This window comes from Chiloscyllium plagiosum, unplaced genomic scaffold, assembly GCF_037043375.1.
Source record: "Chiloscyllium plagiosum isolate Xiang-an unplaced genomic scaffold, Cpla_swu_hap1 HiC_scaffold_36, whole genome shotgun sequence".
NCBI lineage: Eukaryota > Metazoa > Chordata > Chondrichthyes > Orectolobiformes > Hemiscylliidae > Chiloscyllium > Chiloscyllium plagiosum.
In genome coordinates this window covers 42,018,257-42,162,180 of record NW_028270174.1, presented here as the reverse complement: position 1 = coordinate 42,162,180, position 143,924 = coordinate 42,018,257, and the positions used below count along the sequence as shown (strand labels likewise).

General features: G+C 44.2%; 1 protein-coding gene across 1 annotated transcript; it reads left to right on the top strand.

Annotated features, from left to right (window-relative positions):
- The first annotated feature begins 76,912 nt into the window (after positions 1-76,912).
- LOC122539320 (immunoglobulin J chain-like) lies at positions 76,913-136,617 on the top strand. Its single transcript, XM_043674024.2, has 4 exons — positions 76,913-77,071; positions 82,415-82,541; positions 83,810-83,890; positions 136,129-136,617. The coding sequence occupies exons 1-4, from the start codon at positions 77,008-77,010 to the stop codon at positions 136,346-136,348; spliced, it is 492 nt and encodes a 163-aa protein (XP_043529959.1). The 5' UTR covers positions 76,913-77,007; the 3' UTR covers positions 136,349-136,617.
- The last annotated feature ends 7,307 nt before the right edge of the window (positions 136,618-143,924 follow it).

Genomic DNA, 143,924 nt, shown 5'->3' with positions numbered 1-143,924 from the left:
GAGTTCCTCACTCAGATTGAATTCCACCCTCTCTCTTCTGTGTATTCTGAATATCAACATTAGGCCTATCCTGGCAGGTATATGTGGCTTACTACTGAAGGTGGTCTTGGTGATATTACATTGGGCCATCCCATACAGCCCCATACTGCCCCATACTGCCCCATACTGCCCCATACTGTCCCATTCTGATATTGCCCCATACTGATACTGTCCCATACTGTCCCATAATGTCCCATACTGATACTGTCCCATATTGTCCCATTCTGATACTGTCCCATACTGATACTGTCCCACACTGATACTTTCCCATAATGTCCCATTCTGATATTGTCCCATACTGATACTGTCCCATACTGTCCCATAATGTCCCGTACTGATACTGTCCCATATTGTCCCATTCTGATACTGTCCCATACTGATACTGTCCCACACTGTCCCACACTGATACTTTCCCATAATGTCCCATTCTGATACTGTCCCATACTGATACTGTCCCACACTGTCCCACACTGATACTGTCCCATAATGTCCCATTCTGATACTGTCCCATACTGATACTGTCCCATACTGATACTGTCCCATACTGTCCCATACTGATACTGTCCCATTCTGACACTGTCCCATACTGATACTGTCCCATACTGCCCCATACTGATACTGTCCCACACTGATACTTTCCCATAATGTCCCATTCTGATATTGTCCCATACTGATACTGTCCCATACTGTCCCATAATGTCCCATACTGATACTGTCCCATATTGTCCCATTCTGATACTGCCCCATACTGACACTGTCCCACACTGATACTGCCCCATACTGACACTGTCCCATACTGATACTGTCCCATACTGCCCCATACTGATACTGTCCCACACTGATACTTTCCCATAATGTCCCATTCTGATACTGCCCCATACTGACACTGTCCCACACTGATACTGCCCCATACTGACACTGTCCCATACTGATACTGTCCCATACTGCCCCATATTGATACTGTCCCACACTGATACTTTCCCATAATGTCCCATTCTGATATTGTCCCATACTGATACTGTCCCATACTGCCCCATACTGATACTGTCCCATATTGTCCCATTCTGATACTGTCCCACACTGATATTGTCCCATACTGATACTGTCCCATAATGCCCAATACTGATACTGTCCCATACTGATACTGTCCCATATTGATACTGTCCCATACTGCCCGATACTGATACTGTCCCATACTGATACTGTTCCACACTGATATTGTCCCATATACTGATACTGTCCCATACTGATACTGTCCCATATTGATACTGCTCCATACTGTCCCATTCTGATACTGTCCCACACTGATATTATCCCATACTGATACTGTCCCATACTGCCCCATACTGATACTGTCCCATACTGATACTGTCCCATACTGCCCCATACTGTCCCAGACAGATACTGTCCCATACTGATACTGTCCCATACTGATACTGTCCCATACTGCCCCATACTGTCCCAGACAGATACTGTCCCATACTGATACTGTCCCATACTGATACTGCCCCATACTGTCCGATACTGATACTGTCCCATACTGATACTGTCCCATACTGCCCATACAGTCCCTTATTGATACTATCCCATACTCTCCTGTACTGTCCCATACTACCACATACTGATACTGTCCCATACTGTCCTTTACTGATACTGTCCAATACTTATGTCCCACACTGTCCCATACTGACACTGCCCCACACTGTCCCATACTGATACTGTCCCATACTGATACTGTCCCATACTGTCCCTTACTGATACTGTCCAATACTTATGTCCCACACTGTCCCATACTGACACTGCCCCACACTGTCCCATACTGATACTGTCCCATACTGATACTGTCCCATACTGTCACATACTGTCCCATACTGATAGTGTCCCATACTGTCCCATACTGATACTGTCACATACTGTCCCATACTATCCCATATTGATACTGTCCCATACTGATAGTGTCCCATACTGTCCCATACTGATACTGTCACATACTGTCCCATACTGTCCCATACTGACACTGCCCCATACTGTCTCATACTGTCCCATACTGATACTGCTCCATACTGTCCCATACTGATACTTACCCATACTGATACAGTCTCATACTGTCCTATACTGATACTGTCCCATTCTGTCCCATACTGATACTGTCCCATACTGATACTGTCCCATACTGTCACATACTGTCCCATACTGATAGTGTCCCATACTGATACTTACCCATACTGATACAGTCTCATACTGTCCTATACTGATACTGTCCCATTCTGTCCCATACTGATACTGTCCCATACTGTCACATACTGTCCCATACTGATAGTGTCCCATACTGATACTTACCCATACTGATCCAGTCTCATACTGTCCTATACTGATACTGTCCCATTCTGTCCCATACTGATACTGTCCCATACTGTCACATACTGTCCCATACTGATAGTGTCCCATACTGTCCCATACTGATACTGTCACATACTGTCCCATACTGTCCCATACTGACACTGCCCCACACTGTCCCATACTGATACTGTCCTATACTGGCCCATACTGTCCCACACTGATACAGTCCCATACTGCCCCATACTGATACTACCCATACTGACCCATACTGATACTCTCCCATACTGACACTGTCCCATACTGTCCCATGCTGTCGCATACTGATACTGTCCCATACACCCCATACTGATGCTGTCCCATACTGATACTATCCCATACTGTCCCATACTGACACTGTCCCATACTGATACTGTGCCATACTGTCCCATACTGATACTGTCCCATACTGTCCCATACTGATACTGTCCCACACTGTCCCATACTGCCCCATACTGATACTGTCCCATACTGATACTGCCCCATACTGATACTGGCCCATACTGATACTGTCCCATACTGTCCAATACTGTCCCATACTGATACTATCCATACTGTCCCATACTGATACTGTCCCATACGCCCCATACTGATACTGTCCCATACTGATACTATCCCATACTGTCCCATACTGACACTGTCCCATACTGATACTGTGCCATACTGTCCCATACTGATACTGTCCCATACTGTCCCATACTAATAGTGTCCCTTACTGTCCCATACTGATACTGTCCCACACAATCCCATACTGCCCCATACTGATACTGTCCCATACTGATACTGTCCCATACTACCCCATACTGATACTGTCCCATACTGATACTGTCCCATACTGTCCCATACTGATACTGCCCCATACTGATACTGGCCCATACAGATACTGTCCCATACTGTCCAATACTGATACTTTCCTATACTGATACTGTGCCATACTGTCCCATACTGATACTATCCCATACTAATATTGCCCCATACTGTCCAATACTGTCCCACACTGATACTGTCCCATACAGATACTGTCCCATATGGCCCCATACTGATACTGATACTGTCTCATACTGTCCCAGAATGATTCTGCCCCATACTGTCTCATACTGTCCCATACTGATACTGCTCCATACTGTCCCATACTGATACTTACCCATACTGATACAGTCTCATACTGTCCTATACTGATACTGTCCCATTCTGTCCCATACTGATACTGTCCCATACTGTCACATACTGTCCCATACTGATAGTGTCCCATACTGATACTTACCCATACTGATACAGTCTCATACTGTCCTATACTGATACTGTCCCATTCTGTCCCATACTGATACTGTCCCATACTGTCACATACTGTCCCATACTGATAGTGTCCCATACTGTCCCATACTGATACTGTCACATACTGTCCCATACTGATACTGTCCCATTCTGTCCCATACTGATACTGTCCCATACTGATACTGTCCCATTCTGTCCCATACTGATACTGTCCCATACTGTCACATACTGTCCCATACTGATAGTGTCCCATACTGTCCCATACTGATACTGTCACATACTGTCCCATACTGTCCCATACTGACACTGCCCCACACTGTCCCATACTGATACTGTCCTATACTGGCCCATACTGTCCCACACTGATACAGTCCCATACTGCCCCATACTGATACTACCCATACTGACCCATACTGATACTCTCCCATACTGACACTGTCCCATACTGTCCCATGCTGTCGCATACTGATACTGTCCCATACACCCCATACTGATGCTGTCCCATACTGATACTATCCCATACTGTCCCATACTGACACTGTCCCATATTGATACTGTGCCATACTGTCCCATACTGATACTGTCCCATACTGATATTGTCCCACACTGTCCCATACTGCCCCATACTGATACTGTCCCATACTGATACTGGCCCATACTGATACTGTCCCATACTGTCCAATACTGTCCCATACTGATACTGTCCCATACGCCCCATACTGATACTGTCCCATACTGATACTATCCCATACTGTCCCATACTGTCCCATACTGACACTGTCCCATACTGATACTGTGCCATACTGGCCCATACTGATACTGTCCCATTCTAATAGTGTCCCTTACTGTCCCATACTGATACTGTCCCACACTATCCCATACTGCCCCATACTGATACTGCCCCATACTGATACTGTCCCATACTACCCCATACTGATACTGTCCCATACTGATACTGTCCCATACTGTCCCATACTGATACTGCCCCATACTGATACTGGCCCATACAGATACTGTCCCATACTGTCCAATACTGATACTTTCCTATACTGATACTGTGCCATACTGTCCCATACTGATACTATCCCATACTAATATTGCCCCATACTGTCCAATACTGTCCCACACTGATACTGTCCCATACAGATACTGTCCCATATGGCCCCATACTGATACTGATACTGTCTCATACTGTCCCAGAATGATTCTGCCCCATACTGTCTCATACTGTCCCATACTGATACTGCTCCATACTGTCCCATACTGATACTTACCCATACTGATACAGTCTCATACTGTCCTATACTGATACTGTCCCATTCTGTCCCATACTGATACTGTCCCATACTGTCACATACTGTCCCATACTGATAGTGTCCCATACTGATACTTACCCATACTGATACAGTCTCATACTGTCCTATACTGATACTGTCCCATACTGTCACATACTGTCCCATACTGATAGTGTCCCATACTGATACTTACCCATACTGATACAGTCTCATACTGTCCCATACTGTCCCATGCTGTCGCATACTGATACTGTCCCATACACCCCATACTGATGCTGTCCCATACTGATACTATCCCATACTGTCCCATACTGACACTGTCCCATACTGATACTGTGCCATACTGTCCCATACTGATACTGTCCCATACTGTCCCATACTGATACTGTCCCACACTGTCCCATACTGCCCCATACTGATACTGTCCCATACTGATACTGCCCCATACTGATACTGGCCCATACTGATACTGTCCCATACTGTCCAATACTGTCCCATACTGATACTATCCATACTGTCCCATACTGATACTGTCCCATACGCCCCATACTGATACTGTCCCATACTGATACTATCCCATACTGTCCCATACTGACACTGTCCCATACTGATACTGTGCCATACTGTCCCATACTGATACTGTCCCATACTGTCCCATACTAATAGTGTCCCTTACTGTCCCATACTGATACTGTCCCACACAATCCCATACTGCCCCATACTGATACTGTCCCATACTGATACTGTCCCATACTACCCCATACTGATACTGTCCCATACTGATACTGTCCCATACTGTCCCATACTGATACTGCCCCATACTGATACTGGCCCATACAGATACTGTCCCATACTGTCCAATACTGATACTTTCCTATACTGATACTGTGCCATACTGTCCCATACTGATACTATCCCATACTAATATTGCCCCATACTGTCCAATACTGTCCCACACTGATACTGTCCCATACAGATACTGTCCCATATGGCCCCATACTGATACTGATACTGTCTCATACTGTCCCAGAATGATTCTGCCCCATACTGTCTCATACTGTCCCATACTGATACTGCTCCATACTGTCCCATACTGATACTTACCCATACTGATACAGTCTCATACTGTCCTATACTGATACTGTCCCATTCTGTCCCATACTGATACTGTCCCATACTGTCACATACTGTCCCATACTGATAGTGTCCCATACTGATACTTACCCATACTGATACAGTCTCATACTGTCCTATACTGATACTGTCCCATTCTGTCCCATACTGATACTGTCCCATACTGTCACATACTGTCCCATACTGATAGTGTCCCATACTGTCCCATACTGATACTGTCACATACTGTCCCATACTGATACTGTCCCATTCTGTCCCATACTGATACTGTCCCATACTGATACTGTCCCATTCTGTCCCATACTGATACTGTCCCATACTGTCACATACTGTCCCATACTGATAGTGTCCCATACTGTCCCATACTGATACTGTCACATACTGTCCCATACTGTCCCATACTGACACTGCCCCACACTGTCCCATACTGATACTGTCCTATACTGGCCCATACTGTCCCACACTGATACAGTCCCATACTGCCCCATACTGATACTACCCATACTGACCCATACTGATACTCTCCCATACTGACACTGTCCCATACTGTCCCATGCTGTCGCATACTGATACTGTCCCATACACCCCATACTGATGCTGTCCCATACTGATACTATCCCATACTGTCCCATACTGACACTGTCCCATATTGATACTGTGCCATACTGTCCCATACTGATACTGTCCCATACTGATATTGTCCCACACTGTCCCATACTGCCCCATACTGATACTGTCCCATACTGATACTGGCCCATACTGATACTGTCCCATACTGTCCAATACTGTCCCATACTGATACTGTCCATACTGTCCCATACTGATACTGTCCCATACGCCCCATACTGATACTGTCCCATACTGATACTATCCCATACTGTCCCATACTGTCCCATACTGACACTGTCCCATACTGTTACTGTGCCATACTGGCCCATACTGATACTGTCCCATTCTAATAGTGTCCCTTACTGTCCCATACTGATACTGTCCCACACTATCCCATACTGCCCCATACTGATACTGCCCCATACTGATACTGTCCCATACTACCCCATACTGATACTGTCCCATACTGATACTGTCCCATACTGTCCCATACTGATACTGCCCCATACTGATACTGGCCCATACAGATACTGTCCCATACTGTCCAATACTGATACTTTCCTATACTGATACTGTGCCATACTGTCCCATACTGATACTATCCCATACTGATACTGTCCCATACTGTTCCATACTACTCCATACTGATACTGTCCCATACTGCACCATACTGATACTGTCCCATACTGATACTGTCCCTTACTGTCCCATACTGATACTGTCCCACACTATCCCATACTGCCCCATACTGATACTGCCCCATACTGATACTGTCCCATACTACCCCATACTGATACTGTCCCATACTGATACTGTCCCATACTGTCCAATACTGATACTTTCCTATACTGATACTGTGCCATACTGTCCCATACTGATACTATCCCATACTAATATTGCCCCATACTGTCCAATACTGTCCCACACTGATACTGTCCCATACAGATACTGTCCCATATGGCCCCATACTGATACTGATACTGTCTCATACTGTCCCAGAATGATTCTGCCCCATACTGTCTCATACTGTCCCATACTGATACTGCTCCATTCTGTCCCATACTGATACTTACCCATACTGATACAGTCTCATACTGTCCTATACTGATACTGTCCCATTCTGTCCCATACTGATACTGTCCCATACTGTCACATACTGTCCCATACTGATAGTGTCCCATACTGATACTTACCCATACTGATACAGTCTCATACTGTCCTATACTGATACTGTCCCATACTGTCACATACTGTCCCATACTGATAGTGTCCCATACTGATACTTACCCATACTGATACAGTCTCATACTGTCCTATACTGATACTGTCCCATACTGTCACATACTGTCCCATACTGATAGTGTCCCATACTGATACTTACCCATACTGATACAGTCTCATACTGTCCTATACTGATACTGTCCCATTCTGTCCCATACTGATACTGTCCCATACTGTCACATACTGTCCCATACTGATACTGTCCCATACTGTCCCATACTGATACTGTCACATACTGTCCCATACTGATACTGTCCCATACTGATAGTGTCCCATACTGTCACATACTGTCCCATACTGATAGTGTCCCATACTGATACTTACCCATACTGATACAGTCTCATACTGTCCTATACTGATACTGTCCCATTCTGTCCCATACTGTCCCATACTGATAGTGTCCCATACTGTCCCATACTGATACTGTCCCATACTGTCCCATACTGATACTGTCACATACTGTCCCATACTGATACTGTTGCATACTGATACTGCCCCATACTGATACTGGCCCAGACTGATACTGTCCCATACTGCCCCATAATGAATCTGTCCCATACTGTGCCATACTGATACTATCCCACACTGATATTGTCCCGTACTGCCCCATACTGAATCTGTCCCATACTGCCCCATACTGATACTGTCCCATACTGTCCCATACCGTTCCATACTACTCCATACTGATACTGTCCCACACTGATACTGTCCCATACTGTCCCATACTGATACTGCCCCATACTGATACTGCCCCATACTGATACTGTCCCATACTGAAAATGTCCCATAATGTCCCGTACTGTCCCACACTGATACTGTCCCATACTGCCCCATACTGATACTGTCCCATACTGTCCCATACCGTTCCATACTACTCCATGCTGATACTGTCCCATACTGATACTATCCCATACTGAAACTGTCCCATACTGTCCCACACTGATACTGTCCCATACTGTCCCATACTGCCCCATAGTACTCCATACTGAAACTGTCCCACACTGAAACTGTCCCATAATGTCCCATACTGCCCCATACTGATATTGTCCTATACCGTTCCATACTACTCCTTACTGATACTGTCCCACACTGAAACTGTCCCATACTGTCCCATACTGTCCAATACTGATACTGTCCCATACCGTTCCATACTACTCCATACTGATACTGTCCCACACTGATACTGTCCCATACTGCTCCATACTGATACTGTCCCATACTGATACTGTCCCATACTGTTCCATACTACTCCATACTGATACTGTCCCATACTGCACCATACTGATACTGTCCCATACTGATACTGTCCCATACTGACTCTGCCCCCATACTAATACTGTCCCATACTGATACTGTCCCATATTGACTCTGACTCATACTGTCCCATTCTGATACTGTCTCATACTGAGTCAAGCGTGTGGTGCTGGAAAAGCACAGCAGGTCAGGCAGCTTCCGAGGAGCAGGAGAATCAATGTTTCGGGCATAAGCCTTTCATCAGGAATTCCTGATGTCCAAAGTGTCGATTCTCCTGCTGTTCGGATGCTGCCTGACCTGCTGTGCTTTTCCAGCACCACACTCTCGATCTCCAGCATCTGCAGTCCTCACATTCTCCTGATAATTTGAGGTGTTTCTTTCTCTTAAATAAATGTGCTATCTATTCATCACTGATGCAGGATGGAACCTGTTTCTGTCTAACCTGTTCAAGATTTCCCCTCAACTGTTCCATTATCTACTGTCCATATGTGCGGCACAGGGTTCGGTTCTGTGTCTGACATTATCTTCCGATTTCCTTTTTATTATCTGGTTTATTGTTTTGGCAAGTCCTTCCAGCGTAGCAACCATATGGTAACTGGCTTAATTTCCCATTAGTTCCCATTCCGCATCCTGCTAACTATTTTCATTAATTGTGTCCAAGGTCTGTTTTACTTGTCAGGCCAGACTTCTAAACTTATTGTCCAGATCGGCCAAAGCAAGGGCGTTAATAGGTGATATGCCTGCCCCATATACTGCCGCTAAGTCATTCAGTATTTCCTTTTTATTTCGTCTCTGTCTTATGGTTTTGGTTTTCCTGTTGTCGGTCCCTGTCTCTTATCCCAATAATCTATGGATCAAGTGGAGGTATAGTGTTTTGACTTAGAAACAGCACTATTCTGATAGTTGAGTTCCTGCTAAATACACCACCACAGGCACCAACTTGTGATGGATGTTATCATATAAGGTTTTCCCACTTGGCCTTAAAACTAGTCCGTTTTGTGGTGGCTTCAGGATAAATGAGTTGGGGTGTCTCTGCAGCTGGTTTCAGGCCGTTCCTAATTTCGTACAGAACGAACTTCCCTTCCATGGGTTTCCCGAGGCATCACTGCCTGAGTTCCAATCCCTTTTCTGGGCCACTTGCTAAGCATCCTATCTTGGGACACTCATTGTTTGAGAATCGACACCAATCGCCTTTGATTTCTACGCTCAGGTAACAGTCACCTGAGCTTCCATTTACTTTTTTGTATACTGCTCGCTGATTGTTGCATCCAAAATTATCCTCTTATTGGGATCTACCCACAACACACCAGCCTCACATTCACCAGCATCCATTAGATCAAACCATAAACATCCTGGGTACATGTACCCAGATTTATTAAATGTCTCATGCGCATGGTTCCCGATGACAATGATGATCCTGACGAGGTATATCTTGAACGTATCTTGCGTAGGCTTGGTTATCCTGGGGAGAGATCAAGGTTGCTTTTATTGGTATCCAAATTTAATAGATGAATAGTTGTGACTAACATAATGCCTCTGATGCATTTGCCCTAACCCTCCCTCACCTTTTTTCAAACGCAAATAACAAAAAAACCCATAGTAATGGGAACTCCATGTGGAATGTTAAGTCAGGTCTAGAGGCCTGGTAAGCTCCAACCTCAGTTTCTAGTGATAGGGGTTAGAGTGGTTGAAATGACCCAATCGTGAAGTGGTCAGGGAAGACTGAAATGAGGTGGTCTTGACGGCCAATGATATAAGATAAGTGAGGAGGGGTAAGGCGAGGCGGTCAGCATGACCGATGATTTAAGTATGAGTGAAGATGTAGATAATCTCCAGAAACCAACAATTCAAATATCAGTGAAAATGAAAACAACGGCAAGAGACCAATGCTTTTCATCATTTATATAAATGATTTGGATGTGAACATAGGAGGTATAGTTAGTAGGTTTGCAGATAACACCAAAATTGAAGGAGTAGTGGACAGCGAAGGTTACCTCAGAGTACAATGGGATCTTGATCAGATGGGCCAATGGGTTAAGAAGAGGCAGATGGAGTTTAATTTAGATAAATGCGAGGTGCTGCATTTTGGAAACGCAAATCAGAGCAGGGGTTATACACTTAATGGGAATGTCCTAGGGAGTGTTGCTGGACAAAGAGACCTTGGAGTGCAGGTTCATAGTTCCTTGAAAGTGGAGTCTCAGGTAGATAGGATAGTGAAGAAGGTTTTTGCTATGCTTTCCTTTATTGGACAGAGCATTGAATATAGGAGTTGGGAGGTCATGTTGCAGCTATGCATAACATTGGTTAGGCCACTTTTGGAATATTGCATGCATTTCTGGTCTCCCTCCTTTTAGAAGGATGTTGTAAAACTTGAAAGGACTCAGAAAAGATTTAGAGTCATAGAGTCATAGGGATGTACAGCATGGAAACAGACCCTTCAGTGCAACCCATCCATGCCAACCAGATACTTAGAAGGATGTTGCCAGCGTTGGACGGTTTCAGCTATACTGAGAGGCTAAATAAGCTGGAGCTGTTTTCCCTGGATTGTCAGAGGTTGAGGTTGTAAACCTTATAGAGGTTTACAAAATCATGTGGGACATGGATAGGATAAATAGACAAAGTCTTTTCCCTGGGGTGGGTGAGTCCAGAACATAGGCTTTGGGCGAGAGGTAAAAGCTTAGAAAGAGACGTAAGGGGCAATTTTTTCACACGGAGGATGGTGCGTGTATGGAATGAACTGCCAGAGGAAGTGGTGGAGGCTGGTACAATTATAACATTTGAAAGGCATCTGGATGGGTATATGAATAGGAAGGGTTTGGAGGGATATGGGCTGGGTGCTGGCAAATGGGACTAGATTAGATTAGGTTATCTGGTTGGCATGGTCGAGTTGGACCGAAGGTTCTGTTTCCATGCTGTAAGTCTGTATGATTCTATGACTCTAAGTGAAGATGAAGATAATCACAAGAGATCATTGATTTAAATATAAATGAAAATGAGCAGGAAACTGAAGGATTATAAACTGCTTAATCTCATCAGCAGGTACCGGAATAAGAGTTGGGAGATGTGTGAGATGCTTGTGAGTTGGACCATCAGAAACAGTTGTACCTTACCTTGGGTAGCCGTCAGAAGCTGTCTCATCACCTGGATTAGTGAATGAGTGCATGTTTCAAATAGGCACCAAACAGAGAGTCATCAGTGTGTTCTGAATCCTCTGTCTCTCAGGGTGTGGCCATATTGAATCCTCCCAGTTCCCATGTTCTGGTCTGGTCATTGCCTCTAGTGGTGACACCCAGAATTACTGTTTGGCGGTCGGAGTTAGTCAGTTCCTCCATAGTCTGTACTAGCTTGTTCCTAATGTCATGTGTCCATGGAGTGGGGTGCCATTAGTGGTGTCAGTTATAGTGAGTCAGGAATGCTCAGTTTGCCTGTTTGTCAGAGGTTATCAGGGATTCAGGTGATGTCTGTGTGATTAGTGAATTGTGAGTCATTCCAATCTGTCAGAGCGTCTCCTGTTGGGTCACTTAAAATGGCTGGGGGGGTCCCGTGGACGTGGAAGTCTCTGTTTGTAGCAGTGATGGAATTGCATCACTTTCACTCTTGGGGACAGTCTGAGAAAGTGTCATGGGATCTCCTTGGTCCTGTAATTTGTTTTGGAACAGTACCATCCACCACACATATCCTAAGGTAGTGAGAGTGGCTGTGCTGTGTGATAGAGGCTTTTAACTGGTTTACTTGGTACCAGCCAGTTTTTGTCTGTGGTTAGTAGAATCTTGTAGACCAAGGGGCTCGCTTTATCCACCATCATGTGGGGATCTGAATCTTTAGGGGGAAGAAAGAGATAGGGATGGCATGGTGGCTCAATGGCTAGCACTGCTAAGGTAGCCGTCAGAAGCTGCCTTTTGGTCCCTAACCAGACAGCTGCCTCTAACTGAGTGACCTCGATATACTCGGGGAGCTGCTGCACCACTTTCTCCTGGATCAAGGCAGTGAGGGCAGGTTGAGACTGAACAGGTTGATCGACCCTTTCATGGACTGGCCTGTCATCAAGGTATGGCAGGGGGATGGTGGGGGGTATACCCTGTAGAACAGGAGATGGTGCTGTGTACCATCATTACGACAAACAGAAATACTGTGTCCCAGATTGTTCTCCTGCACCTTCTTCCTAATAATTCGTTTTTGGGTGTATTTCACCTTGACCATGATCCCACTGGATTGGGGGGGTGGTGTGCAATGTAGAATTGCTGCTTGATATTAAACACAGTCATCACATTCTGCCTGACTCGACTGGTGAAGGGGTTCCCTGATCTAACTCGATACTGCAGGGTAGACCCCATCTTGTGTACACCTGTTGTGTTAGGATCAGTTTGGTTGCTCTGGCTATATTTGCCCGATCAGGAAAAGCCTCAACCCATTTTGTAAAAGTGTCTCTGATGACAAGGATGTAGGTGTATTCATTTGTACATGGTAGCAGACGATCTATATAGTCAATGAGTGTAGTGCTGGAAAAGCACAGCTGGTCAGGCAGCATCTGAGCAGCAGAGGAGACAACGTTTCGATCATAAGCTCTTCATCAGGAATGAGGGGCTGGTCCAAGGGGCCTGATGAAGGGCTTATGTTCGAAACGTCGACTCTCCTGCTCCTCGGATGCTGCCTGACCTGCTGTGCTTTTCCAACACCACACTCTTTGACTTTGACCTCCAGCATCTGCAGTGCTCACTTTCTCCTGGGGATCTATATAGTCAATTTGTAGATTTGTCCAGGGCTCTTCCCCTGATCAGGTGTGCCTCAGTTCTCCCTTTCAGTTGTATCTGTCTGGATTACTTTGGGCACACACCAGACAGTTCCCGATATAAAGTGTGCCACATTGCTGTGTAACACAGTTCTTTTAGGTCGTTCTGTAGTGGCCTCTATGCCCTGGTGCCCATGCCTATCATGGTACTGATATATAATTTGGTTCCTGTCTTGAGTCGGGCCTACATAGATTCCTGCTTTTAGAACTAACTGGTCCCGTACTTGTAGAGAATCCTAACAACTACAACAGGCATCTGGATAAATGCCTCCTACAATTTATTTGAAGGAATCATCGCGGTGTTGTGCTTGCCTAAGGCCCTCTATGTTTGTCTGACTGAGGCCTGCTCACTTATGGGAAGCTGCCAGAATTCTCCACCATGAGCCCCTCATTTCACTAAGTCGTCTGCTCTGCGGTTACCTTCGGGGGATGTTTTATAGTGGCTTCTAACTTTATTTATGCTGCTGGTGGCCTGCAGTACATCCTTTAATAAGGGGGGGGGGGTGATGGTAGGGGTTTGCCATCAGCAGAAATAAAACCTCTGGCTTCCCAGATTGGTAAGGATTCAGTGAGGCTGTTACACACACACATACTGCCCGAAGATATATCTGTGGGTGAAGGGAACAGATCGAGGTGACTGGCTACCGAGGCTACAGCAGCCTGGGCACTCAGATGGCTGGGTAATATTAAGGCTAGTTCAACTAGTGGCTGTGCTTAAGTGTTGGCCACGTATACCCCACAGCCGGTGATCCGACTGCCATCCTCTACAGTGGAGGACCATCTACATCAAATCTAACGGCTGTGTCTGCCTGGTTTATCCTCATGTCTCACCCCTGACTGTTCTTCCTGCTGTTGAGGTATAAAAGGGTCAACGGGGTGTTTAGTGGCTAATGATATGGCAATCATGTGGGTCTCCTCCATCATTCATGTTATCAGCTAGGAAGGTGGGCACCTTAGTACATCTGAACGTGATGTCCTGACCTTGAAACAGTAAAGTCCATCATGCGGCTCGAAACTGGTTCACTAAGACATCTTTGATTTGGCTGTTCAGCAGGAGCTGGACTGGGGGGAATGAGAGGGGAGGGGGGATTGTCCAGTCAGTATGCTCAGTGGGATTAACCAATGATATAGTCAGGATACTGGACTGCCCTAAAGACTGCCAGGAGGTGTCCTTCACACACGGAAAACCCTTGCTCCAGGGGCTGTAGGACCCTGGAGGCGTAGGCCACTGGGCCTGGCCTAGTGTGCAGCTCTTGCAGTAGAACAGCAGCTATCATCTGGTCTGTGGCTGCAAGTTCCAAAGCGTGCAGTAAGTCAGGGTCTGGTGCAATTAAGGCAAATGTTGTTGCAATGGCGCGTTTTAAATTAATTCCTGCCTCAGTGTGTTGAGATGTCCAATTCCAGGCAGCATTCTCTTTCAGCAACTCTGAGAGTGAGGCTGCTTTGGTCGCGAACCCATCGATGTGGTTCCTGAAGTATCCCACTAAACCTAGGAAAGATTGGAGTGCACTAACATTGCTAGAGAGTGGAGTTCGTTGTATGGTTTCTGTTTGGTTTTGGTCTATCTCCCTTTTCCCATGGGTGACCATCGTTCCCAAGTATGTAACTCTAAGCTGTAGAATTTGCATTTTTATTGGATTTATTTTGCATCCTAGCCTGTGTAACAGATACAGTAATTCATCCAGGAGCTGGATAAGCTCCTCCTTTGTTTCTGTTTGTGCAAGTGGGTCATCTGCATATTGGGTAAGGCAGTCAGGCCGGGAAACCCTTTCTCATCCCTTGGGTAATAGCCTATGAAAATTTGAGGATGATTTATGAAACCTTGGATGTAGACAAGTCCAGGTATACTGTTGTTCCTGGAAAGTAAATGTGAATTTCTGCGGCAGGACCAATTCAAGTGTATATTCCAGAAACCATTGCTGATGTCATGTCCTGTGAAGTATTTCACTTGTGGAGCTTGCTTCATTATTGCGGCCAGGATGGTGGCTACTGTTGGTGCAGTGAGGGGGGTGATTTTATTGAGTTCTTGATAATCAACGGTTAAACACCATGAACCATCTGGTTTCCTGACCGGCTAAATTGGAGCATTATTAGTGAAGACTACAGGGCTCAGCACTCCTTGCTAATACAGATTGTCAATCACCTTAGCCACCTCCCCCTCTGCCTGTCTGGGGAAACTGTATTGTCTTTGTGGTTTCGGGTCGTGCCCCTTGATTATCACCTCTCCCAGGATACACCCACAGTCTTGTTTATGCTGGGTGTTTTCAAATGCCTCTCTTATAGCTGGATCCTTGGTCATTGTCAGAGGATTAAACCAAAATACCCCTACTGTGCTATCCAATTAGCATCATGGCCTGTTAAATTGATGATTTGGAGGTGCCAGTGTTGGACTGGGGTGTACAAAGTTAAAAATCACACAACACCAGTTTATAGTCCAACAGGTTTATTTGGAAGCACTAGCTTTCAGAGCATTGCTCCTTCATCAGGTGGTTGTGGAGATTAAGATTATAAAACAGAATTTATAACAAAGGTTTACAGTGCGATGTAACTGAAATTTTCTATTGAAAAAGACCTGGATTGTTTGTTAAGTCTCTCATCTTTTAGAATGACCGTTTTGGTTTCAGTTCTTTCATATGTAAATGACAAAACTTTTTTTAAGAGTTACATTCTCAAGTGAACTTTAACAATTGGTGTCATGTTGGCCCAGACAATGTATTGAAGGTGTGAGCTCCCCGTGTGAGACTGTCTGTCCCACAATGGTCAGACTGATTCTCATCTAAAAAAGGGATTTACAGAATCTTACATGGATTCTGAGTTTTTGAGCAAAATATAATTCTGCAAGCAAATGGCAAAAGCAGTCCGGTGATCCCCCTTCATTTGCCTGCACTTTTATAACCGGTTTGCAGGGTCTCCCTTATTATAGCCAATTGCAGTCAGGATCACCGTTTTCATATCAGCCAAGACTCCATCCCCTATATTTAGTGGGACTGGGATTGTGGACAGTCCAGACTGGCTTAAACACATTACAATGTGTTTCACCTGCTCTTTCTCATCCAGCCCATATAAAACTTTCTGCTGCCTGACCTCTCAAAGAACGTAAATGGGACAGCTCAAATTCGGGAATCTTCTTCACGATCTCTGCTAACTATGCCACCGTAAATGGGGGGATGTCTGTGATTGCTGGGGTTTGGTGTCCCTGACCCGTCTCTCAGTAGTGATCAGATTCATCATGACAGGGGATGTCTCCAGAGGCCCCGAAAGGAGTTGACTCCTCTGGGGAGGGTTAGGGTGGACACCAATTCTCCATGCTCCTGGCATACCACTGGGCGTCTTCCCTGAGCTCATCCCAGTCCATTGCTTGTTTTTCTCCTTCCTCTCTAGCCTCTTCAATATGCACTTATTATTCCATTGCGGACTGAGAGCTGCGCTTTTAATTTCTCAATCTCCTGCAGGAGCTAGGTGTGGTCTGCAGCTCCCAGCTGTTTCACTCGGTCTGCCTGGTGCAGTACTTTTACTGCAGCTTGTAAATCCACACATTTGCTCTTTAATTTCCTTACTTCCCTATCAGCTGCCTCTTTCTCTAGCACTGTGTGCTGAGTATCCTGATATGTTCGTTCATATTGGGACTGGAATTGGCCATGTGCAGCAGGTTTGCCTGATTCCTCTGGCCCTGAGTCGCGTTTTCCAACTCTAACTCTGCGATCTCCCTTTTTGCATCCTTTAGTTTCTTACAGACATTTTTAATTCCTGCTCTGTTTCTAGCAACTGCCCAAAACAGCATATTTGCGCTGTGACCGTCTCATGTTTGGAAGCCCAGTTCGCTTGAGTTCTCCTAAAACCCTCTCAATATTTCTGCCTGAGGAACCTGGTCCTGTTTCATTGTTACAACAAGTCTGCCCACATAGGCCCCTTTATCTTATTGATATACTGCCTCAGGTTTGTTTCCCATTTAGGACAATCCTCTACTCCACCACCTTTCTCTGTCATTTGCAACTAAACCACGGGGTATAGGGGCTGGGGGTACAGCTTTCACTATGTTCTGGTCCAAATCCCACTGGGCCTCTATAGAATTTCAGTGCTTTCTCCTACCAATTCTCCTCCCACCACCTCCCCACCCACCCACCCCATCTCTCTCTCTCTCCCTCCCTCTCTCTCTCTCTCTCTCACACACACACGCACACACACGTGGATGTACCTACTAGAGAAGGTGCAAAACTTGATCTACTCTTGGGAAATAAGGCAGGGCAGGTGACTGAGGTGTCAGTGGGGCAGCACTTTGGGGCCAGCGAGCATAATTCTATTAGTTTTAAAATAATGATGGATCTAAAAGTTAAAGTTCTAACTTAAAGGAAGGCCAATTTTAACGGTATTAGGCAAGAACTTTTAAAAATTGATTGGGGGTGAATGTTTGCAGATAAAGGGATGGCTGATAAATGGGATCCCTTCAAAAATGAGAAAACGAGAGTCCAGAGACAGTACATTCCTGTCAGGGCGAAAGGCAAGGCTGGTAGGTATAGGGAATGCTGGATGACTAACAGGGTTGGCAAATAGGATTGAGAAAAATCCAAAGGGATTTTATAAAAACACTAAAGACAAAAGGGTAGCTAGGAGGAGAATAGGACCCCTCAAAGATCAGCAAGGCTATCTATGTCTAGAACCACAGGAGATGGGGGAGATGCTAAATGAGTATTTTGCATCAGTGTTTACTATGGAGAAGGACATGGAAAATATAGAGAGTGAGGAATTAGATGGTGACATCTTGAAAAATGTCCATATTATACAGGAGGAGGTGCTGGATGTCTTGAAATGGTTAAAGGTGGATAAATCCCCAGGACCTTATCAGGTGTACCCTAGAACTCTATGGGAAACTAGGGAAGTGATTGCTGGGCCTCTTGCTGAGATATTTGAATCATCGATATCGCAAGTGAGGTGCCAGAAGACTGGAGGTTGGCAAACGTGGTGCCACTATTTAAGAAGGGTGGTAAGGACAAACCAGGGAAATGTAGACCAGTGAGCCTTAAGTCGGTGGTGGGCAAGTTGTTGGAGGGAAGGGCTTTTGCCCTGATGAAGGGCTTTTGCCCGAAACATCGATTTTCCTGCTCCTCAGATGCTGCCTGACCTGCTGTGCTTTTCCAGCACCACTCTAATCTAGACTCTGGTTTCCAGCATGTGCAGTCCTTGTTTTTACCAAGTTGTTGGAGAGAATCCTGAGGGACAGGATTTACATGTATTTGGAAAGAGAAGACTGATTAGGGATTGTCAACGTGGCTTTGTGCATGGAACGTTATGTCTCACAAACGTGATTGAGTTTTTTGAAGACCTGGAGAGTCAGAGGCTGAGGGGTGACCTTGTAGAGGTTTATGAAGGGCATGGATAGGGTAAATAGACAGGATCTTTTCCCTGGGGTGGGGGAGTCCTAAACTAGAAGGCATAGGTTTAGGGTGAGGGGGAAAGATTTAAATAGGACCTTAACAGGCAACATTTTCATTCAAAGGATGGTGCGTGTATGGAATGAGCTGCCAGAGGAAGTGGTAGAGGCTGGTACAATTACAGCATTTAAAAGGCATCTGGATGGGCATATGAATAGGAAGGGTTTGGAGGGATATGGGCCAATGCTGGCAAATGGGACTAGATTAGTTTAGGATATCTGGTCGGCATGGACGATTTGGAGCTAAGGGTCTGTTTCCATGCTGTATATTTCTATGATTCTATCACTTGTCTGTCCTCAATCCTAATATATTGCTTAGTACCTTTTCCTTATAGACGTTGATTGTTCTAAGTTCTATCTTATCGATTGCCTCTGACACGCCTGTCCCAACAAGAGTGGTACTACTGTTCTCTACTGTGAAAATGAGGCATAGTATTGATTTAGCATCTCTGCCAGCTCAGTGTTCCCCATTATTAACTCTCTGGTTTCATCTTCCTAGGGACCAACATTCCCATTAGTGACTGTCTTCCTTTTTATATACCTATGGAAGCTTTTGCTGTTCCTCTTTGATATTTCATGCTAGTTTTCTTTCATAATTTACCTCAGGTCTTTTTGTTAATTTTTTTAGTATTCCTTTGTTTATGTTTGAAAGTTTCCCAATCTTCCAGCCTGCCACTGGCCTTAGTTTTTGACTTTATGTTATCCTTGACCTCCTTGTTTGGCCATGGGTATGTTTTTTACCTCCCTTACAATCTTTCTATCTCACTGTTAATAAATACCTTCCCAGGTAAGAAAGTGACCATGCGTACTGAGTGTACATTGTCGTGTTTGATCCAGTTTCTGAACCGCTGCTGTGCTCGTACCTTGCTTTTATTGGTTCACCCATGAATCCCTGAATGTGCTGTGAAATCTGGAAGTCAGTGAAAATATTGCTCCAGATATATTAATAGGCGTCCCACCTCTCTATAAAGGGATTGTATCCAAGCAACATAATGCTCCAGCTAACCTTGAAGGTTGAGGCAGGCAGCTTCTCAACATAATGGTGTTTTTGCCAGTTTTAAGCACTCAGCTGCATCCTGTAGTCGCCCAGATCAAGATGCCTCTCAATTGCCTTATTGTTGTGATGCAAAACGAACATCTCTGAATAAGTGACATCCTTTTTGAAAATATTAGGCATGTTAGGACACGCCCTTATGCCAAGTGGATTGAATTCAACTGTAGTTACTTTAACCAATCTGTTTGCTCTATTATGGTGCAGCGTAGTGTCCCTACACCTAGACTGAGAAGCCTGGGTTCAAGTCCCACCTGTTCTAGAGCTGTGTAATGATGTCTCTGAGCAGGCTAACATATGTTTTTAAAAAAAGTCAAACTGTTAGAGTGCTTGTGGCACAGTTGTAGTGTCCCTGCCTCTGGACCAGAGGGGGTGGGTTCAAGTCCCATCTGGCCCAGAGGTGTCCAAACAGACTGACTAAGTTGCTTTTAACCAATTTCAAAAGCAAAACCAGCAGTTGCTGGAAAAGCTCAGCAGGTCTGGCAGTATTCATAGTTAACGTTTCTGGTCCAGAATGTTCTGAGGAAGTGTCACTGGACATGCAATGCTAACTCTGATTTCTCTCTACAGATGCTGCCAGACCTGTTGATCATTTCCAGCAATTTCTGTTTTTGTTTCACATACTTCCAATGTAGTCTAACACAATATTGATCCATTCATTTCATTGATTAGGTTCTGCATGTCCCTATTACATTTTGTTGAACTTCTGTAAAGTACATGGACTGCTTAATACCAGACTTACCCTTTCAATATTTTAAAGAATGCTTGGATTTACCCTTTCTGGTTTATATTGAATGGCTTAATTTATTTGCATTACAATTCATCTGCTACAGTTTTGTCCATTCATTTACTCTTTCAATGTCCCTTTGTAATTTTATGTACCCAACTACCCAACTTACTTTTCCACCATTGGACTGGGGTGTAAAAGGTTGCAAATCGCACCTGCTTTCGGAGCGCTGCTCGTTCATCAGGTGGTTCACCCGATGACAAGCAGGGCTCCAAAAGCTAGTGCTTCCAATTAAACCTGTTGGACTATAACCTGGTGTTGTGCGATTTTTAACTTTGTACTTTACCACCAATATTTGTGCCTTCAGCAAATTGAATTGGCTATATTGTTATCTCAATCCTGAGCAAATGTCATGAACAGTCCAGGCTCCAACATAGTTCTCTATCTCCCATTTCCTCATTTGAATTTACAATATTACCCATCAGCTTTTAAATGGACACATTGCCTTGACTACCTTTTCTCTTTTAATACAAGTGTAAATATCTTGCGTTAACCTTTATATTCCTTTGATCATCTCTTGTTGAAGCACTTATTGCTTTTTGTTGTTCTTTGCTTTTCATCTCATCCCTATTAGTCCTTTACATTATTCCCTGCAGTTTTATATGCTTTTAGTTTCCTTTTATTTCCCATCTGTTTTTTGAGCTTTGCCTGCCTGTTATTTATTCACAAGTAGATCTCCTACCTTTGAGAGGGCCTGTATTAAGTGTGGTTTTTTAGCATTCCCAACTACTCACCTATAATTTCATTCAACAACAGTTTTGACCAGTTTGCTGTGGTTTAATTATCCACCTTTCTTCTGTTCTGACAGTGTCATGCTACTGTGTTCTAACAAAGCTCAGCACAAGCTCAAAGAACAACACCTCATCTTTTGACTGAACACTTCACGGTCTTCTGAACTCAATATTGAATTAAATAATTTTAGATCATAATTTCTGCCAAATATTTTGTTTGTGCTCCTTTGTTGGTCTGGTTTATTAATCTCTTTTCTTTTCATTCTGATAGCAATTATTCAACCATTCACACATCCTCTAGATACGTCTTTTTTAACATATCCCGTTACCACCCCTTGGGACTTGCCCTGTGTAATGTCATCTAATTGAACCTGCCCTCCACCCTGTTACATGTCTTCATTTTTAATTTTTTTTCCCACCTTCCTACTTTCACTTCTTCAAAACTATTAGATTTTTAAATTTCCCACTTCTGACAAAAGGCTGCAGATCTGACATGTTTAACTCCATTTCTCTCTCCACGTATTCTGCCAAACCGTTGAATATTTTCAGTATTTACTGCTTAATATCTGATTTCCAACATTTACAGCAATTTAATTTTATCTTCCTGTGATCAGTCATTATCTCAGCCCATTAATGTTAATCAAACCAAAATGTGAAATCCCCATAACTATGCTAAATTTCTCCATTTCAAATCTAACATTGAATTCGATCATATTACGATCGCTATGAAGTAAATGTCCCTCCAGAATATTTGAGAATACGTCTTTACCCATCCTAAAGTAATTCACAAATTCTTTCTAAATATCATAATCTAACAAGTATATTGATGCCATTTGAAATATTTCCAACAGTTTATCATCAGCAGATAGCAAAATTCTTGACTATATTCAGTCAGGAAACAATGTCCTTTTGTTTGCAAGATTTCCAGTTGGAACACAACCGTCCTAGTCTTCATGTCATCTGAACATTTGGGTGGCTCGGTGGTTAGCACTGTTGCCTCACAGCCCCAGGGATCCAGGTTTGATTCCTGCCTCAGGTGACTCTCAGTGTGGAGTTTGCATATTCTCCTCGTGTCTGCGTGGGTTTTCTCCCTCAATCCAAAGATTTGCAGGTCAGGTGAACTGGCCATGCTAAATTGCCCATAGTGTTCAGGGGTGTGTAGGTTAGGTGCATTAGTCACAAGTAAATGTAGAGTAGTAGGGGAATGGGTCTGGGTGGGTTACTCTTCGGTGGGTCAGAGTGGACTTGTTGGGCTGAAGGGCCTGTTTCCACACTGTAGGGATTCTATTCTATCTCAAGATTTTCATTTGTTTGCCTAATATATAATTTGGGATCCAATTGATTATAAATTTATTTTATCACTTTTTGAACCTGATTTAAGTAGAAATCTTCATAATCAACTTTGAGATTAATTGTTTTTACTCATTTTTGTTAATCTTCATAATAATGTCCCAATTTTCCTGAAGTGCTGGAATCATAGTCATAGAGTCATACAGCATGGAAACATACCCATTGGTCCATTAGTGCACACTCACCATATTCCCAAACTAAACGAATCCACCTGCCTGCGCTTGGTACATATCCCTCCAAACCTTACCTATTCATGAACCTGTCTTTTAAACGTTGTAACTGTACCTGCATCCACCACTTTCTCTGACAGTTCATTCCACACATGAACCATGTGTAAAAACGTTTCTCCACATCTTTCCCCTAAAAAAATCTCACCTAAAAAATATGCCCCCTAATTTTGAACTCCCCAAACTCTATAATTCGGATAATGGAAGCTATACAAGAATACATTTTACAGCTGGGAATTGTCCACACCACTAAATTCATTCACAGGACCTCCATAAAACTGCTTTGCATCATTTCATTCCTTTCGCATGTTGAAGTTTAAATGGTAATTGTCTCCATAATTAGATCCAATCTGCACTCAGGCATGTGTGCAGGAGAACACCTAGTGTATCTTCATAACTGTGCAGAAGATTGGCAAGTATAAAAGTTCTTGCATGATTGTTTCTTAAATTAATCTCTTTATGGAATCTACCCTGTTATCATTGATTTGCCATCCAAGTTGTCAAAAATAATGTTTACTTTTTAGAGCATTCTTAAAGAATTAGATATGTCTGGGGATCTTGAGAAGATATAACAGATTAATTTGGCAGATTTCCACTAGTTACATTATGAATAATAATTCAAAACCTCTCATGCTTAACATTCATAGCTTCCTACCATTTCTAGACCCATTTCTAGGCTGAACACTATCGCACCAGACAACTATGAAGACAGAATACAATTCGATGTTATAAGAAAACTAATTAACTTCATCAAGAGTGACTTGAAATTCTGCCTACCACAATGAGAACTAACACAGTACTTGACTTGCAATTTTCTGATAATACTGTGGACTGTCTAAATATGTTTATGGTGCAGGACTGTTCAAACTACAAAAACCTGGGAACACTATGTATGACAATGCTATTAGCAAGGGCCAGCAGTACGGTGACTATTCTTTCCACTCAGAAAGGTAGCACACAGAAAACCACAGTGGACGTTCAAAAGGTAAGAGAACAATTTCTTAAAATGAAGTTAGTCGAAGTAAAGAACTTGCGCAGTGAAAAATATCAATCTGGAAAGGTCAGTTGTCTCTTGCTTGTGAAAATCACAGAAGGCTGAATTCCATCAAAGAAGTTGCCAGATTTAATTCTCCAAAGTAGCTCTTTAAAAGAATTTGGATAATTTTACTGTGATATTTCAGTAAAACTAAATTCACACCAAACATCTCCACTTTAAAATGTATGAAGCTAATTTTCAAATATGTTCTCCTCAATTGTTGGCAGTTTCATTTTATGGGGCAAATTTTTAAGTTGAAATGAACACTCATTAACTAACAATCTAGAATTTGCATACAATGGAAGCCTGAAATAGAACAGGAAAGTTTGGAAATATTCAACTGGCATACAGCATCTGTTGAAAGAAAAGCAGTTAATGGTTCAGGCTCTTTAAATTGCTCTGAGGACTCAAATCGTTATCTCTGATTTCTCTCCACAGATGCTGCCAGATCTGCTGAGTTTTTCCAGTAATTTCCATTTTTGTGCTCAGGATTTAAACACGTTGGGGTGAGTGGGAGAGAGGGACCAGGGCAATAGTGAGGAAAAAGATCTGACTGAGACTAGTACTGTTGGGAAAAGGGGCAAGTCAAACGGTCAGGGCAGGCAGGAACAAAGCAGAGAACGAGATAGGAGTGACAAATTAAACTGTGCTTATTTCAATGTAAGGCAGGTGAACTCAGGGCATGGTTGGGCACATGGGACTGGGATTTCAGAGCAATCACAGAGACTTAGTTTAGGGATGGACAGGACTGCAGCTTAATGTTCCAGGGTTTGGATGCTACAGGAAGGATAAAAAGGGGAGCAAGAGAGGAGCGGGAGTGATATTTTTGATTCAGGACAACATTACGGCTGTACTTAGGGAGGTTAATTCCTGGGAATACACCCAGGGAAGTAATTTGGATGGAACTGAAAAATTCGAAAGGGATGATCATCTTATTTGGGGTTATACTATAGACCCTAATAGATAGCAGTAAAGTGAGAAAAACATTTGTAAGGAGATCTCAGTTATCTGGAAGAATAAAAGGGTAGTTATGGTAGGGGATTTTAATTTTCAAAGCATTGACCGGGGCTGCCATAGTGTTAAGGGCTTGGATGGAGAGGAATTTGTTAAGTGTGCACAAGAAAATTTTCTGATTCAGTATGTGGATGTACTGCTAGAAAAGGAGCAAAACTTGACCTACTCTTGGGAAATAAGGCAGGGCAGGTGACTGAGGTGTCAGTGGGGGAGCACTTTGGGGCCAGTGAGCATAATTCTATTAGTTTCAAAATACTAATGGAAAAGGATCTAAAAGTTGAAGTTCTAATTTGGAGGAAGGCCTATTTTGACTGCATCAAGCAAGAACTTTCAAAAGTTGATTGGGGTTGAATGTTCGCAGATAAAGGGATAGCTGGAAAATGGGAACCTTCAAAAATGAGGTAATGAGAGTCCAGAGACAGTATATTCCTGTCAGGGTGAAAGGCAAGGCTAGTAGTTGTAGGGAATGCTTGATGATTACAGAAATTGAAGTTTTGGTCAAGAATAAGAAGGAAGCATATGTCAGGTATAGACAGCAGAAATTAGGTGACTCCCTGTAAGAGTGTAAAAGCAGTAGAGGCACATTTAAGAGGGAAATTAGGAGACTATAATGGGGATATGACATAGCTTTGGCAAATAGGGTTATGGAGGATCCAAAGGGATCCTACAAATACATGCAGGACAAAAGGGCAGCTGAGGAGAAAATACAGCCCCTTAAAGATCAGCAAGACTGCTTATGTGTGGAACCACAGGAGATAGGGGAGACACTAAATGGAGTCACAGAGTGATAGAGATGTACAGCATGGAAACAAACTCTTCAGTCCAATTCATCCATACCGACCACATATCAGAAACCAATCCAGTGCTATTTGCCAGCACCTGGCCCACATGCCTCGAAACCCTTCCTATTCATGTACCCATCCAGATGCCTTTTAAACATTGCAATTGTACCAGCCTCCACCACTTCCTCTGGCAGCTCATTCCATACACGCACCATCCTCTGCATGAAACAGTTGCCCCTTAGTTCTCTTTTAAATCTTTCTTCTCTCACCTTAAACCTATGCCCTCTAGGTCTCCCACCCCTGGGAAAAGACCTTGTCTATTTATCCTATCTATGCCCATTATGATTTTATAAACGTCTATAAGGTCACCCGTGAGCCTCCGACGCTCCAGAGAAAACAGCCCCAGTCTGTTCAGCCTCTCCCTGTAGCTCAAACTCTCCAACCCTGGCAATATCCTTGTAAATCTTTTCTGAACTCTTTTAAGTTTCACAACATCCTTTCAATATCAGGGAGACCAGAACTGCACACAATATTTGCAACAGTATTTACTGTGGAGATAATGTGGAAGGTAGAGATTTTATGGGGAAAAATGATTATATTACAGAGGAGAAGGTGCTGGATATTTCAAAATTCAAAAATTCAAAAAGGTAGATAATTCCCTGGGACCTGATCGAGTGTACCGTAGAACTTTGTGGGAAGCTAGGGAAGTGAAGGCTAAGATATTTGTAACATTGATAGCCATAAATGTGGTGCTGGAAGACTGGACATTGGCTAATGTGATGCCACTGTTTAAGAAAGGCAGTAAGGAAAAGCCAGGCAACTATAGACCGGTGAGCCTGATATTGATGGTGGACAAGTTGTTGGAGGGAATCCTGATGGACAGGATTCACATGAATTTAGAAAGGCAAGGACTGATTAGGGATAGTCAACATGGCTTTGTGCTTGGGAAATCATGTCTCACAAACTTGATTGATTTTCTTAAAGAAGTATCGAAGAGGACTGATGAGGGCAGAGTGGTGGACGTGATCTATATGGACTTCAGTAAGGCATTCAACAAGATTCCTCATGGCAGACTGATTAGCAAGGTTAGATCAAATGGAATATAGGGAGAACTAGCCAAATGGATTCAGAACTGGCTTGAAGGTAGAAGACAGAGGGTGGTGTTGGAGGGTTGTTTTTCAGACTGGAGGCCTGTGGCCAGTGGATTGATGCTGGGTCCACTGCATTTTGTCATTTATATAAATGATTTGGATGTGAACATAGTAGATTTGCAGATGACACCAAAATTGGAGGTGCAGTGGACAGCAAAGAAGGTTACCTCAGAGTACAACAGGATTTTGATCAGATGGGTCAATGGGTCGAGGAGTGGCAGATGGAGTTTAATTTAGATAAATGTGAGGTGCTGCATTTCGGAAAGGCAAGTCAGAGCAGGACCTATACACTTAATGGTAAGGTCCTGGGGAGTGTTGCTGAACAAAGAGACCTTGGAATGCAGATTCATAGCTCCTTGAAAGTGGAGTCACAGGTAGATAAGGATAGTGAAGAAGGTGTTTGGTATGCTTTCCTTTATTGGTCAGAGCATTGAGTACAGGAGTTGAGAGGTCATGTTGCGACTGTACAGGACATTGGTTCAGCTACTTTCGGAATATTGTGTACAGTTCTGGTCTCCCTCCTATTAGATGGATGTTATTAAACTTGAAAGGCTTCAGAAAAGATTTACAAGGATGTTGCCAGAGTTGGAGAGTTTGAGCTATAGGAGAGGTTGTATAGACTAAGGCTGTTCTCCCTAGAGTGTCAGAGGCTGAGGGGAGGCCTTATAGAGGTGTAAAAGACCAAGATGAGAATGGACAGAATAAATAGACAAGGTTGTTTCCCTGATGAAGGAGCGTCGCTCCGAAAGCTCGTGTGTTTCCAATTAAACCTGTTGGACTATAACCTGGTGTTGTATGATTTTTAACATTGTTTCCCTGGGGTGAGCGAGTCCAAAACTAGAGGGCATAGGTTTAAGGTGAGAGGAGAAAGATTTAAAGGGACTTAAGAGACAACTTTTTTCATGCAGACAATAGTGTGTGTATACAACAAACTGCCCGAGTAAGTAGTGGAGGCTGGTACAATTACAACATTTAAAAGGCATCAGGGTGGGTATATGAACAGGAAGGATTTAGAGGGATGTAGGCCAAATGCTGGCAAATAGGACCATACTAATTTAGAATATCTGGACGGCATGGATGAGTTGGGCTGAAGGGTCTGTTTCTATGCTGAATAACTCTGTGACTGTATTGGATTTGGGAAGACTTCCTTGATTGCTCCTAGGTCTGGCCAAAGCAGCCATCCACAGGTTCAGGGAGTTCACATTCAAACCTGACATTTGGATCCAGTGCCTGCCTCTTTTTGCTGGTTGTGCCCGGACTGAGAGGATGCAGTTCAGGTCTCACTCAACCAATCAACATTCTCCCTCAACCGATCAGCATTCTCACTCAACCAATCAACGTTCTCCCTCAACCGATCAGCATTCTCACTCAACCAATCAACATTCTCCCTCAACCGATCAGCATTCTCACTCAACCAATCAACATTCTCCCTCAACTGATCAACATTCTCCCTCGACCAATCAGCATTCTCCCTCAACTGATCAGCATTCTCCCTCAACCAATCAACATTCTCCCTCAACCAATCAGCATTCTCCCTCAACTGATCAGCATTCTCCCTCAACCAATCAACATTCTCCCTCGACCAATCAGCATTCTCTCAACTGATCAGCATTAGAGAGACTAGAATATTTTGTTCACGTGTAATCACATTTTAATTTATGTTTATTCTGCTTAACTGATCTTTTTGGTTTTTTGTTTGTGTCTCTTCAAAAATGGGACACTAGTCAATTCATTGATGATACGATGCATCTATATTGGAAATAAATAAATAAATAGAGGTAACTTTCAAGATTTTGTCATAAAATCATAGAATCCCTCCAGTGTAGAAGCAGGCCATTCGGCCCATTGAGTCCACATTAACCCTCCGAAGAACATCCCGCCCAGACTCACCTCCTTTATCCTATCTCTGTAACCTTGTATTTCCCACGGCTAATCCACCTAGCCTGGACATTCCTGTAAGCTATGAACAATTTAGTATGGTCAATCCACGTAGCCTGCACATGTTTGGACTCTGGGAGGAAGCTGGAGCACCACACAAGCAAGGGGAGAACGTGCAAACTCCACACAGACAGTCGCTTGAGGATGGAATTGAACCTGGGTCCCTTGCAGTGTAATCCACTTTAAAATGGATTAATAAGTACCAATCCATCACTTCCAAATTATAATTTTTCATATGAATTTAAATCTACTGATAAAAGATCTCTGAACTATTTATGGAAGAACATTTAAAACCTTTTTAGGAGGAAATAATACTATTGATCCATTAGCATTGGAGTAAACATTTACAAGTTCACACCTGTTCAGGGACTAAAAGCAAAATCCTGCAACCTTTCCATCATCTGTAGCATTTCTTTCAATGAGTAAGAGAACATGGTTACTGTTTAATTTTCTCTAATACTAGGGATAATTGTTGGTTGATTAATCTGATGCTGTATGATAACCGTGTGCAGTTTGTTGCCTGGATTTTGTCTCAGTTGGACAGTAGGACTTTCCTTATATACTTTGGAAAATGTTGATCCACGAGATATCCTACATCAATGTGAACAATTTGTCCTTACTTATTTTGTTTAGGCCAACTGTATTCCAACTATAGAATTTCATCTGTAAACTCTTCCAGGACTCTCTCAACCTTTAAAGTCTTTTTTAAAACTCAGCTATTTGTTCAAGCTTTTGGTGAACCATCCCAAATATCACTTTTTAATCTCAGCATTCATTAGTAACTGATCACATTCTATTGAAAGACCTTGATATACTTTTCTATGCTCGAGGCATGATGTGTTGTAGGATCAATTTCAGAAATTTGAAAATTTCAATTAGTTTTCTTCTTGGCAATAAAAACAAAGATAAAATCTGACTACACATTTTGTATCAGAATTCTTACGACGTTACCTAATTATTTTAAGTCAGGGAAAAGCCCCCAAATAATAACCTTCTGTTAGTACAGAGGATATGCAAAATAACTTAGCAGCAGATGTTTGGCTATAAAGTTCTGCCATTTCCTGACTCTAGCCACAGATTTACTGCATTTAGACATAATGCTGTTTCCAAAACCTTTGCAATTCCCACAAGGGAATTCAGAGAAAAAAAACAATAAGAACGTTTTACAATATTTGTATAGATCAAAATAAGGACAGTCACCAACTGGGCCAAAGCCAAGCATGTGGTCTGAAATAAAAGATTGCCCGTGGGATATAAGCCTCGAAGACCCATCTATTTCCCATAGTTTCCAGTTTTAACCTATTCTTCACAACAGCAAGCACGTAAGAAGGACCTTGACAAGCAATGTCAAGGCACGCCATCTTTAGGTATTGCAATAAAAATTCAAATTATCTCACTGAAGTACGAATGTGGCATTTTAAGAATGTTTAGAGAGATCAGGCATTTCAAGTGTTGAGTGACACTTAGTATTTCTCCAAAAGTTTGGTTATGAGACAGCACACCCACCTGGGACTTGCTGCTGACACCAGAACCAAAGTTGCACAATAAGTAATTGTGCGATTGCAAAGAAAATGCACAGTGCTGCTAAACATGTGAGGGGCGGAAAGGGTCCACAAACCCCACGATAAGACACTTGATAAGGCCCAATAACAGGAACGATGCAGGATTACCCTGTGCGTGATGGAGGTCATGCGGGCTCCAAGCAAAACCCATGCAGCTTATACATCTCTGTTACAGTAACACGGTGTCCAGTGCTAAATACTGCCTATGGATCTCTGTTACAGTAACACGGTGTCCAGCGCTAAATACTGCCTATACAGCTCTGATACAGTAACATGGAGTCCAGCGCAAAATACTGCCTATGGATCTCTGTTACAGTAACACGGTGTCCAGCGCTAAATACTGCCTATGCAACTCTGTTACAGTAACATGGAGTCCAGTGCTAAATACTGCCTATGCAACTCTGTTACAGTAACGTGGTGTCCAGCGCTAAATACTGCCTATGCATCTCTGATACAGTAACATGTTGTCCAGTGCTAAATAGTGCCTACGCACCTCTGTTACAGTAACACGGTGTCCAGTGCTAAATACTGCCTATGCATCTCTGTTGCAGTAGCATGGAGTCCAGTGCTAAATACTGCCTATACATCTCTGTTACAGTAACATGGTGTTCAGTGCTAAATACTGCCTATGCATCTCTGTTGCAGTAGCATGGAGTCCAGTGCTAAATACTGCCTATGCATCTCTGTTACAGTAACGTGGTGTCCAGCGCTAAATACTGCCTATGCATCTCTGATACAGTAACATGTTGTCCAGTGCTAAATAGTGCCTACGCACCTCTGTTACAGTAACATGGTGTCCAGTGCTAAATACTGCCTATGCATCTCTGTTGCAGTAACATGGTGTTCAGTGCTAAATACTGCCTATGCATCTCTGTTGCAGTAGCATGGAGTCCAGTGCTAAATACTGCCAATGCATCTCTGTTACAGTAACGTGGTGTCCAGCGCTAAATACTGCCTATGCATCTCTGATACAGTAACATGTTGTCCAGTGCTAAATAGTGCCTACGCACCTCTGTTACAGTAACATGGTGTCCAGTGCTAAATACTGCCTATACATCTCTGTTACAGTAGCAAGGTGTCCAGCGCTAAATCCTGCCTACGCATCTCTGTTACAATAACATGGTGTCCAGCACGAAATACTGCCTATACATCTTTGTTACACTAACATGGAGTCCAGTGCTAAATACTGCCTATGCATCTTTGTTACACTAACATGGAGTCCAGTGCTAAATACTGCCTAGGCATCTCTGTTACAGTAACACGGTGTCCAGCACGAAATACTGCCTCGGCATCTCTGTTACAGTAGTGTTGAGACCAGTGCTAAATACTGCCTACGCATCTCTGTTACAGTAACATAGAGTCCAGCGCTAAATACTGCTTATACATTTCTGTTACAGTAACATGGTGCCCAGCGCTAAATCCTGCCTACGCACCTCTGTTACAATAATATGGTACCCAGCGCTAAATACTGCCTATGCATCTCTGTTACAGTAACACGGTGTCCAGTGCTAAATACTGCTTAGGCATCTCTGTTAAAGTAGTGTTGAGACCAGTGCTAAATACTGCCTATGCATCTCTGTTACAGTAACATGGAGTCCAGTGCTAAATACTGCCTATACATCTCTGTTACAGTAACACGGTGTCCAGTGTTAAATACTGCCTATACACCTCTGTTACAGTAACACGGTGTCTAGTGCTAAATACTGCCTATGCATCTCTGTTACAGTAACATGGTGTCTAGTGCTAGATACTGCCTATACATCTCTGTTACAGTAACATTGTGTCCAGCGCTAAATACTGCCTATGCATCTCTGTTAAAATAACATGGAATCCAGTGCTAAATACTGCCTATGCATCTCTGTTACAGTCGATTACTACAGTAGATACTGCTCCTCGGATACTGCCTGAACTGCTGTGCTTTTGCAGCACCACTCTAATCGAGAGTCTGGTTTCCAGCATCTGCAGTCATTGCTTTTACCTCTCTGATGCAGTAGCATGGAGTCCAGTGCTAAATACTGCCAATGCATCTCTGTGACAGTAGCATGGAGTCCAGTGCTAAATACTGCCAATATATCCGTTATAGTAGCATGGGGGTGCAGTGCTAAATACTGCGAATGCATCTCTGTTACAGTAGCATAAAGTCCAGTGCTAAATACTGCCAATGCATCTCTGTTACAGTAGCATGGGGTGCAGGGCTAAGTACTGCGTATGCATCTCTGTTACAGTAGCATGGGGTCAAGTGCAAAATACTGCCAATGCATCTCTGTTGCAGTAGCATGGAGTGCAGGGCTAAGTACTGCGTATGCATCTCTGTTACAGTAGCATGGGGTCAAGTGCAAAATACTGCCAATACATCTCTGTTACAGTAGCATAAAGTCCAGTGCTAAATACTGCCAATGCATCTCTGTTACAGTAGCATGGGGTGCAGGGCTAAGTACTGCGTATGCATCTCTGTTACAGTAGCATGGGGTCAAGTGCAAAATACTGCCAATGCATCTCTGTTACAGTAGCATGGGGTGCAGGGCTAAGTACTGCGTATGCATCTCTGTTACAGTAGCATGGGGTGCAGGGCTAAGTACTGCGTATGCATCTCTGTTACAGTAGCATGGAGTGCAGTGTTAAATACTGCCAATGCATCTTTGTTACAGTACCATGGGGACCAGTGCTAAATACTGTCTATGCATCTCTGTTACAGTAACATGGTGTCTAGTGCTAAATATTGCCTATGCATCTCTGATACAGTAACATTGTGTCCAGCGCAAAACACTGCCTATGCATCTCTGTTAAAATAGCATGGAGACCAGTGCAAAATACTGCTTATGCATCTCTGTTACAGTCGATTACTACAGTAGATACTGCTCCTCGGATACTGCCTGAACTGCTGTGCTTTTGCAGCACCACTCTAATCGAGAGTCTGGTTTCCAGCATCTGCAGTCATTGTTTTTACCTCTCTGTTACAGTAGCATGGAGTCCAGTGCTAAATACTGCCAATGCATCTCTGTGACAATAGCATGGAGTCCAGTGCTAAATACTGCCAATATATCTGTTACAGTAGCATGGGGGTGCAGTGCTAAATACTGCCAATGCATCTCTGTTACAGTAGCATAAAGTCCAGTGCTAAATACTGCCAATGCATCTCTGTAACAGTAGCATGGGGTGCAGGGCTAAATACTGCCAATGCATCTCTGTAACAGTAGCATGGGGGTGCAGTGCTAAATACTGCCAATGCATCTCTGTTACAGTAGCATGGGGTGCAGGGCTAAGTACTGCGTATGCATCTCTGTTACAGTAGCATGGGGTCCAGTGCAAAATACTGCCAATGCATCACTGTTCCAGTAGCATGGAGTCCAGTGCTAAATACTGCCTATGCATCTCTGTTACATTAACAAGGTTTCCAGCGCTAAATACTGCCTAAGCATCTCTGTTGCAGTAACATGGAGTCCAGCGCTAAAAACTGCCTATACATCTCCGTTACAGCAAGATGGTGTCCAGTGCAAAATACTGCCTATACATATCTGTTACAGTAACATGGAGTCCGGCGCTAAATACTGCTTATACATCTCTGTTACAGTAACATGGAGTCCAGTGCTAAACACTGCCAATGCATCGCTGTTACAGTAGCATCGGGCGCAGTGCTAAATACTGCCTATGCATCTCTATAACAGTAGCATGGAGTCCAGTGCTAAATACTGCCTATGCATCTCTGTTACTGTAGCATGGAGTCCAGTGCTAAACACTGCGAATGCATCTCTGATACAGTAGCATGGAGTCCAGTGCTAAATACTGCTGATGCATGTCTGTTACAGTAGCATGGAGTCCAGTGCTAAAAACCGCCAATGTCTCTCTGTTACAGGTGCTTGGAATCCAGTGCTAAATACTGCGAATGCATCTCTGTTTCAGTCGCATGGAGTCCAGTGCTAAATACTGCCTATGTCTCTCTGTTACAGTAACATGGAATCCTGTGGTAAACACTGCCAATGCTTTTCTGTTACGGTAGCATGGAGTCCAGTGCTAAATACTACCTATGCATCTCTGATACAGTAGCATGGATTCTGGATTAGTGGTGCTGGAAGAGCACAGCAATTCAGGCAGCATCCGAGGACAGGCAAAATCCGAGGACAGGCAAAATCGACGTTTCGGGCAAAAGCCCTTCATCAGGAATAAAGGCAGAGAGCCTGAAGCGTGGAGAGATAAGCTAGAGGAGGGTGGGGGTGGGGAGAGAGTAGCATAGAGTACAATAGGTCAGTGTGGAAGGAGATGAAGGTGATAGGTCAGGGAGGAGAGGGTGGAGTGGATAGGTGGAAAAGGAGCTGGGCAGGTCGGACAAGTCCGGACAGGTCAAGGGTCAGTGTTGAGTTGGAGGTTAGAAACTAGGATGAGGTGGGGGAAGGGGAAATAAGGATGCTGTTGAAGTCCACATTGATGCCATGGGGTTGAAGTGTTCCGAGGCGGAAGATGAGGCGTTCTTCTTGCATGCGTCTGGTGGTGAGGGAGCGGCGGTGAAGGAGGCCCAGCACCTCCATATCCTCGGCAGAGTGGGAGGGGGAAGTTGAAATGTTGGGCCACGGGGCGGTTTGGTTGATTGGTGCGGGTGTCTCGGAGATGTTCCCTAAAGCGCTCTGCTAGGAGGCGCCCAGTCTCCCCGATGTAGAGGAGACCGCATCGGGAGCAACGGATACAATAAATGATATTAGTGGATGTGCAAGTAAAACTTTGATGGATGTGGAAGGCTCCTTTAGGGCCTTGGATTCGCAATTCATCAACTACACCAACACATTCCACCCAGACTTTAAATTTACCTGGACCATCTCTGACACCTCCCTCCCCTTCCTGGACCTCTCCATCTCCATTAGTGACGACCGACTTGACACTGACATTTTTTACAAACCCACCAACTCCCACAGCTACCTGGATTACACCTCTTCCCACATTACCTCTTACAAAAATGCCATCCCGTATTCCCAATTCCTCTGCCTCCGCCGTATCTGCTCCCAGGAGGACCAGTTCCATCATAGAACACACCAGATGGCCTTCTTCTTTAGAGACCGCAATTTCCCTGCCCACGTGGTTAAAGATGCCCTCCAACGCATCTCGTCCACATCCCACACCTCCGCCCTCAGACCCAACCCCTCCAACCGCAACAAGGACAGAACGCCCCTGGTGCTCACCTTCCACCCTACCAACCTTCGCATAAACCAAATCATCCGCCGACATTTCCGCCACCTCCAAACAGACCCCACCATCAAGGATATATTTCCCTCCCCACCCCTCTCCGCCTTCCACAAAGACCGTTCCCTCTGTGATTACCTGGTCAGGTCCACGCCACACTACGATCCACCCTCCCATCCTGGCACTTTCCCCTGCCACCGCAGGAACTGTAAAACCTGTGCCCACACCTCCTCCCTCACCTCTATCCAAGACCCTAAAGGAGCCTTCCACATACATCAAAGTTTTACCTGCACATCCACTAATATCATTTATTGTATCCGTTGCTCCCGATGCGGTCTCCTCTACATTGGGGAGACTGGGCGCCTCCTAGCAGAGCGCTTTAGGGAACATCTCCGAGACACCCGCACCAATCAACCAAACCGCCCCGTGGCCCAACATTTCAACTCCCCCTCCCACTCTGCTGAGGACATGGAGGAGTCCCGGGCCTCCTTCACCGCCGCTCCCTCACCACCAGACGCATGGAAGAAGAACGCCTCATCTTCCGCCTCGGAACACTTCAACCCCAGGGCATCAATGTGGACTTCAACAGCTTCCTCATTTCCCCTTCCCCCACCTCATCCTAGTTTCTAACCTCCAACTCAACACTGTCCCCTTGACCTGTCCGGACTTGTCCGACCTGCCCAGCTCCTTTTCCACCTATCCACTCCACCCTCTCCTCCCTGACCTATCACCTTCATCTCCTTCCCCACTGACCTATTATACTCTATGCTACTCTCTCCCCACACCCACCCTCCTCTAGCTTATCTCTCCACGCTTCAGGCTCTCTGCCTTTATTCCTGATGAAGGGCTTTTGCCCGAAACGTCGATTTTGCCTGTCCTCGGATTTTGCCTGTCCTTGGATGCTGCCTGAATTGCTGTGCTCTTCCAGCACCACTAATCCAGAATCTGGTTTCCAGCATCTGCAGTCATTGTTTTTACCTACAGTAGCATAGAGTCCAGTGCTAAATACTGCCCACGCATCTCTGTTACAGTAACATGGAATCCAGTGCTAAATACTGCCAATGCATCTCTGATACAGTAGCATGGAGTCCAGTGCTAAATAGTGCCTATGCATCTCTGTTACAGTAACATGGAATCCAGTGCTAAACAGTGCCAATGCATTTCTGTTACGGTAGCATGAAGTCCAGTGCTAAATACTACCTAGGCATCTCTGATATAGTAGCATGGAGCCCAGTGCTAAATACTGTGAATGCATCTCTGTCACAGTCGCATGGAATCCAGTGCTAAATACTGCCTATGTCTCTCTGTTACAGTAACATGGAGTCCAGTGATAAACACTGCCAATGCATTTCTGTTACGGTAGCATGGAGTCCAGTGCTAAATACTGCCTATGCATCTTTGATACAGTAGCATGGAGTTCAGTGCTAAATACTGCCTATGTCTCTCTGTTACGGTAGCATGGAGTCCAGTGCTAAATACTACCTATGCATCTCTGTGACAGTAGCATGGAGTTCAGTGATAATAACTGCCTATGCATCTCTGTTACATTAGGTAAAAACAATGACTGCAGATGCTGGAAACCAGATTCTGGATTAGTGGTGCTGGAAGAGCACAGCAATTCAGGCAGCATCCGATGAGCAGCAAAATCGACGTTTTGGGCAAAAGCCCTTCATCAGAAATAAAGGCAGAGAGCCTGAAGCGTGGAGAGATAAGCTAGAGGAGGGTGGGGGTGGGGAGAAAGTAGCATAGAGTACAATAGGTGAGTGGGGGAGGAGATGAAGGTGATAGGTCAGGGAGGAGAGGGTGGAGTGGATAGGTGGAAAAGGAGCTAGGCAGCTGGGACAAGTCCGGACAGGTCAAGGGGACGGTGTGGAGCTGGAAGTTTGGAACTCGGGTGAGGTGGTGGAAGGGGAAATGAGGAAGCTGTTGAAGTCCACACTGATGCCCTGGGGTTGAAGTGTTCCGAGACGGAAGATGAGGCGTTCTTCCTCCAGGCGTCTGGTGGTGAGGGAGCGGCGGTGAAGGAGGCCCAGGACCTCCATGTCTTCGGCAGAGTGGGAGGGGGCCCTCAAGGCCTCATCTTCACCATGGATATCCAATCCCTCTACACCTCCATCCGCCATGACCAGGGCCTCCAAGCCCTCCGTTTTTTCGTCTCCCGATGTCCCCAACAGTACCCTTCCACCGACACTCTCATTCGTTTGGCCGAACTGGTCAATTTCTCCTTTGAATCCTCCCACTTCCTCCAGACCAAAGGGGTAGCCATGGGCACACGTATGGGCCCCAGCTATGCCTGTCTCTTTGTTGGCTACGTAGAACAGTTGATCTTCCGTAATTACACGGGCACCACTCCCCACCTCTTCCTCCGCTACATTGATGACTGCATTGGCGCCACCTCGTGCTCCCGCAAGGAGGTTGAGCAATTCATCAACTTCACCAACACATTCCACCCTGACCTTAAATTTACCTGGACCATCTCTGACACCTCCCTCCCCTTCCTGGACCTCTCCATCTCCATTAATGATGACCGACTTGACACTGACATTTTTTACAAACCTACCGACTCCCACAGCTACCTGGGTTACACCTCTTCCCACCCTACCTCTTACAAAAATGCCATCCCGTATTCCCAATTCCTCTGCCTCCGCCGTATCTGCTCCCAGGAGGACCAGTTCCACCATAGAACACATCAGATGGCCTTCTTCTTTAGAGACCGCAATTTCCCTGCCCACGTGGTTAAAGATGCCCTCCAACGCATCTCGTCCACATCCCGCACCTCCGCCCTCAGACCCCACCCCTCCAACCATAACAAGGACAGAACGCCCCTGGTGCTCACCTTCCACCCTACAAACCACCGCATAAACCAAATCATCCGCCGACATTTCCGCCACCTCCAAAAAGACCCCACCACCAGGGATATATTTCCCTCCCCACCCCTTTCCGCCTTCCGCAAAGACCGTTCCCTCCGTGATTACCTGGTCAGGTCCACGCCCCACTACGACCCACCCTCCCATCCTGGCACTTTCCCCTGCCACCGCAGGAACTGTAAAACCTGTGCCCACACCTCCTCCCTCACCTCGATCCAAGGCCCTAAAGGAGCCTTCCACATCCATCAAAGTTTTACCTGCACATCCACTAATATCATCTATTGTATCCGTTGCTCCCGATGCGGTCTCCTCTACATTGGGGAGACTGGGCGCCTCCTAGCAGAGCGCTTTAGGGAACATCTCCGAGACACCCGCACCAATCAACCAAACCGCCCCGTGGCCCAACATTTCAACTCCCCCTCCCACTCTGCCGAGGACATGGAGGTCCTGGGCCTCCTTCACCGCCGCTCCCTCACCACCAGACGCCTGGAGGAAGAACGCCTCATCTTCCGCCTCGGAACACTTCAAACCAAGGGCATCAATGTGGACTTCAACAGCGTCCTCAGTTCCCCTTCCTCCACCTCATCCTAGTTTCAAACTTCCAGCTCCACACTGTCCCCTTGACCTGTCCGGACTTGTCCGAGCTACATAGCACCTTTTCCACCTATCCACTCCACCCTCTCCTCCCTGACCTATCACCTTCATCTCCTCCCCCACTCACCTATTGTACTCTATGCTACTTTCTCCCCACCCCCACCCTCCTCTAGCTTATCTCTCCATGCTTCAGGCTCTCTGCTTTATTCCCGATGAAGGGCTTTTGCCCGAAACGTTGATTTTGCTGCTCGTCGGATGCTGCCGGAATTGCTGTGCTCTTCCAGCAGCACTGATCCAGAATCTCTGTTACATTAGCATGGTGTCCAGTGCTAAATACTACCTATGCATCTCTGATACAGAAGCATGGCTTAATGGCCTGGATTTGAATCTCACTGTCTCAGGTGTTTAAAAATTTGAAGTTAATTTAAAGAATTCTGAAATTAACAAAAATGACTAGCCCAGAGGTGGGGAACCTTTTCATGTTGGAAGGCCGCATTATGTTAGTTGTTATCTAATAAGGCCGCATCCTTGAAACTTCAATGATATATTCTTCAAAATTCACATTAGTTTGTAAAAGTCTAACTACTATGTACTAACTAATTTAAAAAAATGAAAACAAATGTTAATTCTAAAGTTAACTAACCTTTTAATGACTTTGTTGTGACTGCTTTTTGTAGGAAAGCATTTGAATATTTGGTTGCAGCATGGAGCTCTGCAGTTTTAACTGATCCTCTAGATGGCTGACCTATTTGTAACCTTAAATCTACATTCCTGCAGATTAAAATAAAAATAATAAAGGACGAAAAAAAACATATGAATAAAAAATAAAAGATTTGTTCTGCAAAATTTGGATTCATTCAAAAGGCCACACATAATGGCCTAGAAGACTGCATGGGGCCTTAAGGCCACAGGTTCCCCACCCCTGGACTACCCTAATGGTGATCCTGTAACGACTATTGAATGTTGTAAAAATCTATCTGGTTCACTAATGTCTTTGGGTAAAGGAAGTCTGACATCTTTGCCTGGCAAGATGTGCATATAACTTCAGACCTTTTGCAATATGATTGACTTTTAACTGCCCGCTGGGCACTGAGACATGGGCAATCTCACTGGCCTAGCCAGCAATGCCCACATTCCATTAGCAAAGGAAAAAAAGTTTCTAACAGCTTCCAGGTGTTAAAATATCTTGCCTGTAGTTTTCTGTCTTCTCTCTCCTTTTTCTGAATACAGGAGAGAGATTGCAAAAATGCAATGTAATGAAATCATACAATCATAGGCATTCACAGCACAGAAAAAGAGCCATTAGCCCATCGAGTCTGTGCAGGTCAAAACAAGCACTTCACAGAATCTTCTCCAAGCTGTAGAATTTTGGAAATTTAAAGCCAACAAATCACCTACTTCACTGGCTACTTTGTAAAGACCCGAGGAAGAAGTCCATCATGACTTGGTCACTCGTGAGCCCACATCTTAAACAACCAGCTCAGCGCTATTTCCCTGAGCACTATAATTCTCTTGGGTTCCTCCATTACATTCCCATATTTATAGCTAATTTTGAGGTGTTATTTGTCTCATGGCTAATGAAAATCGATGCCAAATACCTGTTCAATTCATTTGCCATCTACTTATTTTCCATTATTAATTCCCCACTCTCACTTACCATAGGACAAACACTCAGACATTAACTCATTTATTTCTTGAAAATATTTTTGGAAAATGTTTAGTTTTCTAGCTGATTTTCTATTATACTCTTATTTTACTATCATTATTCTTTTGGTGAAAAAAGACACCAAATCTTACATGTTTTTTGGCGAATTCAAAGTTGCGTCAAACTTTCTGAAAGGATTCTCACCACAAGGCCGACCAAAACTAAGTTACAGCCACAGAGTCACACAGCACGGAAACAGATCCTTCAGCTCAACCAGTCCATGCTGGTCATAATCCCAAAACTAAACTAGTCCCATCTGCCTGCACTTGGCCCATATCCCTCCAAGTATTTCCTACTCATGTACTTATCTAAATGTCTTTTAAATGTTGTAACTGTCCCCACATCTACACTCCCTCTGGAAGTTCATTCCACATATGAACCACTCCATGTAAACAAAAAAATGCCCCTCATATTTTCTTTAAATCTTCCTCCTCTCAGCTTTAAAATATGCCCCGTGGTCTTGAAATCCACTCCGAGGGGAAAAGACACCTGCCATTCACCTTATCTATACTCCTCATCTATAAACCTCTAGAAGGTCAGCTCTCTACCTCCTATGTTTCAGTGAAAAATGTCCCAGCCTATCCAGTCTCTTTTTATAACTCAAATCCTCCATTCCCAGCAATATCCTTGTGGTTGTTGTAAGTCTCTTCTGAACTCTCTCCAGCTTAATGATACCCTTCCTATAACAGGGAGTTCAGTTCTGCACACAATTCTCCAGAAGAGGCCTCACCAACGTCCTGTACAACCTCAACTTAACATCAACTTAACATCCATCCCACCTGAGCAATGTTTTTCTACAACCTCTACCATCGGGGAGAAGGTACGGAAGCCTGAACACACACACCAGCCAATTTTGAAACAGTTTCTACCCTACTGTGGTTAGAATACTGAATGGACTCACAAACTCTTAGCATTCGGCTGTACCTGTGTTTTTGTTTTTGCTGCTGTTTACCTATTATTTACTATCTATGCTACTTAACTCTGTGACCTGCCTGTATTGCTCACAAGACAAAGCCTTTCACTGTGCCTCAGTACACGTGACAATAAATTCGATTCAATTCAATTCAACACAACTTGCCATATTAATTGCTTACCACACCGCTACAGTGTCTTATATTCGATTTCTGTGTTATTTACTCACTCACCTAGGGCACCCCTGCACATGTCCCATTGGTAATAAATGTACCACCAACTTCCAAACTGGCCTGACTCTGACTCCATGAGGAAACAGACCACAATAAGGCAGAATCAAATGAGTCTTGTTTTCCCCATCATCCAGCTCCTTATCCCCTATGAGGAGGGGATCCTGACTCTTTTCACCTCAAGCACAGACTGAATTGGCATTGGAGGTTGCCCTTAACCTACTGTGCTAGAAACCCCTGAGCACTGGTAACTATCCATAGATTGCTGGATCTGTATCTGTGCAAAAGGAGAGACAGAAGTAATATGAGCCTGGTATTTACAATTAAAGGAGCAAAATGTAAGGCAAGGCGATGTGAGCATCCTGGTAGGATCAAAGTGAGTGAACACTATCTCAGTGAGCAAAGAACCCATCAATGCAGCCTGCTTCAATCTATGTGTATGTGTCCTCTTGCTGCAGCATTATAACAGTAGGTGCAACCTGCAATTGAGCATTGAAGGGCAGATCATCCTGTAAGTGAGTTAAATATATGCCATGAAGGTTTTTACTGACTGGCACACGCTGGATGCCAGTATCTGTGGATGTGGGGGTCAGTGTGGTGAATGTCCCTGGATCAGTTTCCAACATGAGGGTTGTTCAGACCAAGCAGTGAGCTGAATTGGCCAGGTTCACGCTTTGGTTTCCTTGTCAAGTCTTCCCGACGCCAAGCTTGTTTGGCAAGTATGGTAAGGGGGATGGGAATCCAAATATTCATGAGGCAGATTAAGGTATTAACAAGGTGTTTAAAAAGCAATAATCTTCCTTAATTGGAACTCCCCTCAGCCAAGCAAGAATCTCACCATGCTGCTGGAGAAAAACCAAGATGTAGGCACACACTGTTCCTGAAGCAAGACCTTGCCACACCTGTCTTTTTTTTAATTTCAAAAATACACTTTATTCATAAAATAATTTGATGGTCTGTACAGTTGGTCATGCCATACATACGTAAACATTTGCATACAGAGATCAGAATTTATCATCTGTATATACAGGTCTGTACGTTTATCAATCATATGGCCATATATTTAGCTGAGGCGTCAGCAGGGCCCAAATGACTGCGTGGGCCCCCTGTTCTTCGTTAGGCAGGCAGGCTTTACACAGTGGTCTTTCCCCACCGCGCCTTGGCGGCAGCTGTCCCAAGATTCAGCGCGTCCCTCAACACATAGTCCTGGACCTTGGAATGTGCCAGTCTGCAACACTCAGTCGGGGTCAACTCCTTCAGCTGGAAGATCAACAGGTTTCGGACCGCCCAGAGAGCGTCCTTCACCGAGCTGATGATCCTCCAGGCACAGTTGATGTTTGTCTCTATGTGTGTCCCGGGGAAAAGGCCGTAGAGCACGGAGTCCCGCGTCACGGCGCTGCTCGGGACGAACCTCGACAAACATCACTGCATTCCTCTCCAGACTTCTTCTGCGTAGGCACATTCCAGAAGGAGGTGTGTGACAGTCTCGTCCCCCTGCAGCCGCTTCGAGGGCAGCATGCGGTGTGGCTGAGAGTCCGGGTGTGCATAAAGGATCTCACAGGCAGAGCCCTTCTCACCACCAGCCAAGCCATGTCTTGGTGCTTGTTGGAAAGTTCTGGCGATGAGGCATTCTGCCAAATGGTTTTGACAGTCTGCTCAGAGAACCGCTCGATAGGATCCGCCCTCTCCTTTTCCGAAGGGTCTCAAGGACACTATCTGCTGACCACTTCCTGATGGACTTGTGGTCAAAAGTGTTTTTCTTCATAAACTTCTCCACGAAGGACAGGTGATACGGAATGGTCCAACTACTCGGAGCGTTCCGCAGCAGCGAGGCCAGGCCCATCCTTCACAACACCGGGGACAGGTAGAACCTCAGTACGTAGTGATACTTGGTGTTTGCATACCGGGGATCCACGCACAGCTTGATGCAGCCACACACAAAGGTGGCCATCAGGGTGAGGGTGGCATTGGGTGTATTTTTTTCCCCGTTGCCCAGATCTTTATACATCGAGTCCCTTCGGACCCGGTCCATCTTTGACCTCCATATAAACTGGAAGATGGCCCGGGTGACTGCAGCGGCACAGGTTCTGGAAATAGGCCAGACCTGTGCCACGTACAACTGCAATGACAGTGCCTCACACCTGATGACCAGGTTTTTTCCCGCGATGGAGAGCGACCGTAGCTTCCATCTGCCCAGTTTCTGCCTCACTTTGCTGATACGCTCCTCCCAAGGCTTAGCGCACGCCCTAGCCCCCCCCGAACCAAATACCCAGCATCTTCAGGTGGTCGGTCCTGACGGTGAAGGGGATCGAGGATTGGTCAGCCCAGTTCCCGAAGAGCATGGCCTCGCTCTTGCCTCGGTTTACCTTGGCCCCCGAGGCCCGTTTGAACTGGTCACAGATGCACATGAGTCTGTGCACGGACAGCGGATCCGAGCAGAAAACGGCGACATCATCCATGTACAGGGAGGCCTTGACCTGCAGGCCTTCGCTGCCAGGAATAGTCACCCCTCTCTGGCTCGCATCCTTCCTGATGGACTCGGCAAATGGCTCTATGCAGCACACAAACAAGCCAGGAGAGAGAGGGCAGCCCTGCCTGACTCCAGATCTGACTGGGAAACTATCTGGGAAGCTATGTGGGTGGCACGGTGGCACAGTGGTTAGCACTGCTGCCTCACAGCGCCAGAGACCCGGGTTCAATTCCCGCCTCAGGCGACTGACTGTGTGGAGTTTGCACATTCTCCCCGTGTCTGCGTGGGTTTCCTCCGGGTGCTCCGGTTTCCTCCCACAGTCCAAAGATGTGCAGGGTCAGGTGAATTGGCCATACTAAATTGCCCGTAGTGTTAGGTAAGGGGTAAATGTACGGGCATGGGTGGGTTACGCTTCGGCGGGTCGGTGTGGACTTGTTGGGCCGAAGGGCCTGTTTCCACACTGTAATGTAATCTAATCTAATCTAATCTATCTGATTCCCACCCATTGATTGAGACTGCACTGACAATGTTGGTGTAGAGCAGTCTGATCCATTTGCAGATTCCCTCCCCAAAGCCCATTTTGGAGGGAACATCTCTCATATATGTGTCTGATATCCTGTCAAAGGCTTTCTCCTGGTCCAGGCTGATCAGGCAGTGCGAGACTCTCAGACCTTGCCATACCTGTCACCCAATTCCTCCACACAGCTCACCACAGACTATGTCTCTCAGACCCTATGGGATTCCCATTTCATCAAAACTTTACACCTTGCCCTCATAGGGACAGGACAGTAACAGAAATACCATCGGAAAACTAAGCATTAGTTCTATACTATATCAGAAGAGCATACTGATTGGTCAGAAATAGTCTCTGAAAGAGGCACTACTCTTAGAAAATGTACCAGTTTGATGATGACTGACAAATATCTACCAAACTTTATTTAAATTTAAACCAGGCAGATTGATTCTTATTGATCAAGGCATTTCCCTGAGGAATGATCCAGAGAATGGCTGTTAGTTGTTTTTATGAGCTGAAACAGTCACAAATGTGCACATGTTCTTTCTGTCTGTAAAGAACAGCAGGCCACATGGTTTAATATATCTAGCTTTTAGCACACATTAGTGCATCACACCATGAACCTGAAATACAATCTTAAATTGGCTATCAGCATAATTTTTCACACGTGACTCCAGAGCCTACATCCATGTGTTGACTCCTAACTGCCTTCTCAGCAAGTAGAGATGGACAATAAACGCTTGTCTAGCCAACGATGCCCATATCCTGTGAATGAATAATTAAAAAGACCTATAAATTATGTAGCAAATGTTGTTTAACCACAGAATCACATTTAATGTTCGACACTGTGCTTTGAGTTTTGCAAGTGTAGGCTGGTTGGTTCATGTCAGTACCCAGTAAGGCAGAAAGTAGTGCCATCGGCCAGTTCATGAGTTTGTGCAATGAACACTGAGACATGACTTTATCAGGGTAGCCATTCCCTCATAGGATGGCTTTGATGCACCTCATTTCAACACCAAGCTTGCACAGTGAGTAAATGGCTCCAGCCTATTTACAAAGTTGTCAATTGCGGCACGGTGGCTCAGTGGTTAGCATTGATGCCTCACAGCACCAGGGACCTGGGTTCAATTCCAGCCTGAGGCAACTGTCTGTGTGGAGTTTGCACATTCTCCCCATGTCTGTGTGGGTTTCCTCCGGGTGCTCTGGTTTCCTCCCACAGTCCAAAGATGTGTAGATCAGGTGGCTTGGCCATGCTAAATTGCCCGTAGTGTTAGGTGCATTAGTCAGAGGGAAATGGGTCTGGGTGAGATGCTCTTCAGCGGGTTGGTGTGGACTTGTTGGGTCAAAGGGCCTGTTTCCACACTTAGGGACTCTAATCAATACAGACAATCTTATAGTGTGTAGGTCTATAGGGATCCCTACACGTTCTGGCTTTCACTGCAGAAGATACAAAAAACTTCCCAAAAATAGATCTAAATCATGAAAGCATAGCAGTAAAAGGAAGTTTACACAAGGCAGTCACAAAGACCTACTGGAATATTATTTACTGACCACACCTGGGAAAGGGAGTTTAATTGACTACTCCGTTTCAAATTTGGATTTGACTATAGGAGGGAAATCATTAAGACATACAAGAAAGTTCATATATGTTGCTGTGGATTCAAAGAGAGCAAAAGTGTCATCTTCTTATTGTAAATATGTGAGGGCTAGATGATTAGGTGTCATTTCCTTGAAGACAAGTTTCTCAAGGAACTCAACAAAAGGGTTTCTGGGATTGAGACTAGAAGGGAACCCCTGTCAATGCCATCTATTTGGGCAAAAATGATATTTTAGATTCATTTATGGGATGTATGCATTGCCAGCTGGCCCACGTTTATTGCCCGTCCCTAGTTGCCCTCATGAAGGTGGTGGTAATCTGCCTTCTTGAACTGCTGCAGTCCACCTTCTGTGGGATGACCCACAATGCCACTAGGGAAGGAATTCCAGGATTTTGATCCAGTGACAGTGATAGAGTGGCAACATATTTCGAAGTCAGGATGGAGAGTGGCTTGGAGGGAAACTTGAAGGTGGTGGTTTTCCCATATATCTGTGCTCTTGCCTTTCTAGATGAAAGTGGTCATGGGTTTGGAAAATGCAAACTGAGGATCTTTGGTGAATTTCTGCAGTGCATGTTGTAGACAGTACATTCTGCTGCTATGGAGATTTGGTGGTGGAGGGAGCTAATTCTTGTGGAGATAATGCCAATCAAACAGACTGCTTTGACCTTGATGATATCAAGTTTATTGAGTGTTGTTTGAACTGCACCCATCCAGGCAAATGGGGAGTATTCTATCCTGGCTTATTCCTTGTAGATGATGGATGGGCTTTGGGTGTCAGAAGGTGAGTTACTCGACTCAGCATTCCTAGCTTCTGACCTGCTCCTGTGTTAATGTGGCAAGTCCAGTTGAGTTTCTGGTCAATGGTAACCTCCAGGATATTGACAGTGAATGTCAAAGGGTGGTGTTTAGATTGTCTCTTATTTGTGATTGTCATGGCCTGGCATTTGTGTAGCTCAAAGGCTACTTACCACTTATCAGTCCAAGCCTGGATATTGTCCAGATCTTGTTGCATTCGGACATGGACTGTTTCAGTACCTGAGGAGTCATGATGGCACTGAACACTCTGTAATCATCAGTGACTCTAACCTATGGAGAGTTTGCCCCGGATACCCATTGATTCCAGTTTTGCTAGGGCTCCATGATACTACACTCGGTCAAATGTAGCCTTTTGGTCAAGGGCTGTCACTGTCACCTCACCTCTGGAGTTCAGCTCTTTTGTCCATGTTTGAACCAAGGCGGTATTGAGATCAGGAGCAGAGTGGCCCAGGCAGAACCCAAACTGGGCATCACTGAGCAGGTTATTGCTGAGCAGATGCTGCTTGATAGCACTGTTGATGACCCCCTTCCAACACTTTATTGACGATCGAGAGTCCAGGCGGAATGGGGTGGAAATTAGCCCGGTTGGATTTGTCCTGCTTTTTATGTACAGGGCGTACCTGGGCAATTTTCCACGTTGTCGGGTAGATGCCAGTGTTGTGACTGTACCAGAACATCTTGTCTAGGGGAGCAGCAATTTCTGGAGCACAAGCCTTCAGTACTATTGCCAGAATGTTGTCAGGGGCCATAGCCTTTGCAGTGTCCAGTGACTCCAACTGTTCCTTGATAGCACATGGAGTGAATGGAATTGGCTGGAGACCAGTATCTGTGATGCTCGGGACCACTGGAGAGGGCGAGATGGATCATCCACTCAGCACTTCCGGCTGAAGTCTGCTGCAAAGGCTTCAGCCTTATCTTTTGCAGTGAAGTATTGGGTTTTTCCGTCATTGAGGATGGGGATGTTTGTGGAGCCTCCTTCTCCAGTGAATTGTTTAATTGTCTACCACCATTCACAACTGGGTGTGGCAGGACTGCAGAGCTTAGATCTAATCTGTTGCTTGTGGAATCACTTATTTCTGTCTATCTCTTGCTGCTTATGCTGTTTGGCATGCAAGTAGTCCTGTTTGGTAGTTTAATCAGGTTGACACATCATTTTCAGGTATACTTTGTGCTGCCCCTGGATACCGTTCTGTAACCTCCATTAAACCAGGGTTGATCCCCTGGCTTGATGGTAATGGTTGAGTGAGGGATATACTGGGCCATGAGGTTACAGAGTGTGCTGGAGTACAATTCTGCTGTTGTTGATGAACTTCAGTGCCTCATGATTGCTCAGGCTTGAGTTTCTAGTTCTGTTTGAAGTCTGTCCCATTTAGCGCAGTGATAATGTCATACATTACTATGTGAAGGCAGGACTTTGACTCCACAAGGACTGTTTGTTGGTCACTCTTACTGATACTGTCATGGATGAATGCATCTGCAACTTGGTAAAGTTGAGGTCAAGTATGTTTTTCTTGTTGGTTCCCTGACCGCCTGCTGCAGACCCTGACTAACAGATATGTCCTTGAGGAACGGACCAGCTCGATCAGTAGAACTGCTACTGGCCAGCTCGATCAGTAGAACTGCTACCGAGCCACTGTTGGTGGTGGACGTTGAAATCCCCCACCCAGAGTACATTTTGTGTCCTAGCTATCCTCAATGCTTCCTCCAAGTGTTGTTCAACATGGGGGAGTACCTATTTATCAGCTGAGGGAAGATGGTACATGGTAATCAGCAGGAGATTTCCTTGCCCAAGTTTTACCTGAGGCCATGAGACTTCATGGGGTCTGGAGTCAGTGTTGAGGACTCTCAGGGCAACTCCCTCTGGACTGTGTCCCACTGTGCTGCCACCTTTGCTGAATCTGTCCTGCCGATTGGACAGGGTACATTCAGGGAATGGTGACTGTGGTGTCTGGGACATAGCCTATGAGATATGACTCTGTGAGTATCACCATGCTTGACTAGTCTGTGAGATAGAGCTGAAAATGTGTTGCTGGAAAAGCGCAGCAGGTCAGGCAGCATCCAAGAAACAGGAGAATCGACGTTTCGGGCATAAGCCCTTCTTATGCTAGTCTGTGAGATAGCTGTCCAAATTTTAACACTCACCCCCAGATGTTAGTAAGGAGGTCCTTGCTGGGTTGACCGAGCCGTTTATATTGTTGGATTTTGCAGTGGCCAGGTAGATGCCAGATGATCCGTCCAGTTTCATTTCTTTGTGACTTTGTAATGATTGGTACAAATTGAGTGGCTTGCCATTTCAGAGGGCAATTGAGAGATGACAACATAGCTGTGTGTCTGGAGTCATATTTTGGTGAGGGTGGAAGATTTCTTTCCCTGAATGCTAATATTGAACCAAATGAGTCTTTCTGACAATCGACAATGGTTTCTCGGCGATCAATAGGTTCTTAATTCCAGATTTTGTTTTATTGAACTCAAAATCGACCATCTGGCATGGCAGAATTGGAACTCAGCTCCAGAGTTTCGGGATCAATAGTCTAGCGATAATTCCATCACCATTCCCCATATCATTAAACTCAATTGCATGGTTGCTGAGTTCACAGCTCAATGAATACTGCTTCGTACGGTAGTGGTGGGTCTGGATTGACATGATGTAGTGCAGATGTCTATAATGGCCTCATGTGGTACATTGCTGAATAGGCTAGCACTGCTAAATGAGCGCAGTCTTTCTATTGATATACAAATCAAGTACAGTCTTTGAAAACAAAACCTTCACTATGTGCATGGAAAACTTGCATAAAACTGATTGCAGCAAATCACTCAACGTTTTGGGCAATTCATGTTGTGCAGGCCCAGGCACAAGTAAGTGTGGGAATCATTTTTGTGTGGCTTCCCCAACCCATACTAACACAGGCACAGTAAGATGAGCCCTATCAAATATATTTCCCAGCAGTTCCTTTCTGAGCATGGCTGTCTGGTCATGTAGGGCTGTCTGGTCATGTAGGGCAGTACGATCAACAGATAGGAATTTGGATCATCATTAAGAATGTCACACATTTTGCTGATATGGTCATCTTTGTTAAGGATGACTAATCCTGCCCCTTTGGTGGGTTTACAGTCCCGTAAATCCAAGCTGGCCTTGAGGCCTCACGACACTGCCCCGAAAATTGCGTTGCATTTTCAAATCAGACATGTCCTTTGGAATATTGCTCATTTGAGATCGCTGGCCTACTCACCAATGGCCCACTCAAGATAGCTATCGATATTCACAGTACTCGCATTATAGTAATCACAATTTGCCATCAATGTGCCAATCGGTATTCATTGAACTTAGTAACACATCTGGTCACACAATTGAATTCAATTTTAATGACACCGTGGGATCATCCATGAAGAATGAGAGATAGAAGGCTCAACAGACTTTACTACATCCAGAGAACAGGGTCAGGCCTTCCTACCAGCCCTTGCAAGGACTCGGACACCGCCACTATGGTAATTTATGCTTTGCTTCTGGGGTTGGTCACTGCTTCCCCACTCCTACATAGTTGTAGAATCATAGAATCCCTACAGTGTCGAAGAAGGCCATTCGGCCCATTGAGCCCACACTGACACCCCCCTCGCCCCCCCCAAACAGCATCCCACCCAGACTCACCTCCCAATCCCATCCCTGTAACCCTGCATTTCCCAATGCTAATTCACCTAGCCTGAAAATCCCTGGACACTATGGGCAATTTATCGTGGTCAATCTACCTAATCCGCAGATTTTTGAATTATGGGAGGTAGCTGGAGCACCTGGAGGAAACCCATGCAGACATGGGGAGAACATGCAAACTCCAACTAGGCAGTCACCCAAGGCAGGAAGCAAACCCAGGTGTCTGGCTCCATGAGGCAGCAGTGCTAACCACTGAGCCACTGTGCCACCCATGTCGAATGGAACATAATGGAGTGGAGAATGCAACATTTAGCGAACTTTCCACTGAAGTGAGTCTGGAATGTGTATGACCTGAGCTACCCACCACGTTCCAACATTGCAGGTCAATGACCTTTCATCAGAATTAGAAAAAGTTGAAAATTTGTAGGTTTTGAAGAAGTGAAAATGGAAGTGGAGGTGAAGATGGAAAAAGATCAAAATGAGAATTGCTGTAATAGAGCAGAAGACAAGGGAGAGTTAATGATCAAAGAGTTGGTGCTGAAAGGCCAAAGTGTGACATTATGGGAACAAACGATGAAACATGTGTGTCTCGAAGCCGAATGGCTGAATGGTGAACAGCTGTTGGCTGAAAGCAAAAACAAGAGAAAAATGAGAGTCAAACTGAAAGCTGCAAAGTAAAAGGAAACAAAATGGGGGCGAGTGTTATGATCTAAAATTGTTGAACTCACTGCTGAGATTGGATGGCTGTCCCTCAAACTTATTGGAATTTTACAACAGCAACACACTAGGGTCGTGATTTGAGCTGCAGGGTAATGTTCTGGGGATCATGACTTCAAGTCTTGCCCATGGCAAATGGTGAAATTTGAATTCAACAAAATCTAGAATTAAACACTAGGCTAATGGCGACCATATAAACCTTTTTGTAAAATTCTATTTTGTTCATTATTTCCATTTGGACTAGGGAATCCAACATTATTACCCATCCTCTACCCAGTACATATGGCTCCAGTCCCACCGTAATATATGGCTGAGTCTTAATTGCCCTCTGAAATGGCCCTAAAAAGTCACTCAGTTGCATCAAAACCAGCACAAAGTCCAATGAAAGGAATGAATCCGGGCAATCCACCTGGCATTGACATGGCCATGAGAAACAACAACAGCAGTCTCAGTCCTGTCAACATCAGGGGAGGAAACTCTTGCCAAAATTAGGACAGATGTCCCACAGAGAGATACAGACATAGAGTTATAGAATCATATAGCATGGAAACAGACCCTTCGGTCCAACCAGTCCATGGAGACCATGTTCCCAAACTAAACTAGTCCCATAACCCACCAAACCATTCCTACTCACGAACTTATACAATTGTCTTTTAAATGTTGTAATCATACCTACATCCATCATTTTCTCTGGCAGTTCATTCCAAACATGAATCACGCACTGTGTAAAAAAGGTTGCCCCTCAGGTTCTTTTCAAATATTTCTCCTCTCACCTTAAAAATATGCCCCGTAGTTTTGGACTTCCCCTCCCTAGGGAAAATACCTTTGTTATTCACCTTATCTATGGCCCTCACAACCTTATAAACCTCAATAAGGTCACCACGTCAATCTCCTACACTTGGGTGAAAAAAGTATCAGTCTTTCCAGTCTATTTTTGTAATACAAACCTCCCATTCCCACCAACATCCTGGTAAATTTTTTCTGAGCACTCTCCATTTTAATAATATCCTTCTGATAGCAGGGCAACCAGAACTGCACACAGTACTCCTGAAGAGGTCTCACCAGCAATAGTGTCAAAGTCTTTGTGTTCCAGAACTAGCCATGCCCTTAGCCAAGCTATTCAAGTACAGCTACAACAGTGGCATCTACCTGATGATGTGGAGAGTTGCCCAGGCATGTCTTATCCTCAAAAAAGCAGGACAAATATAACTGGCCCACCTACCATCCTATCAGCCTACTGTCTGTCACAGCAAAGTGATAGATAGGGTCATTAACAATGCTATTAAACAACACTTGCAAAGGGAGAACCTGTTCAGTGATGCTCAGGTTGGGTTCTGCCAGACCATACAGCTCCTGACTTCACTACAGCCTTTGTCCAAAATAAATGAACTAGAGAGATTAGATTATTAGATTACATTACAGTGTGGAAACAGGCCCTTCGGCCCAACAAGTCCACACCGACCCGCCGAAGCGAAACCCACCCATACCCCTACATTTACCCCTTACCTAACACTACGGGCAATTTAGCATGGCCAATTCACCTGATCTGCACATCTTTTGGACTGTGGGAGGAAACCGGAGCACCCGGAGGAAACCCACGCAGACACGGGGAGAACGTGCAAACTCCACACAGTCAGTCGCCTGAGGCGGGAATTGAACCCGGGTCTCAGGCGCTGTGAGGCAGCAGTGCTAACCACTGTGCCACCGTGCCGCCCACAAGGTGAGGTGAGAGTCCCTGCCCTTGACATCAGTGCTGCATTTGACAAGGAGCCACAACAAAACTACTGTCAATGGGAATCAGGGGAAACCACTCTGGTAATTGGAGTCATACCTGGTACAAAGAGAGATGGTTGCGATTGTTAGATGTCAATCATCTTAGGCCAATGACATTACTGCAGGTGTTTCTCAGAGTAGAGTAGATGTCCAGTTGGTGACTGTACAATGCTCAGCAATATTTGTGACTCCTCAGATTCTGAGGCAGTCCATATCTACATATATTAAACCCAGACAACATGTAGGTTTGGGCTAATAAATGACAAGTAACATTTGAGCCATACAAGTAGACAATCACCTTCACCGCTAAAAGTAAATCTAACCAAGTAATTGCATTACCATGATTGGATCCCACACAATCGATGTCTTGGGGATCACTCTTGACCAGAAATTGAACTGGACCAGCTATGTATATGTTGTGACAACAAGAACAGGTTAGACGCCAGGAAGTCGGGAGAAAGTATCTCATCTTTGGTCTTCCCGGTGCCTGCAAGGACCAAATCAGGACTTTGGTGGACTGTTCTCCACTTCCCTGCGTAACCATAGTTCCAACAACACTCAACAAACAGAACAAAGCAGTCTGCTAGATTGGAACCTCTTTCACCGCCTTCGTCGTTTCACCACCAACACACAGTGGCAGTGACGTGTGTACAATCTTCAAGATGCAATACAGCAATTCTGCCACTCTCCTTAGACAGCACCTTCAAAACCCAGAACCTCTACCACCTAGAATGCCAAGGGCAAGCTGATACATGGAACACCATCACCTGTAGTTCCCCTCCAAGCCACACACCATTCTGACTTGGAAACTGTTCCCTCACTGTCACTGAGTCATGCACTGCTCGACATGCGCCTGGATAGCAGTGAATTGAGAGTTGTGTTGGTGAAGTTATTTTATTTTACATTAGGATTAATCCTCGGCACAACATCATGGGCCAAAGGGCCTGTTCTGTGCTGTACTTTGCTATGTTCTATGTTCTATGAGTCCAAGTTCTGGAACTCCATTGGTAATAGATAATATAATAAATAATAATAATTGTAGGTGACCCGATACACTATGGGCCACAGTGGTTCAGGAAGGCAGCTTCTTCAAAGCAATTAGGAATGGGCAATACATTCGGCCTTGGAAAGGTCCCTGGGAAAGGGGAGGGAGGTGATTGAAGATTGGAGCATGGGGAATGCTGCAAGGGGAGGCAAGAGAAATGATAGTGCGTAGAGGCTTCCCTTCAATGTAGATACTGATGGAGTTGAAGGTGGGAGCAAGGTCAACCCTATTGTGGTTCTGGAAGGGAGAGGGTGGCATGAGATTGGAAGTGCAGGAATCATATGGACACAGTTGAGGACCTTGTCAACCAGTTAGGGAGTTTCCTCACTCATTCCTGAAGAAGGGCTCATGCCCGAAACGTGGATTCTCCTGCTCCTTGGATGCTGCCTGACCTGCTGCGCTTTTCCAGCAACACATTTTTCAGCTCTGGTCTCCAGCATCTGCAGTCCGCACTTTCTTCCAGGGAGTTTCCTCAGTCCAGGTAAAAGGATTACAAACCAGCAAACACTTGCTGAAACTAGGAGAATGGAATAGAACCTTGACAGGAAGCAGTGTATAAGCAAGTGTAGCCAAGGAAGTTGGTAGATTTGCAGCGAATATTTGTTGGTCAGCTTTTCCTTCATTCTGGGGAAATTGAGAGAAAGGGGGTAAACCATGTGAAGAGTGTAAATTGGAGGCAAATTTAATACAATTTCCAGTTCGGGTCAGGTACAATCAGGAAATAGAACCAACATACTATCAATATCTTAGAAAAAGCATTGAGGTGTGGCCAATTATCACTAAATCAAAGAAGAGTCCACATATCCCACCAAAAAAACATAGGCATATCCACAACCTATGTGAGCAACCATAACAGCACCATTTATTTGGAGGGAGGAGTGAAGTTAAAGGAAAAGTTGTTCAATGTAAGAAAGGGTTCTACCGGAACTTGTGTTGGAAATTGGTTGAAGGTCTATCCAAGGAGTGCAGAGGCCCAGACTATCCTGGTGCTGGTTGGACGTACAGAGAGATTAGATGTCCATGGTGAAAGAGACATGGCTAGGCCCAGGAAATTGGAAAGTATTAGAGTAACTGAAGCTAGTGGTGAGGAGAGACTGGACAAATGAGAAAGAAATAAGAGTCAAGACAGGAGTTTATCAGTTCATTGGGGTAGGGACATGAAAAACAATAAGTCTACCAGGCAGTCTAATTTGAAGATTTTGAGAAGGAGTTAGAAACAGAGTTGGAACACTATGGTGATGGAATCTATGGAGGGTAGACTTCCAGAAGAGATGAAATCATGGACAGATCGGGAGGCATCACCCTCCTATCAGGAGTGGACTTCCTCCTACTGCTCCCATGTTTATCTGGTTAGTCCTAGTCAGAGAGTCACCAGCTTCTTTTCTGCTGCTGTGATGCTCCTGAGTATCTATCCTCAGTCACCTCTTATTTCTCATCTACATCTATCCCCTTCAGTGCCATCACAGGAAAATGCAGTCAGTTGAGGGCGCAGATAGTTTATTCCTATGTACAGCTATGGTCTTGCTTGCCATGAGCTTAGACTGTCATATATTGCTAGGCCTCTGTCTTATGCCTCAGTGATCTCTCCAAGCTGACTTTTCACTTCCACATAACAGGCTCCCTGCTCCTTCCTTCTCAAGAATCTGCTTGAGAACTTGTGTTTGCATTCCTTTCACAGATCTCTAGGGAATTTTCCAAATTTCATGAAACCCGGCCAGTGCGGAAAGAGGTCATTCGGCCCATCGAGTCCTGCATTAACCCTCTAAAGGGCATCCCATCCAGACCCAGATCCCAACTCTACCTCTGTAACCCACATTTCCCATGGTTAAGCCACCTAACCTGCATACCTTTGGACTGTGGGAGGAAACCATAGCACCTGAAGGAAACCCACATAGTCATGGTGAGAATGTGTAAACTTCAGCCAGACAGTCACCCGAGGCTGGAATCGAACCCAAGTCCCTGGTGCTATGAGGCAGCAGTGCTAACCACTGTGTCACCAGGCCGCCCGTACATTACTCCTGGGATCCCATCCAAGTATGAAGCATTCCTTGAGAATCAGGACATGATAGCTTTGTCAAGCTCAGTAACAGGGTTTGCTGTCCAGGTTTTCACATTTGGAATTGTCTGGAAGTTTGTATAGCATTCCTATTCATGGGAATAGAGAGGCAGTTAAGCACGTCTGTCCCTGAAGTACTCAGCCCAGTGCTCTTTGATAACTCCCCTGTCCGTCAGGAGGGATTCCCAGCTATGTTGAGAACAGAACACCGTTGGGCGGCACGGTGGCACAGTGGTTAGCACTGCTGCCTCACAGCGCCTGAGACCCGGGTTCAATTCCCGCCTCAGGCGACTGACTGTGTGGAGTTTGCACGTTCTCCCCGTGTCTGCGTGGGTTTCCTCCGGGTGCTCCGGTTTCCTCCCACAGTCCAAAAGATGTGCAGGGTCAGGTGAATTGGCCATGCTAAATTGCCCGTAGTGTTAGGTAAGGGGTAAATGTAGGGGTATGGGTGGGTTTCGCTTCGGCGGGTCGGTGTGGACTTGTTGGGCCGAAGGGCCTGTTTCTACACTGTAATGTAATCTAAAAAAAGAAGAGCCACAGCATGAGAGAAAGACAGCCATACACAGCCTACAGCGCCATATGATCCAGCTGTGATGGTCACCATAGCTGTGTGGCTCTCTTGGTCTACGTCTGTCTGGGCTCCTATGCAGCTTCTGTTCCAGCCTTTTTCTCTCTTGGGAGCGATTTCTTAGCAGTCTCTTAGTTCCTAGCCATGCTTGCTGCTTTTCTGTAGCAGTTCTTTAATTTGATCTCATTTTCATCAAAACAATCTAGTCTGTGATCTCAGGACTTCATTACCAGCTTCCAGCATTGTGGCTCTAACAGCTGACTGTGCCACTTCAACATCAACACTTGGGTTTCCTTCAGTCCCAGTAATTCCTCATGTCTGAACCTGAATTGGTCCCAGCACTGTACAGATACCAGTTTCTGCACATTTAAATTTTTGGGATCAAGTGCACATTGGTCTTCATTTTGGCGCAATAGTAAATGTCATCGTGACGTAGAGGTCCACAGGGACCATGGCGTGTAGAACACTCCACTCCTTTCATGAGGTGATCATAACACCTTTGACGTTGCTCTGCTGGATAAAGATAAAGGAAATCTGGTGCCTCTGATTCGACCTTGGGAGCATGCAAGTGTTTTTGTTCTTTGGCTTTCTGTTTATGCTGGGATTGACATTATTCCAGTGGCTTCAAAGACTTAGGACAAGAAATACATTGCCATTACATTACCACACACCCTGATACCCGAAAGCACCATTCCAGGCCTGGCAATAAGGCCATAACACCATAAGACATAGGAATGGAAGCAAGGCCATTCGGCCCATTGAGTCCACTCCACCATTTATTCATGGCTGATGGGCATTTCAACGCCACTTACCCGCACTCTCCCCGTAGCCCTTAATTCCTTGCGAGATCAAGAATTTATCAATCTCTGCCTTGAAGACATTTAACGTCCCGGCCTCCACTGCACTCTGTGGCAATGAATTCCACAGGCCCACAACTCTCTAATGTCTCCTAATTTCTGTTCTAAATTGACCCCCTCTAATTTTAAGGCTAAGCCCACAACGTCCTAGTCTCCCCGCCTAACGGAAACAACTTCCCAGCATCCACCCTTTATAAGCCATGCATTATCTTGTAAGTTTCTATTAGATTTCCCCTCAACCTTCTAAACTCTAATGAATACAGTCCCAGGATCCTCAGCCATTCATCGTATGTTAGGCCTATCATTCCAGGGATCATCCATGTGAATCTCCGCTGGACACATTGCAGTGCCAGTGTGTCCTTCCTCAGGTGTGGGGCCCAAGATTGGACTCAGTATTCTAAATGGGGCCTAACTAGAACTTTATAAAGTCTCAGAAGCACATCGTTGCTTTTATATTCCAAACCTCTTGAGATAAATGATAAATAAGCTCCTATCCCTGCAGTGCCCCATCACAAGAGTTTGACCAAGTCCTCATAGAATTGGCCTTCAATATCCCAAGGTTTAATGATTATTGGGACATTTTCACTGACCATTGTTGTATACTTTTTCACAGATGGCAGAGTTATATCCCAACTTCTTGAAATATCAACTTGCTAGTGCATTGAATATAGGGGTCGGGAGGTCATGTTGCAGCTGTAGAGGGCGTTGGTTAGGCCACTTTTGGAATTCTGCTTTCAATTCTGGTCTCCCTGATACAGGAAGGATGTTGTTAAAATTTTAAAAATTCAGAAAAGATTTGTAAGGATGTTACCAGGGTTGGAGGGTTGAACTACTAGTGGAGGCTGGGTAGGCTGAGTCTGTTTTCCCTGGGAGGCTGAGAGGTGATCTTAAAGAAGTTTATAAAATCAAAGGGGCATATTTTTCCCCAGGGTAGGGGCAGTCCAAAACTAGAGTCATAGGGTTAGGTGAGAGGGGAAAGACCTAAAATGGACCTAAGAGGTAACTTTTTCACACAGAGGGTGGTGTGTCTGTGGAATGAGCTGCCAGAGGAAGTGGTGGAGTCTGGTACAATTACAACATTGAAAAAGCATCTGGTTGGGTAGATGAAGAGGAAGGGTTTGGAGGGATATGGGCCGAGTGTGGCAAAAAGGACGAGATTAATTTAGGAGATCTGGTTGACATGGACGAGTTGGACGGAGGAGTTTGTTTCTGTGCTGTATGAATCTATGATAGCAAACCCAACACCGGCTTCTCAGACCTCACAGTTTGTGTTGCCTGTCCAGAGAACAGGGAGCCACTGCTAACTTGATTAATGAGGGCCTTCTCTGTTAGTTGGGTTTCACATGAAACAGTATTGTGATACCTCCTGAAAGCTAGAGTACTTCAACGCTGGACTGAGGAGCTCTTGTCTTTGTCAAATAGATTTTGCACATTCCACAAAGTCACATGGAGTTCCCTCTTCATGTTTTGTCTCACTCACAATATACTGTGGTCCATGGGTAAGTGCTAAAGGAGTGCATTTTAGGGGAGAGTGGAAATGTGCGTGAGGAACCCAGTAAAGTGTACACACAAGAAATGCCTTGTGCGTGAGATGATTACAGTGGGGATGGACTGAACTTCACCAACCCCACTCTCTCAGTCTCACACATCTGTTCCCAATCGCTTGATAAGTCAAACCAACTGGAAATGTGGTTGACCACAGTAAGTGATTTGCAACACCTTCTGAGCCAATGTCAATGAATCTTACAGCTGTCCAGACAGCTGTGCTGTGATACTTTCAGTACCAGTCGGGGAATACCATTTCCTTCTTACATTCGTCAAAGCAGCTTTATTTGTGCACTTGAGAAAGAGTATTTTGAAGTAAACATTCTCCCTCAGATGTGCTAAACTCACCTGGCTTGGCCTGTGAGTGTATGAACATACAAGTTAGGAGCAACAGTCGATCACTAAGCCCCTCAAATCTATTCTGCTATTTAATATTGTTGATTGTACAGTCAACTTCGCATCCTCTCCTGCAAAATTTTAGTTGCGGATTCAGTGAGCAACATAACTGAGTTGGGGCTGGATGACTCAAGGGAAAACCACAGTACTATGGTGGCCAAGGCTACTCTGGGGAAAGATAGAGAGACTGGTAGCAGATTAGTTAATGTAGTAGTTGTGGGTGACTCAATAGTTCAAGGGATAGACAGTCTTGTTTGCAGCTGAGATCCTGAATCCCTTTTGTCTCTCTAGTGCAAGGCTTCAGGATTTAATGAAATGACTGGATAAACTTCCAGAAAGAGAGGATGAACATCCAATGGTTGTGACTCATGTGGGAACTAACTACATTCATAGGGACAGCTTGGAGGACTTGCTGGATCAGTTTCAGGAGTCAGGGAGTAGGTTGAAACGTAGGACCACAAGGGTAGCAATCTCAGAAATACTACCTGTGCTATGTGCTTCACAATTTAAGCACAGGCAGATCAGAGTGATGAATGTGTGGCTTGAGGGATGGTGTAGAAGGGAAGGGTTTACATTTTTGGGGACATTGGGATCATTTTTGGGAAAGGAAAAAGCTGGTCACCTGAGCAAAAACAGAATGAAGCTCCGAGCTGAGAAAGGAAAAAATGTGGTGAGGATGGATTTAAACTTGTAAGGCAGGGGGTAGGTTGACTAATAGGCCTAGTTTTGGAAGTACCAAAGACTGCAAAAGACAGAAGATGGGGAACAGGGAAAAAGAAATGAAGGAAAGTTCGAGCACTGGCAGTGAAGAAAGAAATTATTGCCTCACAATGGACAAGAAAGAGATAAGGGCGAGGTTAAATTGTATGTATGTAAATCCACAGAGTATTGTGAAAGGAACTGGGGTTCTGGAAGCAGAAATTTCTCCAGAGGTACATGACATTGCAGCATTGACAGAAATGTGGCTCAAGCCAGCGCGGGACTGGGTTCTAAGGCTTTTGGTAGAAACCAGGTGGATAAAAAGGGAGGAACTGTAGCAGTCTTGGTCAAAGAGAGTATCACTACCCTTGAATGAGATACATTTCCTGAAATCGAATCTAAATGGTTGGAGGTTGGAGCAGTGATTTTGTCAGGTGTTCATTATAATCCTCCAAATTATGGGGAGGGAGCAGAAGAGAACATTCGTAGGCAGATGAAAATCTGCAGGACAAATAGGGTTGTGGTAGTTGGTGATTTCAATTACCCTAGGGTAGACTGGGGAGAAGGGTCTGAGTGGGATGCTCTTCGGAGGGTTGGTGCAGACTCAATGGGCCAAATGGCCTCTTTCTTCACTATAGGGATTCTATAATTCTAAGACAGGCTAAGACTGGAATAAGGACGGCTATGAGGAAGCATGAGGAAAGGATGGCAGGCTACATTAAAACAAACAGTACAATGTTCTTCAAACAATTTAAAAGTAATACATTCATGAGGGAATAAGCAGAGCAAGCTGCTCAATGAGCAAAAGATATGGCAGAGTTACTAAATGAATGCTTCACTTCTGTCTTTACCAAATCAGAAAATAGTGACAATGGCTGCATTGAAAATGGAAGTGTTATGTGAGAGAGACTGGTAGGCAGATTAGCTGAGGTATAATTCTGGGTGACTCAATAGTTCAAGAGACAAACAGTCTAGTTTACAGCCAAGATCATGTAGTGATAGATAATGAAGAGGTCCGAAAAGACTGGCAGCACTCCAAGTAGAGAAGTCTCCAGGCAGGCATGGGTTACAGCCTAGATTGCTAAGAGAGGAAAGACAGCAAATTGAAAAGCTGTTGACAGAAACTTTGTAGACCTTTCTGAACAGAGAATTAGTCCCGGGGACCGGGAATTGCACTTGTGACATTGCTGTTTCAGAACGGGGCAAAGGATAACTCAAGAAACTGCAAAAATATCCATTTGAAATCAATAGTGGACAACTTCAAGGAGGCTATAATAGAGAATAAAGTCAATTTACACCTAGAGAAGATTAATTTAATACTAGACAGTCAACATGGCTTTATCAAGGGCGGGATATGCCTGACAAATTTGGTATTTTTCGTTCATTCATGGGATGTGGGCATCACTGGCTAGGCCATCATTTATGATTGCCTCAAGGGAAATTAAAAGTCAGCCACATTGCTGTGGGTCTGGAGTCACATGTAGGCCAGACTGGGTAAGAATGCCCTAAGGTACAGTAGTGAACAGATTGTTTCTTCCAAAAATCGACAATAGATTCATGGTTATTATTAGACTCCTAATTCCAGATTTTTATTGAATTTCAAATTTCACCATCTGTCATGGTGGGATTCAAACCAGGGTTGAACCAGTCTTGAGTTCTTTGCTGAGGTGACACAGGCAGTGGGTGAGGGTAATGATGTGGTGTTTTACGGTTGGATTTGTAGAGAGCATTCAATATAGTGGGCGTTGGTTAGTAAATTGGAAATGTTTGGGATTGATGGGTCCTTGGCAGCATGAGCTAGAAGATGATTGAAACAAAGGAAACCGAAGATAGGTATAGACGGGCATTTCTCACGTTCACAACAAATTGGAAGTGGTGTTCCCCAGGGAAGGAACCCTTGCTTTTTCAAATTTACACACATGAGTTGGAGATTGGTGTTGAGGGCAAAATCTCTCAATTTGCATAAGATACCAAGCGAGAAGACGATAGTGAATTGGGAGGATGATGCTAAGCAACTTCAGGGTGACATTGACAAGTTGGCCAAATGGGCAGACACCTGGCAGATGAATTTCGGTGCAGAGAAATGGGAGGTGATACATTTTGGTAGAAGTAACACAGAGTGTCTGTACAGGCTCAATGACACAGCTGTGAGGGGAGTACAGGAGCAGAGACACCCTGGTGTTCACATGCATAATTCTTTAAAGGTGGCCAGGCAAGTTGAAACAGTTCTTAAGAATGCTTATAAGATCCTTGGGTTTATACATAGAGGCATAGAGTACAAAAACAAGGAAGTGATGTTATACCTATACAAATCATTGATCAGACCTGAGTTGGAGCATTGGTTTCAGTCCTGAGCACCTTATGAAGGGAAGGATGTTTAAGCCCTAGAGAGATTTACTAGAATAATACCAGGAATGAGGGATTTTAAATCCAAGGAAAGATGGGAAAAGTTGGGATTATTCTCCTTGGAGCACAGAAGATTAAAGGGTGAACTTATTGAAGTGTTCAAAATTATGAACAGCTTTGACGGGGTAAAGAAAGATATTAGATTACTTACAGTGTGGAAACAGGCCCTTCGGCCCAACAAGTCCACACCGACCCGCCGAAGCGTAACCCACCCATTCCCCTACATTTACCCCTTTACTTAACACTACGGGCAATTTAGCATGGCCAATTCACCTGACCTGCACATCTTTGGACTGTGGGAGGAAACCGGAGTACCCGGAGGAAACCCACGCAGACACGGGGAGAATGTGCAAACTCCACACAGTCAGTCGCCTGAGTCGGGAATTGAACCCGGGTCTCTGGTGCTGTGAGGCAGCAGTGCTAACCACTGTGCCACCATGCCGCCATACTATAAGTATAGATTAGATTAGATTACTTACAGTGTGGAAACAAGCCCCTTCGGCCCAACAAGTCCACACCGACCCTCCGAAGAGCAACCCACCCGGACCCATTCCCCTACATTTACCCCTTCACCTAACACTATGGGTAATTTAGCATGGCCAATTCACCTAACCTGCACATTCTGTTTCCACTAGTATATAATTCTATACCCCAATTACATTTCACACCTTAATTACCATGAATCTATCCATCTATGCTTTAAAAATATTCAAAGATGCCTTGTCCATCACCTTGAAGTACGGTGAGAAAGGTTCTGCTCATCTATGTGTTAAGTGGGTGGCCACTTATCTTTAAATAGTAAGTCCTAGTTCTAGGTTCTTCCAAAAGAGGAAAACTTTCAATATTCACTCAGTCAAGATCCCTCAGGATCTAATATATTTCAACTGCTTTTGGAAGGTATTGTATGAGGACTCTTGGTGAATTTCTGCAGTACATCTTGTAAATGGTGCTATTGAGTTTCAATTGTGGAGAGAGATTGATTTGAACATATGTACCAAACAAGCAGCTGCTTTGTCTTGGATGGTGTCAAACCTCTCGTGTTGTTGGAGCTACCATCCAGGTATTCCTGATCTGTGACTTGTAGGTGGTGGACAGGCTTTAGAGAGTCAAAGAGATGATTTACCCTCTGCAGTATTCCTCACCTCCAATCTGCCCTTGTGTTTATCTGGGGAGTCCAGTTGAATTTCTGGTCAATGGTAACCCCCAGGATGATGATAGTGGAGGATTCAGTCATGATAATGCCACTGAATGTCAAGAAGCAGTGGTTAGATTGTTTCTTATTGGAGATGGTCATTGCCTGGCATTTGCACAATTGTTAGTCTTCAGCCCAAGCTAGGCTATTGTCCAAGCCTTGTTGTGTTTACACATGGATTGCTTCAGTATCTGAGAAGTCATGAATGGTGCTGAACATTGTGTAATTATCAGCCTTACTATCTGACCTTATAATGGGGGGGGGGGGGGGCAAGAGGAATGGGGAAGGTCATTGATGAAGCAGCTGAAGATGTTCAGGCCGAGTTCGCTACCCTGAGGAACTCCTGCAGTGATATCCTGACCTCCAATAAATACAACCCATTTGTCTTTGTGCCAGGTATAACTCCAACCAGCTGAGACCTTTCCACCAATTCGCATTCATTCTGGTTCTGCTAGGGTTCCTTGCTGCCACACTTGTGGCCTCGATATCAAAGACTGTCACTCTCGCCTCATTTCTGGAACTCAGGTCTTTTCATTAGGACTCAGGCTGTAATGAGATCAAGAGAAGAGTGGCCCTTGTGGGATCCACACTGGGCATCAAGGACTGTGTGGTGGTCACTCTTACCGATACTGTCTTGGACAGATGTGTCTGTGGCAGGCAGATCGGTGAGGATGAGGTCTCTCTTGTTGGTACTGCAGACCCAGTCTGGCAGCTATGTTTTTCAGGATTTGGCCACCTTTGTCAGTAGTTATCTGCTGACTAGACAATCCTGGTGATCGACTTTGAAATCTCCCACCCAAAGCAGGTTTTGCTATCCTCAGTGCTTTCTCCAAGTGATGATCTGCAGGAGTATGCAGGAGTACTGCTTTATTAGCTGGGGAGGAGGGGCTTATCTAGTAGTCAGCAGCACGTTCCCTGCCCTATTTGACCTGTTAGGAAGATAGGAGCAAAAGTAGACCATTCAGCCCTTTGAGGCTCTTCAACCATTCAATGAGATCCTGGCTGATCTGTGGCCAAGCTCCATATACTTGCCTTTCGTCCATATCCATACCATTGGTGAACAAAACATTATCTATCTTAGTTTTAAAATTAACACCTAATCAGATGCCATTGGACTGCATGTGGTTTGGAGTCAATGTTAAGGACTCCTAGAGTAACTCCTTCCCCACTTTATATCACTCTGCCACCACCTTTGTTGGGTCTGGTGTGCCAATGAGATAGGATATATCCAGGGATGGTAATGGTGCTGTCGGGCACATTGTCTATAGGGTATGATTCTGTGAGTATGATTATATTAGGCTTTTGCTTGACTGGACGTTGCAGGCAAGGATGCCCGGAGGCATGGTACATTGGGGAAACCGAGGAAAGGCTACGACAACGGATGAATGGGCACCGCGCAACAATCAACAGACAGGAGGGTTCCCTTCCAGTTGGGAAACACTTCAGTGGTCCAGGACATCTTGACCTCAGACCTTCGGGTGACCATCCTCCAAGACAGATTTCAGGACAGGCAAAAACAAAAAGCGGCCGAGCAGAGGCTGATAGCTAAGTTCGGTACTCATAGGGAGGGCCTCAACCAGGACCTTGGGTTCATGTCACACTACAGGTGACCACCATTGCACTGTATACACACACACACAGACACTCCTACACACACACATACACACGGACACACATATACACAGACACTCACACACACCCATACAGGCACACACGCTCCCACACTCACACATGCATCCTCTCAGAGACTTAGACGACTCTACATTCATGCACGCACATATGCACTCTCTCTCACAGACACTCGCAAGCCCCCACCCCAGACACGCACACACACTCCCACACTCACACATGCACCCCCTCACAGACTTAAGACACTCTACACTCACTACACGCACATACTCTCTCTCATACTCACAACCCCAAACCCTTATACGCACACACAGACAGACACAAAGACCCACATGCACACATATATTTTGTGGGGTGAATTTGTACTTGCAGAGTTACATTGTACTTTGCTCAAAAACTGCATGAATCCACGTAAGACTCTGTTATCTCACTTTTTAGATTGGAATCAATCTATACATCATGGCACAGACAGAGAACACAGGGGGCTAACACCTTCAACATATTGTCTAGCTATCACCATTGTTAACAGCTAACCCGAGAATGTAACTTTTAAGAAAAGTGTTTGTGATTTACACATGAAAGAAGTGAAACTATCACTGTATTCTAACAGATGAAAGACTCAACAGACAATCAAAGTATTTTTCAATGTATAATTTCAGTTACATCACACTGTAAATTTTTGCTATAAATTCTGTGCCTTACAATTGTATCCTCCACTATCACCTGATGAAGGAGCGTCACTCCGAAAGCTAGTGCTTCCAATTAAACCTGTTGGACTATAACCCGGTGTTGTGTGATTTTTAACCTGATGAAGGAGCAGCGCTCCGAAAGCTACTGCATCCAATTAAACCTTTTGGACTATAACCTGGTGTTGTGTGATTTATAACTTTGTATGCCCCAGTCCAACACCGGCATCTCCAAATCATGATTATCCCTATCCATGCCCCTTATGATTTTATAAACCTCAGCCTCTGATGCTCCAGGGAAAACAGCCCCAGTCTATTTAGCCTCTCCCTATAGCCCAAACCCCCCAACCCTGGCAACATCCTTGTAAATCTTTTCTGAACCCTTTCAGGTTTCTCAACATCCTTCTGTTAGGAAGGAGACCAGAATGGTACACAACTGAGAGGCTTGCTCGGCCATTTCAAAGGGCAGTTGATAGTCAACCACATTGCTGTTTTTCTGGAGTCACCGAGATCCAGATAAGGATGTCAGATTTCCTTCCCCAGCAGGCATTAGTGAACCAGCTAGTTTTTACAATATCAATAAAGTTTAATGACGGCTATGAAACCATTAATTTAACTTTGTACTGAATTCAAATTCCATGATCTGCCATGATGGGATTCCACTGAGTCCCCAGAACATAAACTGGGTCTCTGGATTAATAGTCTGGTGGTAATATCACTGGGCTCTTGTCTTCCTGTGCTTCATGTTCACTCTTAAATAAAGTATATTTGTGAGAAGGTATCTGCCAGTATCTCATAACTTTACATTGAAAGTTTCCAAGTTTCTCATGTAAGATGGGTCATAACTGACGAGAAGGGGAGGAGGGTGCAGATTACACTTTTTTATTCCTTCCAAGCTGCTCCCTGGCCAATTTATCTCTAGAGCATTGGGAAAGTAGGGGACAGAGATTGAAAGTGAAATAAAGTGAGCTCCCATAAACTCAAAGTTAGTGCCATATTAATTTTCTTCTGTCTTCTTCCTTATTCAATGAGTCACTAGCATAAACTCAGTAGAAAAAAAAACCACAAAGGCAATAATTGAATTGAATTAGTTCTATTGCTACATGTACACAAATAACTACAAGTGAAAAGTTTACAAGTCTCCAATTATGGCGCCATCTTAGGTACAAAGTACTGAAACACAGAATCTTCAGTACAAGGAAAGAAATATTAGGAAAATAAAGAAAGAGAGAGTCCGGCATTGCAGATTATAGGAATAAATTAGAAAATAGAGAAATAAAAAGTTTGGAATAACAGTCCTTCCGATAGTCCTGAGCAGCACCTACTCCAGGCCTAGACCCCAACCACCAGAGCTCACCTCGATGCCCTCGAAGCCTGGAGCTCGCTCTGGGAACACGTTGAAGGCAGAGATCCACATCAAGAGACCGCCATGAGTTACAGAACGGCCACTGCACCGGGCCAGGAGACTGCCATGCTGGCCTGAAAGTCCACCACACCAGGATGGCAGTTTACCACCCCAGGCAGAGAGATGGCCACACCAGGCAGAGAGATGGCCAGGCCAGGTTGGGAGATGGCCAGGCCAGGCTGGGAGATGGCCAGGCCAGGCTAGGAGATGGCCACACCAGGCAGAGAGATGGCCACACCAGGCTGGGAGATGGCCACACCAGGCTGGGAGATGGCCAGGCCAGGCTGGGAGATGGCCACACCAGGCTGGGAGATGGCCACACCAGGCTGGGAGATGGCCACACCAGGCTGGGAGATGGCCAGGCCAGGCTGGGAGATGGCCACACCAGGCTGGGAGATGGCCACACCAGGCTGGGAGATGGCACACCAGGCAGAGAGATGGCCACACCAGGCTGGGAGATGGCCACACCAGGCTGGGAGATGGCCACACCAGGCTGGGAGATGGCCACACCAGGCTGGGAGATGGCCACACCAGGCTGGGAGATGGCCAGGCCAGGCTGGGAGATGGCCACACCAGGCTGGGAGATGGCCACACCAGGCTGGGAGATGGCCACACCAGGCAGAGAGATGGCCAGGCCAGGCTGGGAGATGGCCACACCAGGCTGGGAGATGGCCAGGCCTGGCTGGGAGATGGCCACACCAGGCTGGGAGATGGCCACACCAGGCTGGGAGATGGCCAGGCCAGGCTGGGAGATGGCCACACCAGGCTGGGAGATGGCCACACCAGGCTGGGAGATGGCCAGGCCAGGCTGGGAGATGGCCACACCAGGCTGGGAGATGGCCAGGCTAGGCTGGGAGATGGCCACACCAGGCAGAGAGATGGCCAGGCCAGGTTGGGAGATGGCCAGGCCTGGCTGGGAGATGGCCAGGGCAGGCTGGGAGATGGCCACACCAGGCTGGGAGATGGCCATGCCAGGCTGGGAGAGATGGCCACACCAGGCTGGGAGATGGCCACACCAGGCAGAGAGATGGCCACACCAGGCAGAGAGATGGCCACACCAGGCTGGGAGATGGCCATGCCAGGCTGGGAGAGATGGCCATGCCAGGCTGGGAGAGATGGCCATGCTAGGATGGAAGAGATGGCCATGCCAGGCTGGGGGATGGCCATGCCAGGCTGGGAGAGATGGCCATGCCAGGCTGGGAGATGGCCATGCCAGGCTGGGAGAGATGGCCATGCCAGGCTGGGAGAGATGGCCATGCCAGGCTGGGAGAGATGGCCACACCAGGCAGAGAGATGGCCACACCAGGCAGAGAGATGGCCACACCAGGCTGGGAGATGGCCACACCAGGCTGGGAGATGGCCAGGCCAGGCTGGGAGATGGCCACACCAGGCTGGGAGATGGCCACACCAGGCTGGGAGATGGCCAGGCCAGGCTGGGAGATGGCCACACCAGGCTGGGAGATGGCCACACCAGGCTGGGAGATGGCACACCAGGCAGAGAGATGGCCACACCAGGCTGGGAGATGGCCACACCAGGCTGGGAGATGGCCACACCAGGCTGGGAGATGGCCACACCAGGCTGGGAGATGGCCACACCTGGCTGGGAGATGGCCACACCAGGCTGGGAGATGGCCAGGCCAGGCTGGGAGATGGCCACACCAGGCTGGGAGATGGCCACACCAGGCTGGGAGATGGCCACACCAGGCAGAGAGATGGCCAGGCCAGGCTGGGAGATGGCCACACCAGGCTGGGAGATGGCCAGGCCTGGCTGGGAGATGGCCAGGCCAGGCTGGGAGATGGCCACACCAGGCTGGGAGATGGCCAGGCCAGGCTGGGAGATGGCCACACCAGGCTGGGAGATGGCCACACCAGGCTGGGAGATGGCCAGGCCAGGCTGGGAGATGGCCACACCAGGCTGGGAGATGGCCAGGCTAGGCTGGGAGATGGCCACACCAGGCAGAGAGATGGCCAGGCCAGGTTGGGAGATGGCCAGGCCTGGCTGGGAGATGGCCAGGGCAGGCTGGGAGATGGCCACACCATGCTGGGAGATGGCCATGCCAGGCTGGGAGAGATGGCCACACCAGGCTGGGAGATGGCCACACCAGGCAGAGAGATGGCCACACCAGGCAGAGAGATGGCCACACCAGGCTGGGAGATGGCTATGCCAGGCTGGGAGAGATGGCCATGCCAGGCTGGGAGAGATGGCCATGCCAGGATGGAAGAGATGGCCATGCCAGGCTGGGGGATGGCCATGCCAGGCTGGGAGAGATGGCCATGCCAGGCTGGGAGATGGCCATGCCAGGCTGGGAGAGATGGCCATGCCAGGCTGGGAGAGATGGCCATGCCAGGCTGGGAGAGATGGCCACACCAGGCAGAGAGATGGCCACACCAGGCAGAGAGATGGCCACACCAGGCTGGGAGATGGCCATGCCAGGCTGGGAGATGGCCATGCCAGGCTGGGAGATGGCCATGCCAGGCTGAGAGGATGCTTCGCTGGGTCATAGAATCATAGAATCCCTACAGTGTGGAAACAGGCCCTTCAACCCAACAAGTCCACACCGACCTTCCAAAGAGTAACCTATCCATTCCCTTACACTAATATCCTATGACCAATGCACATCCCTGAATGCTGTGAGCAATTTAGCCTGGCCAATTCACCTGACCTGCACATCTTTGGATTGTGGGAGGAAACGGGAGCACCCGGAGGAAACCCTCGCAGACACGGGGAGAATGTGCAAACTCCACACAGACAGTCGCCTGAGGCTGGAATCGGACCTGAGTCAATGCTGAGGCCAAGCATCCAAAGCTGAGAAGAAAGAAGACAGAAGAAAATATTTGGAAATCGCTAAACTCTTCATAAATATGTTTAACCGCAATTTGTCATGCCTAGAGATAATAACAAGCTATTTTTAAAAAAAGAACTACATTTGTACAGCACTTTTCATGACTACTGTACATTTTTTAAACACTTTACTGAGAATGAAGTATTTTTCAAAGTTTTTTGCAACCAGCGTTGTAATGCAGGAAACTTGACGGCTAATTTGAATGCAGCAAACTCTGAAAAGCAGCAATGTACAAAAATACAATATTTTTCACCCAGTCAAGTTAGCAGATGGAGTCTCAGTTTAACATTTCATCCAAAAGGCAACATCTTTAACAGACTCTAGCGGGTTACCCTGAATTTCCATGTTGACACCCAAAGAGGGATTTGAACCTTGAGTCAAAGAGGAAAGATAAAAGTCCCTCAGCCTGTCAAGTCTGCATTTGTCAAAAATAAAGTTAAAAATCACACAACACCAGGTTATAGTCCAACAGGTTTATTTGGAAGCACTAGCTTTCGAAGAGCTGCTCCTTCAACAGGTGGAGGAGCAGTGCTCCGAAAGCTAGTGCTTCCAAATAAACCTGTTGGACTATAACCTGGTGTTGTGTGATTTTTAATGGTGTAAACTTCACTCCAACATCGGCATCTCCAAACTTTGTCAAAAATAAACATCTAATTATTCTTATCCCGTTTCCCAGCACTTGGTCCATAGCCTTGTATGTCTTGGCATTGAACGTTCACATCTAACCACTTCTTAAATGTTTTGAGAGTTTCTGCCTCATTGAGTTCCAGATTCTTATCACCCTCAGTGAATTTGTTTCCCCTCACATCTTCTCCTTAAATTTATACTCCCTGATCATTGCTCACTCCACCAAGGGGAAACGATTCTTCCTCTCTACCCTATCTCTGACTTTTCAGAATTTTAGGTGACTCAGTTTCCTCAGCTCCAAGGAAAGCAACATCAGCCTGTCCAATCTTCCTTCATAATTAAAACTCTCCAACCCAGGCAACATCTTGGTAAATCTTCTCTGCACCTTCTCCAGTGCAAGCACATCCCTCCTATAAGATGAATTTCAGAACTTCCTACATTACCGTAGTTGTGGTCTGCCCATCATTTTATATAGTTCCAAACTAGGACCCTGTAAGTAGGAGGTGAGTGTAACTAACAGACGAACTGCTGAGGAGTTAATGTTGGGCTGGAACGCTCTCTTCTCTTCTTGAATGGTACTAGAAGATCTAATAAACTCTTTGTTTGAAATGTATCTAATATTTCCTCTTCTAGTCTGATGCTGCTACTTAGCCTGAACATAGGTTCTGGATAAAACACGCACCTATCATTGTCACATTTCAGTAACATGTCTTATAACTTTTAATGACAAACAAAATCAAATGCTTTTTCATGATCTATGAAGGATATATAATGATTCTTGTTTACTTCTGGGTAGTCATTGAAAATTGTTCTGAGATTAACTAGCACTGCTGCTCACAGCGCCAGAGACCTGGGTTCAATTCCCGCCTCAGGTGACTGACTGCGTGGAGTTTGCATGTTCTCCCCATGTCTGCGTGGGTTTCCTCCGGGTGCTCCGATTTCCTCCCACAGTCCAAAGATGAGCAGGTCAGGTGAATTGGCCATGCTAAATTGCCCATAGTGTTAGGTAAGGGGTAAATGTCGGGGTATGGGTGGGTTGCGCTTCGGCAGGTCGGTGTGGACTTGTTGGGCCGAAGGGCCTGTTTCCACACTGTAATGTAATGTAATCTAATCTAATCTAAATATCCTCCTTCTTATTTTCGCTCCAGGTCCAAATCCAGGCTGTGTTTTATTATTTTCTGCTTCAAATCCCTTATTATTATTATTCATATTTCTCGCTATTATCATTTTCAAGCTCACTTCAATGAGGTGGCTGATGAAGCTTTCAGTTCTAAACTCCATGTTTCTGAAATAATTAATAGATAGTGAATATTTCAAGGTTACTTGGAATAAATTCTTTGGTATATATTTAATCACAAATTTCTGTTCTCATTTCTAATTCTTTTCTCTCTAAGTGCTTTTCGACGTTCTGTTCTTATTTCATCCATTTAGCCTGGAGTTTTTATCATACTCATCAGTTTCAAAGCATTATTTACCTTTGATTACATAATATTTGGACCTTAATTCTCTTCAAATATCTTGAGGGCCCTCTCCATTTGAATCATTTTACAATTTGCTGAGTACGATGAAATTGAAAAGAGAATGACAAATATAAATATCATGATTTGGAGATGCCGGTGTTGGACTGGGGTGTACAAAGTTAAAAATCACACAACACCAGGTTATAGTCCAACAGGTTTAATTGGAACCACCAGCTTTCGGAGCGCTGCTCCTTCATCAGGTGATAGTGGAGGATACAATTGTAAGACACAGAATTTATAGCAAAAGTCTACAGTGTGATGTAACTGAAATTATACATTGAAAAATACCTTGATTGTTTGTTGAGTCTCTCATCTGTTCGAATACAGTGATAGTTTCACTTCTTTCATGTGTAAATCACAAAACGTATTTTAAAAGTTACATTCTCAGGTTAACTGTAACAATTGGGGTCAGCCAGATAAGATGTTAAGATGTTGAAGGTGTTAGCCCCCTGTGTTCTCTGTCTGTGCCATGATGTTTAGATTGATTCTAATCTAAAAAGTGAGTCTTACGTGGATTCATGCAGTTTTTGAGCAAAGTACAATGTAACTCTGCAAGTACAAATTCTCCCCACAAACCAATATGTGTATTTGTGCATGTGGGTTTTTTTTTGTGTGTGTATGTGTGTGTGTGTCTGTGTTTGTGTGTGTGTGTCTGTTTGTCTGAGATGGGGAGTTGTGAGTGTCTGTGAGAGAGAGTGTATATGTGTGGATGAGTGTAAAGTGTCTAAGTCTGTGAGAGGATGCCTGTGTATCTGTGGGGGTGTGTGTGTCTGTAGGAGTGTGTGTGTGTGTGTGTGTGTGTGTGTGTTTGGGGTGTCCCTGTGTCTGTGCCATAATGTTTAGATTGATTCTAATCTAAAAAGTGAGTTAACAGAGTCTTACATGGATTCATGCAGTTTTTGAGCAAAGTACAATGTAACTCTGCAAGTACAAATTCGTCCCACAAACATATCTGTGTATGTGTGCATGTGGGTTTGTGTGTGCGTATGTGGCTGTGTGTCTATGTTAGGGGATTGTGAGTGTGAGAGAGAGAGTGTGTATGTGAATGTAAAGAGTCTAAGTCTGCGAGGGGATGCATGTGTGAGTGTGGGAGTGTGTGTGTCTGTAGGAGTGTGTGTGTGGGTGTGTCTGGGGTAGGGGGCTGTGTCTGTGAGAGAGAGTGTATATGTCTGTAGGAGTGTGTGTAAGTGTCTGTGTGCGTGTCTGTATATACGTGTGTGTGTATGTGTGTGTATAGGAGTCCCTGTGTGTGTGTGTGTTTGTGTGTGTGTGTGTGTGTATAGTGCAATGGTGGTCACCTGTAATGTGATGTGAACCCAAGGTCCCAGTTGAGGCCCTCCCTATGGGTATGGAACTTAGCTATCAGCCTCTGCTCGGCCACTTTTCGTTTTTGCCTGTCCCGAACTCCGCCTTGGAGGATGGTCACCCAAAGGTCCGAGGCTGAATGTCCTGGACCACTGAAGTGTTCCCCAACTGGGAGGGAACCCTCCTGTCTGTTGATTGTTGTGCGGTGCCCATTCATCCGTTGTCGTAGCCTTTTGGAATTCTAAAGAGAAATGGTATAATGAGATGTCTGATAAACTAGTGGAGCTGGAAAGAAATCACATAATGGAAGTTATGTACCAGAAGGTGAAATCTTTAGCCAATGTAAGGAAGTGGCTAACAACACAAGATAGGTACATAGAAGGAAGATAGCTAACTACACCTAACAGAGACCTAGAAGAGAAAGACAGCAAACTATTGCTGAAAGGATGCAGGAGCAAAGCAATTGACAGAATGCACAGCCTTTTATAACGTAGTTATTTAGTAAACTTCAAATCCCCAGAGGCAATCACCTCCACAGTTGCTGAGTTTAGGTGATTGGTCACCACCTAAATCAGGAAGAGGGCCACCCCTCAGGAATGTATCGTGTTGCTGGTGTCTCTTTCCAAATGCATAAAGGGAAGGCCCCACAGTGGGAGCTGGGTGTACAGAGAGCCTCATTGATCCTCAATCTGCTTAGCAAGGACCACTCTCGCTGCAGGAGTTGCAAAAGTAAGACTCAGTACAAATTGTTTGGGACTGCACTGACCACATTCTGAAGAAAGCAGGAAGGAAAAAGGTTTTCATTAATATAACACAATGAACTCTCAACAGCCCAAAGTAGATTGCAGCCAATTAAACAGGGCAGCACGGTGGTTCAGTGGTTAGGACTGCTGCCTCACAGCACCAGGTCTCAGGCTCGATTCCAGCCTTGGGTGACTGTCTGTGTAGAGTTTGCACTTTCTCCCTGTATCTGTCTGTGTTTCTTCCCAAGGTCCAAAGATGTGCAGGTCAGATGAATTGGCCATGTTGAGTTGCCCATAGTGTTAAGTGCACCTTTCAGAGGGTTTGGGTGGGTTACTCTTTGGAGGATTGGTGTGGACTGGCTGGGCCAAAGGGCCTGTTTCCACACTGCAGGGAATCTAATCTAAACAATCTTGGAAGTGTAGTCACTAGAATAATATAGGAAACACACCAGCAATTTGTACATACTGAGATCTACAAGCAGACATATGGTCATAATCTCTTGGCTGAGTAGCAGACAGGGGCAGGGCATTAGGGAAAGTTCTATCCTTTTACTCCCAATAGTGCCATGGCAAATTTTTACATGCATACAAAAGGGCAGATAGGAGCTCAGTTTAATGTCTATCTGAAGGATGGGTACCTCCCACAGCACAGCAGAGCACCTCTCTGCCTCTGCACTGGAACATTAGCTGGGCTACCTGCTCAAGCCTTTAAAATGGTTCTTGAACCAAGGACCTTCCCATCACAGAGGCAAGAGTGTGATCCATTGCACCATTGCTGGCAATCTATATGCAGCTTTCCCATTCTCCACAGTTCTACCTCACAGCTTTGAACTAATTCCTTATTAATAGGCTGCCTCCGGTTTCACATACTTTCATTTTTGCCTGTTGTCCTTTCTGTGTTGATCCTCAATGAGAACTTTGTCGGGGTCCATGGAGTTTCCTTTATCGATCTCATTAGTAATCATTAGTAAGTTTATCTCTCGGAATAGTTCACTTTTTGAGGGTTCAAATTGAGAGGCAGAGAAGTCATATTAAGCTTATTTAAGTCTCACTTAACTGAATCCTGTGCGCATTTCTGGTCTCCATATTATAAAAGAGACATGAAGGTACAAAATAGACTTGAGAGGATGATACTAGATTTTGTTTTTTAAAATGTCCACAATCAAAAACAGGTTAGCTGGCATCTTGTTTCTACAATGAAGCCACTTCTTAAAATGGAACAGAAACTAGCTCGGAGTTATTAAAGGAAACAAACTCATAAGGCAGGCAAAAGCAGTTTGCTCTTTCATTTTGGTTAAGCTACTGTTGAGGCCAATTGAGCAGCTGCCACTGTCAAGGAAGGTCATTGCAGTCCACAGTCCCACGATGAACAATAAGGATATGCTGAGGATACTTGCAACAATTCTATTTTACACAGCTCTTTCGGAAGGTAAGGTTTTAACTATCATTATAATTATGGCATTATGATGAGCAAATACTTCCTGTTTTGTTAGCTCAGAGATACAGGAAGACAGCCTTCTATATGATAATTACACCCAGCATCTTTGAGCCGTAAAGATACCTTTGGGCCGTAAGGATACTTGTACGGGAATTTGTCAAAGCTCATCACCATAAACAGTACAGATTAAATTTTCAATGACTATGAACATCGATGTGGTGCATCACATCATGTGACCGCTTTCTTGAAAGCAAAAAGAAAATGGCCCCTTTATATATAATTAAGATGCAGACAACATCAAGGAAAAATTGTTAATTTACCTGACAGCTATTTCTACCATGTCTAAACATACATGTCAAATGTATCTGTTAGCCCAGTTGTTAAAATAATTTTAGTTTTTCATCACAACTCAGTAAGTGTAGATTAAGCAGAAGCTCCTGTGACTATACATCATTGTGTATCTCAAAATAGAAAAAAGGGCAATCATTTCAGTAGAAACTATTCTTTTAATATCTGAGCTGTTTCAAAGATGTTGGTTAATATTAATATTACATATTAATCTTCTCACTGCGAAAACCTCTCAGCTCATCTTTGAATAATTTCATAAAAATTTGTTTTTCTGCTGTGAGCATAAACTAGTGCAGAATACTTCTGTTCAACAGAAGAAAATGACAATGGGAACCTCTTTGTACAATATTGTAAGTCACACCAAAAAGCATGTTCTGAAATTATTTTAAAACTCTCTTAATGAAGGAGTGTATGTTATAGTTAGACCCACAAGGATTATGAAAGAGGTAGTCCTGAGCTTGTACAGTTTTTCCGTGATATTCTCTCTCTTTTGGGCTCGCACTTAGCCTCAGCTGGATGTCTCCAGTTTCTGAAGTTAAAGATTGCAATGTTAAAGACTGCTTCCATCAACACATTGCACAAACTAGTAACTTTATTTATTAATTTGTATACTTCATTAGTCAGGTTCACATACTCTCCAACTTGCTGTTTCTTTTTGAGAGGAAGTGGCCTTGCTCAGTACATGTTTTGGACAGATCAGCTTATATAAGAATGTTTAATTGTTTAACATGCATCTAATGTCTCCATCAGTACATTAACAAGTCAGTACATTGGCTGGCAGTCGCCTCCACTTGATTATCACACAAAATTACCGGAAAGATGATCAGATCAGGTCCTGAATAGTCTAATTCAGTTGTACATCCAAGCCTTGGATAAAGTTTAAAACTAGAGAAGATACAGCTGCTGATGAACTATTGTAGTTTATAATCACCTAAGTTCCAAAATGTGCCAAATGTGATCAAATTCATCCATCTCTTTTGTAGGCTCAGACAAATCTGCAAAGTTCATCAGCATACAGGATACTTTTTACTTTAACTTTATCCAATAGTCTTGTCATTCTCTTTCTTTGTATTCTCAAGGCAGGCTAGAAAAGCAGTGGCCTGGGAAAGCCCAAAACAGATAATGGACGCTGCAAAGCAATATAAACAAGGTTTAATGTAAGAGATAAAGACAGGGTTTAATGTAAGAGATATGGACAGGGTTTAATGTAAGAGATATGGACAGGGTTTAATGAGTGCGCAAGATGTTGGGTGGAGAGCACCTTGAAAGTGGAAAAACATTTTCTTTTAACTTCAGCAAAAAACTTTTAAACGTTGCTCTTGAGAGACCTGGGCACACTTGTGCATAAAACACAAAATTAGCATGCAGGAACAGCAAGTAATTAGGAAGGCAAATGGCATTCTGGCATCTATCAAAACGCTTGGAAGTGAAGACTGCAGATGCTGGAGATTAGAGCTGGAAAAGCACAGCTAGTCAGGCAGCATCCAAGGAGCAGGAGAATCAACATTTCAGGCTTGAATGGCTTATGCCTGAAACATCGATTTTCCTGCTCTTCGATGCTGCCTGACTAGCTGTGCTTTTCCAGCACCACACTCTTGACATCTATCAATATGGGATTGGAATACAGGAATAACAAAATCATGTTATAATTTCTTCGGACTTTGGTCAGACCACATCTGGAGAACACTATTTGCCATTTTGGTCTCAAAATCACAGGAAGAATATATTTGCCTTGGAGGCAATGCAACAAAGTTTGATTCTTGGGATGTGAGGATTTCTGAGAAGAGCTGTCTGTGTGGAGTTTGTACGTTCTCCCCGTGTCTGTGTGGGTTTCCTCCGGGTGCTCCAGTTTCCTCCCGCAGTCCAAAGATGTGCAGGTCAGGTGAATTGGCCGTGCTAAATTGCCCACAATGTTAGGTGCATTAGGCAGAGGGGCAGTGTACATTTAAGCTTATCTCTGAAAGAAGCAGAGGAGATGTCATTGAAGCATACAAGACTTTGAAAGAGCATTTGAAGGGTCTTGACTAAGTACACATTGGCATTTTTATGTCCCTTAGTTGGGTACTCCTGAACACAGGCTACGGTTTCAAGATAAAGGATCAATCATTTCGGATTTAGATAAGGAGAAATCTCTAAATGCAGAGAGTGGTGAATGATTGGAACTATTGGGTATATTCAGGGCTGGGATAGATTTTTAATCTCTTCAGGATTGATAAGACATGGAGATTGTGGTAAAAAATGGAGCCTTTGCAGAAGAGCAGACGTGCAGTCTTATTCCAGCGCGAAGGTTTCCTTTGCTTCAGTGACCAGCTATTCCAGCAGCCCAGCAGGCAGTCTCATACAAGAGGGATGGTCTTGGCCCTATGGTCTTCTGTGATGGTGGTTTCCTCCTCTGTATTCCCGTGGCCCAACAATCTCATCCCGGGTCTCTCTTCAGGGTGTCTATTCCATTATTCCTTAATTGGCTTTCCCTCCAGCCCAGGAGTCATCAATTGAACTGCGATAAACTTTGTCTTAAGTTTACTTCTGTCATTGATGGTGTGGTGACTTATAAAACTTTTCACTGTAAAAGTACATGTGACAATAAATGTCTATTCTATTCTCGAAGATCAACCATGATTATGCGGCTTGCTCAAAACATGGGAGGATAAGACAACAGAAATATGACCAAAATATAATTACTTGCAATCCAGGCAAGTCAATTGCCTTTAAAACTAGTTGTCGTGAGCAAGGTACACGCTCAGGAATTAATTCTTTTTACACAGGTGAAATATTTTAATGATAAAATATAGAATTATTTTTACACATGAGTGACTTACTGGTGGTAGTTAATAGATTAAAAAATGCCATGGGTGATTTGGTGATGGAATAAAAACTGCTCAGTTGAGTTTAAGAGCACTTCCAGATATAAAAGCACAATGTTGATGATTAACTATTCAAACTAATATTTCTAACAAGTTGCAATTAAAATGAGGATGATGAAATTAATACAAATTTATCGAAATGAAAGCATTTTAAAAAAAAAGGCTTTCAACAAAATCCCCCTCAAGGTTTGTGAAGAAATCAGGAAATGATAATAAAATAAGTAAAATGGTTTAAATGCACAGAATTATACTAAAAAAAAACAAGTTTTTAGTGAAACGCACAAAGCTAAAATACTGGATTTTAAAGCTACATATAAAACAACTGTAAAAAAAAACAAAGTTGTCTCTCTAAGGTTAAGGAAACAAATACAATTCAGTAAATCCAAAGCATGAAAGTCCAGAGCATAAGAAAGTATAAGAAAGTTCTGAAGAACGGTAGTATTCGACTCGAAACATTAATTCTGTTTCTCTCTAACAGATGTTGCTATAGCTACTGAGTATTTCCAGCACTTTCTGTTTTTAGTTCATATTTAGAGAAGCTACGTTTTATTTTCTTTTATTGTGGAATAAATAAGTATCGGTTCTTGAAAATAAATTCAATTTATGTTGTTTCTTCGAAGAGAATTGTTTAAACGTTGTGCTGGCTGCGGAGAAGCTTCCTACTGCTAAATCCCTTGATAGCACTGAGTTCCTTTAAACAAAGGACTTCCACACCATTTCCCTCAATGGCAGCTCACAGGCAATTTGCTTGATGTACTCTCCGTCTGGTCTGCGCACTGCTGGGTTCATACCAGGAGCAGTGCAATGAGGTTCTTCAATGGTGCCTTATTTGCCTCTGGTGACAAGGTGGAAAGACTGTTCACAGCCCCCCTGCTGCAGACATAATCATAGTTGAAGTGGGAAGGTGATGTGATCTCCTACCTGATTAAATAACCCCACCACCAAACCTGCCACTTGGGAACAATAATAAATTGTAAGCTATATCGAACAAAGCAGTTAATTGTTTTTTGAGAGCATTGCAAGCCTACGTGCTGGTTAGAAGGACACCCATGGAGATGGTTTATTTAAATTTCCAGAAAACATCTGATTAGTCTATCTGGAAGAAATTATGAGGAAAATTGCACATTTTTAGAACTGGAATAAAATATCATATAAATGTGTACTTGTTGTTCATAGTGGGTAGCGATAAAAAAGAATTCTCTAAGTGGAGGTAACAAATGGTATAGCCCAGGGATCTCAATTAGGACTTACTTTGAAGCCAAAATATTACTCATTTCAGATAAAGAAGGGACTTAGATGAAAAAATAAGGAGTTAAAAAAATGTTTACGGAAAGTTAGACAGCATGTTACATCGATGGCAATAGGAAGTTAGAAAGGGACATTGATGAGTGGACAAAGCTTATGGAGTTCAATGTGAACGATAGTGATGTCACCCACTTTAGAACGAGGTGGCTAAATCAAAATGTTTCTTTTATACAATTTGTATTTCCTCAAACCGAACATCCTTGTGAATTTACATTGCATCCTTTCGATATGCTGCTGCTAATAGCAAATCCAATATTTCACTTCTTCCTTGGTTCTTAAAGTTTTAACCTTCTTCTTAAGCAACTCTGCAGTTTTCTTGATTGTGAAGGATATAATAATTTAATGATAAATCAGTTAGTTACAAGTTTATAATTTTAATCTCATGTAGCTTGGTATATTTTTTCTCCTGTAACATGATGATAATGTGAGGTAACTCTAGAACCGCAGCAACTTCAACGAAAGCAAATTCCCTGTTAACAGATGCTGATAAAACCAAGGGGTTTTGGTATTTGCAGAGCACTGGTCAGCTGCTTTTCCTCTCTGACCCTCCTGTTGGTGCATTGATGACATTATCCCCAGACCAGCAGCTATTAAATAGTTGTATTCCTTCCGGATTCACTTGGATAATGAGGGGTTAGTGGTGTGCATTTGCTAACCCAGAGCTATCTGATTTTCACAAATTAATATTTGCAGTTCTTGGCGATTAACATCTGACTGAACTTACATCTGGGCAGCCAATACAGGAAACACTAGTTCCTCATTTTTAATGATTAGTACTTCAGATTTAGAGAGTTTGTAACCATCTCTATCATTACAGCTAATTCAGAAAGGAATCTTCTAGTTTCGTCGAAATGTAAGCTTTTGGAGGTGTCATCCAAGATGATTATCACTGAACTGCCTAACGGTGAAAAAGTGGAACAACTGGCGAGAGATATAAAAATTATGTAAGTGTTATTGTTGATTTGTGATTATATTCACCATACAGTCAAATACGTGCAAACACATACTATTAGGAACTGATTGTAGGAAGTATGCATCAGTCACATTGGATGGCAGGAAGAGCATGCGTCTCCCGTCAGGGACTTAGGAAATTGGACACAAACCATCCCACCACCCTGTTTCACACAAACCAAGGCCAACACAAACCTGTCAGATTTACTCCTATATTTCTACTTCTATTCATAGAAAAATAAAGTTAAAATTCTTGGACGACCTTACTGCCTGATTAAAAAGTTTCAGTTGGAAAAACTGGAACATAGAGCGGCTGGTGGTTAAGTGGTTAGCACCAGTGACCTCACAGCAGGAGGAACTTCGGTTGGATTCCACCCTCGGGTGACTATTTGGGTGGAGTTTGCACATTCTCCCTGTTTGTGTGTGTGTTTACTCCAGTTTCCTCCCACATTCCAACGATATGCAGTTTAGGTGGATTGGTGATGGTAAAATATCTGTAGTGTACAGGCTAGATAGTTGAAATATGGGGATAGGGTAGGGGGCTGGTTTTGGGGGGGAGGGGATGCTCTTTAAAGGATTAGTGTGGACGAGATGGGCTGAATGGCCACTTTCCACACTGCAGGGATTCAAGTTTTCTATAAAAAGCAAGTACGCAGTTGCCTTTGCTGATTTAATGATTGTCCAGGTGCTATATGAGCACTGCGTGGAAGGTGTAGTGACTCTAAGACATACCAGACCATGGAAATACCTTCTACTGGCAGTTGATAGCAATTCAGTGTATCTCTGTTTGATCCATCCTATGACAGCACAGAGTTCTTTCCCTCAATACGTTATTCAAAATATAATCATTTTCTTTAATATAACAATGCCTGTTTTGAATCATAAAATTACACAGTCAATCGGTTTCAGTTGTGTGATGTGTCATCCAGTTGGTTTGAAACTACCTTCTTAGTCTTTGCCAGAAAGAAAAAGCCCAAACTGACTTTGGTTCAGTTTGAGTTACACTACACACTTGCCTCATTGAGAAATGTGAAATTACTTAAATGTAATATAATTGTAATTAACCTTTCATTTTATTAATTATCCAGCCCCCTCCCTGTTTCAGTGTTTCACTGTTAAGAAATGTTAAAAGATTGATTTTAATAAATGCCTGGATAAAATCTCATCAGCAAACAAAGATGTTCACACTTTAGTGTTCTCGGAGTATATACTGAAAGTTTCTGGTAATCTTTAGTGAATGTTAATTGCTCTTTCATTGCAGAGTTCCTTTGAGAAGCAGACAGAACATTTCAGATCCAACATCCCCCCTTCGGACCCATTTTGTCTACAAGATTTCAGATTTGTATGATTGCTTCTTTTTTGTGACTTTTGCAATGTGTGATTGTATGGACTTGAGATCATCATAACATAGAACATAGAACATAGAAACATAGAACATAGAACAATACAGCACAGAACAGGCCCTTCGGCCCACGAGGTTGTGCCGAACATTTGTCCTAGCTTAAGCACCCATCCATGTACCTATCCAATTGCCACTTAAAGTTCGCCAATGATTCTGACTCTGCCACTCTCACAGGCAGCGCATTCCATGCCCCCACCACTCTCTGGGTAAAGAACCTACCCCTGACATCTCCCCTATACCTTCCACCCTTCACCTTAAATTTATATCCCCTTGTAACACTCTGTTGTACCTGGGGAAAAAGTTTCTGATTGTCTACTCTATCTATTCCCCTGATCATCTTATACACCTCTATCAAGTCACCTCTCATCCTTCTCCGTTCCAATGAGAAAAGGCCTAGCATGCTCAACCTATCCTCGTACGACCTATTCTCCATTCCAGGCAACATCCTGGTAAATCTTCTCTGCACCCTCTCCAAAGCTTCCACATCTTTCCTAAAGTGAGGCGACCAGAACTGCACACAGTACTCCAAATGTGGCCTAACCAAAGTCCTGTACAGCTGTAACATCACTTCACGACTCTTGAATTCAATCCCTCTGCTAATGAACGCTAATACATCATAGGCCTTCTTACAAGCTCTATCCACCTGAGTGGCAACTTTCAAAGATCTATGAACATAGACCCCAAGATCCCTCTGCTCCTCCACCTTACTAAGAACCCTACCGTTAACCCTGTATTCCGCATTCTTATTTGTCTTTCCAAAATGGATAACCTCACACTTGGCAGGGTTGAACTCCATCTGCCACTCCTCAGCCCAGCTCTGCATCATATCTAATTCCCTTTGCAGCCGACAACAGCCCTCCTCACTATCCACAACTCCACCAATCTTCGTATCATCTACAAATTTACTGACCCACCCTTCGACTCCCTCTTCCAAGTCATTAATAAAAATTACAAACAGCAGAGGACCCAGAACTGATCCCTGCGGAACTCCACTTGTAACTGGGCTCCAGGCTGAATATTTACCATCTACCACCACTCTCTGACTTCGACCGGTTAGCCAGTTTTCTATCCAATTGGCCAAATTTCCCTCTATCCCATGCCTCCTGACTTTCCGCATACGCCTACCATGGGGAACCTTATCAAATGCCTTACTAAAATCCATGTATACTACTTCCACTGCTCTACCCTCATCCACATGCTTGGTCACCTCCTCAAAGAATTCAATAAGACTTGTAAGGCAAGACCTACCCTTCACAAATCCGTGCTGGCTGTCCTTAATCAAGCAGTGTCTTTCCAGATACTCATAAATCCTATCCCTCAGTACCCTTTCCATTACTTTGACTACCACCGAAGTAAGACTAACTGGCCTGTAATTCCCGGGGTTATCCCTATTCCCTTTTTTGAACAGGGGCACAACATTCGCCACTCTCCAGTCCTCTGATACCACCCCTGTTGACAGTGAAGACGAAAAGATCATTGCCAACGGCTCTGCAATTTCCTCTCTTGCTTCCCACATAATCCTAGGATATATCCCATCAGGCCCGGGGGACTTGTCTATCCTCAAGTTATTCAAAAAGTCCAACACATCTTCCTTCCTAACAAGTATCTCCTCTAGCTTACCAGTCCATTTCACACTCTCCTCTTCAACAATACGGTCCCTCTCGTTTGTAAATACTGAAGAAAAGTACTCATTCAAGACCTCACTTATCTCTTCCGACTCAATACACAGTCTCCCACTACTGTCCTTGATCGGACCTACCCTCATTCTCGTCATTCTCATGTTTCTCACATACGCATAAAATGCCTTGGGGTTACCCTTGATCCTATCCGCCAAAGATTTTTCATGCCCTCTCTTAGCTCTCCTAATCCCTTTCTTCAGGTCCCTTCTGGCTATCCTGTATCCCTCCAATGCTCTGTCTGAACCTTGTTTCCTCAATCTTATGTAAGCCTCCTTCTTCCTCTTTACAAGACATTCAACCTCCCTCGTCAACCAAGGTTCCCTCACACGACCATCTCTTTCCTGCCTGACAGGTACATACATATCAAGGACACGTCGTATCTGTTCCTTGAAAAAGTTCCACATTTCCACGACATCCTTCCCGGACAGCCTATGCTCCCAACTTATGCTCCTCAGATCCTGTCTTACAGCATCGTATTTACCCTTCCCCCAATTGTAAAACCTACCCTGTTGCACGCACCTATCTCTCTCCATAACCAAGGTGAAAGTCACAGAATTGTGGTCACCATCACCAAAATGTTCACCCACTAACAAGCCCATCACTTGTCCCGGTTCATTACCAAGTACCAAATCCAAAATGGCCTCCCCTCTGGTTGGACAATCTACATACTGCGTTAGAAAAGCTTCCTGTACACACTGCACAAACACCGCCCCATCCAATCTACTTGATCTAAAGAGCTTCCAATCAATGTTTGGGAAGTTGAAATCACCCATGACTGCTACCCTGTGGCTTCTGCACCTTTCCAAAATCTGTTTCCCAATCTGTTTCTCCACATCTCTGCTGCTATTGGGGGGCCTATAGTAAACACCCAACAAGGTGACTGCACCTTTCCTATTTCTGACTTCAGCCCATACTACCTCCAAAGGCAGATCCCCCTCGAACTGCCTTTCTGCAGCCGTTATACCATTTCTAATTAGCAACGCCACCCCCCCTCCTTTTTTACCACCCTCCCTAATCTTACTGAAACATCTGTAACCAGGAACCTCCAACAACCATTCCTGTCCCTCTTCTATCCACGTTTCCGTGATGGCCACAACATCGTAGTCCCAGGTACCGATCCACACCTTAAGTTCACCCACCTTATTTCTGATACTCCTTGCATTGAAGTATACACACTTGAACCCATCTCTGTGTCCGCAAGTAGTCCCTGTCAGTGCTACCTTCTCCACAGCCTCCCTACATTCTTGGACATCCTGACAAACAGCTAACCTACTTGCTGGACTACAAGTCCGGATCCCATCCCCCTGCCAAATTAGTTTAAACCCCCCCGAAGAGTGCTAGCAAACCTACTTCCCAGGATATTGGTGCCCTTCTGGTTCAGGTGCAACCCGTCCTGCTTGTACAGGTCCCACCTTCCCCAGAATGCAGTCCAATTGTCCAAATATCTGAAGCCCTCCCTCCTACACCATCCTTGCAGCCACGTGTTCAACTGCACTCTCGCCCTATTCCTTGCCTCACTGTCACGTGGCACCGGCAACAACCCAGAGATAACGACTCTGTCCGTCCTAGCTTTCAGCTTCCAGCCTAACTCCCTGAGCTCCTGAATGACCTCCCCCCACTCTTCCTACCTATGTCGTTGGTGCCAATGTGCACCACGACTTCTGGCTGCACACCCTCCCCCTTAAGGATTCTGAAGACACGGTCCGAGACGTCTCGGACCCTGGCACCCCGGAGGCAACAAACCATCCGTGAGTCTCGCCCATGTCCACAGAACCGCCTGTCCATCCCTCTAACTAAAGAGTCTCCTATAACTAGCGCTCTCCTCCTCTCCCCCTTTCCCTTCTGAGCCTCAGAGCCGGACCTTGTGCCAGAGACCCGGTCACTGCAGCTTACCCCTGCTAGGCCTTCCCCCCCCAACAGTATCCAAAGCAGTATACTTATTGTTTAGGGGAACGACCACAGGGGATCCCTGCACTGCCTGCTTCTTCCCCTTCCCACCTCTAACTGTTACCCAGCTACCTCTGTTCTCTGGCGTAACCATGTCCCTGTAGCTTCTATCTATCACCCTCTCAGCCTCTCGAATAATCCTCAGTTCATCCAACTCCAGTTCCAGTTCCCTAACTCGTTCGGTGAGGATCAGGATCTGACTGCATTTCCTGCAGATGAAGTCGGCAGGAGTATCGGTGGTCACCCCTACCTCGAACATCCTGCAGGAGGAACATTCCACTCCCTGCGCTGCCGTTACTCTACACCTCATCTCCAAAACAAGAACACTGAGCAGCTTACCTGTGGACTTTAAAGTTAGGTTAGAGGAGAAGGATGGGAGGGAGGCCTGGGGTCTAGAACACACCCACTCAAATATCAATCACTTACCTTCCCGACTAGCTCTGCGCTCCAACTTCACTTCCGCCCAGCTCGCGCCGCTCTCTGCTGTGAAAATTCAGACTTTGCTGTACGTTATGCATATTGTGTACAAAACAGCTCAAAAATCTACCAATAGCTATTTGGAGTAATTTTACCAGCTTCAAATGGGTCAGACCATTCAGAAATAACTGTATGATTGCTCGAATGGGGTATTTTTCGTGGAAGGTTAGGGAGAGATAAAGTGTAAACAAAAAGAAAAGGTATTTTGACAGAACCTAAGGAGAGAAACTGCCTTGATCGGAGGGTGCAACCGAAAATCATAGATTTCAAACCATTTGTGAAAGAACTAGAGAGGAAATCAGAATAAATTTCTCCACACAAAGATTTTAAGATCTGAACAAAGGCACTGGAATCAGATGCCTCAGGAACAAAAGTAACGACTGCACATGTCCTTGAAGAAGCTTAACTTTCAAAGATATAGAAAAACGTACTGAGCCAGGCAAAGAAATTTGACAACACTTCAAAAGAGTATGATAGGTTCATATAGCACAGGCCATTCGGCCCATGATTTACTGTATTCGGATGTTGGTTTAATGGAGGGCCAAGCTGATAATATTGAAGAGGAGAAATAGGGTTGAAGAATAACGAAGTAATGGTGACAAAAATGCCAGGATTCTCCTCAAACCTGCTCTTACTGTAACTCGATTGATGCAACTTTGCTGGAGGTGGGGCAGAAACTCTGGTCACCTGCTGGGATTGGGACATTTTCGGCGACTTTACCTTTCAGAAGAAATTCAGTTTTAAAAGCCTGAAAAATGGAAGCGCTGGAGAAAATGAGAAAGAAAAGCACTCGGGAAACCTGGGAAATAATGAATAAGAGGTCAGCCACTGTGCAACTTCAAAAAGAATTCCAGGGGAGAAAGTGGGAGACAACAAACGTCTGACAGCCGCCACAGAGCAATTGACTGAAGATAGACTGCCTGCAGCTGTATGATTGTATCATGGCTTTCCCAGCTTGTCAAGATTGATCAGTGAGAAATTAAAACTGCATCGGTTATAGGTGGAGTAGTACATTAGGGATATGACATTCTGGAGCAACCAGAGGGAATCAGATTGCGTGAGGAACCCACGCCTGTCAATTGCAATGGAGCAGATCAAAGTTGCACTGCCTGGCGAGTTCAATGGTTTCATTATTATCATGCCAGCTGATCATGTTATTGATTGATCAGATGCATTAGAAAGGGAAATAACACGAGAAGATGACACCACTTAAAGCGAGCCTGCAGTGTTTAAAGCTGGCCTGCAGTGTTTAACGCTAGTCTGCAGTGTTTAACGCTAAACTGCAGTGTTTAACGCTAGACTGCAGTGTTTAACGCTAGACTGCAGTGTTCAAAGCGAGCCTGCAGTGTTTAAAGCTAGCCTGCAGTGTTTAAAGCTAGCCTGCAGTGTTTAAAGCTAGCCTGCAGTGTTTAACGCTAATCTGCAGTGTTTAACGCTAGTCTGCAGTGTTTAACGCTAGCCTGCAGTGTTTAAAGCTAGCCTGCAGTGTTTAAAGCTAGTCTGCAGTGTTTAACGCTAGCCTGCAGTGTTCAAAGCAAGCCTGCAGTGTTTAAAGCTAGATTGCAGTGATTAACGCTAGTCTGCAGTGTTTAAAGCTAGATTGCAGTGTTTAAAGCTAGCCTGCAGTGTTTAAAGCTAGATTGCAGTGTTTAACGCTAGCCTGCAGTGTTTAAAGCTAGTCTGCAGTGTTTAACGCTAGATTGCAGTGTTTAAAGCTAGCCTGCAGTGTTTAAAGCTAGATTGCTGTGTTTAACGCTAGCCTGCAGTGTTTAAAGCTAGCCTGCAGTGTTTAACGCTAGCCTGCAGTGTTTAACGCTAGTCTGCAGTGTTTAACGCTAGTCTGCAGTGTTTAAAGCTAGTCTGCAGTGTTTAACGCTAGACTGCAGTGTTTAACGCTAGTCTGCAGTGTTTAAAGCTAGTCTGCAGTGTTTAAAGCTAGTCTGCAGTGTTTAACGCTAGACTGCAGTGTTTAACGCTAGACTGCAGTGTTCAAAGCGAGCCTGCAGTGTTTAACGCTAGCCTGCAGTGTTTAAAGCTAGTCTGCAGTGTTTAAAGCTAGTCTGCAGTGTTTAAAGCTAGTCTGCAGTGTTTAACGCTAGACTGCAGTGTTTAACGCTAGACTGCAGTGTTTAACGCTAGCCTGCAGTGTTTAAAGCTAGTCTGCAGTGTTTAAAGCTAGTCTGCAGTGTTTAACGCTAGACTGCAGTGTTTAACGCTAGACTGCAGTGTTCAAAGCGAGCCTGCAGTGTTTAACGCTAGCCTGCAGTGTTTAAATCTAGCCTGCAGTGTTTAAAGCTAGCCTGCAGTATTTAAAACTAGTCTGCAGTGTTTAACGCTAGTCTGCAGTGTTTAACGCTAGCCTGCAGTGTTTAAAGCTAGTCTGCAGTGTTTAACGCTAGCCTGCAGTGTTCAAAGCAAGCCTGCAATGTTTAAAGCTAGATTGCAGTGATTAACGCTAGTCTGCAGTGTTTAAAGCTAGATTGCAGTGTTTAAAGCTAGCCTGCAGTGTTTAACGCTAGCCTGCAGTGTTTAAAGCTAGTCTGCAGTGTTTAACGCTAGATTGCAGTGTTTAAAGCTAGCCTGCAGTGTTTAAAGCTAGATTGCAGTGTTTAACGCTAGCCTGCAGTGTTTAAAGCTAGTCTGCAGTGTTTAACGCTAGCCTGCAGTGTTTAACGCTAGTCTGCAGTGTTTAAAGCTAGTCTGCAGTGTTTAAAGCTAGTCTGCAGTGTTTAAAGCTAGTCTGCAGTGTTTAACGCTAGTCTGCAGTGTTCAAAGCGAGCTTGCAGTGTTTAACGCTAGTCTGCAGTGTTTAAAGCTAGTCTGCAGTGTTTAACGCTAGTCTGCAGTGTTTAAAGCTAGTCTGCAGTGTTTAACGCTAGATTGCAGTGTTTAAAGCTAGCCTGCAGTGTTTAAAGCTAGATTGCAGTGTTTAACGCTAGTCTGCAATGTTTAAAGCTAGTCTGCAGTGTTTAACGCTAGTCTGCAGTGTTTAATGCTAGTCTGCAGTGTTTAAAGCTAGTCTGCAGTGTTTAACGCTAGTCTGCAGTGTTTAAAGCTAGTCTGCAGTGTTTAAAGCTAGTCTGCAGTGTTTAACGCTAGTCTGCAGTGTTTAACGCTAGTCTGCAGTGTTCAAAGCGAGCTTGCAGTGTTTAAAGCTAGTCTGCAGTGTTTAAAGCTAGTCTGCAGTGTTTAACGCTAGTCTGCAGTGTTTAAAGCTAGTCTGCAGTGTTTAACGCTAGCCTGCAGTGTTTAAAGCTAGTCTGCAGTGTTTAAAGCTAGATTGCAGTGTTTAAAGCTAGCCTGCAGTGTTTAAAGCTAGATTGCAGTGTTTAAAGCTAGCCTGCAGTGTTTAAAGCTAGATTGCAGTGTTTAACGCTAGCCTGCATTGTTTAACGCTAGATTGCAGAGTTTAAAGCTAGCCTGCAGTGTTTAAAGCTAGATTGCAGTGTTTAACGCTAGCCTGCAGTGTTTAAAGCTAGTCTGCAGTGTTTAACGCTAGTCTGCAGTGTTTAAAGCTAGTCTGCAGTGTTTAACGCTAGTCTGCAGTATTTAACGCTAGTCTGCAGTGTTCAAAGCGAGCTTGCTGTGTTTAACGCTAGCCTGCAGTGTTCAAAGCTAGATTGCAGTATTTAAAGCTAGTCTGCAGTGTTTAAAGCTAGTCTGCAGTGTTTAACGCTAGTCTGCAGTGTTTAACGCTAGTCTGCAGTGTTAAACGCTAGTTTGCAGTGTTTAACGCTAGTCTGCAGTGTTTAACGCTAGTCTGCAGTGTTTAACGCTAGTCTGCAGTGTTCAAAGCCAGCTTGCAGTGTTTAACGCTAGTCTGCAGTGTTTAACGCTAGTTTGCAGTGTTTAAAGCTAGTCTGCAGTGTTCAAAGCAAACCTGCAATGTTTAAAGCTAAATTGCAGTGTTTATCGCTAGTCTGCAGTGTTTAACGCTAGTCTGCAGTGTTTAAAGCTAGTCTGTAGTGTTTAAAGCTAGTCTGCAGTGTTTAACGCTAGCCTGCAGTGTTTAACGCTAGTCTGCAGTGTTTAACGCTAGATTGCAGTGTTTAAAGCTAGTCTGCAGTGTTTAAAGCTAGTCTGCAGGGTTTAAAGCTAGTCTGCAGTGTTTAACGCTAGTCTGCAGTGTTTAAAGCTAGTCTGCAGTGTTTAATGCTAGTCTGCAGTGTTTAGCGCTAGTTTGCAGTGTTTAAAGCTAGTCTGCAGTGTTTAACGCTAGTTTGCAGTGTTTAAAGCTAGTCTGCAGTGTTTAGCGCTAGTTTGCAGTGTTTAAAGCTAGTCTGCAGTGTTTAACGCTAGTTTGCAGTGTTTAAAGCTAGTCTGCAGTGTTTAACGCTAGTCTGCAGTGTTTAAAGCTAGTCTGCAGTGTTTAACGCTAGTCTGCAGTGTTTAACGCTAGATTGCAGTGTTTAAAGCTAGTTTGCAGTGTTTAAAGCTAGTCTGCAGTGTTTAAAGCTAGTCTGCAGTGTTTAACGCTAGTCTGCAGTGTTTAAAGCTAGTCTGCAGTGTTTAACGCTAGTCTGCAGTGTTTAACGCTAGTTTGCAGTGTTTAAAGCTAGTTTGCAGTGTTTAAAGCTAGTCTGCAGTGTTTAACGCTAGTCTGCAGTGTTTAAAGCTAGTCTGCAGTGTTTAAAGCTAGTCTGTAGTGTTTAAAGCTAGTCTGCAGTGTTTAAAGCTAGTCTGCAGTGTTTAACGCTAGTCTGCAGTGTTTAGCGCTAGTTTGCAGTGTTTAAAGCTAGTCTGCAGTGTTTAACGCTAGTTTGCAGTGTTTAAAGCTAGTCTGCAGTGTTCAAAGCAAACCTGCAATGTTTAAAGCTAAATTGCAGTGTTTATCGCTAGTCTGCAGTGTTTAACGCTAGTCTGCAGTGTTTAAAGCTAGTCTGTAGTGTTTAACGCTAGTCTGCAGTGTTTAAAGCTAGTCTGCAGTGTTTAACGCTAGTCTGCAGTGTTTAAGGCTAGCCTGCAGTGTTTAACGCTAGTCTGCAGTGTTTAACGCTAGATTGCAGTGTTTAAAGCTAGTCTGCAGTGTTTAAAGCTAGTCTGCAGTGTTTAACGCTGGTCTGCAGTGTTTAAAGCTAGTCAATAGTGTTTAAAGCTAGTCTGCAGTGTTTAACGCTAGCCTGCAGTGTTTAACGCTAGTCTGCAGTGTTTAACGCTAGATTGCAGTGTTTAACGCTAGTCTGCAGTGTTTAACGCTAGTCTGTAGTGTTTAAAGCTAGTCTGCAGTGTTTAAAGCTAGTCTGTAGTGTTTAAAGCTAGTCTGCAGTGTTTAACGCTAGTCTGCAGTGTTTAAAGCTAGCCTGCAGTGTTTAAAGCTAGTCTGTAGTGTTTAAAGCTAGTCTGTAGTGTTTAAAGCTAGTCTGCAGTGTTTAAAGCTAGTCTGTAGTGTTTAAAGCTAGTCTGTAGTGTTTAAAGCTAGTCTGTAGTGTTTAAAGCTAGTCTGCAGTGTTTAAAGCTAGTCTGTAGTGTTTAAAGCTAGTCTGTAGTGTTTAAAGCTAGTCTGCAGTGTTTAAAGCTAGTCTGTAGTGTTTAAAGCTAGTCTGTAGTGTTTAAAGCTAGTCTGCAGTGTTTAAAGCTAGACTGCAGTGTTTAACGCTAGTCTGCAGTGTTTAGTGCTAGTCTGCAGTGTTTAACGCTAGATTGCAGTGTTTAAAGCTAGTCTGCAGTGTTTAACGCTAGTCTGCAGTGTTTAAAGCTAGTCTGTAGTGTTTAAAGCTAGTCTGTAGTGTTTAAAGCTAGTCTGCAGTGTTTAACGCTAGCCTGCAGTGTTTAAAGCTAGTCTGTAGTGTTTAAAGCTAGTCTGCAGTGTTTAAAGCTAGTCTGCAGTGTTTAACGCTAGTCTGCAGTGTTTAGTGCTAGTCTGCAGTGTTTAACGCTAGATTGCAGTGTTTAAAGCTAGTCTGCAGTGTTTAACGCTAGTCTGCAGTGTTTAACGCTAGCCTGCAGTGTTTAGTGCTAGTCTGCAGTGTTTAACGCTAGATTGCAGTGTTTAAAGCTAGTCTGCAGTGTTTAACGCTAGTCTGCAGTGTTTAACGCTAGCCTGCAGTGTTTAACGCTAGTCTGCAGTGTTTAACGCTAGTCTGCAGTGTTTAACGCTAGTCTGCAGTGTTTAGTGCTAGTCTGCAGTGTTTAACGCTAGATTGCAGTGTTTAAAGCTAGTCTGCAGTGTTTAACGCTAGTCTGCAGTGTTTAACGCTAGCCTGCAGTGTTTAACGCTAGTCTGCAGTGTCTAACGCTAGTTTGCAGTGTTTAAACCTAGTCTGCAGTGTTTAACGCTAGTCTGCAGTGTTTAACGCTAGTCTGCAGTGTTTAACGCTAGTCTGCAGTGTTTAACGCTAGTCTGTAGTGTTTAAAGCTAGTCTGCAGTGTTTAACGCTAGTCTGCAGTGTTTAAAGCTAGTCTGTAGTGTTTAAAGCTAGTCTGCAGTGTTTAACGCTAGCCTGCAGTGTTTAACGCTAGTCTGCAGTGTTTAACGCTAGATTGCAGTGTTTAAAGCTAGTCTGCAGTGTTTAAAGCTAGTCTGCAGTGTTTAACGCTAGTCTGCAGTGTTTAACGCTAGTCAGCAGTGTTTAACGCTAGTCTGCAGTGTTTAAAGCTAGTCTGCAGTGTTTAACGCTAGCCTGCACTGTTTAACGCTAGTCTGCAGTGTTTAACGCTAGATTGCAGTGTTTAAAGCTAGTCTGCAGTGTTTAAAGCTAGTCTGCAGTGTTTAACGCTAGTCTGCAGTGTTTAACGCTAGCCTGCAGTGTTTAAAGCTAGTCTGCAGTGTTTAACGCTAGTCTGCAGTGTTTAACGCTAGTCTGCAGTGTTTAAAGCTAGTCTGCAGTGCTTAAAGCTAGTCTGTAGTGTTTAAAGCAAGCCTGCAGTGTTTAAAGCTAGTCTGCAGTGTTTAAAGCTAGTCTGTAGTGTTTAAAGCTAGTCTGCAGTGTTTAAAGCTAGTCTGCAGTGTTTAAAGCTAGCCAGCAGTGTTTAACGCTAGTCTGCAGTGTTTAAAGCTAGTCTGCAGTGCTTAAAGCTAGTCTGTAGTTTTTAAAGCAAGCCTGCAGTGTTTAAAGCTAGTCTGCAGTGTTTAAAGCTAGTCTGTAGTGTTTAAAGCAAGCCTGCAGTGTTTAAAGCTAGTCTGTAGTGTTTAAAGCTAGTCTGTAGTGTTTAAAGCAAGCCTGCAGTGTTTAAAGCTAGTCTGTAGTGTTTAAAGCTAGTCTGTAGTGTTTAAAGCAAGCCTGCAGTGTTTAACGCAAGTCTGCAGTGTTTAAAGCTAGCCTGCAGTGTTTAAAGCTAGTCTGCAGTGTTTAACGCTAGTCTGCAGTGTTTAAAGCTAGTCTGCAGTGTTTAACGCTAGTCTGCAGTGTTTAAAGCTAGTCTGCAGTGTTTAACGCTAATCTGTAGTGTTTAAAGCAAGCCTGCAGTGTTTAAAGCTAGTCTGCAGTGTTTAACGCTAGTCTGCAGTGTTTAAAGCTAGTCTGCAGTGTTTAACGCTAGTCTGCAGTGTTTAAAGCTAGTCTGCAGTGTTTAAAGCTAGTCTGTAGTGTTTAAAGCAAGCCTGCAGTGTTTAAAGCTAGTCTGCAGCGCTTAAAGCTAGTCTGTAGTGTTTAAAGCAAGCCTGCAGTGTTTAAAGCTAGTCTGCAGTGTTTAAAGCTAGTCTGTAGTGTTTAAAGCTAGTCTGCAGTGTTTAACGCTAGTCTGCAGTGTTTAACGCTAGTCTTCAGTGTTTAACGCTAGTCTGCAGTGTTTAACGCTAGTTTGCAGTGTTTAAAGCTAGTCTGTAGTGTTTAAAGCTAGTCTGTAGTGTTTAAAGCTAGTCTGCAGTGTTTAAAGCTAGTCTGCAGTGTTTAAAGCTAGTCTGTAGTGTTTAAAGCTAGTCTGCAGTGTTTAAAGCTAGTCTGTAGTGTTTAAAGCTAGTCTGCAGTGTTTAAAGCTAGTCTGTAGTGTTTAAAGCTAGTCTGTAGTGTTTAAAGCTAGTCTGCAGTGTTTAAAGCTAGTCTGTAGTGTTTAAAGCTAGTCTGCAGTGTTTAAAGCTAGTCTGTAGTGTTTAAAGCTTGTCTGTAGTGTTTAAAGCTAGTCTGCAGTGTTTAAAGCTAGTCTGTAGTGTTTAAAGCTAGTCTGCAGTGTTTAACGCTAGTCTGCAGTGTTTAAAGCTAGTCTGCAGTGTTTAACGCTAGTCTGCAGTGTTTAACGCTAGTCTGCAGTGTTTAACGCTAGTCTGTAGTGTTTAAAGCTAGTCTGTAGTGTTTAAAGCTAGTCTGCAGTGTTTAAAGCTAGTCTGTAGTGTTTAAAGCTAGTCTGCAGTGTTTAAAGCTAGTCTGTAGTGTTTAAAGCTAGTCTGCAGTGTTTAAAGCTAGTCTGCAGTGTTTAAAGCTAGTCTGTAGTGTTTAAAGCTAGTCTGCAGTGTTCAAAGCTAGTCTGTAGTGTTTAAAGCTAGTCTGCAGTGTTTAAAGCTAGTCTGCAGTGTTTAACGCTAGTCTGCAGTGTTTAAAGCTAGTCTGTAGTGTTTAAAGCTTGTCTGTAGTGTTTAAAGCTAGTCTGTAGTGTTTAAAGCTAGTCTGCAGTGTTTAAAGCTAGTCTGTAGTGTTTAACGCTAGTCTGCAGTGTTTAAAGCTAGTCTGCAGTGTTTAAAGCTAGTCTGCAGTGTTTAAAGCTAGTCTGTAGTGTTTAAAGCTAGTCTGCAGTGTTTAAAGCTAGTCTGTAGTGTTTAAAGCTAGTCTGCAGTGTTTAAAGCTAGTCTGCAGTGTTTAACGCTAGTCTGCAGTGTTTAAAGCTAGTCTGTAGTGTTTAAAGCTTGTCTGTAGTGTTTAAAGCTAGTCTGCAGTGTTGAACGCGAGTCTGCAGTGTTTAAAGCGAGCCTGCAGTGTTTAACGCTAGTCTGCAGTGTTTAAAGCTAGTCTGCAGTGTTTGAAGCTAGTCTGTAGTGTTTGAAGCTAGTCTGCAGTGTTTAAAGCTAGTCTGTAGTGTTTAACGCTAGTCTGCAGTGTTTAAAGCTAGTCTGCAGTGTTTAAAGCTAGTCTGCAGTGTTTAACGCTAGCCTGCAGTGTTTAAAGCTAGTCTGCAGTGTTTAAAGCTAGTCTGCAGTGTTTAAAGCTAGTCTGCAGTGTTTAAAGCTAGTCTGCAGTGTTTAAAGCTAGTCTGTAGTGTTTAACGCTAGTCTGCAGTGTTTAACGCTAGATTGCAGTGTTTAAAGCTAGTCTGCAGTGTTTAAAGCTTGTCTGTAGTGTTTAACGCTAGTCTGCAGTGTTTAACGCTAGATTGCAGTGTTTAAAGCTAGTCTGCAGTGTTTAAAGCTAGTCTGCAGTGTTTAAAGCTAGTCTGTAGTGTTTAACGCTAGCCTGCAGTGTTTAACGCTAGTCTGCAGTGTTTAAAGCTAGTCTGCAGTGTTTAAAGCTAGTCTGTAGTGTTTAAAGCTAGTCTGCAGTGTTTAACGCTAGTCTGCAGTGTTTAAAGCTAGTCTGCAGTGTTTAACGCTAGTCTGCAGTGTTTAACGCTAGTCTGCAGTGTTTAAAGCTAGTCTGCAGTGTTTAAAGCTAGTCTGTAGTGTTTAAAGCTAGTCTGCAGTGTTTAACGCTAGTCTGCAGTGTTTAACGCTAGATTGCAGTGTTTAAAGCTAGCCTGCAGTGTTTAAAGCTAGTCTGCAGTGTTTAACGCTAGTCTGCAGTGTTTAAGGCTAGTCTGCAGTGTTTAAAGCTAGTCTGTAGTGTTTAAAGCTAGTCTGCAGTGTTTAACGCTAGTCTGCAGTGTTTAGCGCTAGTTTGCAGTGTTTAAAGCTAGTCTGCAGTGTTTAAAGCTAGTCTGCAGTGTTTAACGCTAGTCTGCAGTGTTCAAAGCGAGCTTGCAGTGTTTAACGCTAGTCTGCAGTGTTTAGCGCTAGTTTGCAGTGTTTAAAGCTAGTCTGCAGTGTTTAGCGCCAGTTTGCACTGTTTAAAGCTAGTCTGCAGTGTTCAAAGCTAGCCTGCAGTGTTTAACGCTAGTTTGCAGTGTTTAAAGCTAGTCTGCAGTGTTTAAAGCTAAATTGCAGTGTTTTACGCTAGTCTGCAGTGTTTAACGCTAGTCTGCAGTGTTTAAAGCTAGTCTGCAGTGTTTAACGCTAGTTTGCAGTGTTTAAAGCTAGTCTGCAGTGTTTAAAGCTAGTTTGCAGTGTTTAAAGCTAGTCTGCAGTGTTTAACGCTAGTTTGCAGTGTTTAAAGCTAGTCGGCAGTGTTTAAAGCTAGTCTGCAGTGTTTAACGCTAGTCTGCAGTGATTAAAGCTAGCCTGCAGTGTTTAAAACAAGTCTGCAGTGTTCAAAGCTAGCCTGCAGTGTTTAACGCTAGTCTGCAGTGTTTAACGCTAGCCTGCAGTGTTTAACGCTAGTCTGCAGTGTTTAACGCTATTCTGCAGTGTTTAACGCTAACCTGCAGTGTTCAAAGCTAGCCTGCAGTGTTTAACGCTAGCCTGCAGTGTTTAAAGCTAGCCTGCAGTGTTTAAAGCTATCATTCAGTGTTTAACGCTAGTCTGCAGTGTTTAACGCTAGTCTGCAGTGTTTAACGCTAGTCTGCAGTGTTTAAAGCGTGCCTGCAGTGTTTAAAGCGTGCCTGCAGTGTTCAAAGCAAGCCTGCAATGTTTAAAGCTAGATTGCAGTGATTAACGCTAGCCTGCAGTGTTTAACGCTAGCCTGCAGTGTTCAAAGCGAGCCTGCAGTGTTTAAAGCTAGCCAGCAGTGTTTAAAGCGAGCTTGCACTGTTTAACGCTAGTCTGCAGTGCTTAACGCTAGCCTGCAGTGTTTAAAGCTAGCCAGCAGTGTTTAAAGCTAGCCTGCAGTGTTTAACGCTAGTCTGCAATGCTTAGCGCTAGCCTGCAGTGTTTAAAGATAGTCTGCAGTGTTTAAAGCAAGCCTGCAGTGTTTAAAGCAAGCCTGCAGTGTTTAAAGCTAGTCTGCAGTGTTTAATGCAAGCCTGCAGTGTTTAACGCTAGCCTGCAGTGTTTAAAGCAATCCTGCAGTGTTTCAAGCTAGTCTGCAGTGTTTAACGCTAGTCTGCAGTGTTTAAAGCTAGTCTGCAGTGTTTAACGCTAGTCTGCAGTGTTTAAAGCTTGTCTGCAGTGTTTAACGCTAGTCTGCAGTGTTTAAAGCTAGCCAGCAGTGTTTAAAGCTAGTCTGCAGTTTTTAACGCTAGCCTGCAGTGTTTAAAGCTAGTCTGCAGTGTTTAACGCTAGCCTGCAGTGTTTAAAGCTAGCCAGTAGTGTTTAAAGCTAGCCAGCACTGTTTAACTCTAGTCTGCAGTGCTTAACGCTAGCCTGCAGTGTTTAAAGCTAGCCTGCAGTGTTTAAAGCTAGACTGCAGTGTTTAACGCTAGTTTGCAGTGTTTAAAGCTAGCCTGCAGTGTTTAACGCTAGTCTGCAGTGTTTAACGCTAGTCTGCAGTGTTTAAAGCAAGCCTGCAGTGTTTAGATTAGATTTTAGATTAGATTAGATTACAGTGTAGAAACAGGCCCTTCGGCCCAACAAGTCCACACCGACCCGCCGAAGCGAAACCCACCCATACCCCTACATTTACCCCTTACCTAACACTACGGGCAATTTAGTATGGCCAATTCACCTGACCCTGCACATCTTTTTTTGTGATGTGGGAGGAAACCGGAGCACCCGGAGGAAACCCACGCAGACACGGGGAGAACGTGCAAACTCCACACAGTCAGTCGCCTGAGGCGGGAATTGAACCCGGGTCTCTGGCGCTGTGAGGCAGCAGTGCTAACCACTGTTTAAAGCTAGTCTGCAGTGTTTAAAGCTAGTCTGCAGTGTTTAACGCTAGTCTGCAGTGTTTAAAGCTAGTCTGCAGTGTTTAACGCTAGTCTGCAGTGTTTAACGCTAGCCTGCAGTGTTTAAAGCTAGTCTGCAGTGTTTAAAGCGTGCCTGCAGTGTTCAAAGCTAGCCTGCAATGTTTAAAGCTAGATTGCAGTGATTAACGCTAGTCTGCAGTGTTTAACGCTAGCCTGCAGGGTTCAAAGCTAGCCTGCAGTGTTTAACGCTAGCCTGCAGTGTTTAACGCTAGCCTGCAGTGTTTAAAGCTAGCCAGCAGTGTTTAAAGCTAGATTGCAGTGTTTAACGCTAGTCTGCAGTGTTTAAAGCAAGCCTGCTGTGTTTAAAGCTAGTCTGCAGTGTTTAACGCTAGCCTGCAGTGTTTAAAGCTAGCCAGCAGTATTTAAAGCGAGCTTGCACTGTTTAACGCTAGTCTGCAGTGCTTAACGCTAGCCTGCAGTGTTTAAAGCTAGCCTGCAGTGTTTAAAGCTAGCCTGCAGTGTTTAACGCTAGCCTGCAGTGTTTAACGCTAGTTTGCAGTGTTTAAAGCTAGCCTGCAGTGTTTAAAGCTAGCCTGCAGTGTTCAAAGCTAGTCTGTAGTGTTTAAAGCTAGTCTGCAGTGTTTAAAGCTAGTCTGCAGTGTTTAACGCTAGTCTGCAGTGTTTAAAGCTAGTCTGTAGTGTTTAAAGCTTGTCTGTAGTGTTTAAAGCTAGTCTGTAGTGTTTAAAGCTAGTCTGCAGTGTTTAAAGCTAGTCTGTAGTGTTTAACGCTAGTCTGCAGTGTTTAAAGCTAGTCTGCAGTGTTTAAAGCTAGTCTGCAGTGTTTAAAGCTAGTCTGTAGTGTTTAAAGCTAGTCTGCAGTGTTTAAAGCTAGTCTGTAGTGTTTAAAGCTAGTCTGCAGTGTTTAAAGCTAGTCTGCAGTGTTTAACGCTAGTCTGCAGTGTTTAAAGCTAGTCTGTAGTGTTTAAAGCTTGTCTGTAGTGTTTAAAGCTAGTCTGCAGTGTTGAACGCGAGTCTGCAGTGTTTAAAGCGAGCCTGCAGTGTTTAACGCTAGTCTGCAGTGTTTAAAGCTAGTCTGCAGTGTTTGAAGCTAGTCTGTAGTGTTTGAAGCTAGTCTGCAGTGTTTAAAGCTAGTCTGTAGTGTTTAACGCTAGTCTGCAGTGTTTAAAGCTAGTCTGCAGTGTTTAAAGCTAGTCTGCAGTGTTTAACGCTAGCCTGCAGTGTTTAAAGCTAGTCTGCAGTGTTTAAAGCTAGTCTGCAGTGTTTAAAGCTAGTCTGCAGTGTTTAAAGCTAGTCTGCAGTGTTTAAAGCTAGTCTGTAGTGTTTAACGCTAGTCTGCAGTGTTTAACGCTAGATTGCAGTGTTTAAAGCTAGTCTGCAGTGTTTAAAGCTTGTCTGTAGTGTTTAACGCTAGTCTGCAGTGTTTAACGCTAGATTGCAGTGTTTAAAGCTAGATTGCAGTGTTTAAAGCTAGTCTGCAGTGTTTAAAGCTAGTCTGTAGTGTTTAACGCTAGCCTGCAGTGTTTAACGCTAGTCTGCAGTGTTTAAAGCTAGTCTGCAGTGTTTAAAGCTAGTCTGTAGTGTTTAAAGCTAGTCTGCAGTGTTTAACGCTAGTCTGCAGTGTTTAAAGCTAGTCTGCAGTGTTTAACGCTAGTCTGCAGTGTTTAACGCTAGTCTGCAGTGTTTAAAGCTAGTCTGCAGTGTTTAAAGCTAGTCTGTAGTGTTTAAAGCTAGTCTGCAGTGTTTAACGCTAGTCTGCAGTGTTTAACGCTAGATTGCAGTGTTTAAAGCTAGCCTGCAGTGTTTAAAGCTAGTCTGCAGTGTTTAACGCTAGTCTGCAGTGTTTAAGGCTAGTCTGCAGTGTTTAAAGCTAGTCTGTAGTGTTTAAAGCTAGTCTGCAGTGTTTAACGCTAGTCTGCAGTGTTTAGCGCTAGTTTGCAGTGTTTAAAGCTAGTCTGCAGTGTTTAAAGCTAGTCTGCAGTGTTTAACGCTAGTCTGCAGTGTTCAAAGCGAGCTTGCAGTGTTTAACGCTAGTCTGCAGTGTTTAGCGCTAGTTTGCAGTGTTTAAAGCTAGTCTGCAGTGTTTAGCGCCAGTTTGCACTGTTTAAAGCTAGTCTGCAGTGTTCAAAGCTAGCCTGCAGTGTTTAACGCTAGTTTGCAGTGTTTAAAGCTAGTCTGCAGTGTTTAAAGCTAAATTGCAGTGTTTTACGCTAGTCTGCAGTGTTTAACGCTAGTCTGCAGTGTTTAAAGCTAGTCTGCAGTGTTTAACGCTAGTTTGCAGTGTTTAAAGCTAGTCTGCAGTGTTTAAAGCTAGTTTGCAGTGTTTAAAGCTAGTCTGCAGTGTTTAACGCTAGTTTGCAGTGTTTAAAGCTAGTCGGCAGTGTTTAAAGCTAGTCTGCAGTGTTTAACGCTAGTCTGCAGTGATTAAAGCTAGCCTGCAGTGTTTAAAACAAGTCTGCAGTGTTCAAAGCTAGCCTGCAGTGTTTAACGCTAGTCTGCAGTGTTTAACGCTAGCCTGCAGTGTTTAACGCTAGTCTGCAGTGTTTAACGCTATTCTGCAGTGTTTAACGCTAACCTGCAGTGTTCAAAGCTAGCCTGCAGTGTTTAACGCTAGCCTGCAGTGTTTAAAGCTAGCCTGCAGTGTTTAAAGCTATCATTCAGTGTTTAACGCTAGTCTGCAGTGTTTAACGCTAGTCTGCAGTGTTTAACGCTAGTCTGCAGTGTTTAAAGCGTGCCTGCAGTGTTTAAAGCGTGCCTGCAGTGTTCAAAGCAAGCCTGCAATGTTTAAAGCTAGATTGCAGTGATTAACGCTAGCCTGCAGTGTTTAACGCTAGCCTGCAGTGTTCAAAGCGAGCCTGCAGTGTTTAAAGCTAGCCAGCAGTGTTTAAAGCGAGCTTGCACTGTTTAACGCTAGTCTGCAGTGCTTAACGCTAGCCTGCAGTGTTTAAAGCTAGCCAGCAGTGTTTAAAGCTAGCCTGCAGTGTTTAACGCTAGTCTGCAATGCTTAGCGCTAGCCTGCAGTGTTTAAAGATAGTCTGCAGTGTTTAAAGCAAGCCTGCAGTGTTTAAAGCAAGCCTGCAGTGTTTAAAGCTAGTCTGCAGTGTTTAAAGCAAGCCTGCAGTGTTTAACGCTAGCCTGCAGTGTTTAAAGCAATCCTGCAGTGTTTCAAGCTAGTCTGCAGTGTTTAACGCTAGTCTGCAGTGTTTAAAGCTAGTCTGCAGTGTTTAACGCTAGTCTGCAGTGTTTAAAGCTTGTCTGCAGTGTTTAACGCTAGTCTGCAGTGTTTAAAGCTAGCCAGCAGTGTTTTAAGCTAGTCTGCAGTTTTTAACGCTAGCCTGCAGTGTTTAAAGCTAGTCTGCAGTGTTTAACGCTAGCCTGCAGTGTTTAAAGCTAGCCAGTAGTGTTTGAAGCTAGCCAGCACTGTTTAACTCTAGTCTGCAGTGCTTAACGCTAGCCTGCAGTGTTTAAAGCTAGCCTGCAGTGTTTAACGCTAGTCTGCAATGCTTAGCGCTAGCCTGCAGTGTTTAAAGATAGTCTGCAGTGTTTAAAGCAAGCCTGCAGTGTTTAAAGCAAGCCTGCAGTGTTTAAAGCTAGTCTGCAGTGTTTAATGCAAGCCTGCAGTGTTTAACGCTAGCCTGCAGTGTTTAAAGCAATCCTGCAGTGTTTCAAGCTAGTCTGCAGTGTTTAACGCTAGTCTGCAGTGTTTAAAGCTAGTCTGCAGTGTTTAACGCTAGTCTGCAGTGTTTAAAGCTTGTCTGCAGTGTTTAACGCTAGTCTGCAGTGTTTAAAGCTAGCCAGCAGTGTTTAAAGCTAGTCTGCAGTTTTTAACGCTAGCCTGCAGTGTTTAAAGCTAGTCTGCAGTGTTTAACGCTAGCCTGCAGTGTTTAAAGCTAGCCAGTAGTGTTTAAAGCTAGCCAGCACTGTTTAACTCTAGTCTGCAGTGCTTAACGCTAGCCTGCAGTGTTTAAAGCTAGCCTGCAGTGTTTAAAGCTAGACTGCAGTGTTTAACGCTAGTTTGCAGTGTTTAAAGCTAGCCTGCAGTGTTTAACGCTAGTCTGCAGTGTTTAACGCTAGTCTGCAGTGTTTAAAGCAAGCCTGCAGTGTTTAGATTAGATTTTAGATTAGATTAGATTACAGTGTAGAAACAGGCCCTTCGGCCCAACAAGTCCACACCGACCCGCCGAAGCGAAACCCACCCATACCCCTACATTTACCCCTTACCTAACACTACGGGCAATTTAGTATGGCCAATTCACCTGACCCTGCACATCTTTTTTTGTGATGTGGGAGGAAACCGGAGCACCCGGAGGAAACCCACGCAGACACGGGGAGAACGTGCAAACACCACACAGTCAGTCGCCTGAGGCGGGAATTGAACCCGGGTCTCTGGCGCTGTGAGGCAGCAGTGCTAACCACTGTTTAAAGCTAGTCTGCAGTGTTTAAAGCTAGTCTGCAGTGTTTAACGCTAGTCTGCAGTGTTTAAAGCTAGTCTGCAGTGTTTAACGCTAGTCTGCAGTGTTTAACGCTAGCCTGCAGTGTTTAAAGCTAGTCTGCAGTGTTTAAAGCGTGCCTGCAGTGTTCAAAGCTAGCCTGCAATGTTTAAAGCTAGATTGCAGTGATTAACGCTAGTCTGCAGTGTTTAACGCTAGCCTGCAGGGTTCAAAGCTAGCCTGCAGTGTTTAACGCTAGCCTGCAGTGTTTAACGCTAGCCTGCAGTGTTTAAAGCTAGCCAGCAGTGTTTAAAGCTAGATTGCAGTGTTTAACGCTAGTCTGCAGTGTTTAAAGCAAGCCTGCTGTGTTTAAAGCTAGTCTGCAGTGTTTAACGCTAGCCTGCAGTGTTTAAAGCTAGCCAGCAGTATTTAAAGCGAGCTTGCACTGTTTAACGCTAGTCTGCAGTGCTTAACGCTAGCCTGCAGTGTTTAAAGCTAGCCTGCAGTGTTTAAAGCTAGCCTGCAGTGTTTAACGCTAGCCTGCAGTGTTTAACGCTAGTTTGCAGTGTTTAAAGCTAGCCTGCAGTGTTTAAAGCTAGCCTGCAGTGTTTAACGCTAGTCTGCAGTGTTTAACCCTAGTCTGCAGTGTTTAAAGCTAGTCTGCAGTGTTTAACGCTAGCCTGCAGTGTTTAACGCTAGCCTGCAGTGTTTAACGCTAGCCTGCAGTGTTCAAAGCTAGCCTGCAGTGTTTAACGCTAGCCTGCAGTGTTTAAAGCTAGCTTGCAGTGTTTAAAGCTAGCCAGCAGTGTTTAAAACTAGCCTGCAGTGTTTAACGCTAGTCTGCAGTGCTTAACGCTAGCCTGCAGTGTTTAAAGCTCGCCTGCAGTGTTTAAAGCTAGCCTGCAGTGTTTAACGCTAGTCTGCAGTGTTTAAAGCAAGCCTGCAGTGTTTAACGCTAGCCTGCAGTGTTTAAAGCTAGCCAGCAGTGTTTAAAGCTAGCCAGCAGTGTTTAACGCTAGCCTGCAGTGTTTAAAGCTAGTCTGCAGTGTTTAAAGCTAGTCTGCAGTGTTTAAAGCTAGACTGCAGTGTTTAACGCTAATCTGCAGTGTTTAAAGCTAGCCTGCAGTGTTTAACGCTACTCTGCAGCGTTTAAAGCAAGCCTGCAGTGTTTAAAGCGAGTCTGCAGTGTTTAAAGCTAGTCTGCAGTGTTTAAAGCTAGTCTGCAGTGTTTAACGCTAGTCTGCAGTGTTTAACGCTAGTCTGCAGTGTTTAAAGCTAGTCTGCAGTGTTTAACGCTAGCCTGCAGTGTTTAAAGCTAGCCAGCAGTGTTTAACGCTAGCCTGCAGTGTTTAACGCTAGTCTGCAGTGTTTAACGCTAGTCTGCAGTGTTTAAAGCTAGTCTGCAGTGTTTAAAGCTAGTCTGCAGTGTTTAAAGCTAGTCTGCAGTGTTTAACGCTACTCTGCAGCGTTTAAAGCAAACCTGCAGTGTTTAAAGCGAGTCTGCAGTGTTTAAAGCTAGTCTGCAGTGTTTAAAGCTAGTCTGCAGTGTTTAACGCTAGTCTGCAGTGTTTAACGCTAGTCTGCAGTGTTTAAAGCTAGCCTGCAGTGTTTAAAGCTAGTCTGCAGTGTTTAAAGCTAGTCTGCAGTGTTTAAAGCTAGACTGCAGTGTTTAACGCTACTCTGCAGCGTTTAAAGCAAGCCTGCAGTGTTTAAAGCGAGTCTGCAGTGTTTAAAGCTAGTCTGCAGTGTTTAAAGCTAGTCTGCAGTGTTTAACGCTAGTCTGCAGTGTTTAACGCTAGTCTGCAGTGTTTAAAGCTAGTCTGCAGTGTTTAACGCTAGCCTGCAGTGTTTAAAGCTAGCCAGCAGTGTTTAACGCTAGCCTGCAGTGTTTAACGCTAGTCTGCAGTGTTTAAAGCTAGTCTGCAGTGTTTAACGCTAGCCTGCAGTGTTTAAAGCTAGCCAGCAGTGTTTAAAGCTAGCCTGCAGTGTTTAACGCTAGTCTGCAGTGTTTAAAGCTAGTCTGCAGTGTTTAAAGCTAGTCTGCAGTGTTTAGCGCTAGTCTGCAGTGTTTAAAGCTAGTCTGCAGTGTTTAAAGCTAGTCTGCAGTGTTTAACGCTAGTCTGCAGTGTTTAACGCTAGTCTGCAGTGTTTAACGCGTCTGCAGTGTTTCAAGCTCGACTGCAGTGTTTAACGCTAGTCTGCAGTGTTTAACGCTAGTCTGCAGTGTTTAAAGCTAGTCTGCAGTTTTTAAAGCTAGTCTGCAGTGTTTAAATCTAGTCTGCAGTGTTTAACGCTAGCCTGCAGTGTTTAACGCTAGTTTGCAGTGTTCAAAGCTAGCCTGCAGTGTTCAAAGCTAGCCTGCAATGTTTAAAGCTAGATTGCAGTGTTTAACGCTAATCTGCAGTGTTTAACGCTAGTCTGCAGTGTTCAAAGCTAGCCTGCAGTGTTTAACGCTAGCCTGCAGTGTTTAAAGCTAACCTGCAGTGTTTAAAGCTAGCCTGCAGTGTTTAACGCTAGCCTGCAGTGTTTAACGCTAGTCTGCAGTGTTTAAAGCTAGTCTGCAGTGTTTAAAGCTAGTCTGCAGTGTTTAACGCTAGTCTGTAGTGTTTAAAGCTAGTCTGCAGTGTTTAACGCTAGCCTGCAGTGTTTAACGCTAGTCTGCAGTGTTTAATGCTAGATTGCAGTGTTTAAAGCTAGTCTGCAGTGTTTAACGCTAGTCTGTAGTGTTTAAAGCGTGCCTGCAGTGTTCAAAGCTAGCATGCAATGTTTAAAGCTAGCCTGCTGTGTTAAAAGCTAGTCTGCAGTGTTTAACGCTAGCCTGCAGTGTTTAAAGCTAGTCTGTAGTGTTTAAAGCTAGTCTGCAGTGTTTAAAGCTAGTCTGCAGTGTTTAAAGCTAGCCTGCAGTGTTTAACGCTAGTCTGCAGTGTTTAAAGCTAGTCTGCAGTGTTTAAAGCAAGCCTGCAGTGTTTAAAGCTAGTCTGCAGTGTTTAAAGCTAGTCTGCAGTGTTTAAAGCTAGTCTGTAGTGTTTAAAGCTAGTCTGCAGTGTTTAAAGCTAGTCTGCAGTGTTTAAAGCTAGTCTGTAGTGTTTAAAGCTAGTCTGTAGTGTTTAACACTAGTCTGCAGTGTTTAACGCTAGTCTGCAGTGGTTAACGCTAGTCTGCAGTGTTTCAAGCTCGACTGCAGTGTTTTCAACGCTAGTCTGCAGTGTTTAAAGCTAGTCTGCAGTGTTTAAAGCTAGTCTGCAGTGTTTAACGCTAGTCTGCAGTGTTTAAAGGTAGTCTGCAGTGTTTAAAGCTAGTCTGCAGTGTTTAACGCTAGTTTGCAGTGTTCAAAGCTAGCCTGCAGTGTTTGAAGCTAGCCTGCAGTGTTTAACGCTAGCCTGCAGTATTTAACGCTAGTCTGCAGTGTTTAAAGCTAGCCTGCAGTGTTTAACGCTAGTCTGCAGTGTTTAACGCTAGTCTGCAGTGTTTAACGCTAGTCTGCAGTGTTTAACGCTAGCCTGCAGTATTTAACGCTAGTCTGCAGTGTTTAAAGCTAGCCTGCAGTGTTTAACGCTAGTCTGCAGTGTTTAACGCTAGTCTGCAGTGTTTAACGCTAGTCTGCAGTGTTTAACGCTAGTCTTCAATGTTCAAAGCTAGTCTGCAGTGTTTAACGCTAGTCTGCAGTGTTCAAAGCTAGTCTGCAATGTTCAAAGCTAGTCTGCAGTGTTTAACGCTAGTCTTCAATGTTCAAAGCTCGTCTGCAGTGTTTAACGCTAGTCTGCAGTGTTTAACGCTAGCCTGCAGTGTTTAACGCTAGTCTGCAGTGTTTAACGCTAGTCTGAAATGTTCAAAGCTAGTCTGCAGTGTTTAACGCTAGTCTTCAATGTTCAAAGCTCGTCTGCAGTGTTTAACGCTTGTCTGCAGTGTTCAAAGCTAGTCTGCAATGTTCAAAGCTAGTCTGCAGTGTTTAACGCTAGCCTGCAGTGTTTAACGCTAGTCTGCAGTGTTTAACGCTAGCCTGCAGTGTTTAAAGCTAGTCTGCAGTGTTTAAAGCTAGTCTGCAGTGTTTAACGCTAGCCTGCAGTGTTTAACGCTAGTTTGCAGTGTTCAAAGCTAGCCTGCAGTGTTCAAAGCTAGCCTGCAATGTTTAAAGCTAGATTGCAGTGTTTAACGCTAATCTGCAGTGTTTAACGCTAGTCTGCAGTGTTCAAAGCTAGCCTGCAGTGTTTAACGCTAGCCTGCAGTGTTTAAAGCTAACCTGCAGTGTTTAAAGCTAGCCTGCAGTGTTTAACGCTAGCCTGCAGTGTTTAACGCTAGTCTGCAGTGTTTAAAGCTAGTCTGCAGTGTTTAAAGCTAGTCTGCAGTGTTTAACGCTAGTCTGTAGTGTTTAAAGCTAGTCTGCAGTGTTTAACGCTAGCCTGCAGTGTTTAACGCTAGTCTGCAGTGTTTAATGCTAGATTGCAGTGTTTAAAGCTAGTCTGCAGTGTTTAACGCTAGTCTGTAGTGTTTAAAGCGTGCCTGCAGTGTTCAAAGCTAGCATGCAATGTTTAAAGCTAGCCTGCTGTGTTAAAAGCTAGTCTGCAGTGTTTAACGCTAGCCTGCAGTGTTTAAAGCTAGTCTGTAGTGTTTAAAGCTAGTCTGCAGTGTTTAAAGCTAGTCTGCAGTGTTTAAAGCTAGCCTGCAGTGTTTAACGCTAGTCTGCAGTGTTTAAAGCTAGTCTGCAGTGTTTAAAGCAAGCCTGCAGTGTTTAAAGCTAGTCTGCAGTGTTTAAAGCTAGTCTGCAGTGTTTAAAGCTAGTCTGTAGTGTTTAAAGCTAGTCTGCAGTGTTTAAAGCTAGTCTGCAGTGTTTAAAGCTAGTCTGTAGTGTTTAAAGCTAGTCTGTAGTGTTTAACACTAGTCTGCAGTGTTTAACGCTAGTCTGCAGTGGTTAACGCTAGTCTGCAGTGTTTCAAGCTCGACTGCAGTGTTTTCAACGCTAGTCTGCAGTGTTTAAAGCTAGTCTGCAGTGTTTAAAGCTAGTCTGCAGTGTTTAACGCTAGTCTGCAGTGTTTAAAGGTAGTCTGCAGTGTTTAAAGCTAGTCTGCAGTGTTTAACGCTAGTTTGCAGTGTTCAAAGCTAGCCTGCAGTGTTTGAAGCTAGCCTGCAGTGTTTAACGCTAGCCTGCAGTATTTAACGCTAGTCTGCAGTGTTTAAAGCTAGCCTGCAGTGTTTAACGCTAGTCTGCAGTGTTTAACGCTAGTCTGCAGTGTTTAACGCTAGTCTGCAGTGTTTAACGCTAGCCTGCAGTATTTAACGCTAGTCTGCAGTGTTTAAAGCTAGCCTGCAGTGTTTAACGCTAGTCTGCAGTGTTTAACGCTAGTCTGCAGTGTTTAACGCTAGTCTGCAGTGTTTAACGCTAGTCTGCAGTGTTTAACGCTAGTCTTCAATGTTCAAAGCTAGTCTGCAGTGTTTAACGCTAGTCTGCAGTGTTCAAAGCTAGTCTGCAATGTTCAAAGCTAGTCTGCAGTGTTTAACGCTAGTCTTCAATGTTCAAAGCTCGTCTGCAGTGTTTAACGCTAGTCTGCAGTGTTTAACGCTAGCCTGCAGTGTTTAACGCTAGTCTGCAGTGTTTAACGCTAGTCTGAAATGTTCAAAGCTAGTCTGCAGTGTTTAACGCTAGTCTTCAATGTTCAAAGCTCGTCTGCAGTGTTTAACGCTAGTCTGCAGTGTTCAAAGCTAGTCTGCAATGTTCAAAGCTAGTCTGCAGTGTTTAACGCTAGCCTGCAGTGTTTAACGCTAGTCTGCAGTGTTTAACGCTAGTCTGAAATGTTCAAAGCTAGTCTGCAGTGTTTAACGCTAGTCTGCAGTGTTTAAAGCTAGTCTGCAGTGTTTAACGCTGGTCTGCAGTGTTTAAAGCTAGCCTGCAGTGTTTAAAGCTAGCCTGCAGTGTTTAACGCTAGTCTGCAGTGTTTAACGCTAGCCTGCAGTGTTCAAAGCTAGCCTGCAGTGTTTAAAGCTAGCCTGCAGTGTTTCACGCTAGTCTGCAGTGTTTAAAGCGAGCCTGCTGTGTTTAAAGCTAGCCTGCAGTGTTTAAAGCTAGCCTGCAGTGTTTAACGCTAGCCTGCAGTGTTTAAAGCTAGTCTGCAGTGTTTAAAGCTAGCCTGCAGTGTTCAAAGCTAGCCTGCAGTGTTCAAAGCTAGCCTGCAGTGTTTAAAACTAGCCTGCAGTGTTTAACGCTAGTCTGCAGTGTTTAACGCTAGTCTGCAGTGTTTAAAGCAAGCCTGCAGTGTTTAAAGCAAGCCTGCAGTGTTTAAAGCTAGCCTGCAGTGTTTAACGCTAGTCTGCAGTGTTTAAAGCTAGATTGCAGTGTTTAATGCTAGTCTGCAGTGTTTAACGCTAGCCTGCAGTGTTTAAAGCTAGTCTGCAGTGTTTAAAGCAAGCCTGCAGTGTTTAAAGCGTGCCTGCAGTGTTCAAAGCTAGTCTGCAGTGTTTAACGCTAGTCTGCAGTGTTTAACGCTAGCCTGCAGTGTTTAAAGCGTGCCTGCAGTGTTCAAAGCTAGCCTGCAATGTTTAAAGCTAGATTGCAGTGATTAACGCTAGCCTGCAGTGTTTAACGCTAGTCTGCAGTGTTTAAAGCTAGCCTGCAGTGTTTGAAGCTAGCCTGCAGTGTTTAAAGCTAGATTGCAGTGTTTAACGCTAGTGTGCAGGGTTTAAAGCTAGTCTGCAGTGTTTAACGCTAGTCTGCAGTGTTTAAAGCTAGACTGCAGTGTTTAAAGCTAGTCTGCAGTGTTTAAAGCTAGTCTGCAGTGTTTAACGCTAGTCTGCAGTGTTTAAAGCTAGTCTGCAGTGTTTAAAGCTAGCCTGCAGTGTTTAAAGCTAGTCTGCAGTGTTTAAAGCTAGTCTGCAGTGTTTAAAGCTAGTCTGCAGTGTTTAACGCTAGTCTGCAGTGTTTAACGCTAGTCTGCAGTGTTTAACGCGTCTGCAGTGTTTCAAGCTCGACTGCAGTGTTTAACGCTAGTCTGCAGTGTTTAACGCTAGTCTGCAGTGTTTAAAGCTAGTCTGCAGTTTTTAAAGCTAGTCTGCAGTGTTTAAATCTAGCCTGCAGTGTTTAACGCTAGCCTGCAGTGTTTAACGCTAGTCTGCAGTGTTTAACGCTAGTTTGCAGTGTTCAAAGCTAGCCTGCAGTGTTTAAAGCTAGTCTGCAGTGTTTAAAGCTAGCCTGCAGTGTTTAACGCTAGCCTGCAGTGTTTAACGCTAGTCTGCAGTGTTTAACGCTAGTCTGCAGTGTTTAACGCTAGTCTTCAATGTTCAAAGCTAGTCTGCAGTGTTTAACGCTAGTCTGAAATGTTCAAGCTAGTCTGCAGTGTTTAACGCTAATCTGCAGTGTTTAAAGCTAGTCTGCAGTGTTTAACGCTAGATTGCAGTGTTTAACGCTAGTCTGCAGTGTTTAAAGCTAGTCTGCAGTGTTTAAAGCTAGCCTGCAGTGTTTAAAGCTAGCCTGCAGTGTTTAACGCTAGTCTGCAGTGTTTAACGCTAGCCTGCAGTGTTCAAAGCTAGCCTGCAGTGTTCAAAGCTAGCCTGCAGTGTTTAAAGCTAGCCTGCAGTGTTTAACGCTAGTCTGCAGTGTTTAAAGCGAGCCTGCTGTGTTTAAAGCTAGCCTGCAGTGTTTAAAGCTAGCCTGCAGTGTTTAACGCTAGCCTGCAGTGTTTAAAGCTAGTCTGCAGTGTTTAAAGCTAGCCTGCAGTGTTCAAAGCTAGCCTGCAGTGTTCAAAGCTAGCCTGCAGTGTTTAAAGCTAGCCTGCAGTGTTTAACGCTAGTCTGCAGTGTTTAAAGCAAGCCTGCAGTGTTTAAAGCTAGCCTGCAGTGTTTAACGCTAGTCTGCAGTGTTTAAAGCTAGTCTGCAGTGTTTAACGCTAGTCTGCAGTGTTTAACGCTAGCCTGCAGTGTTTAAAGCGTGCCTGCAGTGTTCAAAGCTAGCCTGCAATGTTTAAAGCTAGATTGCAGTGATTAACGCTAGCCTGCAGTGTTTAACGCTAGTCTGCAGTGTTCAAAGCTAGCCTGCAGTGTTTAACGCTAGCCTGCAGTGTTTAAAGCTAACCTGCAGTGTTTAAAGCTAGCCAGCAGTGTTTAAAGCTAGATTGCAGTGTTGAACGCTAGTCTGCAGTGTTTAACGCTCATCTGCAGTGTTTAACGCTAGTCTGCAGTGTTTAAAGCAAGCCTGCAGTGTTTAAAGCAAGCCTGCAGTGTTTAAAGCGAGTCTGCAGTGTTTAAAGCTAGTCTGCAGTGTTTAAAGCTAGTCTTCAGTGTTTAAAGCTAGTCTGCAGTGTTTAACGCTAGTCTGCAGTGTTTAACGCTAGCCTGCAGTGTTTAAAGCGTGCCTGCAGTGTTCAAAGCTAGCATGCAATGTTTAAAGCTAGATTGCAGTGATTAACGCGAGCCTGCAGTGTTTAACGCTAGTCTGCAGTGTTCAAAGCTAGCCTGCAGTGTTTAACGCTAGCCTGCAGTCTTTAAAGCTAGCCAGCAGTGTTTAAAGCTAGATTGCAGTGTTTAACGCTAGTGTGCAGTGTTTAAAGCAAGCCTGCTGTGTTTAAAGCTAGTCTGCAGTGTTTAACGCTAGCCTGCAGTGTTTAAAGCTAGCCAGCAGTGTTTAAAGCTAGCCTGCAGTGTTTAAAGCTAGATTGCAGTGTTTAACACTAGTCTGCAGTGTTTAAAGCAAGCCTGCTGTGTTAAAAGCTAGTCTGCAGTGTTTAACGCTAGCCTGCAGTGTTTAAAGCTAGCCTGCAGTGTTTAACGCTAGTCTGCAGTGTTTAAAGCTAGTCTGCAGTGTTTAAAGCAAGCCTGCAGTGTTTAAAGCTAGTCTGCAGTGGTTAACGCTCGCCTGCAGTGTTTAACGCTAGCCTGCAGTGTTTAAAGCTAGTCTGCAATGTTTAAAGCTAGCCTGCAGTGTTTAACGCTAGCCTGCAGTGTTTAACGCTAGCCTGCAGTGTTTAAAGCTAGCCTGCAGTGTTTAACACTAGTCTGCAGTGTTTAACGCTAGTCTGCAGTGTTTAACGCTAGTCTGCAGTGTTTAAAGCTAGTCTGCAGTGTTTAAAGCTAGCCTGCAGGGTTTAACGCTAGTCTGCAGTGTTTAAAGGTAGTCTACAGTGTTTAACGCTAGTCTGCAGTGTTTAACGCTAGTTTGCAGTGTTCAAAGCTAGCCTGCAGTGTTTGAAGCTAGTCTGCAGTGTTTAACGCTAGTCTGCAGTGTTTAAAGCTAGCCTGCAGTGTTTAACGCTAGTCTGCAGTGTTTAACGCTAGTCTGCAGTGTTTAACGCTAGTCTTCAATGTTCAAAGCTAGTCTGCAGTGTTTAACGCTAGTCTGCAGTGTTCAAAGCTAGTCTGCAATGTTCAAAGCTAGTCTGCAGTGTTTAACGCTAGCCTGCAGTGTTTAACGCTAGTCTGCAGTGTTTAACGCTAGTCTGAAATGTTCAAAGCTAGTCTGCAGTGTTTAACGCTAGTCTTCAATGTTCAAAGCTCGTCTGCAGTGTTTAACGCTAGTCTGCAGTGTTCAAAGCTAGTCTGCAATGTTCAAAGCTAGTCTGCAGTGTTTAACGCTAGCCTGCAGTGTTTAACGCTAGTCTGCAGTGTTTAACGCTAGTCTGAAATGTTCAAAGCTAGTCTGCAGTGTTTAACGCTAGTCTGCAGTGTTTAAAGCTAGTCTGCAGTGTTTAACGCTAGTCTGCAGTGTTTAAAGCTAGCCTGCAGTGTTCAAAGCTAGCCTGCAGTGTTTAAAGCTAGCCTGCAGTGTTTCACGCTAGTCTGCAGTGTTTAAAGCGAGCCTGCTGTGTTTAAAGCTAGCCTGCAGTGTTTAAAGCTAGCCTGCAGTGTTTAACGCTAGCCTGCAGTGTTTAAAGCTAGTCTGCAGTGTTTAAAGCTAGCCTGCAGTGTTCAAAGCTAGCCTGCAGTGTTCAAAGCTAGCCTGCAGTGTTTAAAACTAGCCTGCAGTGTTCAACGCTAGTCTGCAGTGTTTAACGCTAGTCTGCAGTGTTTAAAGCAGGCCTGCAGTGTTTAAAGCAAGCCTGCAGTGTTTAAAGCTAGCCTGCAGTGTTTAACGCTAGTCTGCAGTGTTTAAAGCTAGATTGCAGTGTTTAACGCTAGTCTGCAGTGTTTAACGCTAGTCTGCAGTGTTTAACGCTAGTCTGCAGTGTTTAAAGCAAGCCTGCAGTGTTTAAAGCAAGCCTGCAGTGTTTAAAGCTAGTCTGTAGTGTTTAACGCTAGTCTGCAGTGTTTAACGCTAGTCTGCAGTGTTTAACGCTAGCCTGCAGTGTTTAAAGCGTGCCTGCAGTGTTCAAAGCTAGTCTGCAGTGTTTAACGCTAGTCTGCAGTGTTTAACGCTAGCCTGCAGTGTTTAAAGCGTGCCTGCAGTGTTCAAAGCTAGCCTGCAATGTTTAAAGCTAGATTGCAGTGATTAACGCTAGCCTGCAGTGTTTAACGCTAGTCTGCAGTGTTTAAAGCTAGCCTGCAGTGTTTGAAGCTAGCCTGCAGTGTTTAAAGCTAGCCAGCAGTGTTTAAAGCTAATCTGCAGTGTTTAACGCTAGCCTGCAGTGTTTAAAGATAGCCAGCAGTGTTTAAAGCTAGCCTGCAGTGTTTAAAGCTAGATTGCAGTGTTTAACGCTAGTCTGCAGTGTTTAAAGCTAGCCTGCTGTGTTTAAAGCTAATCTGCAGTGTTTAAAGCTAGATTGCAGTGTTTAACGCTAGTCTGCAGTGTTTAAACCAAGCCTGCTGTGTTTAAAGCTAGTCTGCAGTGTTTAACGCTAGCCTGCAGTGTTTAAAGCGAACCTGCAGTGTTTAACGCTAGCCTGCAGTGTTTAACGCTAGTTTGCAGTGTTTAAAGCTAGCCTGCAGTGTTTAACGCTAGTCTGCAGTGTTTAACGCTAGTCTGCAGTGTTTAAAGCTAGCCTGCAGTGTTTAACGCTAGTCTGCAGTGTTTAAAGCTAGTCTGCAGTGTTTAAAGCTAGCCTGCAGTGTTTAACGCTAGTCTGCAGTGTTTAACGCTAGTCTGCAGTGTTTAAAGCTAGCCTGCAGTGTTTAACGCTAGTCTGCAGTGTTTAAACCAAGCCTGCTGTGTTTAAAGCTAGTCTGCAGTGTTTAACGCTAGCCTGCAGTGTTTAATGCGAACCTGCAGTGTTTAACGCTAGCCTGCAGTGTTTAACGCTAGCCTGCAGTGTTTAAAGCTAGCCTGCAGTGTTTAGCGCTAGTCTGCAGTGTTTAACGCTAGTCTGCAGTGTTTAAAGCGAACCTGCAGTGTTTAACGCTAGCCTGCAGTGTTTAACGCTAGTTTGCAGTGTTTAAAGCTAGCCTGCAGTGTTTAAAGCTAGTCTGCAGTGTTTAACGCTAGTCTGCAGTGTTTAAAGCTAGCCTGCAGTGTTTAACGCTAGTCTGCAGTGTTTAAAGCTAGTCTGCAGTGTTTAACGCTAGTCTGCAGTGTTTAAAGCTAGTCTGCAGTGTTTAAAGCTAGTCTGTAGTGTTTAAAGCTAGTCTGCAGTGTTTAACGCTAGTCTGCAGTGTTTAAAGCTAGTCTGTAGTGTTTAAAGCTAGTCTGCAGTGTTTAAAGCTAGCCTGCAGTGCTTAACGCTAGTCTGTAGTGTTTAAAGCTAACCTGCAGTGTTTAACGCTCGTCTGCAGTGTTTAAAGCTAGTCTGCAGTGTTCAAAGCTAGCCTGCAGTGTTCAAAGCTAGCCTGCAGTGTTTAAAGCTAGCCTGCAGTGTTCAACGCTAGTCTGCAGTGCTTAAAGCTAGCCTGCAGTGTTTAAAGCTAGCCTGCAGTGTTTAACGCTAGCCTGCAGTGTTCAAAGCTAGCCTGCAGTGTTCAAAGCTAGCCTGCAGTGTTTAACGCTAGTCTGCAGTGTTTAAAGCGAGCCTGCACTGTTTAAAGCTAGCCTGCAGTGTTTAACGCTAGTCTGCAGTGTTTAACGCTAGCCTGCAGTGTTTAACGCTAGCCTGCAGTGTTTAAAGCTAGCCAGCAGTGTTTAACGCTAGTCTGCAGTGCTTAACGCTAGCCTGCAGTGTTTAAAGCTAGTCTGCAGTGTTTAAAGCTAGACTGCAGTGTTTAAAGCTAGACTGCAGTGTTTAACGCTAGTCTGCAGTGTTTAAAGCAAGCCTGCAGTGTTTAATGCTAGTCTGCAGTGTTTAAAGCTAGTCTGCAGTGTTTAAAGCAAGCCTGCTGTGTTTAACGCTAGCCTGCAGTGTTTAAAGCTAGTCTGCAGTGTTTAACGCTAGCCTGCAGTGTTTAAAGCTAGTCTGCAGTGTTTAAAGCTAGTCTGCAGTGTTTAACGCTAGCCTGCAGTGTTTAAAGCTAGTCTGCAGTGTTTAAAGCTTGTCTGCAGTGTTTAAAGCAAGCCTGCTGTGTTTAAAGCTAGTCTGCAGTGTTTAACGCTAGCCTGCAGTGTTTAAAGCTAGTCTGCAGTGTTTAAAGCTAGTCTGCAGTGTTTAAAGCTAGTCTGCAGTGTTTAAAGCTAGTCTGTAGTGTTTAAAGCTAGACTGCAGTGTTTAACGCTAGTCTGCAGTGTTTAAAGCTAGCCAGCAGTGTTTAAAGCTAGACTGCAGTGTTTAAAGCTAGACTGCAGTGTTTAATGCTAGTCTGCAGTGTTTAAAGCTAGCCTGCAGTGTTTAACGCTACTCTGCAGCGTTTAAAGCAAGCCTGCAGTGTTTAAAGCTAGTCTGCAGTGTTTAAAGCGAGCCTGCAGTGTTTAACGCTACTCTGCGGCGTTTAAAGCTAGACTGCAGTGATTAACGCTAGTCTGCAGTGTTTAAAGCTGGCCTGCAGTGTTTAAAGCTAGACTGCAGTGATTAACGCTAGTCTGCAGTGTTTAAAGCTAGCCTGCAGTTTTTAACGCTACTCTGCAGCGTTTAAAGCAAGCCTGCAGTGTTTAAAGCCAGTCTGCAGTGTTTAAAGCTAGTCTGCAGTGTTTAAAGCTAGCCTGCAGTGTTTAAAGCGAGCATGCAGTGTTTAAAGCTAGACTGCAGTGTTTAACGCAAGTCTGCAGTGTTTAAAGCTAGTCTGCAGTGTTTAAAGCCAGTCTGCAGTGTTTAAAGCTAGTCTGCAGTGTTTAAAGCTAGTCTGCAGTGTTTAAAGCTAGACTGCAGTGATTAACGCTAGTCTGCAGTGTTTAAAGCTAGCCTGCAGTTTTTAACGCTACTCTGCAGCGTTTAAAGCAAACCTGCAGTGTTTAAAGCCAGTCTGCAGTGTTCAAAGCTAGCCTGCAGTGTTTGAAGCTAGTCTGCAGTGTTTAACGCTAGTCTGCAGTGTTTAAAGCTAGCCTGCAGTGTTTAACGCTAGTCTGCAGTGTTTAACGCTAGTCTGCAGTGTTTAACGCTAGTCTTCAATGTTCAAAGCTAGTCTGCAGTGTTTAACGCTAGTCTGCAGTGTTCAAAGCTAGTCTGCAATGTTCAAAGCTAGTCTGCAGTGTTTAACGCTAGCCTGCAGTGTTTAACGCTAGTCTGCAGTGTTTAACGCTAGTCTGAAATGTTCAAAGCTAGTCTGCAGTGTTTAACGCTAGTCTTCAATGTTCAAAGCTCGTCTGCAGTGTTTAACGCTAGTCTGCAGTGTTTAACGCTAGCCTGCAGTGTTTAACGCTAGTCTGCAGTGTTTAACGCTAGTCTGAAATGTTCAAAGCTAGTCTGCAGTGTTTAACGCTAGTCTGCAGTGTTTAAAGCTAGTCTGCAGTGTTTAAAGCTAGTCTTCAATGTTCAAAGCTAGTCTGCAATGTTCAAAGCTAGTCTGCAGTGTTTAACGCTAGCCTGCAGTGTTTAACGCTAGTCTGCAGTGTTTAACGCTAGTCTGAAATGTTCAAAGCTAGTCTGCAGTGTTTAACGCTAGTCTGCAGTGTTTAAAGCTAGTCTGCAGTGTTTAACGCTAGTCTGCAGTGTTTAAAGCTAGCCTGCAGTGTTCAAAGCTAGCCTGCAGTGTTTAAAGCTAGCCTGCAGTGTTTCACGCTAGTCTGCAGTGTTTAAAGCGAGCCTGCTGTGTTTAAAGCTAGCCTGCAGTGTTTAAAGCTAGCCTGCAGTGTTTAACGCTAGCCTGCAGTGTTTAAAGCTAGTCTGCAGTGTTTAAAGCTAGCCTGCAGTGTTCAAAGCTAGCCTGCAGTGTTCAAAGCTAGCCTGCAGTGTTTAAAACTAGCCTGCAGTGTTTAACGCTAGTCTGCAGTGTTTAACGCTAGTCTGCAGTGTTTAAAGCAAGCCTGCAGTGTTTAAAGCAAGCCTGCAGTGTTTAAAGCTAGCCTGCAGTGTTTAACGCTAGTCTGCAGTGTTTAAAGCTAGATTGCAGTGTTTAACGCTAGTCTGCAGTGTTTAACGCTAGTCTGCAGTGTTTAACGCTAGTCTGCAGTGTTTAAAGCAAGCCTGCAGTGTTTAAAGCAAGCCTGCAGTGTTTAAAGCTAGTCTGTAGTGTTTAACGCTAGTCTGCAGTGTTTAACGCTAGTCTGCAGTGTTTAACGCTAGCCTGCAGTGTTTAAAGCGTGCCTGCAGTGTTCAAAGCTAGTCTGCAGTGTTTAACGCTAGTCTGCAGTGTTTAACGCTAGCCTGCAGTGTTTAAAGCGTGCCTGCAGTGTTCAAAGCTAGCCTGCAATGTTTAAAGCTAGATTGCAGTGATTAACGCTAGCCTGCAGTGTTTAACGCTAGTCTGCAGTGTTTAAAGCTAGCCTGCAGTGTTTGAAGCTAGCCTGCAGTGTTTAAAGCTAGCCAGCAGTGTTTAAAGCTAATCTGCAGTGTTTAACGCTAGCCTGCAGTGTTTAAAGATAGCCAGCAGTGTTTAAAGCTAGCCTGCAGTGTTTAAAGCTAGATTGCAGTGTTTAACGCTAGTCTGCAGTGTTTAAAGCTAGCCTGCTGTGTTTAAAGCTAATCTGCAGTGTTTAAAGCTAGATTGCAGTGTTTAACGCTAGTCTGCAGTGTTTAAACCAAGCCTGCTGTGTTTAAAGCTAGTCTGCAGTGTTTAACGCTAGCCTGCAGTGTTTAAAGCGAACCTGCAGTGTTTAACGCTAGCCTGCAGTGTTTAACGCTAGTTTGCAGTGTTTAAAGCTAGCCTGCAGTGTTTAACGCTAGTCTGCAGTGTTTAACGCTAGTCTGCAGTGTTTAAAGCTAGCCTGCAGTGTTTAACGCTAGTCTGCAGTGTTTAAAGCTAGTCTGCAGTGTTTAAAGCTAGCCTGCAGTGTTTAACGCTAGTCTGCAGTGTTTAACGCTAGTCTGCAGTGTTTAAAGCTAGCCTGCAGTGTTTAACGCTAGTCTGCAGTGTTTAAACCAAGCCTGCTGTGTTTAAAGCTAGTCTGCAGTGTTTAACGCTAGCCTGCAGTGTTTAATGCGAACCTGCAGTGTTTAACGCTAGCCTGCAGTGTTTAACGCTAGTTTGCAGTGTTTAAAGCTAGTCTGCAGTGTTTAAAGCTAGTCTGCAGTGTTTAACGCTAGTCTGCAGTGTTTAAAGCGAACCTGCAGTGTTTAACGCTAGCCTGCAGTGTTTAACGCTAGTTTGCAGTGTTTAAAGCTAGTCTGCAGTGTTTAAAGCTAGTCTGCAGTGTTTAACGCTAGTCTGCAGTGTTTAAAGCTAGCCTGCAGTGTTTAACGCTAGTCTGCAGTGTTTAAAGCTAGTCTGCAGTGTTTAACGCTAGTCTGCAGTGTTTAAAGCTAGTCTGCAGTGTTTAAAGCTAGTCTGTAGTGTTTAAAGCTAGTCTGCAGTGTTTAACGCTAGTCTGCAGTGTTTAAAGCTAGTCTGTAGTGTTTAAAGCTAGTCTGCAGTGTTTAAAGCTAGCCTGCAGTGTTTAACGCTAGTCTGTAGTGTTTAAAGCTAACCTGCAGTGTTTAACGCTCGTCTGCAGTGTTTAAAGCTAGTCTGCAGTGTTCAAAGCTAGCCTGCCGTGTTCAAAGCTAGCCTGCAGTGTTTAAAGCTAGCCTGCAGTGTTCAACGCTAGTCTGCAGTGCTTAAAGCTAGCCTGCAGTGTTTAAAGCTAGCCTGCAGTGTTTAACGCTAGTCTGCAGTGTTTAACGCTAGTCTGCAGTGTTTAACGCTAGTCTGCAGTGTTTAAAGCAAGCCTGCAGTGTTTAAAGCAAGCCTGCAGTGTTTAAAGCTAGTCTGTAGTGTTTAACGCTAGTCTGCAGTGTTTAACGCTAGTCTGCAGTGTTTAACGCTAGCCTGCAGTGTTTAAAGCGTGCCTGCAGTGTTCAAAGCTAGTCTGCAGTGTTTAACGCTAGTCTGCAGTGTTTAACGCTAGCCTGCAGTGTTTAAAGCGTGCCTGCAGTGTTCAAAGCTAGCCTGCAATGTTTAAAGCTAGATTGCAGTGATTAACGCTAGCCTGCAGTGTTTAACGCTAGTCTGCAGTGTTTAAAGCTAGCCTGCAGTGTTTGAAGCTAGCCTGCAGTGTTTAAAGCTAGCCAGCAGTGTTTAAAGCTAATCTGCAGTGTTTAACGCTAGCCTGCAGTGTTTAAAGATAGCCAGCAGTGTTTAAAGCTAGCCTGCAGTGTTTAAAGCTAGATTGCAGTGTTTAACGCTAGTCTGCAGTGTTTAAAGCTAGCCTGCTGTGTTTAAAGCTAATCTGCAGTGTTTAAAGCTAGATTGCAGTGTTTAACGCTAGTCTGCAGTGTTTAAACCAAGCCTGCTGTGTTTAAAGCTAGTCTGCAGTGTTTAACGCTAGCCTGCAGTGTTTAAAGCGAACCTGCAGTGTTTAACGCTAGCCTGCAGTGTTTAACGCTAGTTTGCAGTGTTTAAAGCTAGCCTGCAGTGTTTAACGCTAGTCTGCAGTGTTTAACGCTAGTCTGCAGTGTTTAAAGCTAGCCTGCAGTGTTTAACGCTAGTCTGCAGTGTTTAAAGCTAGTCTGCAGTGTTTAAAGCTAGCCTGCAGTGTTTAACGCTAGTCTGCAGTGTTTAACGCTAGTCTGCAGTGTTTAAAGCTAGCCTGCAGTGTTTAACGCTAGTCTGCAGTGTTTAAACCAAGCCTGCTGTGTTTAAAGCTAGTCTGCAGTGTTTAACGCTAGCCTGCAGTGTTTAATGCGAACCTGCAGTGTTTAACGCTAGCCTGCAGTGTTTAACGCTAGTTTGCAGTGTTTAAAGCTAGCCTGCAGTGTTTAACGCTAGTCTGCAGTGTTTAACGCTAGTCTGCAGTGTTTAAAGCGAACCTGCAGTGTTTAACGCTAGCCTGCAGTGTTTAACGCTAGTTTGCAGTGTTTAAAGCTAGTCTGCAGTGTTTAAAGCTAGTCTGCAGTGTTTAACGCTAGTCTGCAGTGTTTAAAGCTAGCCTGCAGTGTTTAACGCTAGTCTGCAGTGTTTAAAGCTAGTCTGCAGTGTTTAACGCTAGTCTGCAGTGTTTAAAGCTAGTCTGCAGTGTTTAAAGCTAGTCTGTAGTGTTTAAAGCTAGTCTGCAGTGTTTAACGCTAGTCTGCAGTGTTTAAAGCTAGTCTGTAGTGTTTAAAGCTAGTCTGCAGTGTTTAAAGCTAGCCTGCAGTGTTTAACGCTAGTCTGTAGTGTTTAAAGCTAACCTGCAGTGTTTAACGCTCGTCTGCAGTGTTTAAAGCTAGTCTGCAGTGTTCAAAGCTAGCCTGCCGTGTTCAAAGCTAGCCTGCACTGTTTAAAGCTAGCCTGCAGTGTTCAACGCTAGTCTGCAGTGCTTAAAGCTAGCCTGCAGTGTTTAAAGCTAGCCTGCAGTGTTTAACGCTAGCCTGCAGTGTTCAAAGCTAGCCTGCAGTGTTCAAAGCTAGCCTGCAGTGTTTAACGCTAGTCTGCAGTGTTTAAAGCGAGCCTGCACTGTTTAAAGCTAGCCTGCAGTGTTTAACGCTAGTCTGCAGTGTTTAACGCTAGCCTGCAGTGTTTAACGCTAGCCTGCAGTGTTTAAAGCTAGCCAGCAGTGTTTAACGCTAGTCTGCAGTGCTTAACGCTAGCCTGCAGTGTTTAAAGCTAGTCTGCAGTGTTTAAAGCTAGACTGCAGTGTTTAAAGCTAGACTGCAGTGTTTAACGCTAGTCTGCAGTGTTTAAAGCAAGCCTGCAGTGTTTAATGCTAGTCTGCAGTGTTTAAAGCTAGTCTGCAGTGTTTAAAGCAAGCCTGCTGTGTTTAACGCTAGCCTGCAGTGTTTAAAGCTAGTCTGCAGTGTTTAACGCTAGCCTGCAGTGTTTAAAGCTAGTCTGCAGTGTTTAAAGCTAGTCTGCAGTGTTTAAGGCTAGCCTGCAGTGTTTAAAGCTAGTCTGCAGTGTTTAAAGCTTGTCTGCAGTGTTTAAAGCAAGCCTGCTGTGTTTAAAGCTAGTCTGCAGTGTTTAACGCTAGCCTGCAGTGTTTAAAGCTAGTCTGCAGTGTTTAAAGCTAGTCTGCAGTGTTTAAAGCTAGTCTGCAGTGTTTAAAGCTAGTCTGTAGTGTTTAAAGCTAGACTGCAGTGTTTAACGCTAGTCTGCAGTGTTTAAAGCTAGCCAGCAGTGTTTAAAGCTAGACTGCAGTGTTTAAAGCTAGACTGCAGTGTTTAATGCTAGTCTGCAGTGTTTAAAGCTAGCCTGCAGTGTTTAACGCTACTCTGCAGCGTTTAAAGCAAGCCTGCAGTGTTTAAAGCTAGTCTGCAGTGTTTAAAGCGAGCCTGCAGTGTTTAACGCTACTCTGCGGCGTTTAAAGCTAGACTGCAGTGATTAACGCTAGTCTGCAGTGTTTAAAGCTGGCCTGCAGTGTTTAAAGCTAGACTGCAGTGATTAACGCTAGTCTGCAGTGTTTAAAGCTAGCCTGCAGTTTTTAACGCTACTCTGCAGCGTTTAAAGCAAGCCTGCAGTGTTTAAAGCCAGTCTGCAGTGTTTAAAGCTAGTCTGCAGTGTTTAAAGCTAGCCTGCAGTGTTTAAAGCGAGCATGCAGTGTTTAAAGCTAGACTGCAGTGTTTAACGCAAGTCTGCAGTGTTTAAAGCTAGTCTGCAGTGTTTAAAGCCAGTCTGCAGTGTTTAAAGCTAGTCTGCAGTGTTTAAAGCTAGTCTGCAGTGTTTAAAGCTAGACTGCAGTGATTAACGCTAGTCTGCAGTGTTTAAAGCTAGCCTGCAGTTTTTAACGCTACTCTGCAGCGTTTAAAGCAAGCCTGCAGTGTTTAAAGCCAGTCTGCAGTGTTCAAAGCTAGCCTGCAGTGTTTGAAGCTAGTCTGCAGTGTTTAACGCTAGTCTGCAGTGTTTAAAGCTAGCCTGCAGTGTTTAACGCTAGTCTGCAGTGTTTAACGCTAGTCTGCAGTGTTTAACGCTAGTCTTCAATGTTCAAAGCTAGTCTGCAGTGTTTAACGCTAGTCTGCAGTGTTCAAAGCTAGTCTGCAGTGTTTAACGCTAGTCTTCAATGTTCAAAGCTCGTCTGCAGTGTTTAACGCTAGTCTGCAATGTTCAAAGCTAGTCTGCAATGTTTAACGCTAGCCTGCAGTGTTTAACGCTAGTCTGCAGTGTTTAACGCTAGTCTGAAATGTTCAAAGCTAGTCTGCAGTGTTTAACGCTAGTCTTCAATGTTCAAAGCTCGTCTGCAGTGTTTAACGCTAGTCTGCAATGTTCAAAGCTAGTCTGCAATGTTCAAAGCTAGTCTGCAGTGTTTAACGCTAGCCTGCAGTGTTTAACGCTAGTCTGCAGTGTTTAACGCTAGTCTGAAATGTTCAAAGCTAGTCTGCAGTGTTTAACGCTAGTCTGCAGTGTTTAAAGCTAGTCTGCAGTGTTTAACGCTAGTCTGCAGTGTTTAAAGCTAGCCTGCAGTGTTTAAAGCTAGCCTGCAGTGTTTAAAGCTAGCCTGCAGTGTTTCACGCTAGTCTGCAGTGTTTAAAGCGAGCCTGCTGTGTTTAAAGCTAGCCTGCAGTGTTTAAAGCTAGCCTGCAGTGTTTAACGCTAGCCTGCAGTGTTTAAAGCTAGTCTGCAGTGTTTAAAGCTAGCCTGCAGTGTTCAAAGCTAGCCTGCAGTGTTCAAAGCTAGCCTGCAGTGTTTAACGCTAGTCTGCAGTGTTTAACGCTAGTCTGCAGTGTTTAAAGCAAGCCTGCAGTGTTTAAAGCAAGCCTGCAGTGTTTAAAGCTAGCCTGCAGTGTTTAACGCTAGTCTGCAGTGTTTAAAGCTAGATTGCAGTGTTTAACGCTAGTCTGCAGTGTTTAACGCTAGTCTGCAGTGTTTAACGCTAGTCTGCAGTGTTTAAAGCAAGCCTGCAGTGTTTAAAGCAAGCCTGCAGTGTTTAAAGCTAGTCTGTAGTGTTTAACGCTAGTCTGCAGTGTTTAACGCTAGTCTGCAGTGTTTAACGCTAGCCTGCAGTGTTTAAAGCGTGCCTGCAGTGTTCAAAGCTAGTCTGCAGTGTTTAACGCTAGTCTGCAGTGTTTAACGCTAGCCTGCAGTGTTTAAAGCGTGCCTGCAGTGTTCAAAGCTAGCCTGCAATGTTTAAAGCTAGATTGCAGTGATTAACGCTAGCCTGCAGTGTTTAACGCTAGTCTGCAGTGTTTAAAGCTAGCCTGCAGTGTTTGAAGCTAGCCTGCAGTGTTTAAAGCTAGCCAGCAGTGTTTAAAGCTAATCTGCAGTGTTTAACGCTAGCCTGCAGTGTTTAAAGATAGCCAGCAGTGTTTAAAGCTAGCCTGCAGTGTTTAAAGCTAGATTGCAGTGTTTAACGCTAGTCTGCAGTGTTTAAAGCTAGCCTGCTGTGTTTAAAGCTAATCTGCAGTGTTTAAAGCTAGATTGCAGTGTTTAACGCTAGTCTGCAGTGTTTAAACCAAGCCTGCTGTGTTTAAAGCTAGTCTGCAGTGTTTAACGCTAGCCTGCAGTGTTTAAAGCGAACCTGCAGTGTTTAACGCTAGCCTGCAGTGTTTAACGCTAGTTTGCAGTGTTTAAAGCTAGCCTGCAGTGTTTAACGCTAGTCTGCAGTGTTTAACGCTAGTCTGCAGTGTTTAAAGCTAGCCTGCAGTGTTTAACGCTAGTCTGCAGTGTTTAAAGCTAGTCTGCAGTGTTTAAAGCTAGCCTGCAGTGTTTAACGCTAGTCTGCAGTGTTTAACGCTAGTCTGCAGTGTTTAAAGCTAGCCTGCAGTGTTTAACGCTAGTCTGCAGTGTTTAAACCAAGCCTGCTGTGTTTAAAGCTAGTCTGCAGTGTTTAACGCTAGCCTGCAGTGTTTAATGCGAACCTGCAGTGTTTAACGCTAGCCTGCAGTGTTTAACGCTAGTTTGCAGTGTTTAAAGCTAGCCTGCAGTGTTTAACGCTAGTCTGCAGTGTTTAACGCTAGTCTGCAGTGTTTAAAGCGAACCTGCAGTGTTTAACGCTAGCCTGCAGTGTTTAACGCTAGTTTGCAGTGTTTAAAGCTAGCCTGCAGTGTTTAAAGCTAGTCTGCAGTGTTTAACGCTAGTCTGCAGTGTTTAAAGCTAGCCTGCAGTGTTTAACGCTAGTCTGCAGTGTTTAAAGCTAGTCTGCAGTGTTTAACGCTAGTCTGCAGTGTTTAAAGCTAGTCTGCAGTGTTTAAAGCTAGTCTGTAGTGTTTAAAGCTAGTCTGCAGTGTTTAACGCTAGTCTGCAGTGTTTAAAGCTAGTCTGTAGTGTTTAAAGCTAGTCTGCAGTGTTTAAAGCTAGCCTGCAGTGTTTAACGCTAGTCTGTAGTGTTTAAAGCTAACCTGCAGTGTTTAACGCTCGTCTGCAGTGTTTAAAGCTAGTCTGCAGTGTTCAAAGCTAGCCTGCAGTGTTCAAAGCTAGCCTGCAGTGTTTAAAGCTAGCCTGCAGTGTTTAACGCTAGCCTGCAGTGTTCAAAGCTAGCCTGCAGTGTTCAAAGCTAGCCTGCAGTGTTTAACGCTAGTCTGCAGTGTTTAAAGCGAGCCTGCAGTGTTTAAAGCTAGTCTGCAGTGTTTAAAGCTAGACTGCAGTGTTTAAAGCTAGACTGCAGTGTTTAACGCTAGTCTGCAGTGTTTAAAGCAAGCCTGCAGTGTTTAATGCTAGTCTGCAGTGTTTAAAGCTAGTCTGCAGTGTTTAAAGCAAGCCTGCTGTGTTTAACGCTAGCCTGCAGTGTTTAAAGCTAGTCTGCAGTGTTTAACGCTAGCCTGCAGTGTTTAAAGCTAGTCTGCAGTGTTTAAAGCTAGTCTGCAGTGTTTAACGCTAGCCTGCAGTGTTTAAAGCTAGTCTGCAGTGTTTAAAGCTTGTCTGCAGTGTTTAAAGCAAGCCTGCTGTGTTTAAAGCTAGTCTGCAGTGTTTAACGCTAGCCTGCAGTGTTTAAAGCTAGTCTGCAGTGTTTAAAGCTAGTCTGCAGTGTTTAAAGCTAGTCTGCAGTGTTTAAAGCTAGTCTGTAGTGTTTAAAGCTAGACTGCAGTGTTTAACGCTAGTCTGCAGTGTTTAAAGCTAGTCTGTAGTGTTTAAAGCTAGTCTGCAGTGTTTAACGCTAGTCTGCAGTGTTTAAAGCTAGTCTGTAGTGTTTAAAGCTAGTCTGCAGTGTTTAAAGCTAGCCTGCAGTGTTTAACGCTAGTCTGTAGTGTTTAAAGCTAACCTGCAGTGTTTAACGCTCGTCTGCAGTGTTTAAAGCTAGTCTGCAGTGTTCAAAGCTAGCCTGCAGTGTTCAAAGCTAGCCTGCAGTGTTTAAAGCTAGCCTGCAGTGTTTAACGCTAGCCTGCAGTGTTCAAAGCTAGCCTGCAGTGTTCAAAGCTAGCCTGCAGTGTTTAACGCTAGTCTGCAGTGTTTAAAGCGAGCCTGCAGTGTTTAAAGCTAGTCTGCAGTGTTTAAAGCTAGACTGCAGTGTTTAAAGCTAGACTGCAGTGTTTAACGCTAGTCTGCAGTGTTTAAAGCAAGCCTGCAGTGTTTAATGCTAGTCTGCAGTGTTTAAAGCTAGTCTGCAGTGTTTAAAGCAAGCCTGCTGTGTTTAACGCTAGCCTGCAGTGTTTAAAGCTAGTCTGCAGTGTTTAACGCTAGCCTGCAGTGTTTAAAGCTAGTCTGCAGTGTTTAAAGCTAGTCTGCAGTGTTTAACGCTAGCCTGCAGTGTTTAAAGCTAGTCTGCAGTGTTTAAAGCTTGTCTGCAGTGTTTAAAGCAAGCCTGCTGTGTTTAAAGCTAGTCTGCAGTGTTTAACGCTAGCCTGCAGTGTTTAAAGCTAGTCTGCAGTGTTTAAAGCTAGTCTGCAGTGTTTAAAGCTAGTCTGCAGTGTTTAAAGCTAGTCTGTAGTGTTTAAAGCTAGACTGCAGTGTTTAACGCTAGTCTGCAGTGTTTAAAGCTAGCCAGCAGTGTTTAAAGCTAGACTGCAGTGTTTAAAGCTAGACTGCAGTGTTTAATGCTAGTCTGCAGTGTTTAAAGCTAGCCAGCAGTGTTTAAAGCTAGACTGCAGTGTTTAAAGCTAGACTGCAGTGTTTAATGCTAGTCTGCAGTGTTTAAAGCTAGCCTGCAGTGTTTAACGCTACTCTGCAGTGTTTAAAGCAAGCCTGCTGTGTTTAAAGCTAGTCTGCAGTGTTTAACGCTAGCCTGCAGTGTTTAAAGCTAGTCTGCAGTGTTTAAAGCTAGTCTGCAGTGTTTAAAGCTAGTCTGTAGTGTTTAAAGCTAGACTGCAGTGTTTAACGCTAGTCTGCAGTGTTTAAAGCTAGCCAGCAGTGTTTAAAGCTAGACTGCAGTGTTTAAAGCTAGACTGCAGTGTTTAATGCTAGTCTGCAGTGTTTAAAGCTAGCCTGCAGTGTTTAACGCTACTCTGCAGCGTTTAAAGCAAGCCTGCAGTGTTTAACGCTACTCTGCGGCGTTTAAAGCTAGACTGCAGTGATTAACGCTAGTCTGCAGTGTTTAAAGCTGGCCTGCAGTGTTTAAAGCTAGTCTGCAGTGTTTAACGCTAGTCTGCAGTGTTTAAAGCTAGTCTGTAGTGTTTAAAGCTAGTCTGCAGTGTTTAAAGCTAGCCTGCAGTGTTTAACGCTAGTCTGTAGTGTTTAAAGCTAACCTGCAGTGTTTAACGCTCGTCTGCAGTGTTTAAAGCTAGTCTGCAGTGTTCAAAGCTAGCCTGCAGTGTTCAAAGCTAGCCTGCAGTGTTTAAAGCTAGCCTGCAGTGTTCAATGCTAGTCTGCAGTGCTTAAAGCTAGCCTGCAGTGTTTAAAGCTAGCCTGCAGTGTTTAACGCTAGCCAGCAGTGTTTAAAGCTAGACTGCAGTGTTTAAAGCTAGACTGCAGTGTTTAATGCTAGTCTGCAGTGTTTAATGCTAGCCTGCAGTGTTTAAAGCTAGTCTGCAGTGTTTAAAGCGAGCCTGCAGTGTTTAACGCTACTCTGCGGCGTTTAAAGCTAGACTGCAGTGATTAACGCTAGTCTGCAGTGTTTAAAGCTGGCCTGCAGTGTTTAAAGCTAGACTGCAGTGATTAACGCTAGTCTGCAGTGTTTAAAGCTAGCCTGCAGTTTTTAACGCTACTCTGCAGCGTTTAAAGCAAGCCTGCAGTGTTTAAAGCCAGTCTGCAGTGTTTAAAGCTAGTCTGCAGTGTTTAAAGCTAGCCTGCAGTGTTTAAAGCGAGCATGCAGTGTTTAAAGCTAGACTGCAGTGTTTAACGCAAGTCTGCAGTGTTTAAAGCTAGTCTGCAGTGTTTAAAGCCAGTCTGCAGTGTTTAAAGCTAGTCTGCAGTGTTTAAAGCTAGTCTGCAGTGTTTAAAGCTAGACTGCAGTGATTAACGCTAGTCTGCAGTGTTTAAAGCTAGCCTGCAGTTTTTAACGCTACTCTGCAGCGTTTAAAGCAAGCCTGCAGTGTTTAAAGCCAGTCTGCAGTGTTTAAAGCTAGTCTGCAGTGTTTAAAGCTAGCCTGCAGTGTTTAAAGCGAGCATGCAGTGTTTAAAGCTAGACTGCAGTGTTTAACGCAAGTCTGCAGTGTTTAAAGCTAGTCTGCAGTGTTTAAAGCTAGTCTGCAGCGTTAAAAGCTAGTCTGCAGTGTTTAACGCTAGTCTGCAGTGTTTAAAGCGAGCATGCAGTGTTTAAAGCTAGTCTGCAGTGTTTAAAGCTAGTCTGCAGTGTTTAACGCTAGTCTGCAGTGTTTAAAGCGAGCATGCAGTGTTTAAAGCTAGTCTGCAGTGTTTAAAGCTAGTCTGCAGTGTTTAACGCTAGTCTGCAGTGTTTAAAGCTAGTCTGCAGTGTTTAAAGCTAGTCTGCAGTGTTTAACGCTAGTCTGCAGTGTTTAAAGCTAGTCTGCAGTGTTTAAAGCAAGCCTGCAGTGTTTAACGCAAGTCTGCAGTTTAAAGCTAGTCTGCAGTGTTTAAAGCTAGCCTGCAGTGTTTAAAGCTAGTCTGCAGTGTTTAAAGCTAGCCTGCAGTGTTTAAAGCTAGTCTCCAGTGTTTAAAGCAAGTCTGCAGTGTTTAAAGCTAGTCTGCAGTGTTTAAAGCTAGTCTGCAGTGTTTAAAGCTAGCCTGCAGTGTTTAAAGCTAGTCTGCAGGGTTTAAAGCTAGTCTGCAGTGTTTAAAGCTAGTCTGCAGTGTTTCAAACTCGACTGCAGTGTTTTCAACGCTAGTCTGCAGTGTTTAAAGCTAGTCTGCAGTGTTTAAAGCTAGTCTGCAGTGTTTAAAGCGAGCATGCAGGGTTTAAAGCGAGCATGCAGGGTTTAAAGCTAGTCTGCAGTGTTTAAAGCTAGTCTGCAGTGTTTAAAGCTAGTCTGCAGTGTTTAAAGCGAGCATGCAGGGTTTAAAGCTAGTCTGCAGTGTTTAAAGCTAGCCTGCAGTGTTTAAAGCTAGTCTGCAGTGTTTCAAACTCGACTGCAGTGTTTTCAACGCTAGTCTGCAGTGTTTAAAGCTAGTCTGCAGTGTTTAAAGCTAGTCTGCAGTGTTTAACGCTAGTCTGCAGTGTTTAAAGCTAGTCTGCAGTGTTTCAAACTCGACTGCAGTGTTTTCAACGCTAGTCTGCAGTGTTTAAAGCTAGTCTGCAGTGTTTAAAGCTAGTCTGCAGTGTTTAAAGCGAGCATGCAGGGTTTAAAGCTAGTCTGCAGTGTTTAACGCTAGTCTGCAGTGTTTAAAGCTAGTCTGCAGTGTTTCAAACTCGACTGCAGTGTTTTCAACGCTAGTCTGCAGTGTTTAAAGCTAGTCTGCAGTGTTTAAAGCTAGACTGCAGTGTTTAACGCTAGTCTGCAGTGTTTAAAGCTAGTCTGCAGTGTTTAACGCTAGTCTGCAGTGTTTAACGCTAGTCTGCAATGTTCAAAGCTAGTCTGCAGTGTTTAACGCTAGTCTGCAGTGTTTAAAGCAAGCCTGCTGTGTTTAAAGCTAGCCTGCAGTGTTTAAAGCTAGCCTGCAGTGATTAACGCTAGCCTGCAGTGATTAATGCTAGCCTGCAGTGTTTAAAGCGAGCCTGCAGTGTTTAAAGCTAGTCTGCAGTGTTTAACGCTAGCCTGCAGTGTTTAAAGCGAACCTGCAGTGTTTAACGCTAGCCTGCAGTGTTTAACGCTAGTTTGCAGTGTTTAAAGCTAGCCTGCAGTGTTTAACGCTAGTCTGCAGTGTTTAACGCTAGTCTGCAGTGTTTAAAGCGAACCTGCAGTGTTTAACGCTAGCCTGCAGTGTTTAACGCTAGTTTGCAGTGTTTAAAGCTAGCCTGCAGTGTTTAAAGCTAGTCTGCAGTGTTTAACGCTAGTCTGCAGTGTTTAAAGCTAGCCTGCAGTGTCTAACGCTAGTCTGCAGTGTTTAAAGCTAGTCTGCAGTGTTTAACGCTAGTCTGCAGTGTTTAAAGCTAGTCTGCAGTGTTTAAAGCTAGTCTGTAGTGTTTAAAGCTAGTCTGCAGTGTTTAACGCTAGTCTGCAGTGTTTAAAGCTAGTCTGTAGTGTTTAAAGCTAGTCTGCAGTGTTTAAAGCTAGCCTGCAGTGTTTAACGCTAGTCTGTAGTGTTTAAAGCTAGCCTGCAGTGTTTAACGCTCGTCTGCAGTGTTTAAAGCTAGTCTGCAGTGTTCAAAGCTAGCCTGCAGTGTTCAAAGCTAGCCTGCAGTGTTTAAAGCTAGCCTGCAGTGTTCAACGCTAGTCTGCAGTGCTTAAAGCTAGCCTGCAGTGTTTAAAGCTAGCCTGCAGTGTTTAACGCTAGCCTGCAGTGTTCAAAGCTAGCCTGCAGTGTTCAAAGCTAGCCTGCAGTGTTTAACGCTAGTCTGCAGTGTTTAAAGCGAGCCTGCACTGTTTAAAGCTAGCCTGCAGTGTTTAACGCTAGTCTGCAGTGTTTAACGCTAGCCTGCAGTGTTTAACGCTAGCCTGCAGTGTTTAAAGCTAGCCAGCAGTGTTTAACGCTAGTCTGCAGTGCTTAACGCTAGCCTGCAGTGTTTAAAGCTAGTCTGCAGTGTTTAAAGCTAGACTGCAGTGTTTAAAGCTAGACTGCAGTGTTTAAAGCTAGACTGCAGTGTTTAACGCTAGTCTGCAGTGTTTAAAGCAAGCCTGCAGTGTTTAAAGCTAGTCTGCAGTGTTTAAAGCTAGTCTGCAGTGTTTAAAGCTAGTCTGCTGTGTTTAACGCTAGCCTGCAGTGTTTAAAGCTAGTCTGCAGTGTTTAACGCTAGCCTGCAGTGTTTAAAGCTAGTCTGCAGTGTTTAAAGCTAGTCTGCAGTGTTTAACGCTAGCCTGCAGTGTTTAAAGCTAGTCTGCAGTGTTTAAAGCTAGTCTGCAGTGTTTAAAGCAAGCCTGCTGTGTTTAAAGCTAGTCTGCAGTGTTCAACGCTAGCCTGCAGTGTTTAAAGCTAGTCTGCAGTGTTTAAAGCTAGTCTGCAGTGTTTAAAGCTAGTCTGCAGTGTTTAAAGCTAGTCTGTAGTGTTTAAAGCTAGACTGCAGTGTTTAACGCTAGTCTGCAGTGTTTAAAGCTAGCCAGCAGTGTTTAAAGCTAGACTGCTGTGTTTAAAGCTAGACTGCAGTGTTTAAAGCTAGTCTGCAGTGTTTAAAGCTAGCCTGCAGTGTTTAACGCTACTCTGCAGCGTTTAAAGCAAGCCTGCAGTGTTTAAAGCTAGTCTGCAGTGTTTAAAGCGAGCCTGCAGTGTTTAACGCTACTCTGCAGCGTTTAAAGCTAGACTGCAGTGATTAACGCTAGTCTGCAGTGTTTAAAGCTAGCCTGCAGTGTTTAAAGCTAGACTGCAGTGATTAACGCTAGTCTGCAGTGTTTAAAGCTAGCCTGCAGTTTTTAACGCTACTCTGCAGCGTTTAAAGCAAGCCTGCAGTGTTTAAAGCCAGTCTGCAGTGTTTAAAGCTAGTCTGCAGTGTTTAAAGCTAGCCTGCAGTGTTTAAAGCGAGCATGCAGTGTTTAAAGCTAGACTGCAGTGTTTAACGCAAGTCTGCAGTGTTTAAAGCTAGTCTGCAGTGTTTAAAGCCAGTCTGCAGTGTTTAAAGCTAGTCTGCAGTGTTTAAAGCTAGTCTGCAGTGTTTAAAGCTAGTCTGCAGTGTTTAAAGCTAGACTGCAGTGATTAACGCTAGTCTGCAGTGTTTAAAGCTAGCCTGCAGTTTTTAACGCTACTCTGCAGCGTTTAAAGCAAGCCTGCAGTGTTTAAAGCCAGTCTGCAGTGTTTAAAGCTAGTCTGCAGTGTTTAAAGCTAGCCTGCAGTGTTTAAAGCGAGCATGCAGTGTTTAAAGCTAGACTGCAGTGTTTAACGCAAGTCTGCAGTGTTTAAAGCTAGTCTGCAGTGTTTAAAGCTAGTCTGCAGCGTTTAAAGCTAGTCTGCAGTGTTTAACGCTAGTCTGCAGTGTTTAAAGCGAGCATGCAGTGTTTAAAGCTAGTCTGCAGTGTTTAACGCTAGTCTGCAGTGTTTAAAGCGAGCATGCAGTGTTTAAAGCTAGTCTGCAGTGTTTAAAAAACTAAACTGCAGGCTAGCGTTAAACACCGCAGACTAGCTTTAAACGCTGCAGAGTAGCGTTAAACACTGCAGGCTAGCTTTAAACACTGCAGACTAGTGTTAAACACTGCAGTCTAGCTTTAAACACTGCAGTCTAGCTTTAAACACTGCAGACTAGCTTTAAACACTGCTGACTAGCTTTAAACACTGCAGGCTAGCGTTAAGCACTGCAGACTAGCGTTAAACACTGCTGGCTAGCTTTAAACACTGCAGGCTAGCGTTAAACACTGCAGGCTAGCGTTAAACACTGCAGACTAGCTTTAAACACTGCAGACTAGCGTTAAACACTGCAGACTGGCGTTAAACACTGCAGGCTAGCGTTAAACACTGCAGACTAGCATTAAACACTGCAGGCTAGCGTTAAGCACTGCAGACTAGCGTTAAACACTGCTGGCTAGCTTTAAACACTGCAGACTAGCTTTAAACACTGCAGACTAGCTTTAAACACTGCAGGCTCGCTTTAAACACTGCAGACTAGTGTTAAACACTGCAGGCTAGCTTTAAACACTGCAGGCTAGCTTTGAACACTGCAGGCTAGCTTTAAACACTGCAGACTAGCGTTAAACACTGCAGACTAGCGTTAAACACTGCAGGCTAGCTTTAAACACTGCAGGCTAGCTTTGAACACTGCAGGCTAGCTTTAAACACTGCAGACTAGCGTTAAACACTGCAGACTAGCTTGAAACACTACAGACTAGCTTTAAACACTGCAGACTAGCGTTAAACACTGCAGACTAGCTTTAAACACTGCAGACTAGCTTTAAACACTACAGACTAGCTTTAAACACTGCAGACTAGCTTTAAACACTACAGACTAGCTTTAAACACTACAGACTAGCTTTAAACACTGCAGACTAGCTTTAAACACTACAGACTAGCTTTAAACACTGCAGACTAGCTTTAAGAACTGCAGACTAGGGTTAAACACTGCAGACTAGCGTTAAACACTGCAGGCTAGCTTTAAACACTGCAGGCTAGTGTTAAACATCGCAGGCTTGCTTTAAACACTGCAGACTAGCGTTAAACACTACAGGCTAGATTTAAGCACTGCAGACTCGCTTTAAGCACTGCAGACTAGTGTTAAACACCGCAGGCTTGCTTTAAACACTGCAGGCTTGCTTTAAATACTGCAGGCTAGTGTTAAACACCGCAGGCTTGCTTTAAACACTGCAGACTAGCGTTAAACACTGCAGGCACACTTTAAACACTGCAGGCTAGCTTTAAACACTGCAGACTAGCGTTAAACACTGCAGGCACACTTTAAACACTGCAGGCACGCTTTAAACACTGCAGGCTTGCTTTAAACACTGAAGGCTAGCTTTAAACACTGCAGACTAGCTTTAAACACTGCAGACTAGCTTTAAGAACTGCAGACTAGCGTTAAACACTGCAGACTAGCTTTAAACACTGCAGGCTAGTGTATTCACCGCAGGCTTGCTTTAAACACTAGCAGACTAGCATTAGGCACTGCAGACTAGCGTTAAGCACTGCAGACTAGCGTTAAGCACTGCAGACTAGCATTAAACACTGCAGACTAGCGTTAAACACTGCAGACTAGCTTTAAACACTGCAGGCTAGCTTTAAACACTAGAGACCAGCGTTAAACACTGCAGGCTTGTTTTAAACACTGAAGGCTAGCTTTAAACACTGCAGACTAGCTTTAAGAACTGCAGACTAGCGTTAAACACTGCAGACTAGCGTTAAACACTGCAGACTAGCTTTAAACACTGCAGGCTCGCTTTAAACACTGCAGGCTAGCATTAATCACTGCAGGCTAGCGTTAATCACTGCAGGCTAGCTTTAAACACTGCAGGCTAGCTTTAAACACAGCAGGCTTGCTTTAAACACTGCAGACTAGCGTTAAACACTGCAGACTAGCTTTGAACATTGCAGACTAGCGTTAAACACTGCAGACTAGCGTTAAACACTGCAGACTAGCTTTAAACACTGCAGACTAGCGTTAAACACTGCAGTCTAGCTTTAAACACTGCAGACTAGCTTTAAACACTGCAGACTAGCGTTGAAAACACTGCAGTCGAGTTTGAAACACTGCAGACTAGCTTTAAACACTGCAGACTAGCGTTAAACACTGCAGACTAGCTTTAAACCCTGCATGCTCGCTTTAAACACTGCAGACTAGCTTTAAACACTGCAGACTAGCTTTAAACACTGCAGACTAGCGTTGAAAACACTGCAGTCGAGTTTGAAACACTGCAGACTAGCTTTAAACACTGCAGACTAGCGTTAAACACTGCAGACTAGCTTTAAACACTGCAGACTAGCTTTAAACACTGCAGACTAGCGTTGAAAACACTGCAGTCGAGTTTGAAACACTGCAGACTAGCTTTAAACACTGCAGGCTAGCTTTAAACACTGCAGACTAGCTTTAAACCCTGCATGCTCGCTTTAAACACTGCAGACTAGCTTTAAACACTGCAGACTAGCTTTAAACACTGCAGACTAGCTTTAAACCCTGCATGCTCGCTTTAAACACTGCAGACTAGCTTTAAACACTGCAGACTAGCTTTAAACACTGCAGACTAGCTTTAAACACTGCAGACTAGCGTTGAAAACACTGCAGTCGAGTTTGAAACACTGCAGACTAGCTTTAAACACTGCAGACTAGCTTTAAACCCTGCAGACTAGCTTTAAACACTGCAGGCTAGCTTTAAACACTGCAGACTAGCTTTAAACACTGCAGACTAGCTTTAAACACTGCAGACTTGCTTTAAACACTGTAGACTAGCTTTAAACACTGCAGGCTAGCTTTAAACACTGCAGACTAGCTTTAAACACTGCAGACTAGCTTTAAACACTGCAGGCTAGCTTTAAACACTGCAGACTAGCTTTAAACACTGCAGACTAGCTTTAAACACTGCAGACTTGCGTTAAACACTGCAGGCTTGCTTTAAACACTGCAGACTAGCTTTAAACACTGCAGGCTAGCTTTAAACACTGCAGACTAGCTTTAAACACTAGTTTTAGCTTTCGTTTTTGACTTTATATTATCTCTAAATTCCTCTCTTAGCCGTGGATGTTTCCCCCTCCTTAATATAAGAGTATTGGCACATGCTAAATGAATTGGAATATTAATACGAAAAAATATTGACTGCGTATTTGGTCTTTTTTGAACATTTAATGATAGTGCACAGTCAGTACTATGTATTTGATAACAGTTGTATCTCTAATAAATATCTTGTTACAGCTGCAAGAATTGTGGTCAAGAACAATCTCCAGAAAAACCTCAGTGCAATCCCAAACGTCCGCCCACAGATGAATGCTATGCCCATGATGACCAATCATGCAGTGACTATCGGCGTCGCTTCGGACCTGTTAAACACTTCAAGGAACGCTGGACTCAAAAGCCTACGGAGATGCCTCTTCATGCAACAGTAGATCCAAATTCTTTTTCAGATGCTCCATAAATTGTTCTAAAGATGTAACGAATAACTGCTCCTGTTTCTTTTACAGCTCTCCCTTTGCCATAATGACATTTTGCCTTCATCAAACAGAAAATAACAGCTTGAGCACTGGCTTCATAATAAACACTGCTTTCTGTATCATGTAACATCTGTATAAATGTATCATGGTTTGTTACACAGAAACAAAAAAAAATTGAGACAATGCGAAAATGATAGCACTAAATATTGTTTTCTACAAAACTATGTTACAACAATTAAAACATATAAAACTATAGTAAAGAATGTTTTCAGAAAAGAACTAAACAACTTGGTTCATCAAACAACCACATTTCCTCCATGACCCTATGCAATCCTTTCTGACAAGACCTTCATCCAAACTATTGAGACTGCTATGAAATAATTGGGTCAGCAAATCTTCTCCTTTCCAGCAATGGAGTTCAAGCATATAATTGTCAGAAGCGCTATTTTCCTCACAGAATTAGCTTTACTCCAATTGTACTTACACATGAAGCACTCAACTTTATTTCTAGGTCAGACGAAGGTGGAGAGAGGTGCAACGTGGGAAGGTTTAAAGAAAAGAGTTCAGGAACAGAAAACCACAGCAGCTGAAAATGTAGGGAAGGGTGACAGCGTACACCAGAGTCAACTGAACAAAGTTTCTAAGGCATAGGGCACGGTCATGGAGAAATGAGTGAGGGAGGTAGAGGATTTTGACACCAAAGCATGGAAGGCAGGAAGCTATCAGTGATCAGCACAAACAGCAGTGATAAATGAGTGGGTGTTAGTACTCAAAAGACAAGTTCAGTTGAATCACAGAAGATCAATGAGGAGAGTGCTGAAGCAACAGGTGTGGTTGAGAATTTCAATCCTGGTGGAAATGTCATATGCTGATAATGTATTAAAGGTCAGAGGTATGTGATCTTGGTAACTGAGAAGCCATTACAATAGCAGCTCAGCTCATGACCAAACAGGACTCTGTTCACTGGCTCCAGCCTGATGATTCAGAAAAACAAAGCACCTCTCCGATGTCGGGGTGATGAAAATGAGGTTCCTTTAAGATTTGATGTCAGGCAAGTTCCAAATAATGCAAAACAATCCAGGGTCATGACAGAGGTAATATCAGATCTTATCAACACAAATGGGAAGAGGTAAAGTTTTGAGAGTTTTGACAATAAGATAAGCTGTTTAAAATAGAGAGGCATTGTCAGAACGAGAGGCTACGAAGGTCAGTGAGCAGGATGGAGAGTAATGGCTTCTTCATCAGGGCAACCCTTGCCCTCTCTGACCTGTGGCTCCACGATTTGTCTGCTTTGTCATCTGAGGGCATACAAACATGAAAGCTGGCAAATGGCAGCCACGTTTCAAAGAGATATCAAGAGAGTAGAAATTATGACACATTTTGTCTATGCCACGCATCACTTTTTTGATGTGAGCAGTTCAGAGCACCACATCTTAGCAAGGATATGTGAACTTTGGAGATATGCGATCCTTTGATAGGAATGCAACCTAGATTCATGAGAAGATATGTGGACTCCAAGAGTTAAATTATAAGGAGAGATAACACAACTAGGATTGTATTACCTGACATCTTTAAGATTAAGACAATTTGATGATGGTATTAAGGGAACAGATGAAAATCAAAACGGGTGAATTTCTCCTCCATGAGCTGTTGAGAATAATGGCTAGGGTGATGATTTAATTGGGTGAGCAACCAAAAACCAGATTCTTGCCATCATGTAAATTCTTACAATTAAATTTCCCCTCCTTAGATGGTGAGATTGAGCAGGTCACGAAAAGCTTATCTGTATTCATTTGCATCTCAATAATTACCCAATAATTACCCAACTCACCCAATAATTACCCAATTCATCCTATTAATTCCCACATTAAGAAACCTGACGGCTCAAAATATCAACAGCAAAAGCTAAGTGAGTACCTAGTGAAGCCAACCCTCCGAGTTGAAATGGACAAGTTCATGACTTTGCCAGCCATTTTATTTTGTGTCAATTTATTTGGAACTACGTCAACTGGAGTAGGTGCTTCCATGGTCACTGGCCTAGACTGTTCATCCACGCAACTGGGCAATGGCAACTCCTAAACTTCAGAACACACCATTAGCTGGGCTGAGACAGCATCTCTTGGATTCCAATTATCATGCCAGACAGATTGAAGCATAATCTCTTGGTGTAGAGATAGCATGAGCAGACATGGTGAGCTCTACATCTTCAGACTTTTACCTATTGCTTTAGCAGAGAGAAAGAGACTGGCACTTTCTGGCCTGTGGACAGTGTTTTAGACACAGAGGGACAGACAGGAAACTTGAGGCTCCAGAAAATAGTGATGAGTACATGCTAACAGGGTTGCTGTGTGGCAGGGTGCTGCATCAACATTAGAGCTACAGCATGTGCCAGCAGCTCATGGGGAAAGCAGACTGCAAGCGCTTGAATAGAATTGCAATGTGTGAATAGTTGAGGCTTCCTCTGTAAATGTTTTTAATGCTAGGATAGTTACTTTTTTGAACAGTAAAGGAACTAAGGGTTATGGAGAGAGGGCTAGTGAAGCTCAGGCCATGGAAAGATCGGCCATGATCCTATTGAATGGAGGAGCCTGCTCGAAGGGCCGGACGGCCTACTCCTGCTCCTAGTTCTTATGTTCTTATGTGTAAAGTCAAAGGGGAGGACTCTTTAGTGAGATGAGAGTGGACAGCCAGTCAAAGAGTACCGCCATGTTCTGTCCATGGTCGGAACCACTTCTTTCTTTTCGTTCATCTTCATTACTTTCCTGGCCACTCCTCGTGTTTGACAACATATTTACCAAAACTCGCTTCCACAGACACATCTCGTTCCTCAGCGACTGCTTCCAGCTCAGACCCACACCACATGGATTCCAACTGAAGTTTCATCCTTTGTGTTTCGAATCCGCCCAGGATTACAGGTGACGGACAAAGATCCTCAGACAGCTGGCCTCATCGCATGCTGCCATATGTATACTCTCGACCTCTCTCTCCATCAGCATTGCCTCAAACTGCCCCCAAGTTCTACTTCTTCCTCCGGCTCGTTCAACATTCGAACAATAAGCTTTTTCTCTTCCTATAAGGCATTAAGGAATGCAAGCTGCAACAGCTCAGAGATACCCACAGCCCTCTGGAACATCCCACCCCATTCTCTTCCCTCCGTCTCCATCTCTTCTCCTAGCCCCAGCGTTTGTCAGCTGTCTACTATCCCTTCTGACCTTCGCACTGATGCTCAAAGTCCTATACTCAGCAGAATGAATTTTGGGCATGACTTGACGTTGAACTCTTCTTCTGACGCCTTTGCCTCTGTGCCCATTTCACTGATGTTGTCTGGTGTAATGAGCTTTACATTGAGGAGACTGAGCTCATTATCACTCCCTGGACTATGACTCAACCATCAAATATCAGGCAACGCAACCATAACAGTCACTTAGCTCGTCTGGGGATCTCCCTCCACTTCCAAACAAGAACAGGCAAGGAGTCGCTGCTGAACAGGGGAGATGGCCCGAAATGCATATGTTTTGATGCCAGAAGTAAAGGAGGCAAGGTAGATGAACTCAGAGGTTTGGTTAGTACTTGTAACTATGACATTTATTGCAATTATGGAGATTTGGCTGAAAGAGGGACAGGACTGGATGCCCCAGCATTTAGATGTTAGATATCTGACAAAAGGGGATGGGCGACACTGCTGCCTCACAGTGCCAGAGACCTGGGTTCATTTCCTGCCTCAGGCAACTGTGTGCGTGGAGTTTGCACATTCTTCCCGTGTCTGTGTAGGTTTCCTCCGGGTGCACCGGTTTCCTCCCACAGTCCAAAAACATGCAGGTTAGGTGAATTGGCCATGCTAAATTGCCCGAAATGTTATGGGAAGGGGTAAATGTAGGGGAATGGGTTTGGGTGGGTTGCTCTTCGGAGGGTTGGTGTGGACTTGATGGGCCAAAGGGCCTGTTTCCACACTGTATATAATCTAAAAAAAAGGTTGGGGGGGGGGGGATTTGCATTACTGGTAAAGGAGATCTCACAGCTGTACTGAGGTCTCGTGTAGGGGGGCAATATGGGTATAACTCAGGAACAGGAAGTGTGAAATCACAATGCTTGGGGATATGCTACAGGCCTCCCAACAGCCAGTGGGACATGGAAGAGAGAATATGTAGACAGATTTTGGAAAGATAGAAAAACAGCAGGGTTGTTGTGGTTGGTGATTTTAACTTCCCCTATATTGACTCCAGGTTGGTATCTGTGATCTTGGAGGCTGTGAAGTATGAAGAACAAAGAACAGTACAGCACAGTAATAGGCCCTTCCACCCTCCAAGCCTGCACTGACATCTTTTGTCCTTCCATACCAAAACTGTCTTCACTTACAGGATCTGTATCACTCCACTTCCTTCTTATTCATGTATTTGTTCAGGTGTTTCTTGAATGCTGTTATCGTGCCTGCTTCCACCTCCTCCCCTGGCAGCACATTCCTGGCAGTCACCAGCCTTTGTGTGAAAAACCTGCCTCACACATCGCTTTAAAACATCCCTCCCACACCTTGAACCTGTGTCCCCTAGTAATTGACTCCTCCACTCTGGGTAAAAGCCTCATACTTTCCATGCTATCCACAATCTTATAAACTTCTATCAGATCGGCCCTCAACCTCCAGCATCCCAGTCAAAACAAACCCAGTCTATCCAAACTTTCTTCATAGTTAAAATGTCCCATACCAGGGAACATCCTGGTAAACCTTTTCGGTACCTTCTCCAAAGTATCCACACCCTTCTGATAGTGAGGTGATCAGAAATGTATGTAATATTCCAAGTGTGGCCTAACTACAGTTCTATAAAACTGCAGCATGACTTGTCTATCCTTGTACTCAATGCCCATTTCAATGAAGGCAAGCATGCCACAGTCCTTATATTTCTTCCTTATCGACCTGCACTGCCATCTTCAGTGATCTGTGGACATGCATACCCAGATCCCTCTGCATAACAATGCTCCTAAGGGTTCTGCCATTCACTGTATAACTTACACCTCTAATGGACCTTCCAAAATGTATCACCTCACATTTGTCCAGATTAAACTCCATCTTCTCCAACTGATCTATACGCTCAGTATCCACTGACAATCCTCCTCACCATCCTTAACACCACCAATCTTTATATCATCCGCAAACTTACTAATTAGGCCAGCTACATTCTCCTCCAAACCACGAACAGCAGAGATCTCAGGACTGATTCCTGTGGAACACCACTAATCACAACTCTCCATTCCCTCTGTCTCCTATGACTCAGCCAGTATCTTGCCAGCTCACCCGGATACCATGTGACTTCACCTTCTGTACCAGTCTGCCATGAGGGACTTTGACAAAGGCCATGGAAACAATATCAACTGCTTTTCCCTCATCAATCATCTTCATCACCTCCTCAAATAAACTCAATCAAGTTAGTGAGGTACAACCTCCCCCACACAAGACCAGGCTGTCTGTCGCTAATCAAGCCATTTGCTTCTGAATGCGTGTACATCTTGTCCCTGAGAATCTTTCCCAATAACTTCCCTACCACCGACATGAGGGTCACAGGCTTGTAATTTCCAGGATTATCCCTGTTACCCTTCTTCAACAATGGGACAACATTGACTATTCTCCAGTTCTCTGTGGCCAAAAAGGATATAAAGGTGCCTGTTACCAGATTGAAATAGTTACTGTTTGATAGTAAACTTATCAATTATTCTGTTAAATCAACCAGTAGAATTAAGTTAATCCAAGTTCCTCTTTCTTTTGTTGTATTTTAACTATAGCGTTTGAATAAATTGCGTTTTGCTTATCATCAGGTAGTTTAACCAATCAAATTGCATCTGGAACACAGCACTTGACATTACAATTAAAATAAGAAAAAGTGAGGATCTAGGCGACCTTCTTAACATATTTTGAGCCATTCTGGTCTGGTCTGTAACAATGATTCTTTGTTAACTAAAGATATTGAGGGGTATGCGTCAAAGTGGGGTGTATGGAGCTAGGTCACAGAGCAACATTGTCATGAAGGGTAGTGTATACTCAAAGTGTTAAAAAGACCTGCTCCTTATCTTACTAAAATGCTGACAGGATGAATTCACTTGACAAAAACAATAACAACTGATTATGTTCTTGTCTTAGATGTAGTAAAACATCCCAAGTAGCCTCATGGGAGCATTATCAAATGGAATCTAACATGGTCATGTGGTAATATATCAGGGCAGATCAACAAAAGCTTAGGCAGAAAAGGATATTTTTGTGACAGCCATAAAGTAGGAAAGAGTGGAAGAGATTTTGAATGAATCCAGAGGTTATGCCCACAGCAGATGAAGGCAAGGATAGTCACGTTCAAGTAATTAAAATTGAAGATGTGCAAAGGGTTGGTATTGGAGAAGCAGAGGGTTTGGGCTAGAAACAATTATGACGATAGGGAGGAGCAAAGTCATGAAGGGATTTGAGAATAAGGATATAAACCCTTGTGTTCTAGACATGAAGTAACTTGAAATCAATGTAAGTCAGCAGAAAGGGACATTCCCTCCCCAATCTTACTGGGAAGGAATCCAACCTTTACAGCTGCACCTTAAGAGTATTTTTTTTTCCACACTTCCTGCTTCACTTGTAGCTGAGAAACACATTGGTCGTTTGGGATAGAGAAAAATACAATTGGCAGGGACATAAATATAATGAACAAAGTGGTCTGCCTTATCACCCCAGTGAACCTTTCAGTTTTGAAGCATTTTCCGAATCCATGTCTGAGAGTAATTTTCAAACAATAACTCAACCTCGTGCTGTGGTTGATAAAATCCTTCACTAAATGCTGCATGCACTTCATAGATGTTTGAGTAAGGCTTTATAGCACTCACCATTTGTATTGTCCTGCCCAACTCACACAGTATCTTATAATGGACAAACGGCACCAGTAACATCCCACCATTTCCAAAGGCAACAGTTAAACTTTATGAAGCAGCATGACTTTTTCAGTCAAGTCAGCACTTGCTCACACCTTGTTAAAGTGCGGTCATTAAGTGCAGTGCTGGTTATATTGTTACATTTACTAGTTTTCAATTGATCTATACACCAATTCTAAAGCATCACATGATAGAACGATGTACAGGAATTGTAATCATTGTTGATTGTTGGAAAAACCCATCTTGTTCAAAAATCCCCTTCAGGGAAGGAAATCTGCCATCTTCCCCTGTTCTGGCCCACATGTGACTCCAGACCCACAGCAATGTGGGTAACTTTCAATTGCCCTCTGAAATGGCCTAACAAGCCATTCAGTACCAATCATTTCAATGTCCCAAAGAAATGAAACCAGGTGGATCACCTGGCATTGACCAGGCACCCAGAAAAAACAGTGGCAGAAACAGTCCTGTTGACCCTGCAAAGACCTCCTCACTATCACCTGAGTCTGCAACAGGTGAGAGGGAACCAATAAGAGGAAAAAACATACTCGATCTCATCATTGCCCATCTGCCAGCTGCAGATGCATCCATCCATGACAGTATCAGTAAGAGTGACCACTGCACTGCCCTTGTGGAGACAAATTCCCACCTTAACATTGAGAGTAACTT

Coding starts and splice junctions, on each gene's coding strand:
- LOC122539320 (XM_043674024.2), top strand. CDS start 77,008: ATGAACAATAAGGATATGCTGAGGATACTTGCAACAATTCTATTTTAC. Junction 77,072..82,414: donor TTACACAGCTCTTTCGGAAG/GTAAGGTTTTAA, acceptor CTATCATTACAG/CTAATTCAGAAAGGAATCTT. Junction 82,542..83,809: donor GCGAGAGATATAAAAATTAT/GTAAGTGTTATT, acceptor CTTTCATTGCAG/AGTTCCTTTGAGAAGCAGAC.